The sequence below is a fragment of the Lonchura striata genome, chromosome 26, assembly GCF_046129695.1.
Source record: "Lonchura striata isolate bLonStr1 chromosome 26, bLonStr1.mat, whole genome shotgun sequence".
Lineage (NCBI taxonomy): Eukaryota > Metazoa > Chordata > Aves > Passeriformes > Estrildidae > Lonchura > Lonchura striata.
Genome location: NC_134628.1, coordinates 7,522,838 through 7,646,233, shown reverse-complemented (window position 1 = coordinate 7,646,233; position 123,396 = coordinate 7,522,838). Strand labels below are relative to the sequence as shown.

The 123,396-nt window shown below is 52.5% G+C and overlaps 1 protein-coding gene across 2 annotated transcripts; it reads left to right on the top strand.

The window, feature by feature from the left end:
- Positions 1-11,196: 11,196 nt before the first annotated feature.
- Positions 11,197-66,668, top strand: PTPRU (protein tyrosine phosphatase receptor type U). 2 transcript variants are annotated; one of them, XM_021528367.2, is made up of 32 exons: positions 11,197-11,410; positions 25,015-25,143; positions 30,571-30,842; positions 30,913-30,994; positions 31,658-31,773; positions 31,948-32,122; positions 33,054-33,347; positions 33,902-34,210; positions 37,619-37,728; positions 38,043-38,244; positions 39,088-39,190; positions 39,301-39,574; positions 41,176-41,212; positions 41,718-41,856; positions 43,568-43,597; positions 44,562-44,719; positions 46,932-47,122; positions 48,324-48,396; positions 48,536-48,612; positions 49,346-49,363; positions 50,150-50,186; positions 50,501-50,598; positions 50,690-50,806; positions 51,506-51,660; positions 52,932-53,067; positions 53,160-53,309; positions 53,414-53,587; positions 55,581-55,721; positions 57,916-58,041; positions 60,344-60,501; positions 61,537-61,672; positions 63,858-66,668. In XM_021528367.2, exons 1-32 carry the CDS (start codon positions 11,332-11,334, stop codon positions 63,918-63,920), a joined length of 4,359 nt encoding a protein of 1,452 aa, XP_021384042.1. In that variant the 5' UTR covers positions 11,197-11,331; the 3' UTR covers positions 63,921-66,668. The 2 variants fall into 2 exon arrangements, with proteins under 2 accessions (XP_021384042.1, XP_021384045.1); XM_021528370.2 differs by lacking the exon at positions 43,568-43,597.
- Positions 66,669-123,396: the final 56,728 nt, after the last annotated feature.

Here is a 123,396-nt window from a genome sequence, read left to right as displayed (position 1 = left end):
AAGAAATAATTGTAAACATGTTATACGTAATATATCTTATAAAAGATAGCAGCAGCCCTAGGCGAAGAGAGAAGAGAAGAAGACACCAAACAGTCAAGGTGTCAGGAGTGTGTGCCTCTCTGCCTGGGCCGCTGACCAAAGGGCCACAGCCCAAGAACTTAATCTGTTAAATAACTAGCAATAAATCATCTTAAGACCAAACAAAAAAAGGCTGCAAAGTTTTTCTTTAGAAACACGAGTTAAAGGAAAAGCTTTACCACCACACAAAAACCCAAACCAAACCCAAAGTTCTCACACTGGTGACCCAGCCCTAAGGCTGCCATGATCCTAAATAGAAGATTTAGTCAAGCTGGTTGATAATTCACATATTTTTTTTAATAAAAAAGGAAAACAACATATTCTTTGGGGTGTGAACTCACATTAATTCAGATTCAAGATGAAGGAAAAGTTCAGGTTTGGAAAAAAACTCTCTTCCAAAGTGCTGGTGATGAGTTTTCTGCTTTTTCTGGGGTATGATTTGCTTTTGGGGGTCCCTCAGAGGGCTCAGAGGTGTTCCCACCAGAGCCTCTGTGTCAGCACTTTGGGGAGAGAGAGAGAGAAAAAGAACTTTTCTCACTGACTTCTTTAGTTTATAAGGAGCCTTGAGGTCACTTGTAAGTGGATGTAAAAGTCTCCCATGTGACAGCACTGCAAGGACAGCAGAGTCAGAGGACAAAACAGCCTTTTCCCACGTGGTTGGTTTGGGATCCTGGGCACATCCAGGTTCTGGCAGCACCTCCACCTCCAGGCAGGAAGAGGCCTCCCCAGCTGCCTCCAGCATGGCTGGATATTTCAATAATTTAATAATTTTAATCTAATTACAGCAATAAAATAATGGGATTTTAATAACCTCAAAACCTGCAGCTTTCCAAGGACGCCAGGGAATGCCTCAGATATTTTGTGTTGGGGGGGGGGGATGCACGAACAATCCGTGGTGGAGGATGCTGGTAGTGTCCATGCTCTGCCCCACGTGGCAAAGGGTTAATCACTAATTACAGAAGCAAATGAGAGGCCTCTCCATCCCCTTGCAAATGTGTGCACCCTCAAATCAGGGCTGGCAGACAATTTATGATTATTTTGTTAATGTTTCTCCTGTAACAAGCACAATTTCTGGGTGATTAATGACTACTTCATGTCCTGGAATTGCACTTTTTTATAGGAGTGTTGCATGAAAATCCACTTTGTAGTTGAGGGTTTAGGAGTGGGTGGGTAGAGGAGGAAGAGGAGATGATTCCTCAGGACCTGGTGGGGAGAAGGAGTGCTGTGCTCTACTCCCCTCTGCTTTAACCCCTGTTATTATTAATGAACTCTGATTTATCATAATATCATGATTTATATAGCTATCGATTAATTGGAGTTGTTCACACTTGGGTATGGCTGGAAAGCAAAAGTGCTAATGATAAATTGGATTTGTTCCTGCAGGCATGAGGGGATGCAGGATGGGAACAAGCACCTTTGTGACACCAGGGTGGCATTTGCTGTGATTTCGTCCCTAAATCCTGTGGAGGACAGAGATTTTATCTCCTGGTTTAGGAGGAGCCGAGCCCAGCAGGTTCAGCCTGACCCCAGGAGCCTTGTGTGAACTGTGCTGCCTCCAGCTCTCCCAGTGCATAGTTAAGTTGATGTGGAATTATTCATTAACTACTTTATAAGACTGACACCCCTTTTAATTAAAGGGAAAAATAATTTATTGCCTTTTCCCTTTTTGGTGGAGAAATGGAAGGTGTGTCTGCTTTGCTTAGGAAAAATAAGAAAGATGAGTCTGGAGAGATTTCTGGCAAGGGTTTCTGAGGGGGAATTTTGATGTTGCACCTCAGTGGCCATCCCAGGGCAGCCAGAGGTGGTCCAAGCCCTGCTGGATCCCCTGGACATCAGGTCAGGAGGCTGGGCTGGAATTTCAGGGCTAGGATGCACCAAAAGGACAAGGCTCGTGAAACAAGCTGCAAAATAACTTCACAAGGCAGAGAAAGGGATGCTCAGATTCCTCTGGGGGGAAGTGGTGGAGGGGCTGCCTCGGTCCTTGAGCACTGAGCTCCTGCGTCCCAGACCCTTCTCCCTCTTCCCAGTCACTGCAGCCACTGTCCTCTCCTGTGTCCATTGCAGGCTCCTGGGCCAGTCCCTCCCCATCTCCTGCATTTTGTAATGCTTAAGAACAGCTCAGCTGGTTATTTTCCCATTTTGAGCCTCATTCCCCCCAAACCCAGCACTGCTGGCAGAGCCCCATTGCTCTGGTATCAGTCGCTTTTTATTAGACATGCCTGAATCTTTTAATGGAAAACACATTGTCCTTAATGATCTGCTTTACATAATCCTTGGTTTATCCCTGAATCCCTCCTTTAACATCTCTGATGGAGGTGGACAATCTCATAAACTATTGAATTCTTCACCTCAAAATGTGGGCCTGATGCTCCCAGCTCTACATGGGGATGAGGGCAGTGGGATGGGATGCCCATCGAAGTTTTGTTTTTTTAAGCACACTGATGGCTGTTTCTTGCCTCTCTGATTTTTTATTAATCCCTCTTTAAGTTGTTTAATTGTCAGATAATTAAGAAAAAAGTATAGGAAGAAACACAACACTTGGTGGCGAATGGAGAATTGATGAGTTCTGATCCTCTGCCAAGGAGATGAACAAGGAGGATTCAGCTCCAGCCATAAATAAGGAAGGAGAGGGAGATGCTGAGAGGATCCAGCTGTGCTGGGACATCGTCCTTGCTTGCTCCTTGCTTTTCCCATCACAGCTTTTTTCCGTGCTGCCAATATTCGGGTTGTGCAGTGGAGCTGCTCCATCCCTGGACTTTCAGGGTGATTGATGCAAAAATCATCCTGTTCAGGCGTTTTTCCAGCTTGGGACAGTGCAGGAACTGGTCCGTGGGGTTGGTGTGTGAGAGGTGACTCAGAAGTGAGGTGTGACGTCCACAGGGCATCATCCAGCTGGATGAGGAGGAGCATGGCTGGGGTGGGGAGGGGAGATGGTGCTTTTGGGCCCCATGTTGCCACAATGGCATCCAGAGGCATTATCCCATGTGACTTGGCAGGGAAGATCTCTTGGAACAGCTTGAAAAATTGCCTAGGTGAAGAAAGGCACCAAATTGGTGTCTTTTATCCTTTTTAAACTGCATTTTAACTTCTCTTTTTTCCTTCTGTTGTCTGTAGACCTGAGATTTTCCCAGCATTGCAGGAAATTGTGAGTATGAACAATTATTTGGGAAATTATGATGGGTATCTGGGTTCTGTCCATTCCTGAGCCAGTTGTTTTTTTTTGTTCCCATGAAATGCCCAATGAACTCTTTTTGTCACAAACTGCCGGGCACATCCTTTCCCCAACGGGGTTTGGAAAGGCACCAAAGCAGAGCTGTTGATGCTCAGAGAAGGGCAAATGAGAGAGGAGAGCTGGCACTTCTGTACATAAAACTGAACAAAAAAAACCCAAACAAGATGTAAAATCAAATTTTAAGTGATAATAAATAAATGTTGGATGTGATACTGTTCCCTCCTTTCCTTGCAGTTGGATTTATAAAGGAGCTGGTTGCACAGCCAGATCTGTGCTCAGGCTCCAGCCTGTCAGCACTGAGACATGAATATGAGAAATTTGACTAATAGCCAAACCTCAGGTCTGAAAATAAATTACATTTGTGATTTTGGATGTGATCAGAGACACAAAATGCCTCAGCTGATTTACATCCCTCCTTAAGAAAACCTCCATCCTGAGGCAATACCCAAAGAGCAGCACAAAGAGCTTTGGTATAGAACTGCTTGGATTCAATGCCTTAGTTCTGGTTGGTTTTTAATCAAGGTCATTTTCTTGTGAGGTTTAGGGATGGGCAAATCCACTCAGCTGGAATGGCAGCTGGGCTGGGTGAAGTGCTGAGCAGATGGACAGACGGATGGTGCATGGTACTGTGGTATATTTTGGGGTTAAAAGCAGCCTGTGAAAATTCCAGGAGCACTTATGACGCTCCTAGACAGCTCCAAAAGCGGGGAAAGGACTTGGATGGACCCTTGTGTCCCCAGTAATGTGATTTTTAACTGTTTATGTGACAATTCCAAGGTAGGGACCACACAGTAATGCAGAGCTATTCCTGCATTTCAACCCCACACTCAGAGAGGTCTTTCCAAGATTAAAAAAAAAAGAGACAAAAATGGCCTGAAGGGAGCTAAATAAGCCCACAACAAGGTGACATGGAGGAAACATTTGGGTTTTTCCTGCATGGGTGACCAGGAAGCAGCTGTGGCTCCAGGTGCTGTGGGTGCAGCCCCAGGAGCATCACAGTGTGATCAGAGGTGACAGTGGTGGTGCCACTGTCCACATGTCTGTCACACTCCAGAGAGGACAGAAATGGGAACGTTTAGTGGGGTAGCAGAGGGGGAACAAGCAGAGTCCTGGTAAATGTTGGGATTTAAAATTCTGCAGTGGAGCTGCTGCCTTGGGCTGTTCCTTGCCAGCCCAGGAGGGAGGCCCTGGGGGTTTGCATCCCTCTAAGGAAGTCCCTTTGAAATCCCACTGGGGGAGCTGGTGGTGCAGGGAGGTCAGTCAGGGCTGGCCAGAGCAGTGGGGACTTGCAGGACCCACCCAGGGCTCCCAGCTGGCTCCAGAGTATCTCCCACAGGGGCTGTGATGCTGCTGTGGGCAGGGGCTGCAGGGGATGCTGCTGCAGGCTGGGCTGGATGTCCCACCTGCAGATCTGGGGACATTGCATGGAGCTCTTGGGAAATGCAGGGACAGCTTGAGTGATCTCCTTCAGAGATAAAAAGCAAGGTTTCTCCTTGGAATTAGTATCTGGGGTGAGAAAACAGCAGTTTGCTGGATGCAAGTGATCCAAGGATTCAGCCACGTGCGGGACATTCATGAGGTTGTGCCACCGAGCACTCAAAAAATGTTGGATCAGCACCCAGGGGAGGATTTAGCTCTGCATGTTGGCACTGATCCTTGGGCTTCCTAATTCCCCATAGAGAAACCCCCATGCCCTTTGAGCCCAAACCAAGAGGTAGCTTGGTGAAGGGCTGGATCTTCAATAACATCTTCTAACACCTTGTAACATCCTCTAACATTTTCCTGACTCTTTCCCCTGGGAACTTTTGTTCATTTGTTGCATTGAACAGGAATAGGGAGTTTTATTTGGATGAAGGCACAGAAGTTATTTCATCCTTTCAGGCTGTGATAACTCATCTAATAGCCCTATTACATCCGGCCACGGCACCGCGGCAGGCGTCTGACCACTTGGGGCTGGACAGACAGGGAGGAGAACAGCAGGATGAGATAATCTATTTTGTCTGTTAAGAAAGAAAAAGGTTTTTTGGCATTACCAAAAGGCAGGTGATTTAAGAAAATAGCAGAGAGTTGTTAGAGCTGGCTGTGGGTGTGATAGGTGGAGGTATAGAAAAAGAAACTGAAGGATTTGGAAGGAAGAGGGAGAGAGACTGGAGTAAAGGGAAAAAGAGGAAAAAAACACAGAAAGAAAAAAATTTTGGGGAGTAAAATTGCTTAAAATTCGGTGTGGGGTGTTGTGTCCCAGCAGCTCTGCAAAGACTTGTTTGCTGCAGGGAAGACACTGCTGGGAGTGATGCCAGGGAGGGAGTGATGGGCTCTGTGTACTGTGGGTTTAATCGAGAAAAGTGAGGAATTACTGTGCAAAATACAGTATTCTGAAATAAGTCAAGATTTAAAGGGTTTTGGTGTGGTCAATGTGGAGAAGCTTGCCCAGTGGTTTGGGGAGGACCAGTGGGTGCTGCAGCTCCATCCCTGGGCTCCGGGATAAGGGCTCAGGGCAGCCCCACTCCCTCAACCTGCCATTTTACAGAGATATCTGAGAGCGAAAGAATCCTCCTGAAAGGACTTCTGGCTCCTTAGAGATTCAAAGCCCCAAATCCCATCTGTTTACTCCCAACCTGGGAGAAGCCATAGGATGTGATGTAGCCACACTGGCTGCACTTGAGGCTGCTGTCATTGAGCACTCTGGAGCTGCAAACATTTCTCTCTTGAGTGGGAGGGATGGTTGCAGTGGAGACCATTTGCAATCACAGCAAGGCCTATATTTTTCCTGCAAATGACTGTACTTGAAGAGTGATTACTTCATCTTAACTCAATTGCTCCTGCAAGACACTTGGGGGCTGATGGCACAGGGAGACAGGACAGGGGACTGAAGGCTCATCCTGCTAGTGCTCAGGGTGGGAGGAGATGCTTGGGAAGGGTTAGGGGAAGGATTTGCACCCTGGGAATGGGATGGAACTTGGTCCTGATGGGTTCTTACTGGCTTCATCCCTGCAGCTGCATGGGGCAGTGCTGTCTGCCCATCTGTCCTTCCTTCCTCACTGCTTCCCTTTGTCCCTCCTTTCTTCCTTTGGTGCCAGGTTAGTTCCAGACCACGCTTGATGGGTGCTGTGCAACCTCCAAACCCATCCCTGTGTCCCTGTCTGCAACCCTGGCCCTGTAGATGCCAAGCAGCTTGGAGAAGCAGTGATGGATCCTTGGCCAAACTTTCCTCCCTTTCAGCCCTGTTGGACAGGTGGGATTGAGCTGGATGTGCTGGAGGAGCAACTGTCCTCATGCAGAGCCCTGGGGACAATTCCTGCGTGTCTCCAAACCTGGTCACACATGAATGCACGCTGTCCACGCATTCCTCCATGCATCCTTCCCCACACCCAGCTCCATCGTCCCGGGAGGCTCCCCCAAAGCCCTTCCCCAGCGGAGGAGCCCCTGGGAGGTGCCGCCCTCCCGCCCTGGGCCAGTGCCAGCCCTTTGCGGGGACAAGGAGCTTTTGTGGAGCCCCTGTGCCCGTCCCGCTCCGCTCCCGCTACATTCGTGCCGTGCCCTCAGCCCGTGGCAGGTCCTGGTGCATTGATGATCCTTGAAGCACGGGAGTGGCACCAGATGAACCCCAGGGCTCACCCGAGGAGGTGGCACGGATGGGCTGTGGGGCTGTTGGAGCAGGAGAGTGACCCACAGGGAATGGGGAACAGTTCTGTTGTGATACGCTGGATGCAACAAAACCCTTTTTATTTTTTTTTGAAGTGATTGGTTTGGAAATACAATTCAGGGGTTTAAAAGGTGGTGGAAAGCAGTGCAGTGCTCCAACTGGCTTGTGCAGCTTAAAAACTTCTGGTTTCCTGCCTGATTCCCTCAGAATCCTGGGAATATCCTGCTCCTGCTTACACTTGGCTGCATTTACCCCCCACCCGAACATTTTCAGTTCAGCTGCTAGGTCAAGACCCCCCCAGATTCCTCCCCAGTCTGGGCAGAGACTATCCCCCAGTCCAGCCCTCCAGCGCCTCTTCCCAGAAGGATTTTGGGGGATTTTTCTCCAAAAAACTCCAGGGGGACCCTGCAGAGTGCCCTCCTCTGCACTGTACCAGCCTGCACTGTGCCAGCCCTCTTCTGCTTTTGCTGCCACACATCTAAGCAGCTTAATTCCCTTATCGGGCATTATTTTAACAGGCTTTTAGTGTCACTGGGGAGAGGATTTGTAACTTGGAGAGGAGTGTCCATCACCCTCTGCCCTCACCCCAGATGTACTGTCCTGGCTGGGGGACACACGGTACTGGTCTGGTTTATCCCCAGATCCATGGGGACGGATGCATCCCTGCAAGAAGTGTCACCATGGTGCTAACCTGCTGGGGGTGCTGCTGGGAGCAACTGGCGGCAACTGGGAATGGAAGAGAAACGTTTTGTACCCCCATGGCACAGGCAGGGGTGACACCGGGGACACTGCCAGGAGTACTTGGGGCTGGTAGCTCTGAGGTGACCCCAGATGTGCTGAACCCCTGTCCTAGGGAGGAGGGGGCCAGGAGGGGGCTCTGCAGTGTCCCCAAGGCTGTGTAGTGTGCCCAGGGCTGTGCAGTGCCCCATGTCAGTGCAGTGTCCCCAGGGCTGTGCAGTGTCCCCAGATAATGAAGCCAGCCCATAAGGAGAAGCAGCACAGCAGTATCCCGAGGGATGAGCTGAACTTGGATGAAGCTGGCAGGCAGTGTTGTCCTGCTTCTGGGGCTGGGAACTTCCCAGTGGGTTCACCGGGCTCAGTAACACCAGGTACCATCCCCTGTCCCTCTGTCACCCTGCTGGATGCTGGCAACTGGGTGCTGTCTTTCAGGACAAGGCTGAATCATCGCAGGGTGATGCCACTGCCAGGGACTCTCCCTGTGTGATTTGGAATAAGAAGTCCCAGTATTTTCAGCGTTGTTCCCTCTGCTTTCCAAGTTTTCCTATGCCCAGGCAGATTCCCACCCTGGAGCCACAGCCAGGGCTAGGTGATCTAAGCATGGACCACGCTGGAAAGCTGAAGCAAAGTTCCCCTCCTCCTCACACCAAACCTTTGGGAAAACATTTTCCTCCAGAAATAGGGCTGGAGAGGATGTCAACAAACAAGAGGGCCTTTCATCCCCCCTGGCATTGCTGGCAGGGACACGAGGGCTGATCCTGTGTACTCAGCTGGGAAAGGGACAGAGATTTTCCTCCTTTTACATCCTTCCAGGTTTTTCTCCTTTCTGCTCACTCTGAGTTAGATCCTGCACCTCCCTCTCTCACCCCCTTCCCACCCCGGGGGATAGTGGCTTTGCTGGGTGTCACCGGGGTCTCAGGAGCCACTGCCACTCCCATACAGCCTTGTCTGGCTTTCCCTGTCACCATCCTGCCGAGCTAAGCATCCCTGTCCCTCAAGGACATCCAGCCTGTGGGAGAGGACCAGGGGGGTTTCAGGGTCAGAGAACACCCTTGGATGGGCAGGAGGCTCTGTCCCCAAAGTCTACCCGCAGGGTCTTGTCTCTGCCCCACAGCCTTGGGCACGGCCAAGGGGTGATGGGGGCACTCGAGGACTGGGGGAACCCACCTCACAGTAGGTGTCACCATCACCTCCCTCTGTCCCAGCCTCCTCCCAGCACCTGTCCTACAACTGGAAACCTGCAGGATTCACTCCAGCTTGGTGGAGACCCTAAAACTGGGACCCCTGAGGACACCTCCTGCATTTGGGGGGTCGTGGGGGCCCTCCGGAAGGCAGGCTCCCCGCAAGCTGGGGACTATCCCTACATTCCTACATCCCTGCATACCCAGAAAACCAGGGACGCCCCTCAAAGCCTGGCAGCCTCCTGCCCGCAGGGAACCTCTCTTTCCTCCTGCAGCCGGATCCCCCCCGCTGCAACAGGAGACACCGCAGCAACAGGAGTTCTCCGCGCACCGGGAGCTCCCTGCAGCCGGGGACCCCCGTGCTTTCTCCGCACCCTTGCGGGGTCCTCTCCTGCCCCACCCCGCAAGCAAGAGCCGCTCCCGGGCAGACCAAGCGGCTCTGCCCCGGCACCTCCCCCAGCCCGTAATTCCCGGGACCCCCATTCCCCGCCTCTCCTGGGACTTCCTCCCCCTCTCTCCCGGTACCGGATATTCCCCTCCTCCCACCCCCCGGTACAGGAGGCCTCCCCCCCTCCTCGAAACTCTCGGGACCGCCCCTCTCCCCGCACCCCCCCAGTACGGGAGAACCTCCTGCCTTGACCGAGCGCCGCCCGTCGTCCCCAGCTCCCGGGACCCCTTTCCACCTCTCCTGTCCCCCGGTACCAGAGAACCCCGTCAGTCCCCCCGTAACTCCCGGGACCGCCCCCCCTGCGCTGCTCCCAAACTTCCCCCGCGGCACCACCGCTCGTGTCCGCCAGGGGGCGCCGCCGCCGCGCCCACCGCTGCCGTTCCCGGTACCGGCGCCCCCCCCCGCGCCCCCCGCGGGCAGCGGTGACGTCAGGGCGGCGCGAGCCGCCGCCGCCGGTATTTGAGGCGCGGGGCGGGCACGGGGGCCCCGCTGCGCCCCCGCCGCGCCGGAACCGCGGGCGCGCAGCGGCGGCGGCGGCCACGGCCCCGCCGCCCCCCGCCCGGTCCCGGCACCGCCGCACCATGCGGAGCGCCCGGGCGCTGCTGCTCGCCCTCGCCCTGCGGGTCTACGCGCTGGACACCGAGACGCCCGCCGGTAGGAACGGAGCGCGGTGTGTGCGCCGCTCGGTGCGGTTCCGAGACTCCACCGACCCCGGTGCTCGGAGGGTCCCGCCCGTCCCGCAGCCACCTGTTTCCAGTGGAGGGTTCCCGAACCGCCACGGCTCCTGCTCGCTCCCGGTACCGGGGCCGCCGTCCGACCCCCGACCCCCCCGTGCCGCACCTCGGGAGGGAAAACTTCCGCTGGTGGCAGCCTGGGGAACGCGACCGAGAGGAGCCCTCAGGCCGGTGCCCGGGGGTCGGCGGGATCCCGGTGGTTCACCGGCGGCCGCGACGGGAAGCTGGGGACCCTTTGGTGGGAACAGGTGGCGGCCGCGGCGGCTCCGGTCGCAGCGTCCTGGCTCTCGTTTTGCTGGGGGGCACTGGGGGAGTTGTACGGAGGTACGATCGATCGATTAATTTGCAGATTTTAAGTTTTCCCCTCCTCCCCCTGAGCACCTCGGCGCTGCGCCCTGCGGGCCCGGGACCCCCCAGCCGGGGTTACGGCGAGAGCTGGTGCGGGGTGTGGGACGACGACGACTCGCTCCCAGTCCCTTCGGGAAGCTGGAATGAGGTTTGATGCTGCGGGGAATGGGAATTTGGGGCTCCCGAGGTGCTACCGGGGGCTGCGATCGCTTTTTTTGGGGAAAAGGAGCCACGGGAGTTGGTGCCTTACCCCAAGGGGTCCCTGATCTCATTAAAGTGTATTTTTACCTAGTTCTTTGGGTTTTTACTTTTAAATCCAAGCTGTTCACCTGCACGCAGTCCCCGTGGTGATGCATTGATTTTGTTTTTTTGGGTAGTGGCATTTCTCCAAAGATTATAAATAGTGACAACCATCAGCAGAAAACAAGCGGCGGCTGACCCGTGCGGTGGGGGATGGAGAGACGATGGGTGGGGGGCTGTGAAGCTGTTGAGGCTCCCCGGCTCATGCAGGGTGGGGGAAATGGGGAGGGAATTGGTTTGTGTATTGTGGGGAGAGGTTGTGTGCTGCGGGAGCTGCTGCTCTGAGCTTCGGGACTCAGCAGGGGGCGATAGGGAAACTGAGGCACGGAGCTGGTGCGCGGTTCAGTGCTCCGATGGAGCAAGGGGCCTCAGCCCCCCGCCCCCCGGGTTTCGGAGGGGGATTTGGGGTTTGCTGCTCCGCAGCCCTGGTGTGCGGTGCTCTGTTGGCTCTCAGGGCTGAGCTGCTGCAACCCGTGAGGGGCAGTGGTGGGGATGCACTGGGGACTGGGGTGGCTTTGTGGGGAGGGTCTCCTCCTAAGCAAACCCTTTTCCCTTGGTGGGGTCGCTTCCCTGCAGAACAGCATTGGTGAAGGGCAGGATCGAGCCTGCTCCGGGTGTAAACCAGGAGTATGTTTGCTCCATTTCCCTGGCCGATGCAGAGCAGGCTCAGCTCCTCAGTGGAGCTGAAGGGATTGTGTCCAGCTGGAGGTAAGGGGTCTTCTGCCAGCCCCCCTGCTGCACTGCAGGCTGCTTTTCACCTGGATCTGCTGTTTGGTTCTGCAGATGTGGCTTGGCCGGCTGTGGGGAGGTTGCTGGGGCTGCACAGTGGGCAGGGCTGGGAAAAAATATTTAAACCGTTTGCATGTGCTCTGGGCCGCTGGGGAGGACGCGCAGCTTGTCTCGGTGGATATGTTCAGAAGATGGGGGTTTTCTAGCTGTGCCTTTGCGAAGAAGGGGTGCAGATGGTCCCTTCTACAAGTAAGGCACAGGGAGGAAGTGGGGTGTCCTGGTCATAGCCCACCACGAACTTAGGGTGCTCTTTGCTCCTTCCTGCAGCCCTCAAACTTCTTGTAGTTCATGAAGGTTTCGCAGTGACTAAGCTGTCCTTGCGGCCCGTTGTGCTTGTCACGGAGGGGACCTGGGTGGGCTTGGGAGGCACTGGCTGGCCCCCCAAAGTGAGGGGTGCAGAGGCTTCTGTGGTGCCAGCAGGCTGGGATGGGGACCAGCTTCCAGCAGCGGCCTTTGGCAGCTCCGTCTCTCCTCCCTGGGCTCTTTGCAGCAGGAGCCTTTTCCTGCTGGAAGCCCGTGGCCACGAGGCGCCCGGCTCGCAGCGCTCCGCGCTGGGCCCGGGGACAGGAGGCTGTGCATGCTCAGGTATTTCCCTCCGCTTTTTGCCTTCCCTGCCAGGAAAGGTGAATGTGGCACTTGGGGATGTGCTAGCGGCATGGCTGGACTCAGTGATGTTTCCCAACCCAAATGATTGGGTGCATCGCAAGGTGCCCCTCTGCTTCTCTGTGTTGCGCCCCGAGAACTCGGCAGCTGCTCCGGGCTCCCTGCCCGTGCTCCCGGGCTGTGTTCTGGCGCTGGGGACACACAGCCGTGCTGCTGCCCGGCGCTCCTGCCGGAATCATGCGGAAGCTCTTTGCGCTCGGCTCTGACTTCGTCAGCAGCAATGAAGCAAATAAAATATTTGGGTTTGTAGCTTCCACTTGGGAGGTTGGGACTGCCAGGGAGCACTGGACTGGGGTTGGAGGCGTCTCCGGGGGCACTCGGACTGCTTGGGGGGGCTGGGGGAGGCGGCTGCCGGCTGCGGGGACCAGCTGGGCCAGGCAGGAGGGACGGGGGCCCCCCAAGCGCGCTGGCAGGAGGTGGCTCGGGTGACCCTGACCCGACGCGGCGGTGCTGTCTCGGTCGAGTGAATGGGAACAGCCGAGCAGACGCCGTTCCTGGGCTGGGGTCGGGGTCGGGGCAGCCCCCGCCCGTTAACGGTCGCCGGGGCTCGGGAGGTGCTGGGAGAAGGGATGAGCTCGGGGAAGGGGGTCAGGAGCAGAGATGTCCCCGGCTGCTGCTGGGGGACAGGGTCAGTGTTCGGCGCCCTCGGGGTGCTCAGGTGCCTGATGCTGTTCCTCCAGCGCCTTTCCCGGTGTTTGTTTCCCTCCGCCGGGCTGTCCGTGCCAATCCAAGGCATTTTTGTTCACCCCACCCCACCTTCACCAAGCACATAAAACGTGCGAGAACGTTACATTTTCCTTCTCAGCTTGTTTCAGGCTTCGTCTGTGTTTTTTTGTCCTCTTTCTCTTGTTTGCTCCTACATATGTTTTTAATGCCCCGAGAATGCCATGCCCTTTCCCAGAGCGCCCAGACAGTGCAAACACCCTTGAGGCTTCTATGTTGAGATGCTCCGGAAAATCCTGTTGACGTGCCCAAGTGTGCCCAGGGCAGAGGTTTCTGGCTCCTGAGCCCTCGGCTCTCCAGTGTGTGCAGAGGGACACTGCCGTGTGGTGGATTTTCACCATCCACGAGGGAGAAGCAGAATTTTGGGGGGCTCAGAGTGATGCTGATGCTCGTGGATGGACCTGTCCCTCTGGCTCTGTATCTGCAGTTCCATGGTACAGCCTGGCAATGTCTGGGTTTTTTCCTCCCCCATCAAGACTTACAATTGCATTTGTTTCATTGTTACCTTTTTCCTGTTCCAAAATTCCTGTTTGATGTTTTTCCTCTGGGGTCCCTGGACCTGCCCTGGCCCCGGGAACAGGGATGCTAGTGAATCACCTCCTGGCTCAAAATGCACATTTTCTCCCTTTGTTATCCAAACTAAGACAAACCAGCCCTATTCTACCTTTTCTGGGAGCTTTCTCAGAATCAAGTCTATCAGGATCAGGGCCCTGGGGGAGGAGAGACACCCCCTGGAAAACCAAGGCAGGTGTTTGTTGGTGGCTTTAACCCCTGTCCTGGCTGTGACCACCTCCTTGCTGCCTGTTGATGTTGGTTTTTCCCTTGACTGCACCTGAGATGGAACTTCATCACCCAATCCTTGTTCTGCAGAGAGGCTAGGAGCTCTGAGCACCCCAAAATGCCCCATAAGAAACTTCTCCTGGCTGCAGTCCCTCTGCAGGGATTTGCTGCTTTGCTTTGGGCAGTTGTGTGAGAGTTAAGCATGGGGGGCTGGAGGCAGAGGAAGGCAAATCCCTGCTGCATCCCTGGGAGCTGGGAGGTAGCAAAGGCTCTGGAGAGCCTTATCACCATGGCCCTACCATCTGCCTGCTTAAACCTCCATAAATAAGCTTTTTCATAATCTATTATTAACATGCACTATAGCTGTCTTATTAGACATATCTACGAACCTTTAGTTACTGTGTGATTAAATGTCAGGATTTCCAAACCTCTTCTCCCCCATGGCAGCTTGGGATTTGCTTTGTAGCTTTCCTTGGATCCTGCTCTCTCATTCAAGCTTGGAGATCCCTCCTTGTACTTAGTGAAACTGAGGCTTTCCCCTCTGGACAAGGATTCCCAACAATTAATCTCCTGAAGCTAATTGCTTCCTCGTTGGTAGCCTCAAAATAAATAGGCCCTGGAGATGGAACTTTTCCTTTCTGCTGCAGGTGGTCTGACAGGAGCTGCTGCTGCTTCTGCCTGTGCTGGGGTGGATGTGGATGGGTGGTGGAGGGGGTGTCAGCCTGTGTCTGCCTGGCTGGAGTGGTCCTGGGGACCCGGGATCTGCTCCTCTTTGCTGGGTGGAGGGTGTCTCTCAGGAGTGGCTGTGGAGCTGGCATGTGTCAGAGGGACTTCCCTGGGTGTTCCTGAGTTGCTGCTTTCCTGGCAGCAGCAGGTTCTGCACCCTCCGCCCAGATCAAAAACCAAAGTCCAGCTCTTCCAGCTGCTGGAAGGCAAAGGCAGAAAAGCCCTTGCCTGTGGAGCAGCCCTTTCTTCCTCCCTGCTTCCAGCACTGGCGTCTCACTTGTCAGCTGCCCTTTGCAGCTGTTATTTTATGTGTTTTCTTAAGATCAGGAGTGTTGTTCCTGCTTGCTGGATGGCAGCTGACTGCTTGTGTGCTGTTCAGGTCCTGCCTGGGTGTCACAGCCCAGGTCTGCAGCTCCTGCCTGGGCACTGGTGGGGAAATATGCTTACTGCATGTTTAAAGGGCCCAGGCTTTGCACCCCAATTTCTCCCACCTGGAGAGTGAATCCAAGCGTAGATTGTGGCAAGCCAGGCTGGGGCTGTCCCTGGATGCCTCTGCCAGACCCCAGATCTGGGTGCTGGTTCTGTGCTCACTGCAGGAGCAGGACAACAGAACTCCCTTGGTGCCATGGGGTGCTGAGAGGTGCAGGGGCTGCTCCTGTGAGTGCCTGGCCACTGGGATGCTGCTTGCTCCAAAGAGGTGGCTGGGCTGCAGTGGGAATGCCAGCAATGCAATGCTCCTGCAGTTTGGGGCTCAGTGGGGTCTCAATATATCATCTTGACTCTGTGTGACAGATTCAGAGCTGGAAGAGACCTCTTGATGGCTTTGGCCATAAATTTGTTATTTCCTGAGCTTCCTGCCTCCCAATTGCTGCAGATGTTGAGGAATGGGAGGGGGGTAAGAGAGGGTGCTTGGTGCTCCTTTGGCACCTGGCTGACCCCAGTGTCCTGCAGCAGGGATGGTGGGCCCAGCTGGAGGTTGGTGGGCTCTGGGCAGCCCTGTTGCTGAAGGTGGGAGCAGGGATGTGCCCACTATGCCCCTATTACCTGGGAACTCCACTGTCCACCCAGGGTGGCCCTGACTGAAAGCTGGGAAAGCCCCCATCCCTGACAGGGATGCAGCGGAGCAGAGTGTTGCACTGCAGCTGTGGGGTGGGAGTATGCTGCAGCTGGAGCAGCTTCCAGAATATTTTTGTCATACACAATTTTTTTATGCCTTTTTTTAAATTGGGCTTGAAAAATACTATCAAATCACCCATGACAGGGTGGCTGTGCTGGCATAGCCCCCCCAGCTCCCTGCAGCCTTCCCAGACTGCCAGAGGGTCAATCCTTGCTTGTTCCAGGGCTGTGCTGGTGTTGGGGAGCCCTAAATTAACCAATAACTTCTTTGGCTCCCTGGACTTCCCATGTGGATCCAACTTTTCCTGACATTGTTAAGTTAATCAGGATTGTGGCTGGGATGGGGAGGCAGGAGATGCTCTGAGGATGTGGGATGGGGACATCGATGACCTGATGAGTCTTAATGAGGCCCCTGTCCCCCACGGCCCTGCTCAGGAGACTAGCCCTGGTGACCCCTGCGCGTTTGAAGCGATGTGCTGCTTTGTGCTGGAGGCCTTCAGCCTAATTAGCCCCGTTAGCTGAGCCAAGGAGCATGTGTGGCTCCTGACCCTCAGCTGCTGGGCACGCCAGCTGGGCCAGGCTCCCCCAGAGCAGGGTGTCACCAGAGGCGAGTGGTGGCCGGTCTAGGAGAGGAGATGAGTCACTTGCTGTTGCCCAGCTGCTTGCCCAGAGCATGAGGTTTAACTTTGAGGTGCTTCCTGAAGGGTCTTGCTGCTGTGTCCTGACAGGAGATGTGGGAATGGCTTTTCTCTGGAGGGGATGGAACATTGCGGCCACTTGCTTGTGGAGGGATGGACTACAGCAAACTGCATTCCCTGGCTTGGATGGATTTGGAGGTGTCTATGGAGCTTCTGTGCTTTTGGGGCTGCTCTGGAGGGCTCCTCAGGGTGCAGCCTCCTCTCTGTCCTGTGCTGTGTGACCCTGGAACCTTGGGTTCCTGCAAAAAGCTGTGATGGTGGAAGGTTTAACAGCAGTAATCTTCAGGGCTGGTCAGGAAGTCCAGGCAGATCCATGCAAAAATGGTGTCTCCTCCAAAGTCCTTTCCTGCTGCTGGCAGCCCACCTGTGGGGACAAGACCTGTCAAAGCCCCATATGCCCTTGGGTGCCAGGTCCTCATTCCCTGCCAGCACATCCTGCCTGTTAGCAGAGGTATGCTGCTAACGTCCTGGGTAATTAGCTGTAAAAATGCTCTTTCCTTAATTATCAGGTGCTTCAATGTGGTTAGTTGAATTGGAACAAGTGGGTGATCCTGGGGCACCCCGTAGCACCTCAAAGTCCTCACTGGGACATCTGGTTCTGTGGTTTTGGTGTCAATGGGGCGCCTGCCTCTGCACCCTGTGGAGGTGGGTGCTGGAGCTTTCCAGTGTGTTTCTGGGGAAGGAGCGGCTAGGGAGTGACTTTGGAAGCTTCTCAATGCCAGGGCAGACTCTGAACTTTTCCTGTGGTGCAGGTTCAGCCACTGCCCTCTGGGGCTCTTTCCAAGGACTCTCTTATTTCTGTTATTATTTCTTCTTATTTTTACTGTCTTTTCATCTGTCTGCTGAGTGATAATATCCCATTGATTTTCTGCAGTTAGCAACCAGCCTGCTTTCCCTGGATTATAACAATATTAAACTAAAGCACTGCATCTCCTCATTGGGCTATTTCTCTTTATGTCAGGTGAACTTTTTATTTAGTCTCTCATCCAGGCTCCTGTCTGGGGAGCTGCTGGCTCTGAATGGCATTTCTCTGTCTCAGAGGCTGTTCCTGCCTTCCTTCCCGTGGAATGGTGGCTACAGCTGGTTGGGGATGGGAGCTGGGATCTGTCTGGGGCAGGATGTGTGCAGGGAGGAGGTGGAAGGTGCCGGGTATTGGGGTTTCATGATTCTCCCATGGGGTTGCAGGGTGTTGTGTGCACTTCTGGCACTGCAGGGACTCTTCAGATATTCCTGCACACTTAGTGTAATCCCAGAGTTTTTGCTGGAATGAGTTGAGGGTGCTGCAGTTCAGAATGGATGGATTCCCAAGTCAGTGCTAGCTGAGCCAAATTCATGGACTAGTAAAAACAAACCTGTTTTTTCTGGGCTTGATTTGCCATTTTCTTACCTTTGCCTGGCTGAAGGGTGCCTGGCATGGTCCAGCGTGTTCCCCAGAGCTGACAGACCTGCTAGGCACACGGCTCCTTGTAATTCCTCCCATGAGGGCTCCTGCCTTTAACCTCCCACTCCACAGCAGAGGTTCCGCTGAGCCCTGGTGCTGGTGATGGATGTGCCTATGTCACACGTTGTCACCTTCCAGCCCCTCGTCAGTCAGCCCACACTGCTGTTCCTGGCTCTGCTGGTAGCACAGAGGAGGAGGGCGGTGACCTGGGTTTTGCATGGCACTGAGCCTTATTCCTCTTCTCCCCACCTTTATCCCACCTGGGCTGGATTCAGGCTGGGATGCTGGGCATGGTGGGGATGCTGTGGCCCCATCAATGGATGGGGGCCGAGGGCTCCCCGACTGTTCTCTGCCCTGAAATGCCATCAGTGACCCTCAGAGCTGCCTTCCAAGACCCTCCCAGTGCTGCACATGCTCCATCCCAGGAGGATGTGCCTCCCAGTACTGTGCTCCCACATCCATCACTGTGGAGATGTGGGACCTGCTGTGGGAGGGGAGGCTGAGGGTTCCCCCCTTTTTATCCCTGGCAGAATGGAGTTGGTTTGGAAAGCTTGCTCTTTCGAAACCATGATTTCTGCAGCTGATGTTGGAGTCCCCCAGAGCTTTAGTGTGGTGCTGCTGTGTCTTAGGGCAGCTGCTTTACCTTCCTGGATTCCTACCAAGGGAGAATCTCTGTGTTTTCAGGCATCCCCTGAAAGCAATGTGTGCCCTTTGGGGCTCATGGTCCTGGTCTCTCTGGGTCCCTGGGCATGTGGGGTGGGTAGTCCTCAGCAGGGACCTGGAGGATCTGATAGTAGTAAAGGAGCGAGGTGGAAAAATGAGCTTTATTCCGCCTGCCTTTTCCAGTTTATTTTAACTTGTTCCCATTTTTTTCCCTGAGGTGTCGCACAGCTCTGCAGCCTGTGAGCTGTAATTGCACACAGTGCGATCAATAACGGCATCATGGAGGTTTCCAAAGGTTTCCTGCCTTGTTTTTTTTTCCCCATGGAGTCCACCAGGCAGCACTGATGATGTTAATTAAGTGATGGTTCATTATTAAAGTGAAGTGGGTGAGTGGCCTCCTGGCTGTGCAGCTTGAGGGTGTTTTTGTGCTGCAGGACCTCTCTTGAGCAGGGTTCGAGTAACCAAGTGATGCTGGTCCTTCCTTGGGAACAGCTCTGGCTGGATCCAGGTGCTGGGCACCAATAGCCTCTGGATGGGATATTAAATCCCCACATCCCCTCTGGGCATGGAGCTAAAACCTCCTGGCTTGTGTCCCTGAGCAGACAGAGAGGTACACTCCAGGGAGACATTCCTGGTGCTGCCTGCAGCAGGGTGATGCAGCACCCAGTCCCAGGAGTTCTGATCTCCCTGGAGCTAAGAGCATGTGGAGCTGCAGTTGGCAGCTGGATTTGCCCCGAGGAATGATTCTGGCAAGATTAATTATTCCCCCTTCTCTTTTAAATGCATTTTTACCACACAGTGATGTATGGCACACTTGGTCCTTGCCCAAGCACAAGCCATCCCTGTGGCATTGCAAAGTCTTCGCAGTTGTATTTTCCCAATTGTATTTGCTTCAAAATGCCTGTAATGAATCCAGATTTGCTGATTCTCCCCCATCCCTGGGGTTCCTTAGAGGCTGCTGGGATTGGGCTCTTGCTGCAGGAAGTTTGACAACTCCTTGGGGACCTTCAGGTAAAAGCCATAAAGAGTCTTTACCAGTCAAGAATAAAAAAAAAATAAAAAAGGAGATTTATGTCTTCTGTAGTTTCTGGCAGATGGATATTGTTCTCTAGTCCTGCATGTTCCAAACACTGAGGTTATCGGGCATAAGTGACTTATTATGCAAATCCTCCGTCTTAATATCTGGCTGCTCTCTCCCTGGAATTGCATTGGCCAAACCCCACACGTTCCTGGAGCTGCTAATGTTTACACATTAGCTTCTCTGGCTAATATACAAGGCTTCAAGTTGCAAATTGATGTTTCTTACAGCTGAGCAAATTATTTTTCTATTAAATACAATATTTAAAATTATTTGGAGGACCAAAACAAACTACTGATGAGAATTCTAATGGTGCTGCTTTCCACAGTCTTCCAATCAGCTTTTATCGGGGCTGACAAATCAGGGATATTTATCGTAAAAGTTTCTCTTTGGCAGAAGTGGGGAGCAGAGGAGCAGGGAGGGGGTTTGTCATCATCTCTGGGGTGTGATGCACAGAATCACTTTCAATGTTGTGCTGGTGCCCCATGCCCTCTGCATGTGCCAAGTGCAGCTACAGAGGGATTCAGCTCCCCTTTGCCTGGGCTGGAAGAGGTTTTCCCATTGAAATCCTGGGGTGTTTGGGCTTGACTGTGGAGCTGTCGGTGTACCTGGTGTGGCGGGGGTCCCAGTCAGTGTGATGTTGGGGTGCTGGCACACAGGACCTCTCCTTGTCTGGATTTTCCCACTGAGCTGGATTCCTCAGTGCCAAACAGCCCCTGTAACATCCCACCCCCAAGAATCGGAGTCCCCTGCAGATGGAAATGATCCTGGATCCCTTAACCTCACCCAGGAGCCTGTGAAGTGCTGTGTACAGGATCTCACTGGCTGAGAAGTGCATCTAATTTTAGATGAGTTGCAGAATGTGCTCCCTGTCCCCCATGTCTGCCGGCACCCGGAGGGAAGCAACTCCCAGCGCTTCCTTCCCGGGGCATGTTCCTGTAGGAGTGTGCCAAGCAAAGCACATTTAAATAGCAGCTGGGGTCTGGGAGGTGGAAGGCTGGCTCTGCTCCAGGGGTGCTGGGAAGGAATGGCACCTTGGTGGGATCTGCTGGAGCTTGGTTCTGTATCCCAGCACGCCTGGCTCCCTGGGCTTTCTGCCATCCCTGCAGTGATTCCGGATGTTCTGGGACTTCACCACATCCCCTCTGTGCCTCGATTTCCCCATTTGCAGCAGCTCATTGACTATCCTGTGTAAAGAGCGTCATCCTTTGGTGTAGACAAAGAGCATCTTCCTCATGTGCATTTAAGAGGAGAGGTCTTGGGTGTGATAATTTGGGAGTGTGCAACTGCAAAGCCTCCGCCTCCATCACTTCTCCTGGGTGGCAGTGAAAACTTTGGATTTGATGGCAGGAGAGCTCTGTTCCCACCCTGCCACATCTTGGTGTGGTTAGATGATGGTTTCACTTTCACTCTGCCAGGTGTTTGCACTTGGCTGCCAGGGCAGTGTGTTATATGTCCTGTGGGTACCTAAATCCTCCCCATTTCCTGCTGAGAATTACTTGGAGTGGAGGACTGGAGCTGCTGGATAAGGCAGGGGAGAAAAAATTACTTTTGACTCCGAAAGATGACCAGTATTATCTACCCTGGCTGGTACATGTGCCATGGGGTGCGGTGGCTTGTGCTCCCAAGATGCTGCACCTCAGAGATGACCATGGGGCTGATCCAGTCCTGGCTGAGCCAGGGTAGGAGCAAAATGGGCTTTTTCCCTTGGGTGTCCTGGGTGGCTGCACCATATTTTGTAGCTCTGGGGAAGCAGCACTTGCTGAAGTTTTGGTATGAGCCCATTTTTCATAATGCCTGTCCTCATTTTGGGACATTATTGGTGTTTTGTTCCCATCAGATGATACTCCAGGATCTTGGGTCAGGGAGAGCACAATCCTGCCATTCTGGATGGTGCTGGGATGTGATCCCAATCCTGGATGGTGCTGGGCTGCCTTTTGGCACAGGAGCCTTCTCAAGGCTGCTCAGTAAAAGGCAAGAGAAGACACAGATCATGTCCCATGGTGCAGGAGGTTAAACAGGAAAGGTTTAAGTGTGTAATTAACTTGGAAGCAAAAGCAGTGTAGACTCTGTGGATGAAAGAGTGTGGGATGGGCTGTAGGCAGGTGGCCACATTCCTCAGTGGCCACGGAGAATTAATTAGATGCTGTCCTTTGTACTTGGCTGTTTGGTCTTTCTTTTCCTCTCTTTTCTTTGTGAATCACTAGTCCCTCCCCTCCCCAGACTTCCTCCTCTCCATCCCTGTAGAAGGGGGTGCTGGGTGGCAGTGGTTCCCAAGGGATGCTGAGTGACAGTGGGGTCCTTCTCCCTGGTGAATCCATTAAGCCACCTCCTTTTCTTTCTTTTCAATAAATTTTAGTCCATCTGGTGTTTAACTCTCACGTTGGTGGCCATGCCTCTGCTCTCTCACATGCCCTGGTGCTGCAGTGGTACCCAGGTAGATGCTGAGCCTGCTACCAGGCTCCCTGACAAACCCCTCCAGCCATGTTTTTTGCTTTCTTTTAAACAATTTTGCTTCATCTGGTGTTTAACCTCTACATTGGTGCCTGTCCTTCTGCTCCCTTCTACCTAGGCACGTGCTGGGATCCATGGAGGTGGCAGCAATACCTGGAGGAGGCTGAACAGCAGTGGTCCCCATCTCCCTAGCAAATCTCTCAAACCACGTTTTTTCTTTATTTAAAAAAAAAAAATCTTATCCACTTGGTGTTAAACTCCCATCTTGGTGCTCACCCCTCTCTCCCCGCTTCCCGGGAACGCTGTGCTGCTCCAGGGGTTTTGTGTGGGGTATTTCACAGGGCACGTCTCATCCTCTGCAAAGGCTGCTTCTTGTGCATGGGGCAGGCTCTGTGTTGGGGGTGATTTAGTCAGCTTTGGGGTGTTCAGGCTGTGTCTTGGACATGTCCCACCCTCGGGGGCAGACCCCCAGCTCCCTGCAGTATTTTTAGCCACTGCTGTGTTTGGATTGCACCTCCTGCACTTGCTGCCTTCACCTCTGCACCCAGAGCTGCTGTCACCCTGGCCTGGAGCCAGCTCAGGGGACCGGCGGCTCCTTGGTTCGTTTTTAGGGTGTGTCCATACCTGGAGCAGTCTCACCCGGCTCCCACAGTCCTTGTCCTGCTGCCCTTGGGATGGAATAGCCCTCCCACTGCTGCAGGTGGATATTTTGGGTTGCAGCCTCTCTACCCTCCTTGCAAACATTGTGATGAAACATTAATTTTTTTCAGGTCACTCTGGGTTTCCCCTCTCTGACTTTATACAGCTGCTGGAGCACCTCCAGCCACCCCCTGTGGAGTTGGACTGTTGACATTTAATTGCTCAGGTGTTAATTTTTATGCCCTTAATCTTGTGCTGAGGAGGGAGAATCTGGTGGAGGTTGAGCTTCTCCCAGCCCTGTCCTTGGCTGGGGAGAGATGGTGCCAGAAGCATCCCATAACTCATGGAAACCAAGGTTCTGTGAAGCCCTTTTGGCTTTTTTCCCCTGTGTGTACAAATCACAGACAAATGAGTCAGGGAAATGGAGTGGCCAGTTGAACTGCCTTTGTTTTGTGCCATGGATGGGAGGGAAGGCTCGTGCCGGGAAAAGCCTTGGCAGTAAACCTGTCTGAGGAGGGAGATGGATCAGCTCGGCCAGAACAATATCTACTCTGTAATTGCATTTTAAACTTGTGGAGCCTGGGCATCATCTCGTGAGTGGCTGAGGATGCAGGTGTGGGGTGGTGGAGCCGTGGGTTGGTGGCAGTGGCTGTGCTGGGGATGGCAGCAGGATTTGGGTGCCGGGCTGCAGTCTGGGAGGAGGAGGAGGGTACATATTTCATTATGTGTTCAGCGGCTGGGAATAGATTATTGGGGGTGAAGGAATCACTTTTCCCTGGGAAATGGGGCTCTGCCAGCCTGGAACATTGTTTGACTCTGTTCTGGTTTCTCAGGCCAAAAAAAAATCCCCCAAGAACAAATTTCTGCCTCCCAGAATATCCCGCTCAGCAGATCGTGGAAAGAAACACTTGGGCCTTTTTTTTTTTTAAATCACTTGGCACTTAGTTAGTCTCTGACACTGTTTTATTTTGAAATTTATTTTATTTTCCTTCCTTCCTGGAAAATTTTGACAGATTTGTGCTTTTCCTCCTGTTAGAAAGTGCAGCCAAGTTCCAGACTCTAAAATCCGACACGTCTCGTGGTGAGAGCTGAGGACCAGGGGCTGCGGTGCGGGGGCACATTCGCACGTGGGCTGGGCAGACGCTCCATTTCGGGAAGGGCTTTAAGAAAGCTGTGATGTCTCAGTGCCTCCAGACATATGAATAGGAGAGAATTTGCTTACAGTTTTTTAAAAAGACGTTTCTTATGGCTCCGAGAGGAAAAAACAGTTGGTGACGGAGCTGGAATGTGCCCTTATGCTTTAAAAAATGAGTGCAAAGGGGATGAAAAAAGCCACAAATGTCTTCTTATATATGAGAGTTGGGAATTGAAATTTCCTGAGCATCTTATGGGCTTTTTTCCCAGTGTTTGGACTCATGTATGACTAAATGTTGCATCCAAGCATCCCCTGAGCACAGGGAGGCACAACCCATGCCAGCAGTGAGGCCATTAACTGCCAAATCCCCAGGTGGCAGGGGGAATTACTGATGTAATTTGGGATAAAATAGGAAGAAAACAGCAGAAATAATCCCTTGGCCCAGCACTGTTTTCCTGCTGGTCCATTAGGGGATGTTTGCCGTTGTTCATTCCGCTTGCTCAGGGCTTCCTGGGGCCCCTCGTGAGCCCGGCCCTGTTAATTAGCGCTGTGCCCTGGTCCCTGTAATCGTGGGTTTAATGGGACAATGGGGCAGTGTGAACCAGCCAGCCTCTGGTGGCCCCTCAGCAAAGCCAATCTGAGCTCCAGGGTTGGATGTATGTGGAGGATGGGATGGGGCTGGATGGGGGAGCTGGATAAAGGATGGAGAAGCTGGAAAATAGAGGTGGACTGGAATGTGGGATGACGGGAGGGGCCTGGATGCAGGATGGCGGGGCTCTCTCTGTGTCACCTCCCATGGGAACAAGTGGCCTTCTGGCATTTGCTGCGCTTCTCCGTGCTCAGCTGAGCACTCTGTAGACCAGGCAGGTGCTGTCCGAGGACCACCCTCAGACCCCCAGGACATAAATCTGTAATAAAATATGACTGCTGAAAAGACTTAGCAGTGCCAAAGCTGGGGTGGTCAGGGCTGTGTTCAGGGTTGGAGGTCCTGGCTCAGCACTACCACACTCACATCAGGCCACGGAGAGACCCCTAGGAGCCCAAGCCACAGGTGGAGGGTTGGGGTCAAAGCACAAATTTTTTGTGGCCACCACAGCCAAATGCTGTTTCCTGGGGGAAACCTCTTGTGCTACTGACTCCCAAGAAGAGAAGCAAGGCTGGGAGCTGCATCCTGCTGCTGCTGCTGAGGCCTCCTCAGGACCCGAGACCTGCCACATTGTGTCACTGGCAGAGCTGCACAGGAGCTGTGGGGCACTGGTAGCAACCAGGACCAGACCCTGCTCACGCTGCCCTTGGGGAATGCCTGGAGTCCCCCAGCATTCCAGGGGCGTCACACGGTCCTGCTGGGCTTTTGGGGAGGGAGTAGCCACTCTGGGAGCTCAGGGGCTGACAGGTCTGTCCCCACAGCTGGCTGCACCTTTGAGGAGGACAGCGACCCCAACCAGTGCGAGTACAGCCAGGGCGAGGACGATGACTTCGACTGGGAGCTCATCCGCAGTTACCTGATGCCTCACCTGATGCCTGACCTGCCTCACGGTGAGTGCCAGGGTCCCCCTGTGTCCCTGGGACCCTCTGTCCCTACCCTGCCTGTGTGTCCTGTACCCCAGGGCTGGACTATTTGGCTCCTCCTGGTTTAATTCCTGTGGTGTTTTAGACTTGGCTTCTCCCTGCTTATGTGGGAAATGGGGACAAAATGTTTCTGGCTTTTTCAAGTGTGGGGAAGGGCTTGTGAGTTGGAGGCATCTACAAATCTTGGGAATGGTAAGGAAGAAAATGAAAATAGACTTTAAAAAAATCTCATTGGTTTTAAGCCATTTTTTTGCTATTTTCTGCGTCCATGTCCTCTGCTGCCCAGGCTGGGGGAACAGACCCAGCCAGGCAGCTGTGAGAAGCTCCCCTCTCCACGAGGATGGTGTGGGCACCATGCCTGGGTACATTTGGGGGCTTTGCTCACTCCCTGGTCTGAACTCTGTCCTGTTGTGACCCCCTTGAGTTGTCTCTGAACCCATCTGCTCAGTGAGGTTCACTAGACTTGGGATGCTCCTTGTTTTTGGGACTGCTGCCTCCTGCCTGATCCTGAAGGATAAGTCCTATGCTGAGGATGGGCAGAAAAACAGGAGAGCTGGTTTAGAGTGCAACAGTCAAAATAACCTTTTCTGTTTGTTAAAATATTACCTGCTTTATAGGAAACTCTTTACTGTTCCATCAGCCTGCCTCCAGCTGTTTATCTTGTGCCATGTTCATGCCAGGGCTTAATTTGGCTTTTCCCCTCCGCTAACTCTGCTCTGCCATTACCTTTCTCCATCACCTTCTCCTTCTATCCTGTCCCTCCTGGCATGTCCTGGATGCTGGGTGAAGGCAAACAACCCTCAGGGATTTGCTGGCAGATCCCTGGCCCTCCCTTGATGATTTTTCCAAGTAATTGCTTTAAACTGAGCTATCCTAATTGGTATATGTCCAGGGGGTTTCCTGGGGAAAGCAGAGCTGGGATTGAGGTGGTTTGTGATGGAGTGTCTGAAACTTGTTGAGTTAGTTTTCTGCTCAATATTCTGCTGCAATTTAAAATCTGCAGTGAACTACCTGATTTTAAAGGCTGGGGGCTTGCAGGGGGCTGGAGGGTTGGGTGGAATGGGCCTTCTCTCTCTACTTGAGGAAAAAACTGTGTCAGCAAGAGCTGGGGTCTTAAAGGAATGCAAAGAGTTTAATTAATAAACTCCAGGATTGATGGGGAAGTGGGTGTGACATCTCAGGTTGGATGGTGTGAGCATTGCAGTGTCACGTTGGGAAGAGGATGCTTGTCCCTGTAGCTCGCCTAAGACCAGGTAATGCTGTTTTCTCATGGTCTTTGGGCACCAGGGGGGTGCAGGGACCCCGATTTTGGGTGGTTTCACCCCATTTTGCGTGGGGAGCTGCGTATGACGCTCCTGCAACCCCATCACTCCCTCGGTCCTTGCAGCAGCTCAGGGGATCAAAAGGATTTCACAGTGCCAGGAACTCTCCAGGGAGTGCTTTCCAAAGGAGTCTTGTGGTCTCAGATTAAAATGAGTTTTTATTGGCAATCAGCCAGTTTCAAGGAGTGTAGGATTTATTGGAGTGGGTGCTGGCTGCTGGCCACCTGCTGCTACCTTTCCATCCTGCTTTCTTCTTGCTTTCTTGTTTGGTTTAGGGCTTTTCCCCCCCTTCTTTTGACTTATCTCTCTTTCACCTAAAGATGATGGATGGGTCTCTCCCATGTTGCAATTGTGATTTTTTTTTTTTTTTTGTCTCTTTATTTTTCCTTTTTTAAAGGAGTGGAGAGCTGGGTAAGGCAGGTGTGAGCTTGTAATATGACTGACTTGGGATGTAAGGGACCTTAAAACTTATCCAGTTCCACCCCTGCCATGGGCAGGGACACCTTCCACTATCCCATGGTGCTCCAAGTTCCATCCAGCCTGGCCTTGGACACTTCCAGGGATCCAGGGGCAGCCCCAGCTTCTCTGAGCATCCTCTGCTAGGGCCTCCCAGGGAGCAATTCCTCCCCAATAGCCCATCCATCCCTGCCCTCTGGAAGTGGGAAGTCATATTCCCCTTGTCCTGTCCCTCCAGGCTCTTGTCCCAAGTCCCTCTCCTGCTCTCCTGGAGTCTCTTTTGGCACTGAAAAGAGCTCACTCAAAATATTAAAACAACATATTTGTGAGTGGCTTTTTTCTTCAAATGTTCTTTTCCCTAGATTTTCCTTCCAAATTCACTGACATAGGAAACCCCATGTGCATCGGAGCTTCTAAGTGCATGGAGCTGCTGTGTCCTTGCACAACCCTGTCCCTCTGCTGGGGGGGACTGAGCTGTTGTCCCCACCTTGAAGAGCTCTGATGTCTCCTCATCCCATCCAAGGAGCTGCTCCTTCAGCTCTCAGCTTCAGCACTGCTTCCCAATCAGCTCCTGCTGCAATTCATAAAACCCTTGAACAATGAAGCCTGATTGTTTGCTCCCATGAGAATTGCTTAGTTTGTCCAAGGACCCCGTGGTGGTGGGAGATCAGCCCTTGGTGCTGGGGCTGCTTTGGGAGATGCTCAGCACAGAAGTGGGGAGTGGTTCCCTGGTTCCTGTGCCGGCTCTGACACTGAGAAGGATCTGGCACACATCAGCTTTGTCTTCCAGTGGGATTTCCTGGAGACAGATGCTGCAGTGCTCAGACCTGCTCCCCTGGCACCTCTTGTCTGGCAGTGCCGCCCTCTCCCTATCATCCTGCCTGCCTTCCTTGCTTTCTAATAGCTCTTGGAAGTTTTTTAAAATTTATTTTTATCTCTCAGTGATTTTGTAGAAGGAAAATCTCATTGAGACAGGGAACTGGGGGGAGTCGGTTCTTTCCTCCTCTTCTTGTGGGGCTGTTTGGGTTTTTCCTGGAGGGGTGCAGTGGCAGGCAGAACCCTTGGGATGGGCAGCATGATTGGAAGAACTTCCCCTTCCCTGTGGGCATGCAGGGCTTCAACTGGCCTTGGGCACTTCCAGGGATCCAGGGGAGCCATGGCTGCTCTGGGCACCCTTTGCCAGCCTCTCCCCCCCCTCCTCACAGGGAACAGTCCCTTCCCAGTATCCCATCCAACCCTACCCTCTGGCAGTTTGAAGTACCTCTGCTTCTCTTATATTTATAAAAGAAACCCAACCCACACCCTGGGCTTCAGGCTAATGCCAGATATTTACAGCAGAGGAGGATAAAATTAGCACAAAAGCAAGTGGCTGGAACCTGCTTTTCCCAATGCTGCAACACCAGGAAGAAAATTAAGAGGGGAAAATAGTGTGTGTGGGAAGCTCTGCCTGACGAGGGATGCTCAGGTGCATCCCTGCTCTCAGGTGACCTTATGGGCATTCTCTGTCTTTTAAAATAGCTCAGCAGAGGTTTAATTTTAGTGTTAGCCTCTTTATTTTGGTCCTGTAGCTTTTTATTTGTAAAGGGAGGGCAGTGGAAGGGCCTGTGTGTTAACAAGAGCCCATTTATTAATGAGGTGGCTTTTGAGAGATATCCCTTGGCATGGGGTGGGTCAGTGGTCTCTCTCCACTCAGCTGTTGCCTGGACCAAATGGGGCTGATCTCATTAGAGCAGAAGTAATTTTGCTGGGGGAAATGAGAAGAGAAAAAAGAGAAGAATGGACATAGTGCCTTCCCCTTGGTGGGTGAAACGAGCTGTGCTGGACTCCAAGGAAATAAATTGTCACCGTTTTATTTCACCCTGAGTAGCCACCCCAAGGGGCTGGCAGGGCCAGGCAGCCATGCAGGTCAGTGGTGTGGGGAAAATTTCCCTTTTAGGGATTCTTTCCCTTGTCCCAGCTCCTGTCCCTGAAGGATACAGTGGGGGATGCATCTGGTACTGGCATAGTGTCACCTCAGCTGGTGCTGTGACCCCCTGGGTGTTTTGGGGTCCCCCCAGGTGCAGGTCCCAAACTCCAGGGCAATAGATGGGTGCTCCCTGTCATACCAAATGCTGCATGGGCATGGATGGGTGCCCCCTGCAATCCCGTGTGTTGTAGGGAGATGGATGGGTGCCCCCTGCAATTCCCCTGCATCTTCCTTTGACTTTTTTTGGAGCTGCTCAGTGGGAGTTGAGGGGAGGAAAGTGCCTGAGTTTAGAATTAATTGATAATGAAGCACTGACTGTCAGGAAAACAATGATAGGCTTGAATAAATGGCCCAACTTTGTTACTTCCAGCTTGTGCTGGTATTAAAATGGAGATTAATAATCCCCTTGCCTTTGGTGAGGGGGAGGATTTGGTGGGGCAGCTTCCCATCCATCCTGTATGCCAGCCCCATGGCTGTGATGGACAGCTCTGGGAGCTGCAATGAAGGGCTGGGATTTCTGCATCCCCCCCCCTGCCTCCAGACTGCCTGGCTTGGAGCGTGCAGGACAGGGAGTGACGCTGCCTTTGGGATCCCCTTTGTCACCCTGCCTGCCCTATAAGTACGGCTCACGGCTGTGCTGCGGCTCCTAGTTTTGCTGCTGGTGATGTTGGGTGGTGGGTGGTGGGATCCCAGCGGCTGCTGCTGGTGGGGCAGGTTTGGGAATGACATGCCAGGCACCTCTGAGAGCTGGGATGCTGCTGCTGCTCCTTAAGCCAGTGAGGATTTCCCTCTGCGAGTGCCTGCTGAGTGCAGTTTAAGTGTGGTGACAACTGTGTGGTAAATGATACGAGGAGCTGGGAATGGAGTTAAACAGCTGGGGCCCAGCTGTGGAGGGGATTGATGCAGTCAAAGTTGTGAGAGTTTAAAGGAGGGTGACATCGGAGCCTTTCCTGACCCTGGGGCCCTGGGGAGGCAGCAGCTCTGATCCTCCCCTCCTCATCCAGCAGCCAGGTCCCACTGCAGTGTCCTGCTGATGCCCAGAAGGCATCTGCTCCTGACTCTCTCCCAAGTTCCTCCTGTGCACATCCTCATGGACTGTCATGGACCAGTGCTCTGGGGCAGATGGGCATTTTGTGGTCCCATATCCTCTACCTTCTCTGTCCCTGCTGGCAAAGCTCAGGCGAGGTGGAACAGGGAGATTAGAATCATAGAATCTCCTTAGTTGGGGAGGACCCACAAGGATCATCCAGTCCAACCCTGTCCCTGTACAGACACCCCAACAATGCCATCCTGGGCATCCTTGGCAGCGCTGTCTAAAGACTCCTGGAGCTCTGGCAGCCTTGGGGCTGTGTCCATTCCCTGGGCAGCCTGGGCAGTGCCAGCACCTCTGGGGGAAGAACCTTTCCCTGAGCTCCAGCCTGCCCTGCCCTGGCCCAGCTCCAGCCGTGCCCTTGCTCCTGTCCCTGTCCCAGGGCAGGGATGGGAGCTGCCCCTTGGGAGGAGCTGCAGGTCCCTGAGCTCTGCCCTCAGTGTGCCCTGCTCCAGCTGAACACACCAAGTTCCCTCAGCCCCCCCCTGTATGGCCCCTCCAGACCCTTCATCATCCTCGTAGTTAACTCTGCTCTCTCCCCCTCTCCCCTGCTGCCTCAGGCTCCTACCTGATGGTGAACTCCTCTCAGCACACCCCGGGCCAGAAAGCTCACCTGCTCTTCCAGGCACTGAGTGAGAATGACACCCACTGCCTCCAGTTTAGCTACTTCATGTTCAGCCGGGATGGCCACAGCCCTGGCACCCTCAGCGCCTACGTCTGGGTCACCGGGGGCCTGGTGGGCAGCGCCGTCTGGAACGCGTCCGGCTCGCACGGCCGCCAGTGGCACCAAGCAGAGCTGGCAGTCAGCCTGTTCTGGCCCAGCGAGTATCAGGTGAGGCCCAGCAGCCCCCGGCCCCAGCCCGGACCCCCCGGCCACGGGTGACCCCTGTTTGGTGCTGCAGGTGCTCTTCGAGGCGGTGGTTTCCAGCGAGCGCAGGGGGTACCTGGGCCTGGATGACATTTTGCTCCTGAATTATCCATGCTGTGAGTACCATGGGATGGGACCTGAGCAGGGGGTTCCGTCTGGGCTGGGCAGCAGGGCTTGGAGCTGGAGTCCATTGGAATGGTCCTGGGGAGAGAAGAAGGCCTAATGCCGGGGTGCAGCCTGGTGGCACCTGGGTGTCCTGGTGTTTCCTGAGCTGGTGGAGCTCCATCTCCTGGGCACCTCTGAGGCTCCTTTTTTGCATCTTTTTTGCTGCTTTTTGTTTTTATAAAACCTTGGAAAAGCACAGATTGAACACAAGGCCTGAGTGTCCCCGTCAAGAGGGGCCACCCAGGCTGGTGGGGGTCCAAAATCCCAGACTGTCCCAAGACATTGGCTCTTGGGGTCACCTCCTATTTCTTCTAGGCTGGGCAGGAGATCTGCCCCCTCTATCAATCCCATACTCTGCATCTGGCACCAGCATTGTGGGGTGCTGGAGAGGAAGGCTTATCCCTCTCTGGGACACTGGCTGGTTCTGTGAGGACAGGAGCACATGCCTCACTTGGAGCCAGGCTGTGAGGGTGGGCATCAAGCCTGTCCAGAGCTCGGCTCAGCTGTGACATCCTGGGTGGGTTTTTGGGCAGGAAGGGATTTTTGTGGCAGTGCTGCCATGGTTCTCCTTGGAGCTCAGGTCCTTCCTCACCTCTTGCTTTGTCCCTCGGCAGCGAAAGCGCCTCATTTCTCCCGCCTGGGTGATGTGGAGGTGAATGCGGGACAAAACGCCACCTTCCAGTGTGTGGCCGCTGGCAAGGCTGCTGAGGCTGAGCGCTTCCTCATGCAGGTGAGGAATGGTGGTGGGGAAACTGCCACAGCCAGCCCCACATGCGGCTTTGCTGTGGGAGAAAACCCTGCTGGACTTGGTGGGAGAAGGGTGATCCCCCTGCTTTTAATTAGACACCATTTGGGGACACCCCTGTTGGCTCTGGAGGTGACTCTGTGTGTGTCCTGTGGGCAGAGGCAGAGCGGCGAGGTGGTCCCCGCCGCCTTGGTGAAGCACATCAGCCACCGGCGCTTCCTGGCCACGTTCCAGCTGGACGCGGTGTCCAAGGCGGAGCAGGACCTGTACCGCTGCGTCACCCAGTCCGCCCGTGGCGCCGGCGTCTCCAACTTCGCCGAGCTCATTGTCAAAGGTGGGTGAGCTGCCCTTGCCCACATTGGGCCCCTCCTGCACCGCTGTGTGCAGAGGAAGGCGGGATGCCTGGAACACTGGGATTGCAGTTTCTCACTGTGGAAGAGTTGCTAAACATGGACTGTGCAGCATAAAACCAGAAACTGCCTTTCCTGGTGGCTTTAGATCATTTATTTTTGATTCCGGTAGGTGGGAATTAATTAATTATGGTGAAACTGTGCGACACCATGCTGGGCTTGTGTGACTTACAAAAATAATTAAGGTTTGATCAGATGAAACCCTATCGTGGCTGTTAAAGCCTTCTGAAAATGATGGAGGGCACAGGCACACACTGACATTTGAAGACTGGATGGTGCCTTCCTGTCCTTGGGTGACTCCCATGTCCTCTGGATGGGGAATCTGAGTTTGTTCTGTGCTCTGGAGCATGAATCCCAGAATGGTTTGGGTTGGAAGGGACCTTAAAACTCATCCAGTTCCATCCCCTGCCATGAGCAGGGACACCTTCCACTTGACCAGGTTGCTCAGAGGCTGGCCTTGGACACTTCCTGGAATGGGGTAGCCACGTCTTCTCTGGGCAACCTGTCCCAGGGCCTCCCCACCCTCACAGGGAAGAATCTTTTCCTGATATCTAATCTAAACCTACTCTCTGTCAGTGTGAGGCCATTTTCCCTTGTTCTGTCACTACATGCTCTTGTAAAATGTCCCTCGCCATCTCTTTTCAGTAGCCCCTTTCAGATACTGGAAAGCCACATTAGACACCCCAAAGGTTCTCTTCTCCAGCCTGATTATGGTGGGTTGGTGTGGGAAGATACACTGGAAATGTGTTGACTACAGCCTGTAAACAATAAAATAAAACTGTGGTACCTGTGGTTGTGCCAGCACTGGCCTGGCTCTAGGGATGCTCCACCTGCCCCTTCTGTGCTGTCTTCCAGAGCCCCCTACCCCCATTGCTCCCCCCCAGCTGCTCCGGGCCGGCTCCACCTACCTCATCATCCAGCTCAACACCAACTCCATCATTGGTGACGGCCCCATTGTGCGCAAGGAGATTGAGTACCGCATGACCTCGGGGCCCTGGTCAGAGGTCCACGCTGTCAACATGCAGACCTACAAGCTCTGGCACCTGGACCCCGACACGGAGTACGAGATCAGCGTCCTGCTCACCCGGCCCGGTGAGGGGGGCACCGGCAAGCCGGGGCCGCCCCTCATCAGCCGCACCAAGTGCGCAGGTGGGCCCCGTGGCATCCCTCCGGACAGCTCTCCTGGCACCCCGAGCCCTCCTCCTTCCTGTGGCGAGGAGAGGAGCTAACCCAAGGCACCTCTGTGTGTCTGTGTGTGTGTGCTGTTGGCAGAGGTGCTGCCTCGTTAACTTCTCCCATTTACTCAAATTAGAGCTGATTAAATTCCCTCCCACTAAGGGCACTTGGTCCCTCTTGTCTCAAGAGTCTGACTTGGGCGTGATGACAGCACAAGGATCTGTGTGGTGCGGGCACCTTTCTGTGGGTAGCTGGGGCTGCTTGTGGGGCTGGTACCCTGCTTCACCTCTACAGGGAAGGATGAACCTGGGGCCCAAGCCTGCAGGGCTGGTGGCTGAGAGATATCCCCAATGGTGTTCCCAGCCCTGTCTACAGGGCAGCAGCAGTCTGTGCTGGAGCTGGTCCCGCAGTCAGGGTTGCTGTCTGTTCTTGTCCCTATGGACAAAAGGGTTTTTCCCTGATAAGACACGTACATCCATGAGATGTTTGCCTTCTTGCTCACCTCCCCTCGTCTCTCTTCCCCACAGAGCCCATGCGAGCTCCCAAAGGCCTGGCTTTCTCTGAAATCCAGTCCAGACAGCTGACATTGCAGTGGGAGCCACTGGGCTACAACCTGACCCGCTGCCACACCTACACCATGTCCCTGTGCTACCGCTACTTTGTGGGCAGTGGCCACAACCAGACCTTCCAGGAGTGTGTGAAGATGGAGCGGAACACCAACCGCTACACCATCAAAAATCTGCTGCCCTACAAGAACATCCACGTCAAGCTCATCCTCTCCAACCCTGAGGGACGCAAGGAGGGCAAGGAGGCGATATTCCAGACAGATGAGGATGGTGAGTCTGCTCGGGGAGGTGCCTCATCCCCAAAATTGGAACTCTGTAGCTGGTGAGCTGCTGGGGCTTTTCCTGTGGCATGGTGTGCATCCCTGGCTCCTGGCCCATGGGCATGATGGGGATATCTCCTGAGCCAAGGGGGAGGTGAAAAGGATCTCATAGCCCCAGTGGTGTGCAACAGGGGGAGAGAAAAAGGGGCAGTGATGGTGTTTGGGGAAGGGAGATGCCTGGAGGCCTGGGAGGCTCAGGGACTGGATGGGGATGTCACTGTGGACACACTGCCCTCATCCTTGGAGTGGAATTTTACCCATGGCTGGTCCAGTGGAGGGTGTGGGAGTTGGCTCATACCCAGCTTCTCTCATCACATAAGTCATGCTCACTCACCTGTTATTGGGAACCAAAGCCTGGCAGCCATAATAACAGCAATTAAATCAATGAATGCTTTGCACTCAGGTAACATCTTTTATCTGCTTGGTTTCGAAGGATTGGGCACTGCTGTATTTCTGGGAAAGTGCTGTTTATCAGGGCAGGTGCAGCTTTTCTTGGCTTTTCTGGTGCTCTTCCTTGGTGAAGTTTGTTCTCGGGTGAGGTTGGGTTTGTGCAGAGAGCTCTGCAGTGATAAGGTCCCAGTTTCTGGCAGCAGCTTTGCTCCTGTTTTCCCCCTGTTCTGGCTGTGCCCCGTTCCGAGTTCCCTGTCACCTGAGTGGGAGGACATCCTTGATGGACGCTCCAGCATTGCTCCAGGACTTTTTGTTTTTGGAATCTCTTGCTCTGGTGAACTCTTCCCTGAGGATCTGCTCAAGCTGAGGCTGCTGGAGAGGTCTCCCAGCTCTGGCTTCACCTGCCCCTCACCCTGACGGCAGCTCGCCATCAGCAGTGCCTGAGTCACTCTGGGCTTTGGAGATCCAGGGGATATGGCAGGAGCTACAGGACAGAGCTGGCTCTGTGTGTTCAGTGCCACCCATCAGTGACAGGCCACATCCAGAACTGGCCTCTTCCACTGCTGAGTGTGGCTGGAGCATCCCTGGCTCTCATGGAATCATCCATTAAGCAAGAACGGGATTAATCTCCTAAGCACTTTTTAGCATAAAAACCCAGCAATTAGAGTGAAAGAACTGATAATTGCAAAGGATTGAGCTGCCTTCAGAGCCCTGGAGGACCCCTGAGGAGAAGCCTGCCATGGAATTCCCCTACCCAGGACTTGCCATTACATGCACAAAACTCACTCCTGTCTCCCAGGCTGAAAAGCAAAACCTGAAGAGCTGGAGAGATGTTGAAAGCATCTCCAGGTCCTTTTTCATCTTCAAAACCTAAATCCAGCACCTTCCTCTGTACACCAGCGCTTCCTACATCTCCAGCCCTCAGCTTGCCCCAGTGGGGGCACCCAGCTCCACCCGGCCAGTGGTTTATTTTCCAGCTACAATTGCTCCACTTGTTCTCACTAGGCTGTGACTGCTCCAGCTGTTTGCTTATGGAATATTAAAACAGAAGCTCCAGATGTCTTTTTGCTATACTGTAATCACTCCAGCTGCTTTTTCTTGTGCCTCAGTTAACTGGGGCTGCTGGCTTCCCCATGGATTCAACTTGAGGCTGTGTATACCTTTGGTCTCATGGCGATGGATCTATGGATATCCTCCTACGGACATATGGCAGATACTCCTCACATGTCTGGCCCAGCCTGCCTAGGAGGATGATGAGGGTTTGAGCTCCTAGAACTGCAGGATGAACAGCTGCCCCTGCAAGTAAACCAAGGTGCCGAAAGCTCGTTAATGACAGGACTCCTAATGGTGGTTTGTTTGGCACAAGGCCAGTTTTGACAGCAGCATCCCCTGGGGCTGCTGTTGATGGGGTACAAAGATGCACCTCTGCATCCTGAGTGGTAAACCCTGGTTTTGGACTGGAAAATGTGATTAACTGGGCCAAACCAAGGGTGTTGTTTACAGTATCCTTCTTGGACCCCAGGCAGGGTTGTGCTGGGCTTGTGGGCAGGACACTGAGGGAAGTGTGCTGCATCCATAGGTTGTCCAGCTGGTGCTTCAGTGCACCCCATGGATCCAGGTGACCCACAACTGGAGACTTCATTTTGTGTGTGCATGAAATGATGAAACTCAATCCCAGGGACCTGTGAAAATATCTGGCATGTGATGGTGTTGCAGGGAGCCACTTCTCCCAGGTGCAGGCAGGGTGCATGTGATGCAAGCCAGGATAAATATATATAATTCCATAAATAAATATGTGTTCAAATATGGATAGCAGAGGGGTATATGTACACCTGGGAGCTCTTGTGTGGATCCTCTGCCTCTCTCAATTGGGATGGAAGTGCGATATCTATACTTGAATACATATATGTGTATGCATATTTATATGAATATATCGGTATTATAATAATAGGTATTATAATAAGATAATACATAAATTATCCTATAGACAATGACATGATACAACATATAATAGAAAATAAGATGTAATTGTCTATATCACGCAGGCTATATATAATCATAAAAAATAACATATAATTATCTATAGTGTAGGTTCTGTGTATTGAAACCGAATCTCTGTAGGTGCACACTTTACTGCCCCACAGGTTTCCGTAATTCTTCCCAAATTTAATAAGTGCCTGGATACATGTGTAGGACACAGTGCCTCTGATTAAATTTACTTGTAAATCAGGTAGAAACGGTGCGTTTGCATGGTGGGAAGCGCGGGAGGTGAACCCTCTCTCCCAGTCCCATAATTACACCCAAAGAAAAGCTGTGAAAAACACCAATCAGAGAGAAGAGCTGTCCCCTGCAAGGTTGGGGGCGGCGGATGCTGCCAGTGCCTCCCCAAGCCATTGCCTTTTGTTGCTGACCCCTCAGGTGGAGAAATCCATCATAAAGGATTGGATATTGATCCCAGTGCCGCTGATTGCTGTCAGTGATTACAGTTATTATTGTGGTGGTGTTAATTGGAGGGGAGGCCGGGCCACATTGAGCCCATCTGCTTGTGAGGATGTTGCTGCTTGCTAGCAGTGTCTCCACAGGATGATAATGGCTCTGGGGGGGAATTGAGTTGTGGGGGAAAAGGGAATTTATTTCTTTTCCTCATGCTGGAAAGCTCAGGCACCCTGTGCTGCTGCCGGTGCCTGGGCTGAGGTGCTGGAGGTGCTACCTGTGGGGTTTGTGCTGGTGTGGGGACCTCCCCCTCCTGTGGCAAAGTGTTACCAGCATGTCCAGGACCATCAATGTCTTGGATGGCTCCCTGGGGAGCCACCAATCCTGTCTGGTGGCACATGCACCAGATGACATGGCAAAGGGAGTGTGGTGGCTTAGTCACAGGGCACAACTGCCACCCAGGGGGGCTTCCTGGGGGACTTCTCCTTACAGACTGGTTTCCAGCTGCATCCAAACAACTCCTTTCCTTCCCCAGTGCCTGGTGGCATCGCCTCTGAGTCCCTCACCTTCACCCCGCTGGAGGACATGATATTCCTGAAGTGGGAGGAACCGGTGGAGCCCAATGGCCTCATCACACAGTACGAGGTACATCCTGGCTGGTGTGGCACCTGGGGTGCATGGGGACATGGGAGGGTCCTGCTGAGGGGTGTGTTGGAGGGGTCTGGGACAACCTCTGCTGTCAGCCAGAAGGATTAGAGGCAGCTGCTGCTACTTCTGAGCCCTTTGGCTTTTCCAGTGAACCTCTGCTTTTGTTTCATCTCAAAAAGTCCCTGGCTGCCTCCAGGCTGCCCTGTGATCATACCCTCCTCTGAGTTCATTGTTTTAATCCTTTTTCCACCTGAATCTGGGCTCTGTTCCTCTCCCACTGCCATGGGTGATGCTGTGCCCTGTCTCTGCAGATCAGCTACCAGAGCATCGAGTCCTCAGACCCCGCGGTGAATGTTCCGGGCCCACGGCGCACGGTGTCCAAGCTGCGCAATGAGACCTACCATGTGTTCTCCAACCTCCACCCCGGCACCACCTACCTGTTCTCAGTGCGGGCCCGCACCGGCAAGGGCTTTGGCCAGACGGCGCTCACCGAGATCACCACCAACATCTCTGGTAGGTTCCCCCACTCCATTCCTGCTGCTGGGGCTTCTCCTTCACTCAGGTGTCCTATAGTGGTGTGGAGCCTCTGGCTCACTCCTGTGGTTTTGGTGACTGGCAGTGTTTTGGTGGCTGAATACTGCTTTATAAAGATGCTCTTGGTGGTGGCAGCTGTGCTGTGAGCCCCCAGGCTGTCCCCAGACTGGTGGGTCCCTGTTTGGGGAGCCTGGCCAGCCCAGTGCTGGTGCTTGGTACTGTCTGAGCTCTCAGTGTACGAGCAAGGGATTAATTGGGCTTTGTTAAGGAGTTGTGCAGTGCTTGGGGTTCTTTGCTCATGTCCATGGCATGGCATTAACTGCAGCAAATAGGCCTGAACTGTGTGTGAGTGGGGGGCACTGGGACAAAGCAGCTCAAGCTGGACCCCAGTGGCTGCCAGCAATGGTTTGGGGACCACAAGGCTATATCAGGCTTGATGGAAGTACCCCACCTTGGTTTGGGGGTGCCACTGGGCTGGCTCGGTGTGCTTCTGCCCTGGGGTGGGGGAAGCTCACACTGTGCCAGTGGTTCCGAGTGGTGCTGTTTTTAGGTGCATCTCAAGACTGGAGCATTTGGGTCCTGCTGAGATTTGATCCCACTCTTGGTTTCTTCCCCTCTGCCAGTCTGGTGTTGGTAACCTCCCTTGTGCACACTCAAGGGTCATCTCTCAACTCTTGTTCAAGACATGGGGAGGATTTTTACTTTATTTGTAGTAATTCTTATTACACCAGGGGGTGATGCCTTGACCTGGGCAAAGCTGCTCATGCCTCAGTTTCCCCTAAGCCAGGGGAGCCCCAGGACTCACCCCAGTTCCCATTGCAGCTCCCACCTTCGACTACGGGGACATGCCATCACCACTGAGCGAGTCAGAGAGCACCATCACGGTGCTACTGCGGCCAGCACAGGGCAGAGGGGCTCCCATCAGGTAGGTTGGGGCTGCAGGAGGGCAAGACCCCAGAATGGGGTGGCACAGCAGGGTCCAAGGAAGGGTAGGACCATTCTTCCCAAAACTAACTCATGCCTGACCCTCACCAGCACCTATCAGGTAATTGTGGAGGAGGACCGGCCCAAAAAGCTGAAGCGAGAGCTGGGGGGGCAGGAGTGCTTCCCAGTGCCGCTCACCTTCGATGATGCCATGTCCCGTGGCTCCGTGCACTACTTTGGGGCAGAGCTGCCCGCCAGCAGCCTCACCGAGGCCAAGCCCTTCACTGTGGGGGACAACCACACCTACAGTGGCTACTGGAACCCACCGCTGGAGCCCAAGAAGGCCTATCTCATCTACTTTCAGGCCATGAGCAACCTCAAAGGGGTGAGTAGCCCTGTCACCCTGCTCCAGCCAGGGGCTGGACCAGATAAGGGCAGGCTGGGGTCTGGGGGTTGGTAAAAATGGGACTACTTTTAGATCTCCCTCTCCTGGGTCACCCTCTGGGTTCACCCCTGATGTCCTGCCAGGGGGCAGTTGGTGCTCCAGGCCACCCTTATGGTGTGTTGAGATGATGGGTGGGTGTCTGCTCCAACACTCCTGGGTGGTGCCTGTCCCCATCCCTGTGCCAATGCTGGGGATGGAGTAGTCTAATTTCCCCCATCCACTACAGTACCATCCAGGACACCAACAAGCACCAGTGCAGGGGAGCCCCTGTTCCTGGGGCTGCACCTGGATTGGAGAAGGACGGTTTGGGCAGCCAGAGCTGTGTGTCACTGTTGGGCCTTAGTACTGGCAGGATGTCCAGTCCCAGCTCCAGAGAACTTCTGGAAGCTCTGGGGCTGCCCCTCCCTCCCTGCTGCTGCCATTTCCCTCTGTGGAGCTGCACTCCCTGCATCCCCTGGGCTGATTCCTTCAAGTCACCAGCAGGACCACCGGGACCCTGGGGAGACCCTTCTTGGCATCATCTGCTGCAGCAACTCCTGTCCAACCTGCGGGAGCATCCTCATCCTGCACATCTCAGTCCTGCTGGAAAGTGGTTACTGAGTCCTATTCTTTGCTCCGGGGTCCTTCACGCCTCACTTCTTCGTTGTCATTAGAGCCTAGAGGGACAGGGAGGGTCCTGGCTCTGGCTCACTTGGCACCACTGGATAATAACTGGTGGCTGATGCTGTGTTACATCTTTCCTGCTTGCTGGGAGGTAATGGATTTATATCAGCTGCCATCAGATGTTGGAAAAACGCTGGATTGTAGCTGGGGTTTTTAATGTTTTTTGTGCCAGATGAAGCAAGAAGCAGGAGAAGGAAAAACTGGAGATCCCAGGGAGAGCAGTGCCCTGCCTGGACATGTGGCATGGGGAGGTCTTGGGCCAAGGGTGGATGGGAGCACATTGTGTCTGGTGTCTTGAGAGACTGGAGGATGCTTGGAGAAGACAATACTGGCAAAGTAGTGCTTTTTATTTTGCAACAGAAGTTGGATGCATGGAAAAATGGAATATTGTAGCTGAAACCATCCCTAAATTGCAAATGTTAAAGATGTTGGAGACTTAAGCTGGAGCTTCATGGCAACCTTGGCAGCAGGTGCAGAGCACCAGGACTGGGGCTTGAAACTTTGATGGAAGACAAACCCATGAAGCTCTTGATGACAACTTGGGAGTGTTTCAGCTGTAGCTGGTGGCACATGTGACTTGGCTGCATCTGCTGGGTTCTCCATTCTCTTGAGCTTCACCATCCCCTCTGTGCCAGGAGCGGTGGCTCCAGCTAAACCTGGGAATGCTGGGGACAGATCATCCAGCAGCATCTCTTGGGATGTGGGTGCCCAGGAGCTCTTCGGGTGCTGCAGCACAAATCACCCATGGACCCCCTCAATTTGGGGGCTGAAGCACCAGTGGACCAGCCCTGTGCCCACCCAGCCTCTCTTGGGTGACAGTGGGGAGCAGAGCTGCTGGGATGCTCATCCAGCACTGACCCCCATTTTTACCTCCATAGGAAACTCGGCTGAACTGTGTCCGGATTGCTCGCAAAGGTGAGCCCTCCTTTTCCCCTGATCCCACTGAGGCTGTGGCTCCACCCCACAGCTGCTCCGGCTGCCAGGGCTCTGCTGGTGGGTCAGCAGTGGCTGGGCTGCATGTGATGGTTTATTCCACCTCTGCCCCACACTTTCCCACGCTCTTTGGCATCTGGGGTTTTTCCCTTGGTTGAATTTTCCTTCTTAATGCTGTTACCATGGTGGACGTGGGGCTGCAATGGTGGTGCTGGATGCTGAATCCAGGGATGGATGATCTTAGTGGGGTGTGATGAAAGGTGAACAGAGGGACTGTCCCACCCCACTGGGACTGAGAGAGGGACTTGTCCATGGTCATAGTGGATCACTGCAGAGCCCTGCAGCATCTTGGTGAAATCATTTGTGTTCGTGGAGAAACAAGCATCCCATGGGATGAATCTCAGTATTTCCATGCGTGATGTTGCCAATCCCCCTGGAGTGGAGTGTGGTCCACCCACCCCTCCTGCCTGTCCCTGTCCCCTGGCAGCTGCCTGCAAAGAGAGCAAGCGTCCCCTGGAGGTGTCCCAGCACTCGGAGGAGATGGGCCTCATCCTGGGGATCTGTGCCGGAGGGCTCATCATCCTGATTATCCTGCTGGGAGCTATCATCGTTGCCATTCGGAAGGGGTAAGGAGACCTGGGCTGGTGGCTAGTGCTTCATGTGTCCCTCCCTTCCTCCCTCCCGGCTCAGCCCTTCTCTGCCGCCCCAGCACTAACTGGAGTTACTGGTGGGGATTCAGCTGTGCTGGGCAGGCTTCAGATGTTCCCTCAAGCTGTGTCTCCATGTGCCTGTGCATCCCACTGGGCACAGAGCCCCCCCTGCTCTGTGATACCAGGCATGGTAGGGGACATTGGGGACTGAGCAGCAAAATCCTGTGGATGTCCCTACCTACTGCAGCTTTGTTCCACTGTCCCTCTTCCTCATATTTTTTTTGAATTTTGCTTCTTTTCCTGCTGGTTCTTGGCTTTGTGCTGCTCTGGTGATCCTTCATGGATGGAAACGCTTCTGGCCTTTGCCTGAGCCCTGCACTGGTCCTGAGCCCAGCTGTCCCCATCGCACCAGCTCTTCCCTGCCAACAGCAGCCACGAGACCCCCAGGGTGTGCAGCCCTGCACCCCCAGCCCAAAATTACAAAAATCAGCTTAGTATACACAGAGATGTTGCCTCTGGGCTTCCCTGTTGCCTTGGCCAGGCCAGCAGGGGCACATCCAGCATGGATGTGGCTGTGACCATTGTGGTGGGCTTGCACTGGGGAAGCTCATGGGCTGGGAGGGAGGAGGGTGCGGGCTTTTCGGGACACTCATCCCCGAGAGCGCTGGGGATGTAGCCGCTGCTTTTCACGTGGATGCAATGCCCTGGAAAAGTTGCTTGTTCTCTGCAGGGCTCGAGGCAGCGCCGGGCTGCAGAGGCTCTCAGAGCTGGGATAAAGGACAGCAATTAAACACGGGGCTTGGGAGGATGGAGCAAAGTATGTGAACAGCCAGAGGGAGAGAAAAACAGCAGGGCAGAGCCTCAGCCCCCATAAATCTGCAAAGCTCTTTATGGCTCCGTGCACCCTGGAAGGATCCTTGTGGATTTACATTGCTGGAAGAGTGGGGCTGTAGCATCCCTGCACACTTTGAGGTGTAGGGCTGGCTTATGGTTCCATTGGCTCCTTCCCTGATGGAGCAGATGCCAGCAGTGCTGATGTGTTTTGGGGAGTTATGCTGTGGGTGGGAAGCTATGAGTGTGGCTGCTGCATTCCCATTGCCAGTGCTGCAGGACAGGAGGAGGAGGAGGAGCAGCTCTGCTTCAGCATCCCAGGGTGAACCTGTTGAAGGATAAACCAGAGCCACAAATTAGATCTGGTACTGAGAGGTTTTTTGGGGCTGTTGGGAAGCTGGGCTCGTAAATCTTCTCCAGTGCTTTGCTATTGGAGAAACACTGATGTGGTGGAAGGGAAATGAAGCCTTGGAATATGTTTGTCTCTAGTAAATGGTGCGCTGGGAATGTGACATCACAATGCCATCTTCCCCTCTGGGCCCCTAACTAGCAGCCATGGGGAAATCCCTACATTTGGGACATCTTTGTTGTTCACTCTTAAAAATTATGGAATAACCCCTTGGGTGCTGTGGACACCCACCACAAGTGTGGTCACGCTGAGAGTCGGTGCTTATGCACTCCTGCCAGGATGCTGGCTCCTGCCTGGAGTAAATAACCCGTGGGTGCCACAGGGGAGCCTGATTCCTTTATGGTGCATTGAATTTTCTGGCAGCTGACTTGCCCTGTAACCTCCCTTCCCAATACTGGAGAAAAGCTGCTTATGCAATTTCTGCTGTTCTCTTTGCACGCTTGCCAGGAGGAACTACTATTCTTACTCCTATTACCCGTAAGTAATTGTCATTCTCCTGCTTCATCCTCCTCACAGCCACCCCTCTCACCCTACTGCTCCAACCAGTCCTTATCTCTGTCAAGTGCATTTTAAGGGGCACTTTGGATCAGGGAAAATAATGCTGCTGAGCTTGTTAGAGACAGAAGGCAGTGTATAGGGGAAGGGTCAGCAACTCTGAGTTGAATTCTGGATTTTAGCAGTGCCTTGCAGTGTTCCAGCCCCACCACAATGCCAACATGGGCTCAGATTTCCTGTTCATCCTTATGGCTTAATTGCTGCTCTGGCTTCAGAGCCTGATGCTGCCTCTCAAAAACATTCATTCAGGTTTCTTTGCCTAAATGACTTGAATTTGAGGTGGGAGGTTCTGTCCCAGTGAGAACTCCTGGGATTTCCCAGCATGTTCATTACCTGCCTAAAAGACCCTGCATGGGGGGAAAAGCATCCACAGTGGGTGCTGAGCATGCATGGGTTTACTCAGGGGGTTCCGCCCATCCCTTGGGATGGATTTGGCCCCTGACATGGATTTAAAATCACAGAATGATTTGGCTTGGAAGGGACCTTAAAGCTCATCTTATTCCAACCCTTGCCATGGGCAGGGACAACTTCCACTAGACCAGAGGGTCATGTCTGGAGAAACAGAGCTGGGGAAGGCTGGGGCTGATCCCTGTGATGGGAGATGGCTGCAGAGAGCATTTGACTGCACAAGGAGCATACCTGGCTGTTCAAAGGCAAGGGACAGGAGGGGGACATTGAGGTTGAGCAGCTGGAGTTGCTGCAGACAGCAAGGAGTGCTGCATGTGTGGCTGTGACTGGCTTAGGACAGCAGAGCACCAAAGCATGATGACCACACTGCTGCAAATAATCTGTTCTGCTCCCAGAATAATCTGAGCCCAGGAGCTTTGAGGGGACTTTAGAGCACCTGATGGTGAGCTCTGCTCACTTCTGCTCTTCCCCACTGCAGGAAACCTGTGAATATGACCAAAGCCACCATAAACTACCGGCATGAGAAGACGCACATGATGAGTGCCATCGACAGGAGCTTCACCGACCAGAGCACCCTGCAGGAGGATGAGCGCCTGGGGCTGTCCTTCATGGACACCCATGGCTACGGAAACAGAGGTGAGGGTGGGAGCTTGGCATCCTCTGTTCTCCTTCCACAGCTCTGGAAACAGAGGTGAGGGTGGTAACCCATCATCCCCCTGCTCCCATCCCACAGCTGTGGCAACCAAGGTAAGGATAGGGACCCTGGCATCCCCCTGCTTCCTTCCAGCTGTAAAGGTGCCCAATAACCACAAAATATCATAAAAACAGCCTGCCAGAGCACAAGGAGTGTTTGGACTACGCTGTCAGGCATAGGGTGGGGTTGTTGGAGAGTTTGTGCAGGGCCAGAAGTTGGACTCGGGGGTCTCTGTGGATTCCTTTCAACTCAGGATAATTCTGTGATTCTCTTGGAGGCTTGGTGTTACATCTGTTTTAGTCTGATGTGTGTAGCGTAGCAGGCTCTTCCCTGCCCTGTGTAAATCTTCAAGGGCATGGATTTCATTGATGTTGGAGCTTTTATCACCATCCAGGCTGTGCTGAAGGGGAAGCTCTTGTGGGGAGCTGGGTCTCTATATTCTCATGGATATCTGAGTTTGTGGCTGGGCAGGTTGAGGCCATCTGTGGGATCAGGATCTGGCTGCAGCCCCCTGGAACTGGGTGAATCTCACCTCCTGGCTTATACAGAGGTTGGAAGCTTTCCCCCAGCTGTCCCTGCATAGCCTGGGCATTGAAGGATTAAAGAGCCCCTGTGCTCACATCAGAGGGAGACTGATAACTTCATACCCACTGGAGAATGTGTCTCCATGCTGATTTAGTTGTAAAATAACTCCTTGGCTGCCCCAGTTTCAGCCATATGCTAATAACATCTGTTACAGTAGCTGCAAGACGCCGCCTGCACGCAGCTCTTCCGCACTGGCTGCGGGACTAATGCGCTTCCTGCCATTGTCTCATGGCTCATTAAAGCCCAGAGGGCAAACTTTTCCTCCTCTTAATACATCGAGCTAGGTTAGGTGTATTTTTATTTTGGCAGCAGCCAAATTCTCAAAGGCTGCTAGGGCTGAGCTGGGGCTGAGCTGGCGATCTTGGGCTGCCTGCCATGGCTGGGAGAGTCTCTATTGCCTGTAAACATCCGTAATTAACGGAGGGAAATTCATGACTTGGTGTCTGTTGGTGGCTGTTCCCCCCACCACCCCCACTTCAGTTTCTATGCATTTAAAAGAAAGTCACTAATCCTCATGGAAACCCCATGAGGTTCCTCAGCTGTGTGGCTGTGGCAGCAACTTGCAAGTGCCAGCAATTAATTAATTCTTCTTTAATCCCTGATGAGCAGCAGTTGATGAGCCCATTGGTGAGATCATGGGATGTGGAGGCACTCTCCTGGGTTGTCCTGTTAGTTCCCACTGCCAGAGGGCAGGGATGGATGGGATATTGGGAAGGAATTCTTCCCTCTGAGGGTACTGAGGCCCTGGCACAGGGTGGCCAGAGAAGCTGTGGCTGCCCCTGGATCCCTGGAAGTGTCCAAGGCCAAGCTGGACAGGGCTGGAGCATCCTGGGACAGTGGGAAGTATCCTTGCCCATGGCAGGGGGTAGTGCTGGATGGGCTTTAAGTTCCCTTCCAACCCAAACCATTCCATGGGTCCCTGCCTGCCCATCTCTGGGAGTAGCAGAGCATCAGGCTTTCTGCAAACCCAGATTTTGGGATCTGGTGTGAGAACTTGCCCTGACAAACACAGGTGAGGTCTTAGCCTGGGTCTGCTAGTAATGCCACAGGAAAGGCATAAACCAGGTAAATACTGCACAGGCTCTCCATCAAACAGCAGCAAGCTCCATTTGTGGCAGCATGAGGAATCCAGTGTTGGTCTCTAGCAGTGAGGGAAATGAACTGTTAAGCTGTGCTGGAGACTTTGGCAAGGTGATTTTTCAACTCAGGATCTTGTGTGAATATTTGGGCATGGAGCTCTTGCTTGTCTGCATGGGAGCTCATTGTTCCAGCCGAGGGGAAATGAGGTTATTATCCCCTTATGGCCTTACCCAGTGATTTCTAATAGACCTGCTGAGGTCCGAAAAGGCTGTACTGGACATTTTTGGCTTTGTGGTGTAGGAAGAGCTGCAGAGAGCATGAGAGGGTGGGAGTGGGATTGAGGGCTGGTCCCTTGGTGGTCCCCAGCCTGCAGCAGCCGCATCTCCCAGGTATGTTTTCCCCACCCCTCTGTGGGTGTGAGGAGGTGATGGGGATGCAGACAAAGGTTTTGCTGCCCTGATGACCCCTCGCTGTCCCTCCCTTGCGCAGGTGACCAGCGCAGCAGTGTGGTCAATGAGTCCAGCAGCCTCCTGGGGGGCTCCCCGCGGCGGCAGTGTGGCCGCAAGGGCTCTCCGTACCACACGGGGCAGCTGCACCCGGCCGTGCGCGTGGCCGACCTCCTGCAGCACATCAACCAGATGAAGACGGCAGAAGGCTATGGCTTCAAGCAGGAGTATGAGGTAGGGACAGCTTGTGCCAGCATCTTGAGGGGAGGGGGAGGTAGGATGGACGGGGGGACACGGATAGGATCCGTGTGCAAGGAGAGGATGCTCTAGGTGTGGATCTCTGGATGGGAACTGGAGCTCACAGCTCTGGGCTGGCATTGTCAGCATGGGGGGTGTCCCTGAGTAGGGATTGAATGGCTGGTGCTGGCAGCTCTGGTTATTTCTCAGCTTGAGCAGGTCCCCGAGATGAGCCAAGCCAGGCTGGCCAGCCCTGTCCGCAGTGCATCATCCCAGCTCTCCTGCAAGGGCCAGGGCTGCTCCTTCCTTTCCCTTTCCTTCCCCTGGGCATCACTATGTCGCCGTCTGCTCTCCAGCACACTCGGCCTGTGATAAGCATGACCATAGCCTAAGAACAAGCAAATGCTCTGCAGTCTGGCAGCTCCAAGACCAGCTGGAGAGGATGCTGGAGAGGGTGATGCCAGGGGAGGGATTTCTTTCCCAAGAGCTGTTGGTAGCATCATGTCCATCCCAGCTGGCCGGGTCAGAACACTTGTAACAGAGCAGGTTATTTCACAAGCCTCTGCCTCAGCACACCAGTGAGGTCATTTCCTGACTCCTCAGTGTCCCACAAGTCTGCAGATTGAAATTTCCCAGTGAAATTACTGTTTTATGCTCAGCTGTTTCAGGAGCAGGAGCTCTCCCCTCCCCTTTCACACATTGGACAAACCAGGGCTTGTGATAATCATTAGTGCTCCTTGAAAAGCTGCTGTATGTTCTTAGAACTAGTCATTTGAAAGCACTCAGATATTATGGTAGGGGAGAAAACATGTAATTTCCTTCCACTTTCCACCTCTTATGCCAGTCTATGAATGTTACTGTTATTACACACAAACCTGTTCTGTGCTGGGGAGAGAAAGGAGCTAGGGAGGTTTAGGAATAAAAAAAATAAAAAGAACTACAACCAATCCTAGGAAAAAAACAAAACAAAACAAAACAAAACAGGCAGTCTGTAATTTGCTGGAAAATGGACTGTTTTATGGATGTAACAGGAGTGTGTAGCTGGCAGAGTGTGCTGTGGAGGTGGACATGAGGCTGCAGGAGCCAGGTGTTGGGGTGGAGGGACCACCCTGTCTGTCCTGCTCCCCAGGGAGCTTTTGGGGCTGGGGAGACCCCAAAGTCCCACCCTCAGCTCGAGATGTCCATCCTTTCCTTACAGAGTTTCTTTGAAGGCTGGGATGCTTCAAAGAAGAAAGATAAGACCAAAGGGAGACAGGATCATGTGTCCACATGTGAGTGCCTTTAGCAAAGGCTTAGACACACCAAACACCTCCAGAATCCCATGTTCTACAGATTCCTGGGCCAGAGTGATTGCCCAGGGTGCCCAGGTGGGTGGGCAGGCACTAATGATTCCTTGTCCCCTTTCCCCAGATGACCGTCACCGCGTGAAGCTGCACCCACTGCTGGGTGACCCCAACTCTGACTACATCAACGCCAACTACATCGACGTAAGTGGGGACAGGGCCTGTGTCCCTGGGGTTCTGAGCTGCAATACGAGCTTCCTGTGGCCTCTCAGGGTCTGTCCAGCAGCATTTGGAGGACTTTGGACAGCCCAGGGCGGGCTGGTCAGTGCATCCCTGGAACACATCATAAAGGACCTGCCTGATTTATTTGTGTTCATCAGCAGTTTCTGCTTGTTGCATCTCTCTCTACTCTGCTCTGTCCCTCCTTTTCATTCCCTCTCTGCTTTTCTATCCTCTTCCCCCTCACCTGCTCATGTGGCTGTGGATCTCCCTCTCCCTGGGTGGGGGATACAGAGTTTGAGAGTACCAAGGGACCATCTGGGGCTCAAACTGGAGTACCCCTTGATCCTGCTGGTGTGTGTGAATCTGGGCAGAGCCCAGCCCTGGTGTCCTCTGAGAGCAGTGTCCCCAAGGGCGATGTCCTCTGTCACCTCCAGCGATGCTGGGACCAGAGCAGCTGCAGGAAGGCTCCAGCGTCTCCTGGAAGCAGCAGCAAATCCCACTTTTCTCTGCTGCCCAGTGGGTGTTGTCTGTCAGTGGTGGCCTGATCCCAGTGCCCAAGCAGTGTCCCTCAGCCTGTCCCTGTCCCCTGTGTCCTTCCTGCCCTGTCTCTCCATGGCCTGCTCCAGGGCAGCTGCTCTAACCCCTCTCTGCTCTGTGCCTCACTAATGTCTCTGATCTTTTTCTCTCAAACCTCTGTCCCAATGGGATCGTTAAGATTCGGATTAACCGAGAAGTAAGTAGACTCTTCCCCCTCTCCTCCCTTCTCTGCTCCCATCTCCTGCCAGGCCTCACCCTGGGCAGTGTGGTCTAAATACCATCAGGAAGAGGCAGGCTGGGAAAATGTCTCCATACACCTGGGAATGTCTAGAGAATGGGAAAGCAAGGTCTGTGTGGCACTGGGGCATGGAAAGCAGAGCCCCTGGGCTCTGAGAAGAAGTTGAATTTGGCCCACAGAAATCCCCTGTGAAAAGGCCCACAGGGGATGGAGAAGCCACTGTCACCTCCATGCGTGTGGTGTGGTTTAACTCTGCTGGACCCACGGCCAGGGCGTGGGACACTGTGTCCACAGTCCCTCTGGCAGTAGCCTGGCTGGAATGTGCTCTTTGGCATGTCCTTGTTAAGGGTTGAGCAGCTGAGATGAAGGAGGGGAGTGGGGCTGTCTCAGTAGCAGATGGCTGCTGTGCGATGCGGGGGTCACTGATGGGGCTCTCCTGGCAGCGATGTGATGGCAGCAGGAGCTGGAGTGGAGCGGAGCTTGTGGATCCCTCAAGGTGTTGATAAAGGATTTTGTAGACCAGGGCTGTGGGTTGGGCATTACATAAACCTCTTGTGGGATGCAGGAAATGCACCGTCCCAGGACAGGTTCTACTGAGTATGGGATGGCTGCTGAACCTCCTCCTGCAGTGGCCTTGCAGGACCTGGCCCAGTGGCTCTGGGGAATTTCTACCAGTTGGGTGACTGGAAAATGTCTAAGGGTCTGTGCCTCAGCTTGGGATTGATGTCTCTGCTTCCCTTGCAGGGCTACCACAGGTCCAACCATTTCATAGCCACACAAGGTGAGTTATGCCCTGCCCTCTCAGCTAATGGCTCCTCACCTCCTGTGCAGCAGCCAGATCTTATTCCTGATGGGATTAAACCTTGCAGGAGCAAGAAAGGAGGGGAAGGGGCCAATATGGAGATGCTCCTACCCCTCCTGCCTCCCTTTGGCACTGCACAGCCCTGGGGAAAAGGGCTCTGAGATGCTGTGGAGCATCTCTGAGTTTGTGCCTCAGAAGCAGGAGGGGAGACATGGTGGCATTGGGCCATTGCCAGGGATGGGTTCTGGTGGTGGTGCCCATCCATCCGTGGGGGCTTTTACTGTGTCCCACAGGGCCCAAGCAGGACATGGTGTACGACTTTTGGCGCATGGTGTGGCAAGAGCACTGTTCCAGCATTGTGATGATCACCAAGCTGGTGGAGGTGGGCCGGGTAAGCATCCCTGTTCCCATGCCGTGCCATCACATCCCTGCTGGAAGCCACTTCTGCAGAGCCAAGCCCCCATCCTGTGCTCTCCTTGCAGGTGAAATGCTCCAAGTACTGGCCAGATGACTCTGAGATGTACGGAGACATCAAGATCACGCTGGTGGAGTCGGAGACATTGGCTGAGTACGCTGTGCGCACCTTCGCCCTTGAGAGGGTACGGCCCTGCCCCTGCCTGCCCCCGCCTCGGGGACAGACCCCTGCCTCGGGGACAGACCCCCGCCTCGGGGACAGACCCCTGCCTCGGGGACAGACCCCTGCCTCGGGGACAGACCCCTGCCTCGGGGACAGACCCCTGCCTCGGGGACAGACCCCTGCCTCGGGGACAGACCCCTGCCTCGGGCACCTCTCACGCTCCACAGCTTGGCACTCACGAGTGTCCTGTTTATGTACCCAATATGGGCTCACCAGTTGCTCCTTCCTTTTGCCTTTTCCCTGTCTCTGCACCCTGTGCCAGGTGACTGGCTCAGTCCCACCTTCGTTTGGACAGTGAGTGAGTGTTTAATTTTCCTGTGAGTGAAGGATGCATTCCTGTCCTCTGGGCTGGAGGTGCTGTAGCCATCACTCTGCAGCGTGGTAACTGGAGATGGAGCCAGTGCAATTTATCCCTTAGTCTCTAGGAATGTTAAATTAATTTCTGGGTATAGTGCAGGGAGGCCTGAGGCTGCTGCTACTTCTTCCTTTTTCTCCTTGGTGGTTTTTAACCCTCTTGCAGCCAAGAGGAGCAAGCTGTGGGGCTGCCCAAGCATATGACTGCTGTGTGGTCCATCTGCCTGGATGCTGAGCTGGCAAAATCATGGATTCCTGAGAAAATCAAGTGTTTGGGTGACCTTGCCCTCTCACCCTTCCCTTGCAGCGGGGTTACTCGGCCCGGCACGAGGTGAAGCAGTTCCACTTCATGTCGTGGCCCGAGCACGGTGTCCCCTACCACGCCACTGGGCTGCTGGCCTTCATCCGCAGGGTGAAGGCATCCACACCTCCTGATGCCGGCCCCATCGTCATCCACTGCAGGTGGGGGCACGGCATGTGGGATGGGTGGGGGTGGAGGGGACTTTAAAGCTCATCCCCTGGCCCACTCATAGGCCAAAACACCTTCCACTAGTCAAGATTCCTCCAATCTTTGTCCAGCCTGGCCTTGACGTCCCTCTGCGATGGCATCTGTCTGTGAAGTGTCACCACTGGGCTGGTGGCAGCAGGGATGAGGGTCTGGGGCTGGTCCAGGGGGATGAGCAGGGAGCAGCACTGTTTTGGGGCTGCCCTAGCCTGTTACTGGTGATACAGCTGTGTCCCAGTGGGCAAAGGTGAAATGGCAGTGGGCAGCCTGACCCCAGCTGATGGTCAGGACGTGGGGTCTGGCTGAAAGGAGAGGCAGGGGGACAGCAGGACAGCCCCATTCCCAGGTTTAACTACAGGGCTGTCCCTGCAGGGCTCAGCCACGGCCGCTGGAGCTGGGAGGACATGAGTGACACATCTGAGTAGCTTTGGTAGCTCTCTGTGCCCTGAGCAGGCATTCCCACATGATGGGCTAATGGCTTTTCCTCCACTGGGCAAACCAGGAGGAGCTGATGAGTGGGAGGGATTTTTTATTTTTTATTTGATTTCTCCCTGTCAACTGCCTCATCAGCGTTCATTCACCAGCCAGTGTGATTAGTGCCTGTAGCCTGTAATCACTGATAATCACGACGAGTGATTCATCAGCCCCAGAAATTAGTATTTCTCTGGAAAAGACTCTGTAGGAAAGGAAGAGAGGGGTAGTTCTGTTCCTGACACATCATGGGGGGTGGGGGTCAGGGCACAGTAGTTTGATTTTGACTGTGACTCCAGCCATGCCAGGACCTGGGATGTCACCACTGCTGGGCTGGCTCTGTGTGCCCTGCTGGGCTTAGCCTTATCCTGAGGGTCTCCCCTGGTGCATTCAGACCTACTCATGCCAGGGGAGCCTCCCTGTTCTCCCACACCTCAGGGCTGAGCCCTCCTTTGTGCTTTTGGTCTAGGATCCCAGGGGACTGTTGGCACTCAGATGTTTTAGTTGTCGGTTTTGTTGCAAAAACCATGTGTTCTGCTGTGTTAAATTAAAAATGAACTTTAGACCTGGGTGCCCACCTGATCTTCACACACAGGTTTAAGGGTAGACCAGGCTCTGGAGGTGTCTGAGGTCCTGGCAGCCCTGCAGGGCTGCCTGGTACAGGGTCTGTGTGTTGAGCCCACAGAGGCCTTGCTTGGTGCCCAGCAGCCTTTCGGGCTGTATGTGGATGTGTTTGCTGTTTCCCCTCCATCCCCAGTGCTGGCACAGGGAGGACTGGCTGTTACATCGTCCTGGATGTGATGTTGGACATGGCTGAGTGCGAGGGCGTCGTGGACATCTACAACTGCGTGAAGACCCTCTGCTCACGGAGGATCAACATGATCCAGACAGAGGTGAGCGGCCGTCAGGGGCAGCTGGAGACACGTGGGGCTGCTGTCACCAGCTGGCTCTGGAGGCTCAGCACTGTCCCCTCTCCTCCCCAAAGGAGCAGTACATCTTCATCCATGATGCCATCCTGGAGGCCTGTCTGTGTGGGGAGACCAGCATCCCCGCCAGCGAGTTCAAGCCCACCTACAAGGAGATGGTGAGGATAGAGCCACAGAGCAACTCCTCGCAGCTGCGTGAGGAGTTCCAGGTGAGCCTACCAAAACCTCTGCAGCTCCCCCTTGTCCTCACCCTCCCCGTGCCCACCCCTGCTGGGACTAGGCAGGGGTTTGAGGGGGGCCCGTGTTCCCGCAGACCCTGAACTCGGTGACCCCACACCTGGATGTGGAGGAGTGCAGCATCGCGCTCCTGCCCCGCAACCGGGAGCGCAACCGCAGCATGGACGTCCTGCCGCCCGACCGATGCCTTCCCTTCCTCATCTCCGTGGATGGAGACAGCAACAACTACATCAATGCAGCCTTAACTGATGTGAGTGTTCCCTGGGGAGGGAAGGGGCTGCTTCCTATGGACTTAGGCAACCTTTCATGGCAAGACTTGGCTCCGTTTGGATTTATGGCCTTGTTTTGCACATGGGCAGGAAGGCTCATGGCAGCTGTGTGCAGGGGAGGGAAGGGTTGGGACTGGTGTAATGGGGTCCTGCCCCCCTTCTTTTGTGTAGTAGCACCCTGCAAGAGCTTTTCTTCTGCTCTCACAAGCCAGGGACTTAGGGATTTTGCAGTGACAGTGGAGCAGGGGAAGGAGAGGAAGCTTTTGGGGGAGTTGGTAGCATTAAACCCTCCATGTTCTGCCAGCCCCCTTGTGTGGTCCTCCGGGCCCCCCTGCTGCAACGAGGGGGGCTCTGAACTGCTCCCAGAGCCACCATGCATCCCCCTGATGCAGTCAGAAAGGACCCTGTGGTGACAGAGTTATCTCCTAGTGGTTGATGATCACAAAGCAGGGCAGAGGATGCTGCAGGCTCCAAGCCCACACTGAGGGATGGGGTCATTCATCACCAGCCCCACTTCCCTTTCCTTGAAATGCTTTGCATGGGCAGCACAGAGACCCCCACACCTCAGGCATCTTCCCCAGACCCTCCTGGTCACAGCTGAGTGCTGGCACCAGGCTGTCTTATGTTTTCCATGATCTGCTGGATCTCTTTGCTGATCCCATCTCCCTGATTCCTGCTCCCACCGCAAAAGCAGTTTGTAAAGCAGAGTGAGCTGCTGCTGGTGGGGGAGTGGCTCTCATAGTGCTGCAGTGGGATGGGAGTTTTGTTTCTGGCTTGCTTGTTGTTTGCATATCCATTTTATCTTTATGCATCACTGAGTCTCCCTTAATCCCTGCTAAAGGGTCAGCGAATGAAATATTTTTTATAGACAGACAAAGCCCTTTGGATGAAATTCTTGCTGAAGGGATAAAACTATTTCCCTCTTTGGGTAAAAAAAAAGAAAGTCTCATTCTCTTTAAGTGCCAAAGTGGTTTGCTCAGTCAGTCTGTCCATCTGTCAGATCAGCTTGGCCTGTGCCACCCATCAGTGGAGCTGTGCCCTGCTCCACACCCTTCTGTCACTTACACCTGTGCCAAGAGGAGGGTGCCAAGGCAAGCCTGGGCAGCACATCGTGAAATCTCTTTCCCCCTGCTGCTCTTGTGCCTCTCCTTGAAGACGGAAAGCTCTCGCTGAGTGCTGGGGTCTCACTGCTGCCCATGGACAGGACCATGGGAATGGTTTGAAAAAGCAGTTTCTGTGAGCTCAATCAGGAGGTTCTGCAGCAGGCAGAAGACCTCCCATTAGCACGAGCTGTGCTGATTCTGTGTCTGAAGAGGCCTGAGCCAAACTGTGTTAATTTTAGTGTGCCTGATGCAGTGTAGAGCTCAGCTGTCCCTTGGCAAACCAACAGCAGGATGACCAATGGGCTTGTTCAGAGCACAAAGGAGAGATACAAAGATACAATAATTTCCTTCCCTCCCACTTCCTTCTTGAAATCTCTAGGATCTTTTTTCGGGGGGTTTCTTTCTTCTCCACAAAAAGAAAAAAAAAAAAAAAGTGAGCCCAGGTCAGTGGTTGGCTCTACTGCTCTCAGTGCCTGGTGGTGGGGTGCTGTGGGTGGGGGTGATGCTGTGGGTGATACTTCCAGTCAGTGCCAAGGTGCAGAGCTGGGGTTTGGGGTGTTCTGGGAGCCACGGCTTCTGCTTTTCTTTGCTCAAAGGTGACATCTTTTCTCTAATTATTTACACAAAATACTCTTTCCTATGAGACCAAAATATGGGTGTTTTCATCCTGAACAAGGGCAGGGATCACTTGGATCTCCCCATCACCAGGGCATGGATGCTGAGGCTGTGCCAGGGAGACCAGCTCTGCTCAGGCATGGAGAAGAGGGTTTTGGTCCCACTCATCTGGTTGCACTGATTCTTTGGGGTGTGACAACAGTGGCTCCAGTGTCACCACCATGTCCTTACTGGTGCTTGTCTTTCTTCTCCCCAGAGCTACACCAAGAGCGCTGCCTTCATCGTTACCCTGCACCCACTGCAGAACACCACCACCGACTTCTGGCGGCTGGTGTACGACTACGGCTGCACCTCCATAGTCATGCTCAACCAGCTCAACCAGTCCAACTCTGCCTGGGTGAGTGCTGCTGCCCTGGCACTGTGCCAGCCCATGGGTGTCTTTGTCCTGCTCTGTCCCTGTGAGTGGCTCTGTCCTCATTGCCCTGACAGTGCTGCAGCCCCTTGCCTTGCTCACTCAGCGATTTCTCCTCTGCAAGGGGCACGGGCCTGTATGCAGCACTCAGGATTTGTCCCCTGTAAGCACAGGGCTGGCCAGTTGGAGCCAGAGAGGTGTTGAGCAGCAGTCCAGCCTGGGTGCATGGCGTTGGTGTTGCACTGACATGTCATTGGCATAGTGCTGGCATTGGCATGACATTGCAATAGTGTTGCATAGGCGTCGTGTTGGTGTTGATGTTGCCTTGGCTTTGAGCTGGCATTGGCATTAAATTGGCATTGGCATTCCATTGGTGCCAACGTTGCTCCAACAGGTCCATGTTCCCCGAGCTGGATGCAGCCCCGCAGGTGGGGTCTCACCTGAGCAGGACAGAGGGACAGAATCCCCTTCCCTTCCCTTCCTGCTGCCACTTTTCCTCATTACTCAGCCCTGCTTCTCTCTCACCGTCTGTTCTTCAGGGGTGTGAGAACCCCGGGCTTGGTCTGGGGTCTCATGTGGTGGTAAAGTCTCTCCTCCAACCCGTGCTTCCAAAGAAAAACTCCACAGCCTCTTACTGTTTGGTCTCAAGGCAGTTTCTTGTGAGTTATCTAAAAGATTGTCTTCTCGGGCTGTGGCTGTTTGGTCAGCAGCCTGGGTAGAGGCACACACACCCTGACATCCTCTCTGTCTGCTGTCTTCTTCTCTCCCTGCCCAGGGCTGCTGCTATCTTTTATATGATATATTATGTATTACATCTTTATAGTTTTCCCCCAATACCTACTACCTATATTATAAAGTGCTTTTCTACTCTAAAATAATCTGTGAGTGCCAACATCACCAAGAACATGGAGGCAAAGAAGAAGAAGGAGGAAGAACAGGATCAGCCCACTTTCCTCCATCTTAGAACTTCTGACCCCCATGTAAAAGTAAAAACCCCCCTGGACAGGTGCTAAAACCCCCCTGTACAATACTAAAAAAATTTCCCCTCTATTTTGTAACTACTTTTACTATCCCATCTAACCCTTTGTGACTGCTTGTTCCACCTCCAAAGTTGGTAACTCATTCCATGGCTCAAAGTCAAAATCACAGCTGTTTTTCAGCTGCCTGCCAGGGTCTAAAATGCTTCTGACCAAGGCCTGGAACCTCTAAAAATGTCTGAGAGACATTTTGAGTTCCAACACAGGGGTGTCTGGGTTACAATATTTAGCTGGATCATAAATGTTTACTGGTATAAGACCAACAGGTAATAAGTCAACCTTTCCAGCAGGCATCTCCAAAAAGTGACTTTGAGGGTACAGCCCTCACTTGAACTACACCTTGCTAAGGGAAGTTTTAATATCCAAATTATAGGTCTGAGTCAGGAAGGCTCAGAGATTTATAGCCCCCATTAATAACCAATTATTCCTGAGACACGTTTGCCGTGCAGTTGGGCCCAGGCTGTGGCTGACCTGCATTGCTAAATGCCCTGTGAAAGTGTGGTGACAAATACCATATATTTTGTGTCGGTGCTGGTTTCCCAGCTGTCACACTGTGAAAACAATCTCACCCATGCTCCAGGGGCTGAACCATCCATCAGTGCCATGATGGACACAGGGAGGGGGAGTTACTCCCCAGAGATGCAGGCTGGGATTGCTTTGGCTTGGTGGGATGTCCTAGCTGTGGGATGAGGAGCACTGACATCCCATGTTGCTGTCACTGCTGGTGGCAGAGTGGCTCCTAAAGCCAACAGGGCTTGAGAGCCAACTAGGAGCAGCCCAGCCCTGCTCTGTTGTTGTGCAGGATCTGGTCTGTGCTGGAAGTGAGGCACAGCCCATCCTGCAGCAGCATGGATGTTCCTCTTGGATCAGCAGGGTCCATTCCTGGCAGTGTCAGCTGTTGTGTCCATGCAGTGCAAGGGTGCTGGGGGTGGACCTGACCTTTCATCTCTGATCCCTCAATAAGCTGGGAGATCCTGAATGAGAAATGGCACTGTGGTCCAGCACCCCACTCTGGGGCCACCCCGTGCCAGCAGCCCTCCGGGGCCCAGCACCAGCCGCTTCCTCCACAGATGTCTCCTGATGTCCTTCCCTGTGTCCCAGCCCACATTTCCAGTCACAATGAGCTGTACTTCTCTCCACAGCCCTGCCTGCAGTACTGGCCCGAGCCAGGGCTCCAGCAGTACGGCCCCATGGAGGTGGAATACATCTCAGGAGTGGCGGATGAGGACATTGTGTCCCGGCTCTTCCGAGTCCAGAACATCACACGGGTGAGCTGCTTTATATGAATTACAGAATCCCAGTTTGGGTTGGAAGGGAATTTCAAAACCCTGTTGTCCCTACCATGGACAGGGACATGTCCACTATCCCAGGGTGCTCCAAGCCCCATCCAGTCTGGCCTTGGACAGTTCCAGGGATCCAGGGGCAGCCACAGTTTCTCTGGGCAGCCTGTGCCAGGGCTTGACAACGCTTTTGGTGGAGAAATTTTCCCCTAATACCCCATTTAAATTTCCATGATGCAGCTTGAGGCTGTTTTCTCTTTTTTAAACACTTGTTACCTCTGACAAGAGACTGACCCCACCTGGCTTCAACATTTCAGGGAGTTGTTGAGAGCAGTAGGATCCTTCCTTACTGCTGGGGTCTCCAGCCTAACTCAGCTCCTGCAGAGGAGACAGACTCAGCTCTTCTCCTGCCAGAGAGGAACTTGCAAAATTGCCATTGCTCCATCCAACCTTTCTGGAGTTCACAGTTCCTTGAAAGATGTTAGAAAACTGCCAGAAGACGTTTCTCCTCCTGCCTGAAGCCCCATCTCTGTCCTGCCACACGCATAGCACAGGATGGACACTCCCCGTGTGGGCACGGCAGCTCCCCTGGCATCAGCAGAGCCCTTTCCCTGCAGGATGAGAAGATCCACACAGATTTTTACCCTTTGTTGGTGTTGTATGGCTGGTTAAGCTTGCCTTGAAAGAAGAGAAATGCAGGGCAGCAGGGAAAGGTGATGCAGAGCTGTACGCAGAAAGAAGCAGCTGATTTACCTACAAATGCCAGCTGGGAGGAGGTGGCATCCCTGAGTTCTTTGAAGTCCTGATGGTTGCCAAGAGGCTGAGGCCAGTGTCCCAGTGAAGGTCACTGGGCAGATGGGAATTGGGGAGCTTGGAAGGGAGCGTTTGGCTTGGCTGATGGCCCGGCTGGGAAGGTGCTTTGGCACAGTGGCCGGGGCCAGAGGAGATAAATCCTGATTATCTGAATTGTTAACACAAAAAGGGTTTTGGTTCACGCTCCCCAGGGGAGCATCTGGCATTTCCTGGGTGTCAGCACAAAATCCTACACCAAATATGCTCAGCTCTCAGGTGGTAGAATATACTCGGGGCTAAATTAAAATGCAGCGTGATGGAAATCTCTGGATCGACGAGGAGATTCCTCCAGGGAGCAGATTGCTGGAGCGGGGCTGGGAATGCATGGAGCCACTTTGTGCCAAGCCTTGCTGGAATGGAAATGGGCATTGGGGGTGTCATAAGTGCTCCAGAGCTTTCACCTTACTTCAAAGCAGATACCAAAACTTTCCTTCCCAGGCTGTCAAAGGAGTTTTCTTATGTTTTAACTCCATTTATGTGTTTCCTCTTCCTCCTCTGCCTTCCTGGCTTCCAACTGGAAGCAAAAACTGGAGCCTAGGGTGGTCAGCCCATCGCAGGCACATCACCAGCTCACATCAGAGCTCCCAAAAAGGTTCAGAAAAGCCCTCTTTTGAAATGTGCAGATTAGAGTGGGCACCAAATGCCCCCAACTCTCAGTCCCCAGGAATACCAACTCCCCCACAGGAACACCTGGTCCTGCTGGGTGGAGAAGGTCTGGTGCTCATCCCACTCAGCAGGCATCTGAAACTCTCTAGAGTTGAGTGTTCCCCATCTGTGCCTGACCCCCCATCTGGCCCTGACCCCCCCTTTCCTTCTCCATGTGCTCCCCACACATGAGCTGCAAGCCCCAGGTTGTGTCTGGGGTGGGTGGCCATGGTCTCATCCCATCCTGTACTCAGGATGCTCTGAGTGCTCCTGAGCTGGAGTCCCCCATCTGCCCAGCTAAAGCCCACTGAGCTCCATGGATGTAATCCTCCTCCTGGACCAGATAACCAGATTAGCTTTCCAAACTAACCAGATTACCAGGTACTAAGCTCCTGCCTCTGTGGCAGCCTCTCAGCAGCCTCCTGGTTTACAGCGAGCATGACAGAACCCCACATCCCATGGATCTTGGGCATGCAAAGAGGAAGGTGTGATGGAGAAGCCTCGGCGAGGCTCAGGGGCCTGAGAACAGATTTTGGGGGATACAGAGAGAGCCCAAGATGCTGTGAGTTCTCCTGGGTGGGATGGGGTGGTAGAATGAGTGTGAGCTGGAAGCCAGGGCTGAACAATCCATGTTAAAGCAGTAGGAAAGGGTTTTTTCCTCTCTGCCTGTACTGTCCATGTGTGGCAACCCCCTTCTTCCCTCCATCAAACCTCTCCTGCCCTCTGTCAGATCTCCAGTGGAGGTAAATGAGGGCAGCCCATGGGCTCCAGCTGATGAGTTTTGCTTTTCCAGTTGCAGGAGGGGCACCTGATGGTCCGGCATTTCCAGTACCTGCGCTGGTCAGCCTATCGAGACACTCCAGACTCCAAGAAGTCCTTCCTGCACCTCCTGGCCCAGGTGGAGAGGTGGCAGAAGGAAAGTGGTGATGGCAGGACTGTGGTGCACTGCTTGTGAGTGTCAGCTAGGGAGACAGTTTCTGCTGGGCAAGAGATGCCTCCAGATTCCACGTCCACAGCACTGCCTGGCGAGCCTCACAAAGCCCTCACTGGGGTGGCTTTGTCCCCAGATGGGTCTACCTCTGCCACAACATGAGTTTTGGGTTACCTCCTCTGTGAGATGGATGCTCAGCAGGGGTGACACCAACCTGCCCTTTGTGCTGGCAGAGGTCCTAGCCCTGTCCCCACATCCTGAGTGTGTAACAGGCTCCGAGGGGATGTGGCAGGAGCTGTGCCACTCCCACCACTTGCTGCTTATTGTGGTGGGGGAGGGACAACGACAGAGAATCGTGGAGTGATTTGGCTGGGAAGGGACCTTAAAGCTCATCTTGTTCCAGTTGGAGGGACACCTTAAGTTGCTCCAAGCCCTGTCTACCCCTGTCCTCCCAGTGGGATTAGCTCATGGGCACTGTGTGTGTTCCCCTTGGATGGGACCCAGCACATTCACAGACAGGGAGAGACAGCAGGTGAACCTTTAATCAAAAACTAATTACAGCCTTGTCCATCTTTGTTAGCTGAAGGATAATTTGAGAATATGCTTTATAAAGCTCTGGCATCGTGTTCTCTTCCTTTCCCCTGTTCCCATTGCTGTCAGGCTTCAGGTATGGTGGTGTGGGAACAGGGATTAAGCCCAGGATGTGGGGAGGTTCCCAGGGCCCCATGTGGATTGTGGGGCAGCTCCTCCAGGCAGCAGCACCACTGTGGCACCAGCCCAGGGTTGCAGCTTCCCCAGGGTCACAAGGAGTTGATCCATTGCAGGGCTGGGACCTGAGCCCAGATGTCCAAGATCCAGCCTTGGTAATCGAAAAAGGTGTTTTTATGCTCTTGCTACCCCATGGGGCTGGTTCAGGTCCCCTGGTACAGGTAGAAGGCCTGCTCTGGGACGTGCCCTGGGATGCAGGGTCAGAGAGAGAAAGGGAGGCTTGGAGGGAGCAGGAAGGTGCTCTGATGCCACCTTCTCACCCCTGACATGTATGTTTGTCCCACCAGGAATGGAGGTGGCCGGAGTGGCACCTTCTGTGCCTCCACCATGATCCTGGAGATGATCAAGTGTCACAACATGGCAGATGTTTTCTTTGCTGCCAAGACCCTCCGCAACTACAAACCAAATATGGTGGAGACCTTGGTAAGCACCAGACCCTCCCTGTCCACCTTGGCTTCTGGTCCTGGCACGGAGAAGAGGTGCTGGGGATGCTCACCTCCCAAAACACTGCCTTTTTCACCCCAAATCCTGATCAGCATCATGGGCATCCTCACGCCAGCACTGTGCTGGGGTGGGCTGGGAAGTGAGGCAGCTCCTCAAAGCAGCCTTGGGCTCACCTTCATCCTGCTGTGCCAGCACAGCCTTGGAGTCAGTGCTGGGATTGTTGGAAGTCCTCCCCAGGAGTTGTAAGGCAGAGTCACATTAACCCACAGGATGCCACTGTGGTTCTTTGGAAGGTTTGTGGCATTGGGAGCAGCACTGGTGTGGAGTCAGATAAATTCCTGTTGGAAATATAAAAGGGAATGAACAGTACGTGGAGTGAAATGAATGGGTGCACAAGCTGCTGGGAGCAGTAATGGAGTGAAGTGTCCTGAGGAGGAGCTGGCAGCAGGTCAGGGCAAAAAGCCCTGCCCTAATTCAGGCTGCTGCTGATGGAACAGGGGAGGGAGTGGGCACTTGTCTGTCCCCGTGGTGGAGGGATCCAGGTGCCTCACGATGTTTTAAAAACAAGTCAGCTGGAAATGTTTACCCTGTTTAGAGTATAAAATCCCTAAGTTGCAAAATGAAATGGTTTTGAGGAGGGGATGTGATTTGCATTAGGAATTAAAATCAGAGGAGATGGAGAGGGAGGGGAGCAGGGGGAGGGATGCAGATAATGGAAAGATGATGTGACAAGCACAAAGCCACCAGACCCTTTGGGCTAAATTGCAAAGGTATTTAAAAAAGGTAACATTTTCCATCAGGACACAAGCCTCCTCCCGCCTCAAATGAACCTGAACTGGCTATTCTGGGAATCTCAATGTCCCAGAGTCACTGGGAGGCCAGATCCGTGCCTGGTGTAAGGAGCTCAGCCCAGCAGAGAGCACTTCTGCTGCCTGTGCCTCTTCCCCCTCTGTTTGCCCAGGGGGTTATTTTTATATGATGATAAATGGAAACAATCCCTTTCCTTAATCCAAAAAGCATTATGTGCTTTTAATCTGGGCTGCTGCAGCCTCCTTGCTTTGAAGTCCTTCTCCCCCTCTGCCTGCTCCCACCTGGGATCCCGTGGCTGCCCACCTGTGTGGGATAACAGGATTTTCATGCCAGTGCTCAGGCTGCAATCCCCATCCTGCAGCCAGGATCTGGGGAGATGAGCTCTCCCGTCTCCTTCCCTGCTGTCACACCCAGAGCACTCCCACCTGATGTCCCAGTGCCTGTAGCAGCACCAAAATCCTGATTTGTTTGGGGTTTTGCTCTCCTGGGATGGGCACTGCCATGGCTGGAGCTTTCCTGAGGAATTTGTGATATGAGCTGTATGAGGGTAGGAGAGCACAGGAACAAGTCATAGGCAAGAGAACAGGGCTGAATGAATCTGCCCTCACAAGCCCCAGTTCAGAGGTGTTTGTTACAAAACTGGGAGTCAGCACTCTGGGCTTTCCCTTTGCACAGCTGACAGGGAGCAAAGGGTGGGAGGATGCTGACACCATCCCCGGATGTCTCACGAAAAGATGGGAGAGGGTGCCTGGTCCTGCTAGGCAAGAGAATTTGTGATAAAGGAATGTCCTGGCAGCCAGGGCAGGGCATCTCTATCCACTCCAACCATGGATATTTACCTGGCTGCTCTCCCCTTTTCCAGCCTCTACTGAACTAAGAAAAACTCCTTGATTTTATGCCTAAGGTTTTATTGTGGACACCTCTGACCGCAGACTCCATTGTTCCTGTGTCTCTTCCACTATTTGATTGACACATGTCAGTCACAGAGGTGATTAAGTTGCTGAGCCCCCAGTGCTGGTTGTACCTGTGGTGGTGAATAAAGGTATTTTCACCGTAAGGGGGTGTTGCAGTCCTGGTCCCTCCCTTGGGGAGGTGAAGGTGCTGTGTGTCCCCAGAATGCTGTATTTCAGTGTGTGTGGAGCTGTTGGATCTGGGGCACCATGCCCCTGCCCCAGCAGTGGGTGTTGTTTGCCAAGAGTGGAGTTTTTCCTGGCTGTGGCTTCAGCAGAACTGCCAGGGGGTCCCAACAGCTTGACCAGGTGTTTCCTTAGGGCTGCTGACAGGTGTTTTTCCTCATAATTTTGGGCAACAGTTCCCTCAAGATATTAACAGCCTCTCTTCTCTCTCTGAACAGGAGCAGTACCATTTCTGCTACGACATAGCACTGGAATACCTGGAGTCCCTGGAGACCAGATAGCACCTGGCCATGAGAGGGGCAGCAAGGGCTTGTGCAGGGGCCGTGCCAACCACACTTCCCAGCTGGGCGCTGTGGCCCTGCTCGGGGTGGGGAGGGAAACAGCAAAGGACCCACCAGGAAACTCCGGAGCCAGAAAACAAAAGGATGTGGAGATGTGTTGGCCACTCTCCATGTTCATCCTCCGCTCTCCATCTTTCCTCCCTGCCCTGGGCATGTCCGAGTGGGTGGATCCCACAACTCATCTGGTTCCTTGGAATCACAGCCTGAGGTTGGTGTGTGCAGGATGTGGCCCTGCGGTGCTGCTGCGTCTCTGGAGCTGCTGGAGAGGAGGCCAGGAGGAGCTGAGGCTGTTTCCTATCAGAGAAGGATGGACTTTAGGAGATGCAGCTCATTTGTGTGTGGAATTGAAGCTGCTCCTCAAGGAGCCCAGAGGCTGCTGAGGGTTTTCCCTCGGTGGGACTTGCTCTGAGCTGGAGCAAAGATCCCCCAGGAGCTCTTGAGTTTCTGCCCGTTGGCACCACGAGTTTGATCCTGTTTCAGTCCTGTGAGTTCCAACCCTCTGTGTATCCAGCCCTGGACACACAGGGATGAGGGATGGGGGCACTGGCCATGCAGCGTTCCTCTGCAGGGACTGACCTGGACCCTCCTGGTGCTTTTGCAAAGTGATGGTTCCTCAGCATCTCTACACCTTCCTCTCCAGCTGCAGCAGTGAATTCCTTCTGATGTCCTGCAGGCACTGTAGGACATGGATCTGTTTTTAATCCTTCGCTTGTGCATCATTGCATTTGAAACAAAATCCTCAAAATTTGGGTCCCTCCCAAATACTTCCTGGATGTCACCCCTGGGCAGTTACCCATTGATGCTCTTGGCTTTTGCTGGGCCTGGTGGGGCTGGAGGATCAATTCTGGGGTGGTGTTGGGTTGAGCTGAGCTGTGCCAAAGCTGTGGCCGTGTGTTGGGGCTGGACAGGGGAAGGTCCCCACACTCCTGTGCCATCAGGGCTGGTGGCTGAAGGTACCTGATGCTTTTTAGCACCATCCTGCTGCAGGTGGGTGTGAAATGGCACTTTTTCCATCTGATGTTGTGGTAATTACAGGGATTCTGCTCTCAGCCTGGTTGTAATAAAATAAATGGCCTTGGGGAGGTGCATCCGGAGGGATCCAGGTCTGGGAACAGAGGGGAAGGTTGGTTCTGTCCTGAGGGCCAGGCAGAACCCTTCACCATCACTTTTGGGGGAGATGGAGCAGAGCAGATGAGAAACTGTTCTCCAGATGCTGGAAGTTTCATGTGAGCAGCCCTGTTCTTCATCCATCTGCCATCCTTCATCCTCCATCCGTGTTCCCCCCATCCTCCAGCCGTGCCTCCCCAGGGCAGGGGCAGCTTCCCTGCCCTGCCTGCCCAGGACTGCCAATCCGTTGCCCAGGGAATTCTCCCCAGGGAATCATGAAGGCTGCACGGCTGAAAAGGCTGGAGGAGCAAACCCAGGAGATGTTTCCATGCACCTTCCAAGTGTGAAAGAGAGCAGGAAGAGCCATCCCTGCCCTCTCTGCCCTTGGACAGTGTGCCACCACTGTGGTGATGGGGATTTCAGCACCATCCCAGACCCTTGGTTCTACCACTTCCTCCCTGAGAATTCAGTCTGACAATAACTTATTCCAAGGGCTATATGACATCATTCCTTCTTTCCATCCATACTGTCTCATGTGCTGTGTGCCCATTCTGTTTTGTCACCAGAAAGTCTTTTTTACTCCCAAATGGTCCAGTAAAACCAGTACCTGGCTACACCAGTACTCACACTGGGATAAATTAGTGTCCTTTTCCCAGTCCCCATCTCTCCATAGACCTACCTGTGCTGTCCTAGGGAAGGTGCTGCATGCTGGGTGCAGAAATTGTTTGTTTTTGTATAAAAACAGCTGAGCTGAGCCTCTGAAATCCCTGGGAATGGGATGGGATGCTCTGGGGGCTGTCCAGCCCCAGGAGCTGGAGGGATGCTGCTGCCTGGGCCACCCACATCCTCCCCATGGTCCAGAGGGAGGGAGCATCCCACAGAGCTCTGCAGGTAAAGTATTGACAGAAAGAGGAATAGGAGGAGAGTTGAAACCCCAGTTAGTCTTATAGAGACTGGAGGAGTTGTATATATGTTTTAAAATCAAGATTTTTTTCCTTTTAATTTTTTTTTTATACCTTCTTGCTGGGTGTCTCTGGGTTTTTAGGGCATCTCTGGTGAAGGGCAGATCTTGAAATCCAAGTGCTATAAAACCCAACCTATCTATGACTCCTACTGACATGCTCCTCTGACACGAGGCAAGGACATCCTGTACATAGAAATATATATATAGAAATCTATATATAAAAATATAGATACTGTTCTTAAGATGGATAATGTTTATTGGTATTACAGATTGGAGTTGTGCTTTTTTTTTAAATAAGAACAAAACAAAAAAAAAGAGAAAAATTAAAACCCAAGAAAAACACCAAATTGGAACAATTTTGTCTATATGCAGTCAAAGTGCTCCTAAAAGCTGGCAGCATCCCAGAGCTGGTGCCAAAGGGATTTGGGGCCACGAGGCAGCTCTGCCATGGAGGAGGATGGAGCAGTGGGACAGAGGGAGGGACATGTCTGATGTGGATTGTACCACACACATCCAACTGTTGTTAATGGGTTTAAATTTTTTTTTGTTATTATATTATTTTTTGCTTTCTTTCCTTTTAAGAAAATCATTTGCATAAATAAATGTTCCAAATTTGTGATGGCCTGTGGAGTTCTTTCCTGGCTCTGAGCTGGGAGCTGTGCTGTGGGGAGCCCTGAGGTGCAAAGAAATCCTCTCTCTCAGCACTGTCTTTCAAAGGGTATTTTTGGGAATAGATTTGCAGGGTCAGGTTCCTACAAAGCCGTTGTGGCACAGGGGAGATGGGGTTGCCTTGTGCTTCCAGAGCTTTGCTGTTGGTGCCCTCCTGGAGATCTCGGACTGGGCAGGGATTACCAACCACCCTAGCTGCCCACAGCTTCTAATGGAAGAGGTGGTGTGGAGGAAAAAAAGCCACTAGGGCATTTACCAGCTGGAAAATGAAATCCTATTGTAAGAAGAGCCTTCAGGAAAAGTTCCTGCGTTGTCTTCAGTGATTTATTTATTATGAAGTAGCCTTCAGTTAAATGTGTTGTGATATGAAACACTTACAGCAACACTTGAGTCTTAATTTAATGGAAACCAAGGAAAAAAAATCTAATTGACTTGTCGGGATTGTTTTTCATGTTTAATTAAGGCTCATGAAGGAAGCAGTAATTACACTTTACTGATAAATAATAAAACTAGGGATCATGCAAGTTAGAGCCAAGTCCTGCCCTTGGGATGGGCTCTGGGTGTGCAGGTTCAGCCCTGGCAGGGGTGTCCCTGGGGTTGAGCCCTGTGTCCCCAGCGCTGTCCTGGAGGGCAGGGTGGGCTCAGACTGGTCTGAAGAGAGAGACAGCAGCTGTTCCAGCAGGGAGCCAGAATTGTGGCTGGTTAAGGTAAAAAAGGAAGCACTTCAGTGGAGACAAGGGTGGTGGCCAGTGGGTTTGGTGCTTCTCAGGGGCGTGGGTGGCATCAGTGTCCTTCCTTACTTCATTCCTGCAACTTCTGGAAGAGGCGTGGACAGCCCAGAGAGCCAGTATGGCTTCAGCCAGGAAAGGAACAGTTCAGGTGCTCATCCTGTGGAGATGTCCTTCTGTCCCACCTCGGATTCATCAGCATGTCCTGGTGAGTTACCTGTTGGGAGTAGCTGGGGATGGGATGGGATAGAGTGGGACAGGGTTGAGACCCCTCTTTCCCTGTTCTGCAGAGCCAGGAGAGCTTGGCATGGGCATGGCTTGTGGCACTCAGGCTCTGCTGCTGCCTGCCAGGCCTGGACAGATCAGAGCCGTTTAAGGGAAGCAATTAGCATGCCAATAACCAATCCAAATACGTGTCCAGTGCCCAACTCTTGGCTCTTGGGAATTGCTTGCCAGCTCAATGCCTCTTTTGTGCTGTTATCTGCAGCACACATGCCTGGTAGAGCTGGTAATAATTTCCCTAAGCCAATGTCATGGTATTGTTGGAGGTGACCTGGATATTCTTGTTCCATCCACAGGCTCATTCCCTAATCCTGGCTGACAGATAGCATTGGAAGTGTTGGGTTCAACTCCAGCCTGGGGGGTGTCCAGCAGTTGCTACAGAGGTGGCAGGTGGGGACCCCTGTCCCACCCCTCTTCACCTGCCTAAAGGGGCCAGTGTTCCCAGTGGATGCTCAGCTTTGTCCTCACCACTCCCACTGTGGCCATCCTGCCCCTGGAGAGCCCACAAGCCCCAAAACCTCTGCTGGGCCTGGGGAGTGTTGTCAGGAGGGTGCCCAGATCTCACCCACCCAGGTATGGAGAGCCATGACCAAGGTTGTCAAAGGAACGGTGGGCAGGGATTCCTCTTCCTCTCTTCCTTCAGGAGAAACCATAGCCTTCCCAGGGTGGGGTCCCACTTGGAGCCCCTATCCCCATCCCTCCCAGCAGCTTATGGCATTTCAACCCTCTAAAGTTTGGGCTTATTCCTTTTGATGTGGCATTTTGGAAGCTGCCTCGAGCCAAGGGGCAGGTCAGAGGCAGGGCTGAGGGAGACTCTGTTAAATCCCCCTGATTAACCTTGGCAGATGAATTCATTAAAACAAAACCAAATTCAATTAATTCCAGTGGCCCGTTGATCACCTGGGACATCCCTGCAAGGCCAAGAGCTGCTGTGGCTCAGGCTGGGCCCATCCTCATCCCCCTCTGCTCCCTGAGCTGCGGAGCAGCCCTGCTGCCCACGCCTGCCTGCGGTGCCTGGGCTGGGACAAACCCATCCCACTCCCGGCCCTGGGGCTGGGCCACCTGCCCGTCCCTCCTCCTGGGTTTGTTTTTCGGGCACAGGTGGGCCGGGCTGGCTGGGTGGGATGACCCTGTTCCCATGGACAGTCCGGGGCGCTGAATCCACAGTGGGCACAGGGAGCAGAGGCTGAAGAGCCCACCCAGGGATGTGCCCATCTCCCCAGGCCGTGATCTGGTGGCACAGACACTGCGCTCTCCAGAGACTTCCCACCTCTCCAATGCTCCAAGTCCTGTAGGAGAATTTGTTTAAGCAGCCTTAACTGGGCTCTAATCTCTATGCTGCTCATGTCATCTCCAAATGTTCTATCCAAAGGCTCAATGGGAAGAATTTGTATTTTGAAATAAATATTTCCTCACGGTGTGCAAAATATCTAATCATGTATTTATCCTTAAGTACTTCCAAAAGTCAACATAATTATTCCAGTCCCATTAAGTTCAATTTGCAGTAAATTATGCATTTAGCTTTAAGTTGAGGTTGTTGGTTAGAGTCAAGATAAAGCTCCTGCTATTTATAAAGCAGTATTTCAGCACAGATACAAAACACAAATGCTTGGACAAGAAAATCCTGCTCTGGAAGTTTGGGGAGAATTTCAAATAGGGAGGTTAACAAAAATATCTGTAGAGTGTCTAATCACAGATGTGTGAGCACATTCAGTCAACGAAAATGAACTCCCAAACATCTCCTGGAGGGCTGGGCTGCCAAAACAATTTTCCTCTGGCTAAAAAAGTTGATTTTTTTTTTCAGGATATGGTTTGGAAAAATAACTTCATCATTTAAATTTCCTTGTAAGTGTCGTGTCTTTGAGGTTCACAGGACAGGGAAAGTGTTCCCACTGGAGGAGGTGGAACAGCTTTCACCTGTGATTTACCTGTGGTCTTAGGTGTCCGTGCAGATTAACAGCAGCAGGGAATTATCTCCCCCTTCCTGAGCAGCCCAGGGCCCTTGGGATCCGTAGGGGACTCTGACAGACACAATGGGGGCTCGGTCAGCCCTTCTACGTTAATGGCTCTGCACCCAGGTCTGCATTTCAGGATCAATGGCCAAGTGGCAATTTTTTTACAGTCCCAGGAGGTGAAGAAAGTGGTGGGAGGACTTTCAGTCCCTGAGAATCTCTGTTGATGGAGCCAGTGGACTGAGAAAGGCCCGTTGGAGTTCTTGGTGTCTCTGACGCGCTGTGGGCTGAAGGACAGTCATTCAGGTAAGGCAAGAGTGGAGTTTGCCAGCACTTCGTTGTGCACGTTCAGGAGAAGATCTCCCAGTGCTTCACCTCACCCTTCCTAAACCCAGCCTGACTTATCTGAGCTGCAGTGCTTGGGCTGCTCTCCTGCGTGTCATGTCCTGGGGAAGGGCTGAGGCAGCCCCTGTGTGAGTACAACATCTCCCAGCACTCCCTGCCACCCTGGGGACAAAGGTGCTGCATCCCCTTCCCTTCCCTTCCCTTCCCTTCCCTTCCCTTCCCTTCCCTTCCCTTCCCTTCCCTTCCCTTCCCTTCCCTTCCCTTCCCTTCCCTTCCCTTCCCTTCCCTTCCCTTCCCTTCCCTTCCCTTCCCTTCCCTTCCCTTCCCTTCCCTTCCCTTCCCTTCCCTTCCCTTCCCTTCCCTTCCCTTCGCAAGGGCAGCCGTGCCAGCGGGGCAGGGCTCGCTCAGGCTGCTGCCGCCCATGCAGAGGGCTCAGCTGGGAACTCCAAAGAGGAGGCACCGAGCCTGGCTCTGACGTGGCTGTTTTAAACACCACCCATTCTGGAACGGATGGTGTTTCAAACAGCAGCAAAAAGGGAATATGGAGCAGCTTGTCTCTCCCTGCTTCGTGGGACATTTAATGAGATTTCAAGAGGGATTGGCTGACTCGGCGTCTCCAGAATTTTTGTTTTTACAAAATTAGATTCATTAGGAACGTCTGGCTGGGAACTAGGTCCCATAGCCTGATTTTTTCCTCAGGATTTACACCAAGAAGTGTCTAGGTCACGGCAGGGAGGCTGGATGGCTGTGGGAAGGGCTGGGATGGGGAAGGCTGCCCCTGAGGATGTGCTGGTGGCTCTGCAGACCCCTGGGAATTCACTGGTTCTGGCAACGGAGGCTGTTGGAGTGGGATTCATAAAGTTTTTCCTCCTAGGAAGGATTAAAAAATGTAAAAGCTTTCCTATGTAAGCCTGGACTGACATCCTGCCGTGCATCCACCCCAGCTTCCCTGGATCTCCCTTCTACCTCCTCTGCAGCTCACTCTGTGGAGGTGGAAGAGCACCAGGAGTCAGGCAGGAGCCTTCTCTAAAACAGGGACTTAAGCACTGAAATGTAGAAACTTTTCCAGAATCATTTCACAGCAAATTTCACACCTTGATTTGGGTTTGGTTTGTACTTTTTTTTCCTTCTTTCTTACTTTGTTTTAATTTTTTTTAAAGGAGGACATATTTTACCCTGTGAGAATTTTCTCCTGACTTGCCACTAGAGACCAAACCTTTCTGGTCATCTCTCCAAGCACCCTTCCTGAGCCAGCTCCTGGGTCCTGTCTCTACAGCTGCCTGAGCCTGGTAATCCATGTGCTGCCCCTGCCAGAGCAAATGGGGACTCTGGGAATGTGCCTGTGCAGGAGAGCAGGGCCATGGTCCCTTCCAGGGATGTGGGTTAGTGGTGCATTTGGCAGTGCCAGGTTCATGGTTGGCCTTGATGATCTTAGAATCCTGAATCATGGAATGGTTTGGGTTGGAAGGACCTTAAAGCCCAGCACCACTGCTGCCATGGCAGGGACACCTCCCACTGTCCCAGGTGCTCCAGCCCCAGTGTCCAGCCCGGCCTTGGGCACTGCCAGGGATCCAGGGGCAGCCCCAGCTGCTCTGGGCACCCTGTGCCATCTTTTCTTACAGGTCTTTTCCAGCCTGAATGACTCTGGTTCCACGGCTGGGATTCCCAGCTCCCCAGGGCTGTTTGCAGGCACAGCCCAGCCCCAGCCCCAGCCCCAAGGTGCTGCAGGGAACCAGAGCCTGGAGGAGGCTGGGGAGGCTGAGAGGAAATGCTGCATCCAAAGCCATGAAACATCCAGGAATTCCACAGCGAGGGGTTGCAGGTGCTCTCCAGACTGGGGCAATGCCAAGGTATGAACTTCCCATCAAATCATGTTCCCCATTTTGCTTTCTCGTTCCTGGGAGCTCTCAGAAGCCATTAAGGGAAGCAAGAGATGTTTGCAAGGTTAAGAGACTCGGTGTCTCAACTCACCAGAAGGTTTGCAGTAATTTACAGCTTCAGGCAGTCAGTGCTCTTCATGGGGGGAAGGGAAATGCAATTTAAGAGAACACAAATAAATAAGAGGCTGCAGCAGCCAACACTCTCTGATTTAATCCCAGCCCACGAGAAAGATTTATTCTGTTATCTGACAGTTTGATCACTCCAGGAATCCCATAGGTCAACCCATATCTACTGTTATTATCTCTGGGTTGTTTCCACCAAGATGCACAGGGAAGATTTGCTAAAGAAATGAACTGAGAAGGGCATTGATAGGAGTGTAATGGATGGACCCCCAGAGACCCCTGTCCTGGAGGGAACTCCAGTGATGTTGCTCCATGGCCTGGGTGGGCTCTGGATGGACAGGGCCCCCTGGGCTCCCTCAGAACTGCAGACTGGCCATCCCAGCTGGTCATTCCAGTCAGGACTGCAGAGCTGGCTGTCCCAGTTGGTCATCTCAGAGGCTGCTGTGTGGAGCTGCTCTGGGAGGAACTGGAGGATCTTTCCACTGGGAAAAGCCTTGTGGGACACCAGTATCAAGGGCCTGGAATTCCTGGGAGCCATGTAGGTGCTGGCAGGACAGTTTGTTGCTCTTGATGCCTCTTGCCTCGGTGCCAGAAAAGAGTCAAGTGGGAAGAATCCCTTTAAAGCCCCAGGGATTAAAATGTGCAGGCTGGAAGCTTGTGGGGCACCTGCCCCCTGATTCCACCCTGTGGCTCTCCGTTTCACCCTTCCCAAACCCCATCCCCTCTCTGCCATATGTGTCTGGGAAGAGCCACCAAAAGCACCCTCTGTGGCACTTCTTTGGGTTATTTTCTGCGAATTAACCCTTTCTCAGCTCTTCCCCACTTCTTCCCTCACTAATAATTTCCCACTGCAGAGAGTGCCTTTTGCTGTCGGAGCTGCCTGGGAATGGCACCAAAAAGCCACGGGAAGCTCTCCCACGCAGTCAGGCACGTAGCCACAGAGACATATGCAGGGGGAAGTGCAGCCTGTTCCAACAAACAGCCGGAGTGCAGAGACACAAACACACACAAATAAACAGGTTCACACCCCCCAGTGCACCTGAAACACGTCCACACAGGCAGATGCTGTAGTGGGCATGGCTGTAGTCACTCCAAATCACAAAAATGCAGGTGGAAGTACAGAATTCCCCCTTCTCTGCTCCCACAGCAAGAGAAAATACAAGACTGGGTCACAAATAACTTCAGTTCCCTGCATTGGCTGCCCTGGTGCCAGACCATTTGGCAAAGATCCCTCTTGGTTTAAGTTTCTCTGGCTGAAATCAAATACTGCCAAGCTCCAGAAGCTGAGGTTGTTTGCAAACCTGTCCTTGCCCAATTTCATGCCTTTCACAGGCTTCATTTGGAGAACGGTTGGCTAAAGGCTGCACAAGGGTGGGCAGGAAACTGCTGGCCCAGGAGAGGGTGTGGGATGGGTAGATGGAAACCTAATTAGTGGCATCGCTTTAATTGAGCACAGGAAGGGGTTGGAGATTGAATTTTCTGTGGGAAAATGTTGTTTTCCTTTTGATCCAAGGTTTCTTCAGCATTAACAAAATAACTGCTGATAGCCTGGCTGGGCTCTGTGCACCATGCCAAGAGGGGAAGGTGTTTGACTTGGCACCGAAAGGAGAAATTTTGCATGGAAAAGCCAGCCAGGGTCTTTCCCCTGGGGTCAGAGCAGAGGGGTTGGACAATGCCCACCCAGGAGCTGAGCTTTTCTTCAGCTGTGAGTGCTGTGGGACCCCAAAATGTCAGTGTTTCATAGGGAAAAGAGAAAAAATTCTGAATGTGCCTGCGAAGGAAGGAGCAAGCGCATAAAAGATCAGGCCAGTGCTTTTAATTTTTTTTTTTTCATTCTGTAATTCTAAACGTTTCCCCCTCAGGAGCTCACAGAGCTCTGTGTTGACATTGGCTCTTTGGGCAAGTGGGAGGTTTCTGTCAGACCTCAAAGCATTTTTTAATCAAAATAAAAAGTAGCATCAAAAGAGGAACAACCTGTGAGTGTTGAAACCTGATGTTTCCTGGTCCTTCCCCCACCTCACAAGCCCAAACAGTTTTTGCAGAGTTTGGAGTGCATTTCCAAGGGAGCTCTGGGGGCTGACCCCAGCACCTGTGCACGGATCTTTGCTGAGCCAGGCATTTCCCTCCCAGTGCCAGGGCTGGGCTGCTCATCCTGCAGCTCAGGGAGGTGCTGGAGCCACCATCCTGGGGGGGCAACACAGGTGTAGCTGCAGAAATTTGGGATAAGGTGAGAGCTTGGGTTGGCACTGCTGGGTTAATGGTTAGACTTGATGTCATTAAAGATCTTTTCTTGACTAAATCCTTCTGTGCTCCTCCCCCTGGGCTGGACAAGCCCTGCTGGCTCTGCCTCACCTGTTTGTTTTCACACAGAGGTGCTGGCTGTGCCAGGCTCTGCTGCAGCTGCCCTGGCTGTGGCTGTGCCACACTCTGGCTCTGTGGCTCTGTGTCTCTCTGTCTCTGTGGTTCTGGGTCTGTGGCTGTGCCATGCTCTGGCTGTGGCTCTCTGTCTCTGTGGCTCTGTGTCTGTGTCTCTGTCTCTGTGGCTCTGTCTCTGTGTCTCTGGCTCTGTGTCTCTGTGTCTCTGGCTCTGTGTCTGTGCCATGCTCTGGCTGTGGCTCTGTGTCTGTGCCATGCTCTGGCTGTGGCTCTGTGTCTGTGTCTCTGGTTCTGTCTCTGTGTCTCTGTCTCTGTGGCTCTGGCTCTGTGTCTCTGTGTCTGTGTCTCTCTGTGGCTCTGTGTCTGTGGCTCTGTGCTCTGTGGTTCTGTGGCTCTGTCTCTGTGTCTCTGGCTCTGTGTCTGTGGCTCTGTGGCTCTGTGCTCTGTCTCTGTGGCTCTGTCTCTGTGTCTGTGGCTCTGGCTCTGTGTCTCTGTGGCTCTGGCTCTGTGGCTGTGCCATGCTCTGGCTGTGGCTCTGTGGCTGTGCCAGGCTCTGTCTGTGGCTCTGTGTCTCTGTTCTCTGTGGCTCTGGCTCTGTGGCTCTGTGGCTCTGGCTGAGCTCTCAGAGCCCTGGCCAGGAGCTGGCAGCAGTGATGGGAGGCCACAAACGGCCAGCAGTGACTTGCAGCTTTCTCTTCTTCTATCATCTGCTGCTTGCCGGTGATGGAGGCAGCCACACCACCAGACATAGGCTGATGCTTCAGGGACACCCTGCAGGGCAGGAAATACTCCTGTGGTCCAGCCAGAGGCAGGCAGAGCTCAGAGAGGAGGAGGCTCTCAGGGCTCTGCTCAGGACAGCAGGAGGGACGCTCTGCTTCAGCTGAGCTGAGTTTCTCCATCTAATTTCCCCTCTTGATGCTTCTCTCCTTGCCTCTCAGGCTCTCTGTGGGGCACCTTGCTGCCTGTAAGCTGCACTACACGCAGTCCTGAGTGCAGCAAAAGGAAAAGGACTGACTGCCCAAAGTTCTGAGCAAACACTGGCAGAGGGTTCAGCTTTTCCAGTGCCTGGAGCTGGCTATGCTCCCCTGTGGCATGACCCTGCTCGCTGCTCCCAGCCTGGACGTGCCTAGGGATGCCACCCCCTGGCACAAAGTCTGGGGGCCCCAAACCCTGGTCAGGTGTTCCCAGACCCTCGGGATAAAGGGCAGGAGCAAAATCTGTCTGGAGGTGTGGAACTGTGGTTTGGCTCTTTCCTCGGGGCTGTGTCCCAGCTCCCAAGGCACCACCTGGTGAAGGGGCAGTTTTGGGCTGTGCCAGCAGCAGGGAAGCAGCCCCACTGCTCAGCCAGAGCTACGACTTGGTGCCCAGCACTGAATTAGTGTACAAGGAATTAAAATATTTCCAAAAAATGTGTTCAAGGCTTAGGCTGTTCCCAGGTGAGAATGTTCTGCTGATGCCAAGGAACAGCTTGGCAGGGATGTACCTGTGTGCCCTGCCCAGGGTGGGCAGGACAGCTCCCTCCAGGTCAGACTCTGTCCTGCTGCACTCGGTGCTGCTCTGGCCAGGAAACGTCTCCAGTTCCACTTCCAAACGCTGTCCTGGGGCTTTTCCAGAGGTGGCTGTGTCTAGAAGATGATCTGGACAGTGGAAAATCCATTCCCTCAGACTTCCTTGGCCCTTCCATGCCACTTGTGCCAGCAATGGCCACATCCACATGCCCAGCAGTAGCAGGGGCAGGATTGGGGCAGGGTTGGAGAAGGGCTGGAGCAGGGCAGGGTTGGAGAAGAGTTGGAGCAGGGCTGGAGAAGGGTTGGGGCTGGTTTGGGGCTGGGTTGGATCTGGGGCGGAGCAGGATTGGGGCAGGGCTGGGGCTGGGTTGGAGCAGGGCTGTGTGTGCTGGCATCGTAGCTGAGGCACAGGTGGACGACAGAAGGGCTTAATGAGGGCTTGAAAGAAACATCTTGTAAACTTTGGAGCAAAGGAGCTGCAGTTTGATTTGAACATGTTTGCTTGGCAGGGGCTGCCTGGGCCCCTGCTGCTGCTGCTGCTTTTACTGGTGCTAATTAGGCAGATTTCCATCCTGCCAGTTACAGGCAAGTGGCTCCTCTGGCGAGTCCCAGCAGAGCCAGCATCCCCCTGCTAGTGCTGGAGGAGTCACTGTGTCCCCTGCCAGTCCTGGCTGGAGGTGGCTCAGGGCCTGGGTACAGCTCAGCTGGCAGCTGGGCCTCCTGGGACGGTGACACAGTCCTGTCTGTGCTGATGGAGGATGCTGCCAAACCCCTGGGACCACGCCCCTGGCAGCCAGAGGACCCTGCCTTGCCCAGAGCCCTCCGGCTGGTGCAGAGCACACCGAGGCTTTGGCAATGATGTGGTGGCCCAGAACAGGAGCATTTAAAGACCTTTACAAGCTTGGGACTAATCCCACTCACACTGGACTTGTCCCACAGGCACTTTCCCTTCCACTGCCACCATCTGCTTCTTCTAAAGCTTGATAAATATTTACTTTCCCCTTCTCTCCTCCTCCTTTTAGGCAAAACCCTGCAATAACCCAAACATCTGCAATAACAGCTCCTCTCACCCTGCAAGCACTTTCCATTTTCTTTTTTCCTGGCACAGCTCCACTCCCAGGGTGGCTGTGTGGGGACAAGCAGGGACAGTGGAGGGAAGTGGTGCTGCCCTGCCTGTCCCAAAGCTGCTGTGGCTCTTTTCCAGACCGTTTCCCTGGTGTCTCCACATCAGCTGTGCACAGGAGATCCCTTGCTGGGTAATCCATCTCCTTGTTTTAATGTTTGTGGGGAGACAGGTCCCTCTTAATCTATTAGGGTGTCATGAAAAGGGAAAATGTTAGCTTCTAGGGCCTCACTGGCCTTTCTGAACAACATAAACATGTAATCAGCAGCTGCCTCGGGGTTTTAACCCTTTTCTTGATGCACAGCTCTGCATCCAGAGAAGTGGCAGCAGATCTACAGGGAAGGGGCTGATAAAGAAATTGGGTAGGAATAGCCCAAATTTGGTGTCTGTGTAGCTGTTGTGGATGTGCTGCTGCTGTGATGGAGCAGGTGAGGGTCTCTGAAGACGCCAAAGCATCTTCAGGTATTTAAACAAACATTCCTCATACCCAAAGCCTGGAGATGGCATGGCCTCCCCAGTTTGGGTTCCACCCTCTCGGAGATGCCCAGGTTTCCCAGCCTTCATCCAGGCTGGAAATAGCCCAGCCCACACTGGCAGATGGGATTTGGAGAGGCTCCATCCAAGCAGCCCCTGCCAGAGCCCTGTGGACACAGAGGGACAGCCCTGGGGACACATCCATCCCACCCAGCCGTGGGATCCCTGGGGACTGCCATCACTGCCTCCATTTGTCACCCTGGTACGCTGTGGGCAGCAGCAGGGCCGCCTCAGGGGCTGTGTTCCCATGGGCATGGCAAACTCCAGAAACACAGACGTCATCCCAGGGATGCTGTATTTCCACGCTGCCTGAGGCTCCTGCAGGCACAGTGCTCTGCTGTGGTGCTTCTCTTGTCTCTTGAGACCACAAGCTCTGCAGAACTCCTCTGTGTGGTGCAAAGGGAACACTCAGCCACGGGGACCTGCTGCAGGAACCAAGTCCTGACAGTGTCTGAAGGTCTGGCTGGCTGAAGCACCCCCTGCTTACATCTATACAGGCAGAGCAATCCCCCCAGAGACCCCAGAAAGGGGCTTGGTGCAGGTTGTGCACCTCTAGTGTGAGTTAAACTGGAATTAGAGAGCTGCAAGTCTGGCTCGGCTGGAATAACTGGGCAAGGCCCAGAGTTCGGGTTTGACAGCGAGGCCCCAGCCAGGCGCAGAACCTGCAGTAGGAGCCACGACCTCACAGAATGGTTTAGGTTGGAAAATCCCTCTGAGATCGAGTCCAGCACTTCCCCCAGCGCTGCCAAACCCACCACCGGCCCTGTCCCCAAGCACCACATGCACATGGATTTAAATGCCTCCCAAGCTGATGAATGCAACAGGTTCTGCGCAGGGCAAAGGCATTTCCCGTGCAGGCCGTTTGCAGCCAGGCCGTGTCGGGGGAGCCGGGGCGGCCCGGGCAGCGCGCCCGGCGCCCCGCGATGCCCCGGCCGGGCTCCCGGCCCGGCGCCGCGCTCCTCCCGGGGCGGCAGCTCCTGCAGCCCCACCTATTGTTGCTCAGGCGGACGTGGCTGGGAATCGTGTAAAACGGGATTTCTGGGGCTCCTCGCACGCGTAAGCAGGAGCTCTGAGTAAATCAGGACTTAGTTGCTTTTCCCAGTAATGCAGGGAAGGTGGATGCTGCAGGAGAGTGGCTGCTGGCTTTTGGGGACAGCTTTTGCTCCTCAGGCTGAACTCTCATTCCCAGAGCTGCTTCGTTCTCCTCCCGGATCCTGCTCAGCTGTGCCCGCCCGCTCTCTGTCACCTTCGGGACAATCAGGCTGGGAGCTCCTCCCTGGGCTGCAGCTCTCCCTCAGCTCCTTCAGAGTTCCTTTTACAGCGGGAAGGATGTCCCAGAGGGGAAAACCAAAAAGCTTGAGCCTGCCTGGGGGAGCCTCAGAGCTCAGAGCTGTGGCCCCATCCCGGGAAGTCTCCTCACCTTCCCAGAGGGCAGAACTGCAGGGCAGCTCTTCTGCCTGGCAGCTGCATCCCCGAGCATCTCACTCCGCACTGAGAGCAGTTAATTACCTTTAATTACCCCGACTCGTCTTTAAGTGTTCCCCAATAACACATCCTGCTTAGGGAAAGAGGAGCATATTCTGCCAGTGCTGCAACACGCTGAACTTTTTTTCCCGGGTTCACTTTTCAGGCTGAATTTGGTGGGTTTGTGTCTGTCCTGCCAGCCCGTGGTCACTGGGAGCATCTCTTACGCTGCAGGCACAGCCTCAGCAGCTTGGGGGCTGCTACTCCAGAGACTGAGGAGGAGGTGGAGATGGATTATCCAACGTTCTGCAGCAGACTGGGACAGCTGTCATGGGATCTGTCACTCCTTAGCTCCATCCTACCCAGACTCCTTCTAGATCCTTCTGCCCTCTCTGTCGCTCCTGTGGTTTTTCTCTTTTCTCTCCATTCACTGATATAACAGGGTGAAATGAAACTGCATCAGGAAGGAAAAAAAATTCTAATGGCAAAATTTGTTAGACCATGGAATAATCTTCCAGGGGAAATGGTGGGAGCTTTTTTACTTCAGTCATTTACACCTGGGCTGGGCAGAAACACTAGGAAAGAAAATACTGGGGGAAATGCTGTAGATACAAGAGTGCTTGGGGACAAAAGGGCTCTTGTACTGGGAGATGTCTGACCATGAGCTGCTCCCTGTGGATCCTGAGATCCCAGGGCATGCTCAGAGGTGGGAAATCTGCTTTTAACAAGGGACTGCTCTGTGATGAGGAGGTGAGATTTCTCATATCCTCAGGTACCACAGTGTTTAAAGAAAACCCAGCTGCCTGGGTCTGCCAGCTCACCTGTGGGTTACCCAGCTCAGTATCCGGCCTTTATTTTTATGGAAAATTGACAGTTAGGAATTGAAGGCTGATTTTAGCTGCTGACATTTATTGCTGATATAAAATATGATCTCTCCTCTCTTCGAGCCGTGCAAACACAGCTCCTGCAGGGCTCCCTGTGGGGCGAAGGGATGGCAGAGATGGGTTTGGCAGGGCTGGTCCCTTTAGTTCTGTGCCGTTGTTAGGGGAGATCAGAGATGAGTTCCTGCTCCCAGAACTATTCCAGTGCTGGCCATTTACATCCCACAGGAATCCCTCCATGGCTCCTTCCCTCCCCCTGCCAGCTCAGGGACTGGCACAGGGGCTGCTCCCTCATGCAAATGCTTTGGGGTTTTCTGAAGTGGACATGCACAGGCGGGCACAAGCAAACAAACCCTCGCAGCCCCTCTGCAGAACCTTCCCCTTGGTTTTGTTGGCTCAAGGCAGCACAGGATGGATTCAGACCACCTGAACAATCTCGGGCTGGACCCCATGGGAAATATGATTATATTGTAGAAAGTTATTGGCTGGGAAATCTTTCCCAGGAGCTTTGGTGTGATGGTTAAAGGAGGGCAACCATCTCCTTCAGCCTCTCCTTTTGATTTTTTTTTTTTTTTGGGTGATTCTGTACAGGGCAGCCCCAAGCTCCCCCATTTCCCTCCAGATTCACTGTGCAGAGGGCAGGGACTGGGACTGGCACTGACTCCTCTCTGCTCCTCCCAGAGCAGCTGTAAAGGCAATTGCTGCTCTTGAGTGGAGGAAACCAGAGAAAATAATTTGAAATATTCCTGTGCCACAAATGTTTTATTTTGAAGAGCAGCAGTAACCTGGCAGCCCCAAATGAAATATTGAATTTTAAGAGAGATGCAAACACATACAAATGAAAAATGTCTCTGATCATAAAGAAAGCATTTGCTAAAATTAAAATGGAATGCATTACTGTCCAGGCTGGAGACAGAAATGCCAGCAGAGCTGTGGAAGGGGAGGCTGACTCCTTAAGTGACCAGATGCAGCTATTGTTTTCTTTCCACTAATGCCAGTGGCAGTATTAGAGAGAAACAAACAAACAAAAAAAATCGAGTTGTCTGGCAGCAGTTTAGAAGTGAATTAAGTCCAGTCCTTGCAGAGGTCTCCTTAACTTCCACCTCCACAGGAAAGGAGTCTGAACATGCTCCCATCCACAGGGACAGGGGTGGGCAAAGAGGAATTAATTTTGAAATAGTGTAGAGGATGCCACAATAATAATTGAAAGGACAAGTGAGATTGGTCTGGGCCCTGTAGCAATCAATAGGGCCCATTATGCACTGAACTGGCATTCGATGGGAAAGGCTCAGGGCTGCATTGGATACATCCGTGTTTGACACCACCATGCAGAGGCAGGGCTGTGCTGACATCAGGGCACTGCGTCTGCAGAGTCTGTGGCAGGTTTGTGTTTAGGGAAGTGTCTCCTGGCGTAGATGGAGGGGTTGATCCCACTTAGGATGGAGGAGCAAAGGAACAGCTGGGGGAACCAGCAGAGCTTGCAGCACCTCCTTGTCACAGGCAGGGATGAACAGCTCAGGAAGGGCTTTCCCAGCTCAGGAAGGGCTTTCCCAGCTCAGGAAGGGCTTTCCCAGCTTCCCAGGGGCTGGGTGTGGAATAAAATCCTGGCTGGGCTTCCTCACTGCATTTTCTGTCAGTCATGAGAGAGTTAATTCCCATTTTTCTCCAAGCAAGAAAGAGCACAGAGGTAAAAAAAATCTTAGTGATTACAGTTGATTAAACCAAAGCCTACTGGGTCTGCTGCTTTTGGATTTATTTATTTATTTATTTATGTGTGGATTTATTTATTTATTTTACATTTTTGTAAATGAGTCTTCAAGGGTCTTCAAGTGCTTCCCATGGGGAGTGACAATCACAATCCACTGCCTTGCCTCTCCCCATGCTGCCTCTCCACAGGAGCTCAAGAAATCTTAACATCCCATCAAAAGCTAATTACATTCTGACACAGCAACTGGAGGCCTTAAGAGCTGGGGGGAGAGCGCAGCTGACATAATGGCTTTAAAATTGCATGGAACATGCAGAATATTTGGTGCTATGAACTGGCAATGGTTCAGAGCAGCAGAGGAAGAAAGGAAAAGGGTAATGGGAAAGGAGTTAGAATGGGATTTGTACTGGAAACCCACTCCAGGTCATGGGTCCAAGACCTGATCCTGCACTTTGTCACTGCTTTCAAACATTGCAGCTCTTCTTTTGAAGGGGAAGAAGTTCCCAGCCTTCTCCTCCCTGGGTCTCAGTCCCTCCATGGCACCAAGTCCCCCGTGCAGCAAAGGGGTGGTTGTCTCCTCTTTTGAACCTCCTGAGGTCCCAGTGAACAGAGACAATCCTTGTCCCGTCTGCAGCCCCAGGAGAGAGGGCAGGGCTGGGGGCAGAGGTGAGAGGAGAAGTCTGGGAGCAACTGGGCAAAGGATCTGGCCAGGGCTGGTCACTGCAAAGCTGAAAATGGGACAGGGCTGGGAGGGACTTCCTGGGAAGTGCCTGTGTGTGGTCATCCCCTCCATGGGCCCTTCCCAGGCACTTGCTGGCTGCTCCTTGGGGAGGACACTGGTGAGGTGAGATGGGAACAGCCTGGAGCTGGAGCGGATGGAAATACTCACCTGGAGAAGAGGAGGACACAGGCAGACCTCACACCCCTTACAGTGTCTGGAGAGGGATTTTGCAAAAGGGTCTGGAGGGACAGGAGAAGGGGAAAGGGCTGTGGGGCAATGGGGCTGTGGGGCTACAGTGTCCCCCTCCCTACCCCCCATCCTGGAGAAGCTGCTCTTTCCTAAATTCCACTGACCAGTTGCCTCCATACCAGTGTAATTCTTTCTTAAGATTATTTGCTCTGCTCAGGAGCATGGCAGGAGGGTTGTGGCTGACCAGGCAGCAAATTAGCTGGAATCTCATTATCCAATAATTTATAAGTTGCCTATGTATTTTAGCAAGACACTTTCTTTAATAGAAGATGCCCTCTGTCCACTAACTGTTTACACTGCTGGGGTCCCAGGGGCCCCACCTGATGTTTCCCTTTTTGGTGATCTTCACAGAAGAGAGAAGAGTGATCTTCATTTTGCTTGATTTTTATAATGAATTTTTTTCTGTTCTGCTTTGCAGTGGTTTATTCTTCTGGATTTAAAGCACTTAAAATTCCCTGTGTATTTTGGTGTAAATCAGGATTCGCTCCCCAGGTGTGGCCAAAAGCAGCTGGGCAGCCCCAGGGAGATGCCAGGGTGGCTCTGTGCCTTTGGTTTGATGGCCCCGGGACTGCAGGGCAGAGCATGGTGACAGTGGGTAAGTGCCAGCACATGGGTGTGAATTCCAGCCTGGAATGTCATACTCTTCAGCTGCTGGTGCAGAGGCCTTCCAAGATCCTGTCCCATGTCCCCAGGTATGGTGGCACCGTCCCTTTGCACTTGTCCCTTGTTCCCTGATGGAATCAGAGCAGTGCCAGGCACAGCAGGGGCTCACCTGCCTTGTCCTGTGAGAAAGGTAGAATGTGGCAAGTTCTGGTGAGGACAGAGATGCTCTGGAGTGACCTGGATATTGTCCCTAGGTCTCTGAAGCTCTCAGCCAGCCCGCTGGCCTCTTTTGCAGTTCTCTGTCCTCCTGTGGGGACAGAGACAGTGACAGAGCAACCTGCTGGCTCCTCAGGATGCTGGAGACTGAGTCTCTTTGAGGTTTTTCTTAGCTGAGGAAAACAAAGGCTCATTAAATCCATCTCAGAGCTCCGGTGACGCGGGGAGGTGACATCAGTGATGTGACTCACAGAACCCAGCGGAAGAGCAGCACCCAGGAGGGCAGGTTGGTGCTTTGTGCTGCTGGGGCAGGACAGTAGGGAGGGGGCACCTGAAGCCTGTGTGGGTGTCTGGGGATGGGGGCTGTGCCAGGCTGTGCCACTTTCCCTCAGTCCTCTGCTCCCACCCAGGTATCCTGGGAAAAATCCCTGCTGCAGGTGCAGGAGCTGCTGGGGGACACCTGGCACTTCCCACCCTCGGACTGGGAGCCCATCTTGGAACTGTGGTGTTGGCACTGTCACCACAGCAAGCTTGGGTCCATCTCCAGGTGCCCAAATTTCCCAGCTGTGGTGCCACCCCTCCTCCTGAGCGCAGCAGAGACAACACTCCAGCTCTGGGAGTGGCTCCTTCCCTCCCCCATGTGAAATGGCCAGCCCAGGCTGGAGAGAACTTCTGGCAAGGAAAGTCTGTGGATTTACAACCCTCCTGGCATGGATCAGCCCTCAGGCCCGGTGGACGGTGTGATCCAAGCTCTCTGTGCCCCCTCTACTGCCTGACCCACAGTGGGTCATGGGCCAGAGATAAATTTCTGCTGGTTTCCCATCACAGAGGCACCAATTTTGCCCGAGCTCGCTTGGGAATTAATCAGCTGTCACTAATGGAGGGCAAAGCCTCTGTGGGGTGACAGGCAGGGACGAGCTGTCCCTCTTCCCATCCTCCCCCTGATGAATTCGCAGTGCAGGATGAGTTGAGCATCTCCATTTCCCAGTGCTCGAGAGCTCAGTGAAAGCCTCTCCTGGGGAGATAAGGATGCTCCAGAGCACCACATCAGCTGTGCCAGCTGGCACAGGGCACAGGGAGGGCTGGCTGGGGGCAGCCTGGCCGTCCCTCCCTGCCCAGGCTCCTCTGTCCCAAAGGACCCTCCAGCCCCCAGGAGGACCACTCCCTCGAGGGATGATCCATCCCAGCCCCATTTCACAGCAGGCTTCATCTCCCTGCTCCGAGCACTCACTTCCTTTTAATTAGAGCTGAGAGGAGCGAGGGTGTTTGTGAGGGGAGGAGGAAGAGTGAGGTTTGACTCATGGTCTCTGTCTCAGAGGATGATGTGGGGGAGTCAGGGCTGGGGAGGTTTTTGTCCAGGTCTTGTCTGGTCTTGTTTGCTGTTTTAGCCTCTTTGAAGGACACAATGTCCTCTAGAGCCCAAGTCAAAGGATGCTGCAGTGAGGGATTGTGTTTCCTGGGCACTGACTGTGCCAGCAGTGCTGCCCCAGGCTCAGGGCAGTGCCCACACTGAGCCCTTCTGCCCTGTCCCCAGAGGTGCCCAGTGCTGGTCCCTGCTTGGTGATTGCTGAGCAAATAAAATATAAATTATGGCTCAGCCCACTCCTACTTTTCCAGTAGTGTGAACTGCAGCCAGTAAAGGGGAAATGGGGCTTTGGCCTTGGGTCAGAAATAATTAGGGTCTGTATTTGCTGGTCTCACAAGCTTGGTCACTGGCTCTGCTCTCTGTCACTCTGCTCTGCTGCACCACTCATTGCTTTTAATTACCACCAACAAAAGGAGAGGGTTCAACCAAACCAAAATCCAGAAACACATCCACCTACAGTCCCTTGGGCAGCTGGAGAACACTTTGATGTCCCTTACGGACATCTGGCTGCCCTGGCTCCCAGTCTGGGGCCACACTGTCAAATCCCTTCTGTTCCCACCATTACCCAGCACACAGTGGGAGCAGCTGGGCAGAATGGTTTGGGTTGGAAGGGACAAATAAATGTTTTTTAGCCCAACTCCCTGCTGTGAGAAGGGTCATCTTGAACTAGATCAGCTCGTTGATGGTCCATGGTACCAACCTAGACTCAACCTAGAGTTTGGATTTTCCCAGACACCAGACCAGGAGGATGATGGGCAGGCAAAACTGCTTTGAAACAGAAATGAGACATTCTGGAGCACAGGGCTGCACATCCTGATGAGAGTGGGACTGAGGCTGTGCACCCCTGGACATGAAACCCCTGGACAGAAACTCGGGATGATCTGTGTGTGTGTTGCCTGTGCAGCTACAGCCAGCTCAGCACCAACTCCTGCACCCATCCTGTGGGCCAGGTGGATGCTGAGCTGTGAGGAAACAGGGGGAGCAGGCTCCTCACTGCCAGGACCACTCCCACGGGCCGGAGTGGCAGGAGCACCAAAGCAGGGCTGAAAGAGGTGAAGAGGAAATGTCAGAGGATTCCAGCTGCACAGGAGGCTCCTTCCCACTCACTCGAGCAGTTACTGGAGCAGGGCTGGTCTGCACTTGTGCTCCCTTGGTGGAGATCCTTCTTGATGTGGTGGGAGAAGTTTTGATGAGAGGGTTTTGGCATCAAGGGAAAATCCTGTTTTTTGCAGATTTTTGCAGAAATCAAGTTTATGAAATGTTGTCTCTCGTTGGGAAATTATTTTGTTGAATCTGTAAACAAATAGGTTTCTATTAGATCCAGATGCAGGGTGTGATGTGGGGAAAGCAAATGCTAAAATAAAAGGCCAAAGGAGTAAGCATCCTCACTGAGGCAGGACTGGAAACAGGGATATGATGTTTGCATTTTGGCAATCAAAGGAGAATCAGATTTCCAGTTTTTTAGGGGTTTTGTGGTCACAACAGTCTGGTTGGCCTGCTCAACATGGGCTGATTTCCACTAGAGGTGAAGAGGAAAACTGGAAGCAATTCCAAGCAATTCCCTCCCTCCAGCTTACACATTGCAAATTACTGGCAATCAGCAGAGAAAAGTTTTGCAGCAGAATTGATGATATTGTGAGGCTCCAAACTGGAACCCTACTGGTGATTTGGAGAGAGCTGGAAATTGCTTATGATCTCATGGTGTCAGGTGTCTCATTTATAATAAATAAACACAGGGAATGCACCCCAGACAATTGCTGTCAGATACTGGGAGTCATCAGCCAAAGAGCTCCCTTGGAATTTGGTATTTCAGGTCAGCTGGGTTTAACTTATTGGAAACTGCAGGCAGATAAATATCAAGGACTTTCTGAGTCAGAGCTGTGGTATTCTGGAGACATTCAGTTGGTCATGTGGGGCTTGGGTCAGTGTGTAAATGAATAAATGAAGTGCAGAACCAAGCAAAAGCCACCTGCAAAATTTCCCATGAAATTAAAAAGCAAACCTTGGGTTGTTTTCCTTTCACTTCCCATGAATATCAAAGGCAGGACTGCACTGGTGAGCCTGGCAGTGCGTTCAGAGAGCTCCTGGGAAGGGCAGGGCTCATTTGCAGCAGATGAATCGGAAATGGAGAAATCCCACTTTGTCCCTTGATCCTACAGGGCTGGAGATGAGATACGGTGGCAGAAGTGCTGCTGGAGGTGCCAGTGTGACACCCAGCAATTTCCCACTGCATCCCAGCAATTCCAGCTTCTGGTCATTTGTAAATGTAATCTTCACTGTGGAAAACCTGATTTGCAGAAGTCTGCTCATGTAATGAGAGGACAAACAGGAGCATGCAGCCTCTCTGTGCCCCCTCTGGTCGGGATACTTCAAACCTGGAGCCCAAATCCTGGTGCTGGAAGGCTCAGGGCCTCTGAACCCAGCTCCTGCTGGCTCCAGTTCCACTGACGTCAGCACGACATCCTCGGCAGAGAATCTGCTCCCCAGAATTATTCCAAGCAATTGTTTAGTGAATAATTCTGAATAATGAAAATGCAGAGGGGAGGAATTGGGAAGTTGTTTGCTGTCGATTCACAAAAGAGGAGAAATGGAGGAATTTATCATGTCAATGATTTTCTTATGAATTATTCATTCACTTCACACAACAAAATAAAAATCCCTTTCCCCCCAAGCCCCCACCCACCCAAGCTGAGGCTGCTGGCTTTGTTTAATGTGTTTTTGATGTGCTGTCGCTGGCCGTGCCCCCCACCAGCCCCGTGTGTGGCACCGCACATGGCACCCGTGACACGGTGCCGCTGCTGAGGGGACGTGTCCCCAGGGCCGAGAGGGGCACGGAGCAGCAGTGCCGAGCCCAGGAATGGTGCCAGAGAAGCTGCAAACCGCTGGAGAGGCCGCTGCGTCTAACCTGCTGCTGCTCCCTCAGTAATGGCAGGAGACTGCAGCAGGAGGGACATGAGAGCAGTGTGCCACTGTCCTGTGCCACCATCCTGTGCCACTGTTCTGTGCCACTGTCCTGTGCCATGGTCCTGTGCCACTGTCCTGTGCCACTGTCCTGTGCCACCGTCCTGTGCCACTGTCCGGTGCCACTGTCTGGTGCCACTGTCCTGTGCCACCGTCCAGTGCCACTGTCCTGTGCCACTGTCCTGTGCCATGGTCCTGTGCCACTGTCCTGTGCCACTGTCCTGTGCCACTATCTGGTGCCACTGTCCTGTGCCACTGTCCTGTGCCACCGTCCTGTGCCATGGTCCTGTGCCACTGTCCTGTGCCACTGTCCTGTGCCACCGTCCTGTGCCACTGTCCTGTGCCACCGTCCAGTGCCACTGTCCGGTGCCACTGTCCTGTGCCACTGTCCGGTGCCACTGTCCTGTGCCACCGTCCGGTGCCACTGTCCCCATGTTCCTCAGCATCCACTTGGCAGCAGGGGGGAGAATACCTCTGGAAAAGGGGTGTTGAGGGAGGCGGGGAGAAGAAATACACTGCTGTGGATAGCAGGAGGTGAAGGAGGGTGGGATGGGAGAAGGGAGGGTCAGGGATAAGAATCTCAAGGAAGAGCTGATTTTTCTGGAGTCTCCGGACTCTCCCACCCCTTTCCACAGCAGTCTGTGCATTCTTTTTATTGGGCCCATTAAAGGCAGTTGTCTGTGCAGGGATTGATTTCGGAGGAACATGGAGTTAATTCATTCCCCAAATGAAAGGCTCTGTGTACATAAAACAGTCTGTGTCTCTCCATGCCTCTGGATAGGTGAGCTTGTGTCTCTCAGCCCATTTCCTCTCTGCTCTGGAAGCCCTCACCGGGGCCATCCTTTTCCTGCATGGAGATTCAAGGATAAAACGACAGATGTCTTTCATTAAACATCTCCGGAACGAGCTGTTCAGCAGGCAATATGTATTCAGACACTATCAATATTTCATAAAGCCGTAATAGATGTTATCATAGATCCTCCATCCAATATTTATTGCACCATAATCACCGATCCATGGCACCAGGGCTCTCCATCCACCTCCCCTGCCTGTCCCCACTCAGACGTGCTCCCAGGTACACGGGGCTGCAGTGAAGTGCAAACCTGGTGCCACAATAAATCTGAAGGAGTTTGAAGTTGTTACTTCAGGCACTTTCAGGCCCGACAATAATGAAACAAATCTGTTTGCAGAAGGCGTTTTTATGGAAGGGTTTCAAAGTGAGTTGGCTCAGTGTAAATCTCGGGGTTGAGGCCATTAGGAAGCATTTAAGCTGCAGAGGCAGCAGGGCTGTGTCTCCAAGTCTGGGGGTGTAGGAAAGCTAAAACCTAAAATTAGCAACATGGAAACTGTGAATCCTTTTGGGAGTCTGCTGCTGGGTCAACACGGGACAGAGAGACCTGAGTGCAGCTGGGGCTGGACCCTTCCCTCCCTGTCTCCACCAGCATCCAAATGAGCTTCCTGAGCAACTGCTGCTTCCAGGGCTCTGCAGGGAGAGAACTGGGCCTGGAAGATTTATAGCTGGGATTTTCAAGGGAGCCTAATGGATGGAGTTTTACAATTGTGCCGCTCAGGGGTTGGACCCCTGGGTGTGCCAGTCCTTTGTGCCCTCCCAGCCCAGCAGTCTCAGGCTCATCAGTCACCTCTACGCTGGTTCTTATGTTGGCCAAACTTCTCAAAAGCATTTAGCTTCATGTCATAAGACAATCCTAATGGATAAAGTGAAGCCACCCAAAATCAACATGGTGCACATCAAATAAATGGGGTTTGTAATTGGTTTCCAAATGGAGTCTAAAAAGGATATTCCAGGTAAAGAGCTTTTTTTCTTGTGGAGACCTGAAATGGCTGGTCTTGACCCCATCCCATTTAACAGCCCCAGGAAGGAGCCAGGGGAAGAAAAGAGAAGCTGTAAAATCTTCATGGATGAATGTTGGAGTGACATAAAGACTGGGGGGGGGAAAAGGGGCTCTCGCAGGGCCCCATTAATGACACCAAGCCTTGGGTTGAGTAAACACGGTGTTTGATACAGCCAGATGTCAGATCATTCATCTCCCTGAGCTGAGGCCACCGAAAGGTCAGGCAGGGTGGTCCACTGCTGGTCCTGGGATGGGTGGTGGCACCTCCAGGGCAGGAGTTGTTCACTGGACCTTAGATAACTCTGGGAATGGGATGGATTTCTTCTGGGAAATGCCTGTTTCTGTTTCTCTCCAGTGACAAGCTTGGATGAGCAGCTCCCACAGCTCCCACATGGCTAAATCTGGGGAAGGATGTCCTGCTGTGGAGCCAGGGAATGCAGAGGCTCATTGCAGGATTGGGTAACTGATGATCCAGGAAAACCCTGCGGACAGAAGTTCCTTGATGAGCAACTTGTGATCCACCAGCCAGTTCTGCACAAGGTTGGGATAACCCTCAGCTTGGCTTAGGATCCCTGGTTCCAAAAGGGCATGGAAACCTTGGAGGAGATTCAAAGAAATGCTAGAAAAGCACTAATGAGTAGGAAATGACACCTTTAGGAGGGAAAATCAAGGAGTGTGATGGTTTAATTCAGCAAAGCAAGGGCAGTATGTGGCTGATGGCCTCATTACACCTGCAGGGAGGAGAAAAATCCTTTCCCAAATCTTCCCATCCTGGCAGGGAGAGGCTGCAGGAGCACCAGTGCCTGGGGGCTTTGCCAGCCCAGCCCAGCCTGGGAGCAGGATGGTGCTTTTAACAGCAGAGGTGTTTTTGTCCAGTTGTATTTCTGGATTTCTCATCACTGCATGTTTTTTAAGCAATTAACTCAAACCCATCCTTTTGAAGGGGTTTATGATGCATCATTCTTTGTTTCTCACAGGGGTTTAAAAAGGGTCATGAACTGTGGAAAATGCCTGAGAAACACCTACTTTACAGCAACTTTATCATCTCTTCAGCCCTTGGGGCCCTGATGGGAAGCAGACCATAAGGAATTTGCACATGGGTGTGTGCAGGGGGAGGGATGTGTGAAAAATATTAGCCTAAATGCTCATAGTAGTCTTGAAATTTGGAGCCTGAGAGAGAGAGAGAGACGAGGTTCCCTTTCAAAGTGAGGTGTGCATTAAGACACTGGTGCAGAATGGTTATGGGGAGCTGGAAGGGCTGGAAGGGCTGGGGAAGGGGAGGTCTGGGCTGGGGTCTTGGTGGGGCAGAGCCCAGGCAAGGTGGGACTGAGGAACAGCTCATGCCTCACTCCACTACATTCCTTTAAAACAACACCCTGGAGAGAAGCATCACCTCGGTAAACAAATGGGATTTTAGCTTTGATTCCCCATAAATCACCAGAGCTGTTTCCACTGTGGAGAGCAGAGTGTAATGAGCTAGTTCATGGGGCATGCAAGGAACATTTTTATTTTATTCTTTTTTTGGCCCTCTAAGGTCCCAGGTTTGACTTTGAGTTCCCATGAAACAGAAAACACTTGCTGATGCAGAGGGGTCTGAAATAAGCAGGCAAGCTTGGGGGCTGCTGGCACTTGAATAAATCCTAAAGTCCTGGTATTTGGTTAAACTTGAATCTGAATATTTGTGTATATTTTTTACAACAAGTACTTGCCTCAGGGAGCAATTTGCAGAGCTGAAACAATCCAAGAATTTTTTTTTTCCCCTGCCTGGTATTTCCACCCTCCAGGAAGTGCAAAGCATTGAGAAGATTGGATCCTACAATATTTTTGCCATTGCAAATAGTTCTCAGATGCACAGAGCACAAGCTATGAAAAAATGCACAGGGAAAGCCCTGAGTGTGCCCTAACCCCCGAAATACCAACCAGGGAGCTGAGACTGGACCTTCATCCCATGGATAGAAGCTCCGTGGGGCCCAGCTGGGACCAGAGCAACTCGAGGTATTCTGGGAGAGCCCCATTTTTCTCAGACATTGCCTGCTCAAGGGGGAAGGAGCACCTTGGCTCCTGTGAGCTGAATTTCATATTTCTGAGGAAACCTGGCTTCCTGACAACTTGGCTTCAAGTGCTTATTATATGTAACACATAACCTCTTTAATATTACACATGGTATGTTTAACTGCTTAATTTACTCTGGGAAGTATTGCCAAGTGCAGCTATTCTGTTGACATATCATTTGCATGATAAACTGGTGTATTTTAAGCCACAAATAGGATGCGTCTGTGAACTATCTGTCTGCACTTTTACAAGCTACAGACTACAGCAGCTCCTTGAATCAGAGAGTGGAGCCCCACATTGTGCCTGGGGAGGGAGTGAACGATCCTTTCTTCCAGAAGAGAGCAGAGACTCATGGCTGGTCTCCATCAGGGAGCCAGATCAGGTAGGTCTGACTAAATCCTTAGGTAGATATTTGCTTTGGACAAAAAATAGCTTTTTTCCCCCCTTCAGGGCCCTATTCTAGTTTGGCTAGGACTGGAAATGATGTTTCTTCTACCTAAATAAAGCTGATTCCCCCCTGTTTGCCCAGGCCCCAGAAGTCTCCCTGCAAGAACCTGCAGCTGGTGACTCTGACCTGGGCAGAGCTGCAGGGGCATTGCACAAGTCCAGCCACGTCTCCTGGATCCCAAATCGTGGGCTGTGTTGGAAGGGACCTCAGAGCTCTCATCCTATCCCTGCCATGGCAGGGACCTCCAGTATCCCAGGCTGCTCCAAGCTCCATCCAGCCCAGCCTTGGACACCTCCAGGGCTCCAGGCCAGCCACAGCTGCTCTGGACAGCCCGTGCCTCATTCCCATCTATCCCTCGGCCTCCCAGGACTCTTTCCTCTCTCTCCATCCATCTGTGGGTCTGTCTGCACCCTCTCCCACCTCTCAGAGCTGGCGGACCCTGCCCTGGTGTTCCTCAGCTGCTCCCTCAGTGCCCCATGGGCAGTGTCACCTCCAGCAGTGTCACACCAGCCTGGCGGTCACACAGTGCCACAAGAGGCTCCGAGGCCTTTGGACACTCCAGGCTGATATCTCAAAAGTCTAATTTGACATGTTTCCAGCAGGGGAAGCATTTATTGCATTAGACAAGTTGATGCAGCTCCCAGGTTGGGAATTGCACTTATTTGCCATAATAATGGTGTAAAGTCATCTTCCTTTTATTGTGTTATCTCCTTTAATCAGGCAGAGACGCTCCCCTTTGATTTCATTTTAATCAAAGGCTCAAGCATCACTTATCTGAAGACTAATGACTCAACTCCATGAGAGGAGAAACTTTGAAGAGCTTCAGTTGAGCTGGGAGGAGTTAAAAAAATACGGTTTATTTGAAACTTTTCCCCCCTTTTTTAACATGTGTGGTTATTTCCTCTTATGTCAGCTGTCTGGGAGCAAAGGCAAACCAAATCTTGCTGCCTTTCCTGAACATGGAGCACTAAGGAATGTGGCTCAGGAAATGGGACACACTTTCACATGAAGGATATTCCCATTGGTGTGGTCAAGACTGTTCTTATCTATAGAGAAAAGTGCCAGATTTCCTGAATCTTTTTCCTTGTTTGATGAGAAGATTTGATAGATATTTATCTAGGAATGAGCACTTTTACCTTCAAATGCAGTTTCTAACAAGAAAAGATATTTTTGGCTGAAACCAGAAAGTCTTGTGAAAGCCCTCAAAACTTGTAAAATTCCCTCAAAGAGTGTAGAAAAGGAATTCAGGTGAGGTTTGTAAATGGAAGCTTTCTGGGGAGGATTTCCGCTATTTGCACAGAAATAGCTGATTGTCTAAGTTGGAATTGGGCTTCATTGCCTTGGATTTCTTCATGGGCAAATCCCCTGGAGCTCCTGGATCAGAGAGTGTCCCTTTCCAGCTGGCACAAAGGCTCTGCTGGGAATTTCCTCTGGTACAGCAGTCTGGAGGTCAGGATTGTCCAAAGGAGATGCCCAGTTTGCCATGTGGTGTTCCCAGCTGCCAGGACCTGGCAGGGCTCCAGCAACCCGGCCGGTTTGGGGTGCCTTGGCTGCACCAAGCCAAAGTGACTCCTCCAAAATTGCAAGTGCTGCTTGAGTGCCTTCCTGGGCAGAGCAAAGTTTCCCGCTGGCAGCAAACACATCACCCCTACCCTCCAGCCAGGAAAATCAGTGCATGGGATCAGGGTACTGAGGATCAAAATGCTGGAGGGGAACTGGAGGTTTCCAAGGCTCTGAAGAAGCCAAAGTGGGGATCCCAAGGCTTTGGGGGGATGGTTGGGCTGCCACATTGCCTGTCCCTGCAGGGCCTCCTGCCTGAGGAGCCCAGCTCTGCCCATGGGGATTTTCTGGAAGTCATTTCCTGCAGCTCTGCACAGGCACAGCAGAACGCCTGTCCAGGGGCGCTCGGGGCTCCGTGGGAAGCAGGAATGAGCATTAATCCTTTGCCAGGCTGCTCCTGAGAGCCATGGTTTTCACACTTGCTCTGTTGGAATACCTCCTGAGCATGAGCTGGATGAAAATCCCACTCAGTGCACAGTGCTCAAGGCCAAAGCTCCCGGGGTGTCACTGCTGCAGCTTTGGTGGCTTCTTCCAGAGGTTCCTTCCTGTGGGTTCCTTTCACTGGGAGAACAGGGACTGCTCTTCCTTTTACCCTGGAGCTATTGCTTTGTTCACAGGGGGAAAGAAATAAGAGAGATGCTGAAAAAGATCCAGTTGTGTTGTTTTTAGCCATTTCCAGCAGGCACTTGGCTCATTCATGTGTCACCATCTTGTGCCACCGCTGGGCCTGCTGGAGCAGAGCCTGGGCCTCCCTGCAGGTACACTGATAGATCCTGTCCTTCGTTCAGCAGTGACACTGATGGTGTGACATTATGGGATGTATCTCAGGTGTTCAATACACCTGAGCGAGGCTGTGTTTGTGCCAGGGCCTCACCAGCAGGGCACCCAGGGCCCAGGACAAGGGGGATTCCCTTCAAAGCTACACCTGAGCCATGGTTGCTTTAAAAAGTGGTTTCAATAAGTCTGTAACTGCTCTGGGACTGCCTGTGTGCATTTGCAGTGGGGTCTGTCCTTATTTCACTGTGGGTTTGCAGATTCTCCTCTCTCTGTGCACAATGCAATGAGAAGCTCTTGCTTCACATCTTGGTGCTCCAAACTTTAGCCTGGGGACTCCCATCTCCTCTCCAGAAGTGTCTGCAGTTTAGGAGATGATTTAGGGCTGCTGGCAAGTCAGAACCAGTGGGAGCTGCCGGGATGGAGACGGGGCTGGCTGATTTGCCATCCTGATAAGCAGGAGCCAAGCACACCCAGCAAGGCCAGATGGCTGCAGCATTATCTGTCACCACGGATCTCAGAGCAGATGGATGCTACATACATAAACATCTCACAACCGTGGTTATTATTGATGCAATTACTATTAATACTATTTGTAAGTGTTCTATGAACCCAAACACAGCGCTGGGCTAGGGAACACAAAGCACAGTCAGCGTGGTTGCTGGGCTGCTAATTAAGGGTAACTATCAGTAACACTATCTGCCATTAGAGCTAATAATGCAATGGCAACACATCTTGATTTCCAAGGGAAAGGGCTGGGGTGATGAGTCAGAGCCCAGGGAAAGCTGAGGGAGTTGGAGAGGATGCCCAGCTTCAGGGAAAATTAAAAGTCTTAGAAGACTAAAAACCAGGGACATGAATGAACCATGGGCCTTGGGAGAAGCACTTTGGACCTGTAGCTGTTTTGGGGCACCTCAGCTCCGTGTCTGACTCGGGCTTTGCAGCTTTCTGGGCTCTGAATTCAAGGTGGCTGGAGCATCTGGGCCAGGGCATTTTGAACTGTGGTTTGTGCCTTAGAGCCAAAGGAAAAGCTTTAATTGTGGGATCTCAGACCTGCTACTTCTCTGCTCTCTCATTTCAACTCTGCTCCTGACCTGCTGTGCGTCTTTCCAGAAATCTGTGCCTCCATCTGTCTTGTCTATTTTTACTGCAGGGTGTTTTGGGCAGGGACTTGGCTACGTGTCTGTGCAGCTCAAAGCACAAGAAGGGGCTGGGGCTGGTCAGGACCTCTGGATCCTGTGACAATGCTGGTCAGGAGTGACTGGAGAGGCTGGTCAGGAGTGACTGGAGATGCTGATTTGAGCTCAGGTGCTCCAGGGGCAGGATTTCTGTGTCCTGACCTGAGACTGGCTCATGTTCAAGCCTTTCCACAGCCTGCTGTTTCCCTTTGAGTTTGTGCAGCATGAGATGATTTGTTTGGGTATTTTTCTCCATAAGGATTATGGAGAGAGCTGGAGTTGTATAAATGTGTCTGACTTTCTTGTGTCTATGTCAGGGTGAGTGAAACTCAACCAGAATCTGGCTCTGAGAAAAGGGCCCATTTCCCCCTCTGGGTAGTAAAAGGAATACTCTCAGTTTGGAAGCCCCTAAATCTTCCCAGTATTCAGTTCCCTTCCCTGGAAGGTTGTGCAGCCCTGGGAGAGCTGGAGGAGCTGTCATCCCTGAGGTATTCAGAGGCTGTCTGAACAAGATCCTGGAATGACAGTGAAGTCTTCTCAGGAGGGCAGGAGACCTCCAGAGGTCCTTTCAACCCCAAATTCTCTGACATTTGTAAAAACCCCTTTATGTATGTACCTGAATCTTAGATCATTTACATATCTAAAAAAAAATCAGGCCTAGATCTTTCTGCTCCAGAAAATCCTCTTTGCAAAACCTGGGCTGGCCTAGGAATGGCTTTAGAAAATATTTCCCATCTGTCTCTGTCAAACACAATGAGGGAGTCAGTGGTTCCTGCCTGATACAACAACATGGAAAGATTCATGGCATGTGTTTTACCCTCCAAAGAATTTCTTGGCTTCCCAGTGCTTTGTTAATGTGCATTGATTATGTTTACTGTGCCGTTAGAAAGTAATTTAGGGATTTATTGGGCTGGCTTTAAATACTGAAAGTGAGTCATTACCCTGACCCACTTGTGCCTGAGCCTAAAGCGAGTAAAGGAGGGTGAGACTTTGCCCCAGTGGTGAAAAACTTCCCAGGAAACTCGGTTTTGAGGACAAAAAATGAAAAAGAGCCTGCAAAGGCACATCACTGCAAGTGGAACGCCTTCAATCCCTCTCCCATCCCCCTCAATCAGAGATAATAACAGGATAGCAACAGGAATTCCAACTGGATGGTGCTGAGAGCTGGAGAACAAATCCAGCCACGCAGGCAAAGCCAGCGACGGGAGTGAGGGATTTCTCACTGAGGAATTCCACTGGGGATCAATGGGACTTGGCTCCCTGCCTTCTGTCATAAATCTGAACGTCTCTTCTCAGATCCAGACGATTATGGGTGAGACATGTTGGCAGTTTCCCTTCAAACAGAAGGGAGATGATGGAGTTTTTCTTAGAATTTAGGATTTGGCTCAACTGGAATCGCAGGATGGGCCATTAGCCAAGTAAAATGTGAACCCATTCTGGAAGGACGATTCATGTTTCTGTGGGTTTTTAAAATTGCATTGCTTCAAAGCCATGCTGATAACAGGAACAATAATGATGGTAAGACCCTGAGATGTGCACAGCCAGTTTGGTTCCTCGCAGCTCACAGTCCAAGCTGGGATGTTTGGCTCCTCCTCTGACAGCTCCCAGTGGTCTGGGGATGAGCTCTGTGGTTATGCTCTGAACACAAGCCAACCTTAACAATTCCATTTGCTTTTGCATTCAGAATTGCTGGTTTTGGAGAAGGTGGAGCCCCCATTTTTCACTGGTGGATCTTCTGTTCATTGGGCAGTTTTTTCTTTATCTCTCCCACAGCCAATCCTCCCTGGCTCCAGCTCAGGGTGGTTTTGGGCACCATTGGAGCAGGTCTGACCCACCCCTGGAAGCAACAGCCACTCCTGTCACCTTGGAAGAATGCGAGGAGAAAAAGGAGTTCCTTGTTCTGCAGGGATGAGTTCAGGCTGGCTGTGAGGAAAAGGCGCTTGGTGGTGATAAATCAGCTTTCAGCCTTTCACAGGGGTTACGCTGCAGGCTGGTCCTTCCTGAGGCAAAAGCTGTGGCTGTGCACAGATGTTTCCACCCCTCCTTCCATCCCATCTGAGCAAACAACCCCTCCTGGAGGCACAGAGGGACAGAGGACAGAGGGAGGGGCAGCCCAGGGTTTACCAGGGCTGGTGCTGGGCTCAGGGAGGCTCCAGGCCAGGCTCTGCTCAGCTGCTGGAGTTCAGCATCACCCCATCAGCACCAGGGACACAGCCTGGACTGGGCCAGCCCTGGGGATTGCAGCTCCCAAGGCTCTGCCCAGGCACCAGCAGCGAGCTCCACATTTCTGGAGCTGGGAACTCTGCACCTGCTTTGGTGCACTCGACTCAGGGCTGAATTTTGGTGTGATGACACCTTAAACCAGATGCTGCCATCTGGGGAGGACCATGGGATACACTGGATTTGAACAAGATTTTTCAGGCAAACATCCTTGCTCTACTGGGTTTCTGTAAAGCTGGAGATTTCTGCAAAGTATCTCCCCCTGCAAGTGTTTGAAGTGTACATTTATTTGAAGAAGTAAGAACAAAATATTTCCCTCCAGGCTAATGTTAAACTGTTTTGTCTGAGTTGCCTCAGGTGGAGATTTTGGGGTAAAAATTGTCACCTGAAAGGTTTCTGACAGAAAAATCAGAACAGATTTAGTCAAAGTATTTTGCAAATCCACGTTGAATTGTGACAATGAACAAAGGAACCTCTGCACAACACCTGGCGTTCTGCCTTTCAACAGCCTTAAATTGAAATGAGTCTTAATTCAAAGAAGTTCTTTTTTTAGACACTTAATTCCCCTTCACTCAAAACACACACTTGTATTAAAAGAAAAGATTTTCAGCCTAAAGAATAGATTTTTATTCCTGTCTAATGCTTTTTTCGTTATTATTTGTATTTTCTGCAGTCAAATGAGAACTCGGGTATTTATGTGCCCCAAGAGAGATGCTCAGAACCACAATGTCCTCAAGGTAAGTTGGACCATTTTTCCTCTGTGGCTTCTGGGTTGCACCCCTAGCCTTGGTGGCTGTCCCCCAGCTCCCCCAGCAGTATGGGCAGAGGTGGGTTGATGCTGTGCCAAGCGAGTTGTTTTGACACATCCAAATTGAAATTGCACAGGATTCTAGTTCTCCTGTTATGTTTTTCCCTACGTGTTTTGAATTTTTCATCCTCGTTTGGGACACACAAATGTCAAATCAGCAGTCTGGTATTTTTATCTGCTCCTGTCTCTCTGAGGCACTGTGAGGATGCTCTGGCTTTCTCCCTGTGCCTCCCACACTCATCAGACTGGGGCTTTTTGCTCTGCTCTGTGGCAGTGATGGCATTGTTTGTCCTGGGAGGGCTTTTCCACCCTTTTTATCTCTCCCACAGCCAATCCTCCCTCCAGGAGATCTCTGCTCTTCATGGCCACTAAGTGTCCCTGCATGGCTGAGAAAATTCCATCATCCATGGGGAGATGCTGCACCCAGGGGAGGAGCCAAGCATTCCTACCTGGATCCAATCTGACCTGGGAACAGCACAGCAGCCTTTGCCCCCTGCATTCCCAGAGGAGCAGCTTCCTTCCCCTGCATTCCCAGAGGAGCAGCTTTCTTCCCCCTGCATTCCCAGAGGAGCAGCTTTCTTCCCCTGCATTCCCAGAGGAGCAGCTTCCTTCCCCCCGCATTCCCAGAGGAGCAGCTTCCTTCCCCCCGCATTCCCAGAGGAGCAGCTTCCTTCCCCCCGCATTCCCAGAGGAGCAGCTTCCTTCCCCCCGCATTCCCAGAGGAGCAGCTTCCTTCCCCCCGCATTCCCAGAGGAGCAGCTTCCTTCCCCTGCATTCCCAGAGGAGCAGCTTCCTTCCCCCTGCATTCCCAGAGGAGCAGCTTCCTTCCCCCTGCATTCCCAGAGGAGCAGCTTCCTTCCCCTGCATTCCCAGAGGAGCAGCTTCCTTCCCCCTGCATTCCCAGAGGAGCAGCTTTCTTCCCCTGCATTCCCAGAGGAGCAGCTTTCTTCCCCTGCATTCCCAGAGGAGCCCAGGCTCATTTCCCCCAGCCCTGGAGCTCCAGAGGAAAACTCCCCCCTTCTACAGCCTGGAAATCACCTGCTGTTCCCTCACAGAAGGCAGATGCTCTGCAAGCTTCTCCCAGCCCAGGGCTGGCAGCTCAGCCTGCCAGGGCTGCCCCACTGGCACCTGCTCCCACCTCAGCTGCCACACCTGGAAATGGGGGAAGGCACTGCCCAAGCAAACCCCACTGCAAGGCCAGCAGGGGAAGGGAATGAAGAATTGGACAGGTCTTCCTCATGTGGCTTGAACTGGTCCTTGCCATAGCAGTGGGGGGGGGGGACACAAAAACAGCCTAAGGAAGTGGGGGCTGTCCAGCCCGGAGAAGAGAATGTTGTTTGGAGACCTCAGAGGCCCTTCCAGGATCTGAAGGGGCTTCTGGGAAGCTGGAGAGGGAATGTTCATCAGGAACTGGAGTGACAGGACAGGGGGAATGGGTTCAGACTGACAGGGGAAGTTTAGGTTAGAAGTTCCTCCCTGTGAAGGTGGGGAGGCCTTGGCACAGGTTGCCCAGAGCAGCTGTGGCTGCCCTGGATCCCTGGAAATGCTCAAGGCCAGGCTGGACACTGGGGCTGGGAGCAGCCTGTGACTGGAAGCAGTAGTGGAAGATGTCCCTGCCCATAGGACAGGATGAGCTTTAAGGTCCCTCCCAACCCCAAACCACTCCTGGATTCTGTGATTGCATGAAAGCCCCCAGCTCACTGCAAAGGACAGCCAACTCATTTCTTCCAAAAAACTTTCTACACATTTACCTCTGGCCCCAGTCAAACACAGATGCTTGAAAAGGCCACACTACAGCATTACATTCCCCAAATTCATTTCTGTTCCAGCTGGGAGCAGGTAGCCGTGGGCAGGAAGCTGCCTGACCTGGATTTCCATTCTCCCTTGACTGGGGAGTTTTGCTCTGCTGATGCCTAATTATATCCAGGCCAGTGTTATTGGTGGAGCCGGGCTCCAATCTCAGCTTCTAAATAAAGCCGTGTGCGTGGTGTGGGGGAAGAGGAATGAGCGGCCCCTGCCCCATTAACGCCGCGTTGGGACGTAATGAGTCCGAGAGGAATCCTGCATTCTGCTGCTTGGCAGAGTGGACCTGCTTGGAACAGTGGTTTATCGAGCTGCATTTTTCCCTCCTCTTTTTAAAGTTACTAAATATTTTATGAACATCTGTAGGGCAAAACATTCGCTTCCCTCTCCACCAACCCTCGATAACTCACTCACTGCTTTTACTGTGCATTAAATTCTTTATGGGTGTAATTGTGAAACCTTCAGAGGTGCTTCCAGGGCACTCTTTGTCAGTGTCCCCTCCACGTGTGACAGGCAGCACTGGGATCAGTGGCTCAGTGCTGTCCTCTCCCTTTGTGTTACAGGTGGCAATGATGGGGACCGGGTTCAGTGGAAATACAGCCAAACCCCTGCTCCAGCCCAGCCCCTGCGGGCAGGCAGCGAGAGGCAGGGAAGGACGTGGTGGCTGCTGGATGTGGGCGCTGTGTGTTGGGAAGGGGCTCCTTTGGAGGGGCAGCAGTGCCGGGAGTGATGGATGTGCACGGCGACGACTCCTGACACATCTGCGACTGCCAGAGCCCTGGCGAGAGCTGAGCTGGGCTGCCTGGGGTGCCTCTGCTGCCTCCTGAACGAGTCCAAAACTGGCAGTGATGTAGAAGGGAGGGAGGCAGGGCAGAGATTTCTGGTTGTGACCCTGTGTCTGTGCGGCTGTTTTGGCATTCCACAGGGAGCCCTGGGTTCCCTGCTTTGCCTTTGGGGTGTTTATAATCCACTGCGCTCTGCTCTGGGATTCAAGGGGAGGGAATGCATGTGTGATGGAGAAGTGGACAAGGACAAATGGAAATGCCAACATCTGCCTTTAATTCTGGATAACTTGTTTGATTGCTCACATCTCTCTGATTTCCCTTTCCAGCTTCAGGGATACATGGCAGGCAGGAGCAGCCAGGGAAAGAGGAGCTCCGAGGGAATGCTGAGAGAACACAGCAGAGTGCAGAATGTTTTAAAAATATATAAACAGAGGTATCCACCCTGGAGATGTCATCCTAGGATTTGCTCCACTTCTGTCCAGTACTGAGAGTGACATGGACCAAACCCCATGTCCCTCTGCTTCCACAGGGACCCTGCTGGGAAAGGGGAGTCACAAAAGGACGTGAGCCTGCAGGGAAGGGTCCAGGCCCCAACTTGTGGGCTTTGCCTTCTCGTGGGTGTTGTACCCCAAGTCTGGCACTGGAATTTGGTGAGGAAGAGCAGAGCTGGGATAGCCAATTTGTTGAGAGGGACCCCGGCTGCTTCTTGTATCTGGCAAAACCTCCCACAGCACCTCAGGGGAGACACAAGCTTGAAATCTTAATTAAAAAGCAGAAAGAAGGGTTTCATGCAAGGCTGATATTGTGATTCTCTTCCCTTTATGGACAATTCTTATGCAAGCTCCTACTGTGTCTGTGGAATTGCTAATTTAAAGGAAGTTACAGATCTGTGCAGTGCAGGGCCTGTGTCAGCAGTGTTTAACATCAGGAGACCGAGGTGTGTGCTGATCCCTTTCATTGTTAGGAACTTTCTTTTTATTTCTTGCAATCCTTCCTTTCTTGTCATCCACTCCAGAAAACACCAGAAGGAACATTGCCACCACCTGGGGTGTGTGGAGAGAGCGCCAATAAACCAAAGTGTCACCGTTCAGCACTAAAACTGTTCATGGCCAGACAGCGACAAGGTCTGGATCAGCAGGGGATGCCACGTCTGGGCTTCCCAATCCTCAGTTCCCCTCTGGAAATTTTCAGGGGCAACAGCACAGTGTTCTTGCATGAGCATCTCCAACCATGGAGGCTGCAAACAGGATTTGAGAGACCTGTGGTTTATGTTTGACTTGATCCAGGCCTGATGGAAATTTTGGAAAGCCAGACTGACATTATCTAATCAGAGCCAGTCCATAACCAGCCAGATGGGACAGAGCTGTCCCACCTCCAGCTGAAAATGAACCAGGCCTCTGGAGAGGGTTGGCTTTCTCTTCATGCCTGATTAGGGAAATACAAGCTCCTCTCCTGAGGCACAAGTTTGAAAAATGTAATTTAATTCCTTTTGCTTCTCCATCTCTTTAAGACAATAATTTCTTCTGTCTTGTTAGATCAGGAACCTGATAGTGATGGGAAAATTGATGAGGTCTGAAAGTACAAACCTTTGGGATGGTCCTAATAGAAGCACCTTTACTCAGAATTAGGGAGCTTTTAGGGATACCTTATGGAGATGGATGACCCCAGGGGATCCATTTGGGAGTCCCCTGGGCACCTGGACCCTGCCCCACACCAGATTTTGGCCAGGCGTGACTTGTGCTTCCTGGAAGAGATTCAAGAAAGATTAGAGTCCAGACTGGTGCCAGCCAGAGATGAAACCCAAGGTAATTTTTTCTGTGCTCTTGTGGAGGAAGGACAATGCCTGATCCAATTGTGAAACTCATGGCAGGGCCAGGGGAGACCAAACACAGAGATGGGTTTGTAAAATCATTAGAGAAATGTGGCCAGAAAAAGGCCATCAAGGGCTTTTAAACACAAGTTACTCACAGCTCCATCTGGCTCAGGAAGGCCCTGATCTACAAATGGCTAGAACTGGGAATGGTTTATGACCTGTCCTGTTCCTGTGCCAGCCCTCCAGGAGATTGGCTTTGATGGACTTTTGATCTGATCCAGGAAGTTCTTCTTATACCCTTATCACAAATGGCTGCTGAGAAATTATAAGAGTTTCATCAAAATGGGAACTGGAAGGAAATTCAGGTTGGATCTGACTTTGTTGCTAGCTCCTTGCAGGAAGGCAAGGTTTGGACACAATTTAGGTCTTTCCCCTTGTCCCAGAGAGATTAAAACTCCATCCCTGTGACCCGGCTGGGAGGACACAGCCCAGGAGTTTGCAGAGGGTGCAGCTCAGGGCATGGAGGGGAAACCTCCTCCCTTCAGCTCATGGGATGGTGCTGGGGGTTTTCTCTGGAGCTGCTGCTCACAGGGGTCTGCGAGAGCTGGAGCATCTCCAGGCTGCCAAGAGAGTGAGAGGACAGGCGTGGGCTGGTGCTGGTGCTCAGCACAGCTGCTCCCAGGCAGTGCAGGCCAGCCAGGAGCTGCTGATGGATGAGTCCATCATCTCACTGAGACAAGGTTTGCGTCTGCCTTAGGGCTCCAGCTGTAAATGAGCCCCTAGTGGATTTTGCTCCTAAAACTTCCCTGTAATACAGAAATAGCTGCATCCCCAGACATGGGAAAGGGGGGCAGCAATGGATACACAAAGGGAAGGGATGCTGGAGCCCTGCAGTGGTTAACAGGGAAAGAAAACTCCTCCTAAAACAGCCGGGGCGATGCTGAGACTGGTGAGACACTGGGAAATGGGAGATGTGGCCACCGCCTCCCTCGCCCCCAAACTCTGTTTGCTGCTATAATAAACATGCCTGAGGTTTCAGTGCCTCCCAGACCTTACCCCAAAGGACCACTACACCTGGGATCAGCAATGCACCTTCCCGTGCCCCTATTCCCTGCCCCTGCCACCCTTGTTCCCACATCCCTGGAGCTCAGCACCTCGGATCGGCTCAGATATGGGATGGGAACAGGCAGTGGCTGTGGCACATGGGAGACCACATCCTGTTGCAGCCAGGAGTGTGCTCCTGGTGCTCCCTCCTTCACAGCCCTGCCTGCTCTCCTGCTGGGTTAAACAGAGGCAGACACAGCTCCACTGCTTCTCTGGCTCAGCACGGGAGGACTGGAAATGCTGAACAGCTCTGCAACATTCCTGTGTCAGCAAACAAACAAAGATACGGTATCTGCTCCGCGGGGATGTCAGCACCTCTAAGTTGTCCTTGATTCTGGAGCTCTGGGATAGACAGGGCTGATCCTGACCATGCAAAGGACCAGGTCTGAGACACCATCACCAGGCTTGGAGAAGGCTGCAGGAGAAGGTAGGAGGTGCTGGGAGGAACCTGGGATAGTGGAAGGTAGACTTGGATGGTCTTTAAAGGTCTCTTCCAACTCAAATAATTCATTCTGTGATTCTCCCTTATCCTGGTAGTACTGTAGAGCAAAAACCCCAATTCTGTTCAATTCAAGCAGGAGAGAAATCCAGGAGCTGATTGCAAACCTGGTCTGGGCAAGAGGAGGGCACCCTGCGCTGCAGCATCTCTGGAGTTGCTTCCCAGACCTGTTCCCCTTTCTGCAGCTGAAACCTCCCTGTCAAATGCCAGCCCCAGCAGGTGCAGCAGCTGCCCCTTGGCTGCTCTGCTGGGCCAGGCTCAGCCCTGGCACTTGCCCTGGTCACACCACCCTCCCTTGAGCCAAAACTGGAGTTCAATAGGGAAAAAACTCCTCTGCCTCTCACTGCAGATCACAGGGATGATGCTGGTCTTGTACAAAGGCTGGCAGACATTACCTTGTAAGCAATCTTTTTAATCTGCCAGATGATTCCCTTCCCCTTCCCCTCCATCATTTTTATGGCCCCGCAGCGTGCACAGGGCCCGGCGTGTCCCGGCAGGAGGTGGAGAACCCAACCCACGAGTGCCTGATTCATCACCGCTAATTCCGTTTGCCATTCGCCATAATAACAATAATCAAAATGAATTAATTCGGTATTAGTGGAGAAGGAACATTGGAACTGCATGGGAATGGTGCTGCAATCAAATCAGATACGTATCAATTCAAAGGAAGATCTCTTTATCTCTTTAATAGCTTTTTTACCTGCTTGGGACTGCTGTTTATTCTCAAGGATGGGTTCTCGTATTAATATAACTTACAGCTGTTCTAAAATGTCTTCTATCTTTCACAGCTTGTTCTAAATATTTTAGCAAACATAAAGTGGGCTTCTTCCTTTCATCCTCCCTTGAGATGAGGCAGAAGATGATAAAAGCCCTAGTTTTCCCCACAGCAAATGTACCTTTTTATAGCTTATTGGGAATCAGGCAAAATGGATCAATTAGATGATCGTGTGGAGCAGCTTCTTTTTTATGGGGTGATAACTCCAGGCCGAGAGGAACAAACTCTCTCGGTGTATGGCCAGGGTGTTTATTTAGAAGATATATTTATACAAGGCTAATAGGAAACACCATCAATTTATTATTTACACTGGATAAAGGTCAGCCTAATCAAGGACTTATTGAAAATGGTACTTGGGCCAGATTTAGGGTCTTGTCCAAAACTGGTCCTCCCACCTGAGTCTTTCCCAGCTGCACAGTGACTTGTGGAGATTCCCTGGGGGCTTGGGGAAGGAGGGTGGAGGGACAGGATGCAGGGATTGTCACCTCCCCTGAGATGGGACCTGGAACCTGTGCCATGATGGGGGACAGGGATGAGGATGTCCTGGGCATGCTGCTGCCTTGGGTCCCTTCAAGCTCTCGTGGCTTTTTCCTGATGCTCCAGGGTGTTTGTAACCAAGCCAACTGCTGGCATTGCCCCATCTCCTCTTAGTTTGGGGGTCCTGTCTCAGGAACACGCTGTCCTGGTGACACTGTCCTGGTGACACTGTCCTAGTGACACCCAGCACCCAGAAGAGATTCCCCATCACTGAGAGGTGTGAAGTGCTTTTGGAGTGAAAGGCTTTACTTTCACCCTCGTGCTTTGCAGGGAGGAGACACCAGGTGGGAAGAAGGGCTCTGACCATGTGGAGATGTCAGAGAATGCAGCACCCCCAAGGACAGCTGAGCTAGAGCCCTTCTCTGGGATGACAAACCTCCTCTGTGGCAGGTGACAAACCCACCTGTGCTCCTGGTTTGCCCCCACACTCGGCAGGAGCCCCTCTAGAGGTTGGCATTAGGTCCCCAGGAACTGGCCTGCAGTCTCCCCTGTTCCTGAGCTCCCCATTCCCAGACAGTGACGCAGCTGCTGAAATTCGTCCCGTGCAGCCCCGAGCCATTCCTGACTCTTGTCTCTATTTTCTTCCCGTCATCCGGCGTCGCACATCACGGGTGAAATATGAAAGAAACAAATTAGAATTACCTCGCTGGTGTGACAGAGAGGAGAGCTGCGAGTTGGGGAAGCTGAATGGAATGATAAATCCCATCGCTTAAACCGTGTAATGAATTTTCCTGGAGATTTGTCTCAGAGTAAAGAAAGGGAGAGGAGGGGAAAAATATGAAATTCTCCTCGGATTTTGCAGAAGGGTTGCAGGCAGCTCTGACTGAAAAGTGTAAATCTGAAGAGTTTGTGCCTGCAGTGCATCCAAATAAGTTCCCCTTCCTTAATAGTCCTGGGTGCAATTTTCAGTGAAATGTCAAATCTTCTTTTCCTCCACTGGCATTCGGTCTAATAACATTATTTTGTCCGAGAAGCCTGGAGAACTAATGTACTTCAGGAGTAATTCTGCAGCTAAATATAGGAAAGAAGATTTTTTTGCCTTACAAGAAAATATTTTTTGTGCTATAAGGGACTTTGGTGGGGGTTGGAACATCCTTTGCCACTGATTTCTTGGGTGACCTTGGATAAATCACTGTCCTCTCTGTGCCTGTCTCTCCTTCCCTCTCTGAACTTTTCATGGATTTAGGTTTCAAGGTTTTTGGGATACAGACCAATATTTGCTGGATTTTTAGATTTCCAAAAGAGTCCCTGGAAGTGAGATGCATGTGTGAGCACAGCTCCAGCCAGGGAAGGAAAGATACCATGTCACAGAGCCTTTCCTTGGAGGGTGAGCAGGAAAACAGGCAAGAAACATGAAAAAGTCAGAGTTTTCCTCAAAAGCAGAGGTCAGGAACACACAGACCACACCTGAAGCAACCTCCTTCCCAGGGAGCTCCAATGAAACACAGATTAGTGAATGGAAATCCCAATCTCTAAAATATGTATCCCAAGGCAGGAGTGAACCTGTCTGAGGAGATGTGTTCTGAGTGCTGCAAACAGGACACCCCAGTGCATTTCTACCATGGCTGTTCCTGGAGCAGGAGACTGGGAAACCAACTGAGAACTTCCCAACCCTGGGGAGCTCCTGGCAGGAAGATCTCAGTTCACAACATCCAACTCAATAAAAATGGTGTCTCTGTGACATCCAAACTGTTCCAACACTGCCAGCAGCTACCACCCTCCTTTTCTCACTGGAATATTAAATTTATTTTTTTTAAATCCTTATTTTTTCAAGAGAAGCCTAAAGGAAAAGCCCTGCAAGTTGCCTCCTGTGGGAACGGAGCACAGAACATGAACAAGCTACAAATACATGCCAGGAAAAATCCATAAAAAGTAATATTCCCTGAGGCAAAAGGAGCATATTCTCTGTGTTCAGACCATGCTGTCTCACCTCACTGCTGTTTTCATTCAGAACAGGGTGTGGGCTGTCCTGGCCATACCCAGCCTGAAGGGTGTGCAGAGACGCAGCAGATTTTAAAGGAATTCTAAGAATTCTCTGCAAAAAGAGCATTTTATTATTACAAAAAAAAAAAAAAAAAAAAAAAAAAAATAAATAAAAAAAGAGGCAGAGATTATTCTTACAAATTAGTCCCTCAGGTGACTGGTGCAGCATCACCTGGCCAGGTGTCACCAAAGACAGGAAAGATTTTCAGGTGGTTTCTGATTGCAGCATCCCCTCCTGCTGTCTCTGCATGAGAGATCTCCTTTTTGAGTCTCAGACTGCTCCAGGAGAGGCTCAGGGTGGACAGCAGCAGGAATTTCTCCATGGAAAGGGTGGCCAGGTCTGAGCAGGGGCTGCCCAGGGAGCTTTGGAGTGCCCATTCCTGGAGGTGTCCAAGGAACAACTGGTGGTGGCACTCTGAGCTCTGGGCTGGGGACAAGGTGGGAATTGGGCACAGGTTTGTTGTGGAGAGCTTTTCCAACCTCAATAATTTTGAGATTCTGTGATTCCATCTCCCACCAGGTGCCACCTGCCTCTCTGTCCCTGCTCCCAGCCACCACTCCAAGCACATCCATCCCTCCATCCCTCCATCCATCCATCCATCCCTCCATCCCTCCATCCATTCATCCATCATCCATCCATCCATCCATGCATCCATGCATCCATCTATCATCCATCCATCCATCCATCCATCCATCCATCCATCCATCCATCATCCATCCATCATCCATCCATCCATCCATCCATCCATGCATCCATCTATCATCCATCCATCCATCCATCCATCCATCCATCCATCCATCCATCATCCATCCATCATCCATCCATCCATCCATCCATCCATGCATCCATATATCATCCATCATCCATCCATCCATCATCCATCCATCCATCCATCCATCCATCCATCCATCCATCATCCATCCATCCATCCATCCATCCATGCATCCATATATCATCCATCCATCCATCCATCCATATATCATCCATCCATCCATCCATCATCCATCCATCCATCATCCATCCATCATCCATCCATCCATCCATCCCTCATCCATCTATCATCCATCCATCCATCATCCATCCATCCATCCATCCATCCATCCATCCATCCATCCATCCATCCATCCATCTATCCATCCATCCATCATCCATCCATCCATCCATCCATCCATCATCCATCCATCATCCATCCATCCATCCATCATCCATCCATCATCCATCCACCCATCCATCATCCATCTATCATCCATCCATCCATCATCCATCCATCCATCCATCCATCCATCCATCCATCCATCCATCCATCATCCATCCATCATCCATCCCTCCATCATCCATCCTTCCATCCATCCATCCATCCATCCATCCATCCATCCATCCATCCATCATCCATCCATCCATCCATCCATCCATCCATCCATCCATCCATCCATCTATCCATCCATCCATCCATCATCCATCCATCATCCATCCATCCCTCCATCATCCATCCACCACCAGACAATTACGGATGTGTGCACAGGGACATTGGTTGCGCTCTGTGGCCCCACACCGGTCGTTCCCCAGCGGTTCCAGGGTCATTGCTGGATCAGCAGCCCTCGCACACAGAGGCTCGGGGCCCTGCCAGCTGGGACGTGAACCTGGGCACTCGCCGCAAGCAGCAGGTAAGGATGAGGTAAAGAAGAGCAATGGAAGTTTTAAGCAATTAATTTTTCCCTTCACCCCCCTTCCCACCATCTCTTTTTCCTTTTTCTTTCACCCCTTTCTTTCAAAGCTGAACGTGAGACTGTGTGCCCATTCTCTGGGAGCCTGGTCAGTGCCCCAAAACCCTCTGGGGGCAGGACTTGTCCCTGGCAGCCAGCCTGACCTCCCCTGGCACAGCTCCAGCTGTTCCCTTGGGCCCCATAAGCTGGAAGCTGATTTTGGGTCTATCCCACTGGGGAATTTCTAGAACCTTCTCACAGAAGGCACCCCTGGAGCAACCCCACCCAAACCCTGCCACCCCCCAGTGCAGCTCTCACCTACCCTCGTGTCATCCTGAGCATTTTTCCTCTGGAAAATGAAACCCACTGGTTTTGCATGGATTGAGCCATGGAACACGAGGAGGATTTGTTTGGATCCAGCTGGAATTTGCTCTCCCAGGAAAGAGGCAGCATGGCACGAAGGATTGCAGTGCAAATTACACTTTCCTTTATTTGGGCTTCAGATGATGGAACTAAAATTAAATTTAAACTCTTTGCAGAAAGGTAATTTTTCCTAATCACTCACGCTGCTGCACAGATCTCTACAACTTGATTACGTTCTAATTAGATTAATTGGGTGGAGAATAATTTATTTTCCAAGAAGATCAACTACAAACTGCAAGCAATTCTATAGACTCTGCAGGAGGGAAAAACCCACAACAAAATAACACCAGCACTCACTCAGAGCTTTAAAACCAAAGCACAGACTGCCCAGTAATTAAATTGTTAAAGAATTTATAAGGATATCTGGATGAGCTCAGGTGTTGTTTTTCATTCCTTTCCCTCTCTTTCATAATTTTCCCTTGTCCTCTCCCTCTTTTTCTCTGGGCCATAAAATGAGATGTGGAATTCCAATTCCTTCATTGATTTCTGAGATAAAAATTTAAGAAACTCAAGTAACAAAAGGTTGCACTCCCACGTTCTGCATGTGAAATGGATTGCCTTTGTTACAGGGCAGCAAATATTGAACTGGGTAATGCTGCGAGGTCTTTGGCCTGAATACTAATGGTCATTATTTACCAGAAATGAACAGGAGCCAGGGAGGTTCAGCACCTCCTGATTGGCTTTGGCATCCCAACAAAGGCACGGAGAGAGGGACAGGGGACATGAAAAGTGGATGCAGAGCTCAGTTCCTGTGCCTGGCCCAGCTTTATGAGCCAAGCTGCCTGTGAATTAATGCCGAGCAGTTTTCTGCTGGCAGCATCTGGCCACAGCGCACGTGGCTGTTCAAGCAGGCTGGAATGTGCTTGGAGGACGCTGCATCCCCGATGTCCTCGCTTCGTTCTTTGCTTTGCCCTCTCCTTGGGCAGCGCTGTCCTTTGCTCGGCACAGCTTCGAGCCGAGGTGGGACAACTGGGGGCTGTGAATCCCTGCTGAGCAGCTCCCGTGTTCCGCGTGGGTGGAAGGTGCTGAGCTGGGCACCCACCGGGGCGCCGGGGACATGGCAGCTGCAAACTCAGCTCTGAGGCTCCTCATGGAGCTCTCGGTGCCAGGATGAGGCGTCAGGGCCCGTTAACTTCGGGAAAGGACACGGAGGCTCCTCGATTGCTCTCCGTTGTCTCTTAAAAACCCAGTGGTGATTAGAGCAGACAGGAAACTTGGCCACTTGACCTTCAGAGTGCCCAGGGAGGTTGGTTATAAGGGCACAAAATGGCCAGATTTGTTCTGGAGACTCTCAGGTCAATGCTGCTCTTTTCCAAATTGTGACAGGATCACTGAGATTGGAAAAGCCCTCCAAGGTCATCGAGTCCCAGCTGTGCCCGATGTCCACCTTGTCCCCAGCCCGGAGCTCTGAGTGCCACATCCAGGAATTCCTTGGACACCTGGATGGGCGCTCCAAACCCCCCTGGGCAGCCCCTGCCAAGGCCTGAGCCCCCTTTCCATGGGGAAATTCCTGCTGCTGCCCACCCTGAGCCTGCCCTGGCCCAGCCTGAGACCGTTCCCTCTCCTCCTGTCCCTGTTCCTGGAGCAGAGCCTGACCCCCCGGCTGTCCCCTCCTGTCAGGAGCTGTGCAGAGCCACAAGGTCCTCCTGAGCCTCCTTTGCTCCAGGCTGAGCCCCTTCCCAGCTTCCTCAGGGATTCTCCAGCCCCTTCCCAGCTCCCTCAGCCTCTCCTGGGGCTTTATTCCCTTCCCAGCTCCATTCCCTTCTCTGGATACTCTCCAGCCCCTCCAGGTCTCAAGGTCCTGTGCCCAGGACCATCCCACACAGATCCTGAGCAAATGCACTTTCCAGCATTCAGTGAACAGGAGAATTGTGCCAGCCTGGATCTGTGGGGGGGTTATCACTGCCAAATGACCCCGGGCCTCTTCCTTGTCCCCTCCAGCTCTTTGTTTCCCCTTGGGATGGGTGGCAGATTTATGTTTCAGTAGTTCCTGTGGTGTTTGTCTCCTTTGTGCTGAATGCAAAGACTGGCCAGAGTCTGAAATATGACAAGTGTTTGGATGGGGCAGATAGGCCACCTGCAGATATCAGCCCCAGGAATGATAACAGGGCCTGGCAGAGTCACAGCGAGTGCTGAAATTAATAGCAAGAGATCTATTAAGGGGATTAGACACACGTTTGAACACTTACAACTTTATCTCTTGCTGCTTGTGGCAGGGACTATTTATTTCTGCAAACCCAAATGTCTGAAGGGTGATTTGTAGATTGGAGAAGGTGGAGAGAAAATTTGCACACTTGAATTCCCAAACCTCTGATCTTTGGCTGGCGGTGAGGGATGGGGACTTGGCTCTCATGGGCATCTCCATGGGACTGAGATGTGTCCCTTTCAGTTTTGTCCACACTCTGGAGCCATCCTGGAGAGCTTGAACTGGTCCTGTCCAGCTCCTGGATGAGAAGGTTCTCTGGGAGCATCCCAGCCATGTCCAGAGCATGGGATAGGGTTGGGGCCACTGCAGAGCGCCCTCCGAAACTCTGCTGACACTGGTGTGAATGCAGACACAGCCCAAGACACAAATCCTGCCCGCATTTCCAAAGGGGAGCTACGGTTTGAGGACCCTCCATTTCTGGGGAGAATGTTTTGGGGCAAGGCAGAGGGGTTGCTGCTTTCTGCCCCTGCAGCACATCCACATTTCGTGTCTGGTTAGCCTCTGGGAAAGGCACGAGCCACACCTGCGGGGAGGGGGGGGACAGCTGGACACGAAGTGGACAGCTGGACTGCAGAGATGTGCATGTACCTCTATCTGTGAGATCAGAATGACAAATTTGAGCTCTCAGAGGTGTGAGGCTGGACTTTACAGCCTCACCTGGTTTGGATGTGATTCTGTGTGTGCAGTTTCTGAGATTAAATGAAGAATAAAGCAGAAGATGGAAACCCCGTGTCCAGGACCACCCAGGAGGGGTAGACTGCAGGTCTCTAATGTTTAACTGGATTCCTCCTCAGGCCAGAGTCAGGGGGAATGGCAAAGCTCTTCTGGCTGCTGTGGGGGGGAAACCACGTTCTAATTCTAAATGTCTCTTTGGTACAGGTGAAGACTGGGATGTTCACAGGCTATTTAGTCTCCTGGTTCACAGCACGGCCTAAGCAGGTCTTTTTATGTTCCCTGACACTCGTTAGGAAGTTTTAAGAGATTGAATAGAATGGAAAAATCAGATTTAGTAATTTCTTTTACAATATATGTGCCCCTAAAAGGAACCTCATAAAATATGAATTCCACTGAATGTGCTTGTTTCTAAATTCAGAACATGTGTCCAAGCGAATTTGTAGCTCAGGAAATGAAGGACAAACTGCCTGGGACGGGAGATGAGCAGACAGGCAGCTGCCCTTTCCCTGCCCTGCTCTTCCTGCTGGCCCCTCCTGCCTGCTAGGGCATTTCCCAAAATATTTTGCACCCAAGGCACTGCCCTTGCTGTGCAGAGCTCCTGCCTCGTCTGGCCAGGTGCTCCCACCCTCATCCACTCATCTTTAATTTGCAATATTGCTATTAGATGTGGATCTGGGAACAGGCGGATGCCTCAGCCCCTTCCTGGGGCTGCTCGGGGTTTTGCTGCCTCCAGGTTTTTGCTCCACCTCCAGGGACTGGCCTCACTTACACTGGAGGAGGGAAAATTTTCCTGCCCTGCCAAATATTTTAGGTTCAGCAAACCTCCCCTGCCAACTACGATGGGCTGGGAAGAGGAGCTCTCAAAAACCATTTGCAACATAAAAGCTTGGCAGAGTAAAATGCTTTTGATCTGTGCAAATAATTCCCTCGGCAATTTTGGGGAGGTTTTTGTATCCGTTTCTACTGTGTTAACTTTCTGTTTGTAACAATTAATTTCACGATAATCAGCTCAACATTGTGAAATGCAGAATCATTTCAAACCAGAAATGTCTTTTATTTTGCAAATATCAAGGCTGAAACACGAACAAAGACAAAAATGTCCCAGAGGCAGCCAACAAGGAGGGGGTTGGATGCAGCCTCCTCTGTGTAGAAGTTCAGTTTTACCAAATAGACATTTTCTAAAGTCCCAGTGTTGTGCTGAGGACTTAAGTGGATCCAAGTCAATATTTTTCCCTTCTCCTTTAATTTTCTTCATTTTTAAGGTGTGATAAAGTCCAGCTGCAACCTTTTCAGGGCAGCAGCCCTGAGTGAGCTGCTTTCTCTCCAGAGTGGGAGCAGGGATGCAGGGAGGGAAGAGCAAGGGGAACATTTCCAGCCGTGCGTTCTGAGCCATCATAAGTTACCCGGCACGGCCTGGAGAGGGGAGGGAGCTGGGGTTAAATTAGCCCCACCTCCAGATGTCAGACCCAAATCTCCAGCCCTTCCTCCCCCAGTGGGGGTTGCTGTTCCCCAGCGATGGATAAACTGGAGTCATCCCAGTGGATGAGATGCCAGGGGAGCTAAGGGGCTTTTATGGGATTTTTTTGGGCTGGGTCCCTCATGTACCCCCTGCTGAACCCTGCCTGGCTGTTGGAATGCCTTCCTAGGGATGATTAAGCTGACATTTAATTGGGGACAACACCTGGTATTTGCTCCTCGGGCTCTGCTCCTCTCCATTAAGACCATAACGAACCCAAGGAGTGATGCAAGTAATTTTATGGTGCTGAGAAGGGTCAAACACATTTGCTCTTTGATGAGAGGAGCTGTAAAATCCTTAACTGGGAGCTGGATGGATCAGGCTTTCTGAGCATAAACAGGCAGAGGAAAAATGTGGAGATGGTCTGATGGGTCAGTCTGGGAGAAGAGAGATGGATGCATTTAATAAAGATCCACTCGGCCATTTATCCATCTCCTCTCAGTCTTCATCCAGAAGGAGAGCTTGCTCCCCGCCACGGGCAGCGCAGCAGAGCTCAGGAGGCAGGATGGATGGGTGCAGGAGCAGATGGATGGCTGGACAGCATTCCACCAATCCATCTCCATCTGTCCTTACACCTCAATCTTTATCTCATCTGGTGATGCACACAGAGACTTCAGTGGGGAGATACAGGGACTGAGTTTAGGCGTGTGGAGAGACAGGGAGGTTTTGCTCAGCCCCAGAAGCTGAGTGTGGAGGGTGACAATGACAGGACACTGTTTCTGCAGCAGCCCTGCCCTGCTCCCTGCGAGGCTGCAGCTCAACCCTGGCCATGCTGAGGGCTCCTGATAACCTTGGCTGTGCTTCCCTGCCCGCCCAGGCTCTGCCTTTGGAGGTGAAACATTTCACAGCAGGGAAAAAACCCCTACGATTAAAAATATCTTTTCTTTTTTTTGTCTTTCCAGCTGCTCATGTCCCCTTTCCTGGGGCCTGAATGCAGCATTATTCAACAGAAAGTTATTGTGAAAGTCACTGCATTGGCTTTTTCTGTGCAAATAACACCAGATTTCAGAGCCTCTGGAATTGCCACATGAATCAAGCTGGACAGATGGAATCCGTGCATCCCACTCCTCCCACAAGCACACAGGGCCCTGCTGTGCCCTGAGATGTCTGCAGCCACCAAAGGTGACAAGGAGCTGACTGCTTAGGCCGTTCCCTCTCCTCCTGTCCCTGTTCCTGGAGCAGAGCCCGACCCCCCGGCTGTCCCCTCCTGGCAGGAGCTGTGCAGAGCCACAAGGTCCCCCTGAGCCTCCTTTTCTCCAGGCTGAGCCCCTTCCCAGCTCCCTCAGCCTCTCCTGGGGCTTTATTCCCTTCCCAGCTCCATTCCCTTCTCTGGATACTCTCCAGCCCCTCCATGTCCTCCTTGTCCCGAGGGACCCCAAACTGAGTGCACGATGCAAATGTAGGGACATCTGGGATGTGAGTGCTGTGCCAGGCATCTCCAGCAGGCACCCACTTGGCACAGCTCTCCACTCATGTCTCTCTCCTCTTCCAGAGCCCTTCCCAAGTGCTGCAATTACCAAAATCCTGCCAGTTCAGTGTCAAAGCTGCCGTTCCACCCCGAGCCTGTGATTCCAGGAAGGGCCTCTGCTGCTGCCCGTCAGTCTGAGGCTGCAGTGGAGCTGTGATCCCAGCCCAGCTCCGAGCCCTGTCCGCGTGCCAGGATCGATGGGGAATCCTGAGTGATGTGTCAATAATAACGATCCCGATAATGAATAGGGGGCTGGGCTCGCGTGCCCGAGCATTAAAAGATCCTGACCCCAAGAGGTTGGATACCAGGAAACCTGCTCATTGATTTAATGACCCTTGGCTGGAGTTCTGAGACAGAGCAGAGACAGAGAGGAGGCAGGTGGAGCAGAGGCAAAGTGTCAATGTTGCGTTTGTCCGGATTTATCTTACTCCACACTTTCAGCCTCTTCCTCACCACGCTGCAGTGCCAAGCCTGTCAGTCCCTAGGAATTAGGGTGCCTTTGGGGCCCCTTCCTCATCTCCCATGGAATGTACCCTGCGATGGGATCCTCCCTGACAGTCACCAGTGTGTGCGGGGTGTGGGGTGGGGGCTGCGGTGGGGTCCTGGGGTGTCATCCTGCAGCTCCCACTGATTTTTCCAGCTGTAGGAAATGCCTGTGTGTCTCTCCCCACCCCAAGGGTTCTGCCCCCCGATGTCCAGCGGCTGGAGGTGGTTTGCTGAGCCCCTCGGCCAGAACCCCTGTCTGCCGAGACAGCCCCGTGAGGAGCTCAGCACGGATGGGAAGCAGCGGGGAGCTGGGCGGGGGAGGATCTGAGCACTCATCCCTCTGCAAGGGCTCGGGAAGGGGAAGTTCATCGGCTGTCGATCCTGCCCTGCTGTGACAAAAGCTTAAGGAGCTGCTCGGCGCTGGCAACGCGAGGAACGTGCTCCGGCTGTGTCACAGGGCAGCGATGCAGCGCAGCTCGTGGCTCTTCCCGCTGGGAGAGACCCCCGCTCCGCACCTGCCACGGACAGCTCAGGGAAGGCAATCTCCTGGCACTGGCACAACCAACCACCAATTGTTCCAGGTACGGAATCTGCCGCTTAAGAGCGACTGCTTTGCTCTTGGGTAGCTCTTTGTGTGTCAGCCTCAAAGGCAATTCAAATAGAAAGGGTTTGGAATCTCCTGCCTTGCTTTCCAGCAGGGAAACTGAGGCAGGGACAGCCCCACTCTCTGCCGTGCCTCTCACTGACCACTGGCACGCCCTCCTGGTGAGACTTTGCACACAATTTGTAAATTGGAAACTTCCTGCCGGTGTTTTGTCTATTTTGTCTATTTTGTCTATTTTGGCAATTGAGCTCTAAAGAAACTCCACGCTGTGAGTACAGGGTGTGGATCTCTGCTTTCTCCCATCTCTGTCATTTTTGAATGTTTTGGTTATTTTCCAGAAAATTTGACAGAGGAATTGAGGTTCACGATGCTTCTGCCACCTTCTGTCAGCAGGAGCTGAGCAGAGGAAAAAGTCCCCAGGGGTGACCTGAGTGAAGCTCCATCAGATGTTGGAGTAGTGGCACAGGATGCAGAAGGAAAACGAGATTTGACGGCAGGAAAAGCCTCAACCAGAACTCCCAGTCCCCCATGAGACCCAAAGCTGCAGCAAACAGACAATTTGGGTCTGATACTGACATTAATATTTTTTTTTTCCTCCCTATTTTTTTGAATTCACGTGGTTGTGTGTAAAGGGGTGTTTTGCACTGGGCAAAACCCACGCAGGGAGGCTGGAAAGGGGGGTCAGGGCACCAGCAGAACACTCAAATTTACATGAGGACAGCTGAGATGAGACACGGGCCCCTTGCCTCCCCACTGCCAGCCTGGAACTGTGCCCCTGGGCCTGGCCTGACATGATCTCACGTGGAATTGCATCAGTTTTCTCTACAAAACAAGGATTTGGTGTAACCATTCGAGTACATCTCAGCTTAGATGTTCTGGAGCTGCATATGAAAGCTCCAGAAAGTTATTTATTTCAGCCCATTTAAAGTGTTTTTGCTGATGTATTCTGCAGAGTGGGTTTAGTGTGTGAGCTCTTTAGTAAAATCATTTCTGTATTAATGAGACCTAACCCAAAGCCATTAAACGTGACTTTAAAGGAATACCTCAGCGAATCGCTCATATTGAGATGGATGGGAGCAGACAGAGAGTGTTTGTAAACTTACACATCATCAAATCAAACTGGAACTCATTAAATACAGCAAAATTATTCACTGAATAATTCACTCGGGTTGAATATGAAAGATTTGGACAACCTTGGGTTGTTTGATTGAAAAACAGCTTATTTTTTATGCTTCTGTGTATGTGACAAAGTAAAAATATGAGCTGAAGGTGGGGAGCTCTGTCACCTTGGTGTCGAGGGCCTTCCTTGGAGGAAGCTTCATTAAAATTGAATTCTGACAAATTCAGTCTGGAGGGAGGGTGGTCTTTTCTGGGGACAATCAGCCTGGCTGACTGAGGATTTTTAAGTATTTCTCATGTTTCATGCTCTGGTGGGGCTGCAGCAGCTCTGGGGAGCTGGGCTCAGGAGGTCTGTGCTGGGGCTGTTGGCTGAGGGTTCTTGGGTCAGCTCCATGTCCATGGGATGCTGTTCTGTGTCAGGCCAAGCTTTGAGATGCTGGGAGGAGTGGGAACCAAGCATTCCAGGGTTTTCCTTGTCCCCTAACTCCTGCCTGTCCCCAGGGGTCTCCAGCTGTGCCAGGAGCTGCCCCAGTCCTGATTGGGGCCCTGCTCCCAGCACAGCTTCTGTTCAAACTGGGGGCTCTGCTGCACCTTTTCCTGCCTGCAAAGCCGGAGAGCAGCTCCAGGGCAGCTGAGGATTGTGTGGGGATCCGGGCTGGGTCCATGGCTCCAGCAGCCCCTGGGCCAGGAGAGCTGCTCCGGCTGCTTTTCCTTCCCCAAGCCGGAGAACAGGCAGGAAGTGGGAAAAAGCCATAATCCCACTGTGTACAGGCCAGGGATGTGATCTGGGCTGAGCTCCTAGGCCATCCCTTCTGCTGAGGAATCCATCCTCCTGGTTGCACACAGGAGCAAAGTCTGGCAGGAACTCAAGGAATGCCTCTTCCCTCCATGTCCCCCTCCTGCTTTAACCCCATCCCGCCCAGCACAGCGACTCCACAATCTGCTCAGAAACCTCTGAGCAGAAGAGAAAGCTTTAAACAAAATACAATTTTACAGTTCATTTCAGGTAATCACAGAGTCTATGTTCCGAAATGATCCTCTCGGCATTGCCCACGGAGAGCAGCAATGGCTGATTGGCATTCCATTACTAAACAGCTAAGCCATTCATAATGCAAAAAAACAGACTTGATGGAAAGATTTGATTCAGTTTTCAAGCTAGACTAATTCAAAACCCAGAGCTCTATAAATCAGAGCAAATGTTCTTTATAAAAAAAATATAGCCAGAGCCCATGTGCAGCATCAGATCTATGATTTATGTCTGTATCCCATTAAAATGAAGGACAAGTGAGGGGAGCAGGGCTGTCCCTGCACCCTGGGGTCCTGCCTGCCCCATAATAAACAAACACCTTCAGTGACTGAGGAAATGGCCCCGGTGTCCTAGGGACATCTGGGGACAGTGGACTTTCACTTGGAGAGGGGGCACAGCTGAACTGTGCCCTGTTGTTGCTGCCAGCAGGCACAGGGACAGGGACAGGGACAGGGACAGGGACAGGGACATGACAGAGGGGCAGAAGGTGGGTCAGGGCAGATCTGGCAGCACCATGGCCATGGGAATGAGCTCCCAGCAGGGTTCCTTCCAGGGCAGATTGGTCCCAGCCAGGTACAACCCTGTGCCCCCAGGGTGCCCCCCCTGCACCCCCAGACCCTGGGGTGCCTCTGGGGACTGTCATGGGATTGTCCCGTGTGCTCTTCAGAGAACCATGGGATGCCTTGGGTTGGAAGGGACCTTGTCCCACCCCTGCCATGGCAGGGACCCCTCCCACTGTCCCAGGAGCTCCCAGCCCCAGTGTCCAGCCTGGCCTTGGGCACTGCCAGGGATCCAGGGGCAGCCACAGCTGCTCTGGTAACAATTTCTGCTCAGTACAAAACATTAACTCACTCTATCTCTGATGAAACCTGTGGTTTTTCCTTCCTCACTGCACCATATCATGTCCTGAGGAGTGTTCTGCTTGCAGAAATGTCGTGGCTTAACCCCAGCCAGTCCCAGCCCCTCACGGCCTCTCACCCACTCCCCACGGCAAGGTCGGGGAGGGAATCAGGAGGGTAAAATCTGGATAGCTCATGGATTGAGATAAACTCCATTTAATAGGGAAAGCAAAAACTGCACCCACAAGCCAAGCAAACCAAGAGGTCAATTCCTTGCTTCCCTTGGGCAGGTGGGTTCAGGACCTCCAGGGCTCCATCCCATGGAATGGTGGCTCGACCTCCATCCCCCAGAGCAGGAGCTGAACCACAGAGGTGCCCTCAGACCTAGGTCAGGTCTGTCAGAGAGGGAGGACCTGACCCAGGAACGCCCACCCTCAAGCTGCAGGACAGAAAATTCCCTAAATTTATTTCCTTCCCCCTAAACTTGCCTGTCTGCTGGCAGCTCCACCATTCTTTGACAGCCCAGCCCCTCTTGCAGCCTTGGCCCAGCGAGTGCTGCTCAGACTCACCGAGTCCCCGAGCCTGGGCTTTGTCCCTTCTCCCCAGGACAGAACCCATCCCCAGAGCTCGCTGCCCGTGCCCTGCTGCTGTTTATGCCTCTCCAGCTCCTGGAGTTGGTGCAGCTGGGGCTGGTAACATCTGTTGGCAATCCAGAGCTCGCAGGGAAAAGGATGCCATCGTTCAGGAGCCGACAATGATGTTTTAAAAGCTGTGTCTGAAATCCCCAAACAATTAAGAGGCATCTTTTTTACATTCCCTCCCCATCTGAGGCATTGCACAGGCAAGGCACCAGCTGAGAAGTACATGTAGATCTTGACAGGAAAAGCTGCGATTAATGAATAATGGAGCACCAGCAATATATAACTTTCAGGCGGAGCCATCGTAATTCAATCCAAACAGTAATATCAGGGTCTTTTCTTGGAGGAGTCTAAGCAGCAGTTAAATATTAAATAAAAAAGATGACATTTTATTTTATTTTCCTTTGGCAATTCTGCATCTCCTGATTCAAAGAAGCAAAAGGCAGAAAGTGCCACCACGAAGGGGGAAAGAAAGTTCAAATCTAAATTCACCTGCCCCCAGCCTGAGCTATCAACGTGCTTAATGAAGGAAAGGGAGGGTAGGGCTGCAGCACTGGGCTGCACCCTCTGGACTGATTTACCACCTGGACTTGTGCCCTTCATCTTTTCATCATCACTCAGATCGCTGGGACTCTTCAAGGAAATAGCTTCAAACTTTTGTCCCTGGTTTTGTGTGCCTGGGAAGATGTGTTCTTTAAAAACCCAGTAATTCACCAGCTGCATAGGAGCCTTGCTCAGTCATCCCGAGCAGCAGCAGATTTGGTCCCATTAATGCGATGGGTTCTGTTGCTCTCGAGGTGGCCTTTTTTCCACTTTTTCACTTCTTCGGAGTTCTGCTCCGTGCAGTGCCCCAGAGGCACCTCCAGCATTTCAGCCCCTTGCACCCCCTGGGCTGTGGGTCCCGGCCCCTTCTCCCGCCCCACGTTCTCCCCATTAGAGCAGAAACCTCCCTTGTGGCCTCTTTGCACCTCATTAAATCCTCATTTCTTTCCAAATCTCACATCAGCCCTTCCCTCTCCCCTCTTCCTGCTGCTAGGGCTGAACGATTTCATTAATTCCCCCAAGCACTGCCCACTCCAGCGCTCCCACTAACGACTCCATCCAGCAGCGGCTGACATCTGTTTAACTGCCCTGCACACATCGGGGCTGCCCGGGGCAGCCTCAAGGTGAAACCCTCCGCACCCACCAGCCCTCTGCCACCAGGATTTGTTAAACAAACCCTGGTGACTCCTCTGCCAGCGACCACAACTCTCCTCTGTGTTCTACAAAACTGGGGCTCCCAGCAAGGAGCTGTGAGGGAAGAGAGGGCAGACGGGGAGGATGGGGATTTGGGGTGGAGCAGAGGGTACCTGTAGGGCTGTGTGAGGATTTGGGGTGGAGCAGAGGGTACCTGTAGGGCTGTGTGAGGATTTGGGGTGGAGCAGAGGGTACCTGTAGGGCTGTGTGAGGATTTGGGGTGGAGCAGGACCATTTGGGTACCAATGGTACCAGTGGGTACCATTGGACTGTGTGTCCAGGGTGCTCACACTCAGCTGCTCTCTCCAAATCTCATCCAGTAAATGTTTACAAATGCGTGGCATTACCTCTTGGTTGCTTTTCCACCTGGAAGGATAAAACCTTTACTTGTTGTCCTGGCTCTGCTGTTCTAAGAGGAGTGGGGGGCAGAGCAAACAAAGCAAACAAAGCCCCAGCTCACACAAAATCTGTTCTGCTGCAAGCTGGGCCCGGCTCACGAGTGTTCAAGGGAGTGAGCAGTGACCCATGAGCTCCTCAAGGGATTTGTGCTCCACACCCCTCATGCTGAGAGGCTCAGCCTCTCCTTGGAACCAGGAGGGCATCAGGCCTGGCAGAAACAGAGTTTTTGTCCCAGTGCAACTGGAAGGAGTGGAGAGAGAAGTGCCTGATCTGACCCTGCAGGTGAGGGCTGGGTGGGGAGCACAGGGTCCCGTGGCTCCACAAATCCAATGTTCCTGCAGAGCTGGGAGCGCTGGGAGGAGGAGCAGCACCTCCATGTCCTCTGGCTGTGTCCCCAGCTCCAGTCCCTGTGAAAACAGACCTGACCCATCAGATAAGGCACAAAAACACCACCATGAGGAGGTTCAGATCCTAAACTCAGCCTGACTGTTTGGTTTATCCCTGAGCCATGCAGCAAAAAGCCCTCCCTGGAGAGGTCCCAGACAGAGGCATCCCCATGGAAGGTCTTGGGGACACAAGAGCCCAGCCAAGAGAGGGCTCTGTGCACAGGGCAAAGCCTCGTCCTCCCCTGGCCAGCAGCGGGACAGAGCCGAGCACAAACCAAGCAGAGCAAATCTGCAGTGCAGGGTTCACAGACTTCCCAGAAGATCTGCCCCAGGAGCAGATTTTTTCCTTCCTCATTGCTTTGCCAGCCACCCGTGGAAGGTTTGTTTGCTTTCTGACCTCCTTTCACAAAAGAACAATATTTTACCATCACCTCTTTTCTTTCTTTCTTAATCTCCTTTAATTATACTTATTTAAAGTCTGTAGTATTTTTGGAGGGCTGAGGAGGAGGGATAGCAGGGTACAAACACCTTAAGATCTTTAATTCTGTCCAGATAAGAGAGCTGCACTAAATAATTTCCAAAAAGAGCAGAGGTTAAGATAAGACTCTCTGCTTTCAAAAGTATCCCAGTAACTCCATTAAAGACAGAACTAGTAGAAAGCAAGCAAGATGGAGCAAAACATCTTCCTGGGAGTTTAATTTTTTTCTCAATGGAATTAGAAGGAACTCTCTTAACAAACAG

What these genes read in the sequence shown, in the direction of transcription:
- PTPRU (XM_021528367.2), top strand. Translation starts at nt 11,332, where the DNA reads ATGTTTGCTCCATTTCCCTGGCCGATGCAGAGCAGGCTCAGCTCCTCA. An exon ending in CAGCCGCACCAAGTGCGCAG is followed by an intron (nt 33,348 to 33,901) that starts GTGGGCCCCGTG and finishes TCTTCCCCACAG; the next exon opens with AGCCCATGCGAGCTCCCAAA. An exon ending in GGCAGAGGGGCTCCCATCAG is followed by an intron (nt 39,191 to 39,300) that starts GTAGGTTGGGGC and finishes GACCCTCACCAG; the next exon opens with CACCTATCAGGTAATTGTGG.